Below are 144179 nucleotides of genomic sequence, written 5' to 3' on the forward strand. Positions count from 1 at the left end.
ACTGAGCTACCCAAGCACGACTCACGCCCCGTCCTCATAGCTTTACTTCTGCCAGTACCTCGTCTCCTACCTTCCAAACTTAACACAAGCTCTCCTGCGAACCTTGCAGAACTGGCAGAAGTAAAGCTGCGAGGACATGGCGTGAGTCGTGCTTGGGTAGCTCAGTTGGTAGAGCACTTGCCCGCGAAAGGCAAAGGTCCCGAGTTCGAGACTCGATCCGGCACACAGTTTTAATTTGCCAGGAAGTTTCATATCAGCGTACATTCCACTGCAGAGTGAAAATCTCATTCTGTAGGGTTATAGATAAAGATATGCTGAATGAAACACATTTGGCTGTCAAGTGGGCAATGTGTGAAACCTTCAATGACTGCAGTAACAGAATATTGTCGAAAGATCTTTCACAAAAACCAAAGAAAATCTGGTAAGATAGTAACTAAAATTGAAGATAGCAAAGAAAAAATTGAAATGCTCGACACCATTTTCAAATGTTCCCTTACAAATGCAAACCCAGGAGAATTGCCCCAGTTTAATTCTTGTTCCAGTGAAAAATGAGCGAAACAGGTATTAATGTCATTGGCATAGAGAAACAGCTGAAATCATTAACATGGAACAAAGCACGAGGACCTGATGGAATCACAATCAGATTCTATACCCAATGTTCATCTGAATTAGCACCTCTGTAGATCCCTCAAACAGAAAACCGTACCCCTTACCATCCAATATCCATGACGCTCATTTGCAGTAGAATCTGAGCTCAAAGCAATGAGACACAGTATGACCTCCTTATGCCAACCAGCATCGTTTCTGGAAACAGTGATCATGTGAAATCAACTCATGTTTTTCTCATGATATTCAGTGTGTCCCATTTATCTTGACCACCCTAAATAACTGTTTGTCCAGATGTAAATTACAAAATGTTTCAAGCAAATGTTCTTTAGCCATCAGGGGGACATCAATCAGCATGATTGCCTTCTTGTAGCTTTGTATTTTTTTTTTACAAATATATGAACAGCAGTGTGACTGTTTTAAATGGCACCCTGTATTTTTTATTTGGTAATTCATTTTCTCTCCTAAATGCCTATTCACAAATGTATCACAGTGTACCATTCACTGAAACACAATGTTATTAAGTACATAACACAACATTGACTTTGATGCTCCCAGCACTTAGTGCAAGTACTCGAGCTAATGGAACACATCCATGTGATGACGGCGACAGAGGACAAATGTAAACATAAGTAGAATGCACACCCGTCATTCCGTCAACCATCGTCAGTTGAAGAGTTGTGTGAATAGAATGTACACCAACGAAGAGAAGGTAGAAATGCTACTCATCTATGGGGAATGTAAGTTTGCAGAATAGTTATTGGAATACTGTTTTCATATGTACGGGTATGTTTAGTACAGTAGTTTAGTGCTTTTAAACATTGTTGTGTAGAGTAGGCATACAGTAAAGGCTGTCCTTCCTACAAACTGCATCGACATGACGTTTCTTTTATTGTTGTTGTTGTTGTTGTTGTTGAAGGTAGGTGAAATGCTACGCAGGCAGCGGAACTGTACAGAGAGCGATATCCTGACAAGAACCCACCTTCCCGACGGATGTTTTCTCGTCTTGTTGCGATGCTTCATGAAACTGGGAGTTTCAACCCACGACAACGCAATGGTCATTGGACTCCCACAGACGAAGCTGCCCAAGTTACTGTTCTCGCTTCCGTTGCAATGAATCCACATGTGAGCACAAGATAGATTGAACACGAGACTGGCGTTCCTAAAACCAGTGTACATCGTATTCTTACACGTCACCGGTTCCATCCTTTCCATGTACATTTACACAAAGAGTTGCATGGGAATGATTTCCGAAATCGTGTACAGTTCTGTCAGTGGGCACAGCAGCAAATCCGCGCCAACCCGAACTTCTTCTCTAATGTTCTATTTACCCATGAATGTTCCTCCTCAAACAAAGGACAGGTAGATACAAGGAACATACATTATTGGTCCAGCGACAACCCACAATGGCTTAGACAGGGGAACATCAGCGCCAATGGAGAGTTAACGTCTGATGTGGGATGCTTGGTACTACAATTATTGGCCCTTATTTCATCAATGGCAGTCTAAACAGCACAGCTTATGCCAACTTCCTCAGACGAATTCTTCCTCCTCTTCTGGATGAAGTGCCATTAAGAACCAGAATGCTTGTGTGGTATCAACACAATGGATGTGCAGAACATAATTCCTTGCGTGCACGTCGTGTTCTGGACCGAAGGTATCCTGCTAGGTGGGTTGGTCGAGGAGGAACAGTTACTTGACCTGCTAGGTCTCTTGATTTAAATCCTCTGGACTTTTTCCTTTTGGGATGCATTAAAGACGTTGTCTATCGCGATATTCCAACAACTCCAGAGCACATGCAGGAGCGTATCATGTTTGCTTGTAATTCTCTTCAACAGGCAACACTGGAAGCAGTAAATAATTCTTTCATTCAACGAGTGCACCAGTGTATCGGTGTCCTGGGTCACCACTTTGAGCACCTTTGAATGTTCTACTCCTGCACAATGGTACAGGAGAGTCAAAGTCAATTTTGTCTTATGTTTTTACTTGATTTTCATTTCTTTTCTGACAACTCCAGCAAGTGGACGAGTTCGTGATCCCAGGCTCAAATTCAGTGTTGTGTTATGTAATTAATAAAGTTGTGTTTCAGTGAATGGTACACTGTGATGCATTTTTGAATAGGTCTTTAGGAGAGGAAATGAATACAGAATAAAAAATACAGGATGCCATTTAAAAAAATCATACTGCTGTTCATATCTTTGTAAAAAAACAAAGCTACAACGAAGGCAATCATGCCGATTGATGTCCCCCTGACAGCTAAAGAGCATTTGCTTGAAACATTTTGTAATTTGCATCTGGACAAACAATTATTTAGGGTGGTCAAGATAAATGGGACACACTGTATACTGAAAGTGTGGATCCAGGCAGTCAGGGAGAAGTAGTATTTCATAATTACCGAAAATCTGTTGCTAGATCTGCGCTTATTGTCAAAAGTGCGATCTTATGGGGTATAAAACGAAATTTACTATTGGATTGAGTATTTTTTTGGGTGGAAGGACGCAGCAAGTTACCTTGAATGGAGGGTCATCATCAGATATAGAAGCAACTTTACTTGGGCCTCAGGGAAGTGTGTTGCGTCCCTTGCTGTTCCTATTATATGTTAATGGCCTTGCTGGCAATATTAATACTAACCTTAGACTTTTTGCAGGTGATGCCGTTATCTAAGCTTAAGTGCTGTCTGAAAGAAGCTGCATAAATCTTCAGTCAAATCTTAATAATATCTCAAAATGGTGCAGATACTGGAATCTCGCTTTTAATGTTCAGGAATGTTAAATTGTGCACTTCACAAAACGAAAAAACGTAGTATCCTGTGACAATAACATCGATGAGTCACCGTTGGAACCAGTCAACTCATGCAAATATCTGAATGTAATAATCTCTAGAGATATGAAACGAAAAGATCGCTTAGTTATAATCATAGGGGAAACAGGTGCCAGACAGCAGTTCCTTGGTAAAATAATGGGGAAATGAAATCTGTCTACAAAGAAGACTGCATGCAAAGCAATTGTGCGACCCATCCTAGAATATTGTTGATGTGTGTGTGTGTGTGTGTGTGTGTGTGTGTGTGTGTGTGTGTCTACAAAGACATTTAAACAACCATTGCTCCCACGTTTCATACGTAAATTGAAGGGGAAAGAAGTCCTAATAGCTGGTGCAGTGGGATGCATTTTCTGCCATTCATTTCACTGTGGTTTGCATGTGGTATGGACGTAGATGGCGATGTAGGTTGATAAAAACTAGCCACTCACCCGGAATAAGCTTCATAAAAATCTTTAATAAATTACCATCTATACTTCAACCTATGTTTTTAGAACTGTTTCAGATTACATTAAGTGCGCAATTTAAATAATAAAGCCTGTGAATGATCATTGGCGGATAAAGATTCTTGATACGTGTATCTAATATGATGTTCGGAAGGAGGCACTGATTCATGTTGGGAATAGAACTAAGACCATAACGATTGATGCTATTAACAAAACGACAAAGAACACCGCTTTCGTCTACATACGATTTTCCGTAGAGCCACTGTCACTGTAGTAAAGCGCTTCTGATAACGATCGATTTTCAGACCCTTTCTTGTTAATCGATAGGTACTTTATCGATTGCTAATGACGTGAATTTGCGCGCGAAAAAACATAAACAGTTTGCTCAACTGGTAACTACTGACGTAATTTTTTAAATTTGAATCTGCAACGATCGAAGAGTGAAAATGAATTTAGTGAATGGAGGTAATGATGCTTAATTGAGTTTGTTTTGATAGTTACTATAGAATTTAATAATTTAGCCTCAACATTGGTTCTTCATATACCGGTACGCAAACCACCGTGAAGTGCATTGCAGAAGGTACGTCACATTGTACCAGTTAGTAGGGTTTCTTCCCATCCCATTGACGTATGGAGCGCGAGAAAAATGATTGAATGCCTCTGTGCTTGACTTAATTAATCTAATCTTGCTTTCACGATCCCTATGTGAGCGATATGTAGAGGGTTGTAGTATATTCCGGGGTCTTCGTTTAAAGTCGGCTCTTGGAAATATGTTAGTAGACTTTCTCAGGGTACTTTACGTCTGTCCTCAGTTGTCTGCTTTCAGTTTCGTCAGTATTTCTGTGACTCTCCCACGGATTAAACAGACTTGTGACCATTTGTGCTGTCCATCTCTGTGTACTTTCAATATCCCCTGTTAGTCCTATCTAGTACGGGCCCCACACTCGTGAGCAATATTCTAGAACTGGTCGCACGAGATACTTGTAAGCAATACACTTTGTAGACGGATTGCAGTTCCCCAGTATTCTACCAACAAACTGAAATCTACCACCTGCTTTATCCTTGACTGAGCCTATGTGATCATTCCATTTCATATCCCTGCAGAGTGTTACACCCAGTTATTTCTATGAGTTGGCGGATTCCAACAGTTACTCGTTGAATTCTATTCATTGGCTACTGCTTTTAGTTTCGTGAATTTAGAAATTTTGCATTTCTGAACATTTAGAGCAAGTTGCCAATCTTTGCACCACATTGAAATCTTATCAATATCTGACTGAATATTTATGCAGCTTTCTTTCAGGTAGTACTTCATTACAGATAATTGCATAATCTGCAAAACACTTGATTTTACTGTTAATATTGTCTCCAAAGTCATTAATATATAATATGAACAGCAAGGGTCCCAACATCCTTCCCTGAGGCACACCCAAAGTTATATCTACATCTGACGATGTCTCTCCACCCAAGATAACACGCATTGTCCTTCCAACAAAAAAAGTCCTTAATTCAGTCACAAAGTTCACTTGATACTCCATATGATCAGACTTCTGACGATAAACGTAGGCACAGTACTGAGTCAAATGCTTTACGGAAATCAAGAAATACTGCATCTACCTGCTCGTCTTGATCCAGAACTTTCAGTATCTCGTGTGAGAAAAGTGCAAGTTGGGTTTCACATGATCAATATTTTTGAAATCCATGCTGGTTGGCTTCGAGGAGGTCATTCTGTGCAAGATACCTCATTATGTTTGAGCTCAGAATATGTTCTAAGATTCTACAAGAAATCAATGTCAAGGATAATGGATGGTAGTTTCGTTGTTCACTTCTACTATCCTCCTTGTAGACGGGTGTGAGCTGCCCTTTCTTCCAACTACTGGGCACAGTTTTTGTTTGAGGGATCTATGATAGATTATAAAAAGGGTTAACTCAGCACCAAATGCAGTATAGTGTCTAATAATAGTTCCATTGGGCCATGGAAATTTGTTCAGTTTTAACGATTTCAGCCGTTTCCCAATGCCACTGACGCTAATATTTATTTCCCTCATCTTTTCATTGGTATAAGAATTAAATTGTAGCAATTCTCCTGGATTTTCCTTAGTACGTGAAAATTTGTCTTATTCACTAGGGACTGAAAAATAACTTATGTACAACCAGAATTTCGTGGGCTTTTGTGAAAGGGCATTTGGAGTCTTAACACATTGTTCTATTGATAGCCAAACATGTTTCATTCAGTGAGTCTCTTTATATAGTTTAATGCATTGTTTTACCCTCGTTGTTGTTGTGAACACTGTATCTTGTTGTCTGTACTGTTGATACCTCTGTGTTTAAATAATTATTCAAACCAAGCCAAGTAAGTCAGCTGACTCGCTGTTTTTGTTCATCCTTTAATAAGCATCATTGGTCAGCTCACCGGACTTGCATTCAAGAGAAAGAGCATTCATATCCAAGTATGATAATCTATATTTTTTCCCAGTGGTTAAATTTGTGTGGGTGTCGTAGTGATTCTTTTGAAAATATGAAGTTGGAAGTCCCATTAAATCCCATTTTCTTCCCCATCTCTCCATGCGACTTTAATCGTTCCTTCTTCTTTTCCTTTTTTTGCCTCTCCACCAGATTGTGTTTCTAATCATGGGGGTGACTGTATAACCAGTTGTGATACTTTGCCAACAATACACTGTGTCCACTTAATATATTTCATGAAAGCTATACAGAAATGGGTGATGGTGCATTGCTACAAAAGTATTGTTTTTTATGTCAAACTTCCTGTTGGGTAAGTATGCCTTAGTAATTTTCATCCCAACTGACTGCTTACAGATTCCTCATCAGGAAAAGCAACCAGGCTGGTGATGCCACTGTTATGTGCTGTATTTCATGTAACCTATTTGCCCTCGCCCTATTGTGAGGAGATATGTGTTGTGCAGAGAGAGGGAGAGTTAGTGGGGAATACGTATGTGCCTGCACCCATTCTCTGCAAGCCATTGTTGTGAAAGATTTTAGTTAATTACAATGCATATACTAATAAAAGAAATGTTTTATGTCTAACTTCCAAATCAACACCCGCATTCAATACTTCATATCTTATCACAGCTATAATTACTGCCAAGACAAGTTTTGGCAGTGCAAGAATATTTGCACTTATTAAGTATTTATTTGTGCTTATTGTTACAGGTGCAAGCAGCAGTTGTGCTATTGACTTGTTGGCAGATGTTCTTGATGATTTATCAGAAAATGGTGTCAATAATCCTGTTGATAATGGCAGTTCTCTTTGTCAGAAACAAAGCAAAACATACACTTTTATTGACATTATGGAGAAACCTGAACCTGTGCAGGTAACAGAAGCACAAGCTGTTAAACAACTAGTGTTTGTTATATACTCATTTGTGTAATTTTATTTGTATGTTGTTTATTTAGAAACAACAATATTCTGTGACAAACGAGAGTTAGCATGCACTTCTCCCCCCCCCCCCCCCCCCTCCCCTTCCCCACATATACCACAAAAAAGCATCAAACACCAGTTAGCAATGTACTCTTGTGTCATACTGGAGGCAGCCAGTGAGGGGATGGTATACAGTAGACAGTGACAATCTTGTAACCAGGTAGGTTATGTCCATATGATTGAAGCTAGACATTATATAGATGACCTTTCCTTCATTTTCTGCATGTGCCTTGCACCAGCATTTTTTTTATATTTATAGGTATACTGTACCTCTGCACTTGTTATGCTGAAACTTTTATTAATAGTTCTGCCTGAAATATATCATCTTGATTAGTTAGTGAAGCAAAGAGTATCGAGTAGCTGAAGATGTGAACTGCTTAACTGCACTCACTAGAGATTCCTGTGTGCTGTCCACAAATTCTGTGTTAACTAATTTACTATGTATTTAACTTATTCTTGCAGTTAACACATTTTTTCCTGGCAATATTAGTTGACTGCAATTTTAACTGCTAGTAATTTGACATTGTCATCACATTAGAAACTGATATTGATTTTTCATGAAAAAATCATCTAATTAACACATTATTGGCTGCTAAAAATCAGCTGCTGTTAAACCATCTTAATTCTCATGATTTCTTGTGACTGTCGTTACAACCTTTACTTCAGAGTACCTCAGATAGTCCTTCGTTATCTTTTATTATGCATTTTTTGTTACCCTCCTGCACCATTAGAAACACACAATCCTCCACATTTTGCTCTTAGTGTCTGTACATTGTTTCATGGCCCATGATGGGTTTGTGAGGAGCAGTAGAACCTACAGTTCTATTGATTAACATTGCAAAACCAAGAAGGATAGCAAATAACAAAATTCTACTTATTCTGCATATACAGTAGGTCCATAATAGGAAGAATACTCAGTTAAATTTGTAGATGCTTTAGGGATATGATGCAGGTATGAAATTCAGTATAGAGTTGCCACCTCTGTCAATAACAATGGCTCTGATTTGGCTGGGTCATGAATTGAACTGACCTCGGATAAAAGATCTGGATGCATCATTCCATGCTGCTTCAACTGTATGCCACAGTTCAAAAATCGTGGTTGTGCCTATGCCCTTGTCAGTTGCCAAGGATCTAGCACGCAGCTACTCACGATGCTAGCACCTTGGCAACTGACAAGGGTGTAGGCATAACGCTAATACATGGAAGTGTAACACCCAGTGTTCAAATTACTGGCTATGTGAGTAGAGGTGATGCTGTACACAGAACTGTGACACATCTGAAAGGCCGATATGGTGCCTCTCTTGAGTCCTTTGTCACTGTTGGGCATTCCAATGTTGGTGCACCTCTCTTTGCTCTGCCATTTCGAGGAAAGCCACAACAATGGTCGCCAAGCTGACTATCTCTAGTGCTATGACATAGTTGCACTATCTCCATGGGTACTTGTCTCTCTGCATAAAGCCCAATTCCTGAGTCAAGAAATGTGGTGTGGCTGTATGATCCTGCATGGCTGAGTGAATAGTGTCTGTCCGCCTGGATGGTAGTCACATGGGTTTGATTGAGATCCTGCGTGATGTTGAGTGTGGACCCGCTAATCTGACAGATTCCGTATTTGGATAATAGTCACGGGATCCTGACCACCGTGAGCAGCAATTTTGTGGAATGATAAACTGTAGTTTCAATAGACCGTGATTCTGCTGCTGATGAATTCCATCACATACTGGTAGGTGTTTCTTTTTAGTACGTGGAACATAACACACTCTTCTCCACAAACAACTGTTATTCAGAAGTGCTTTCTGTATGGGCAATCAACTGTGTAGTCTTGCCTATCTCTACTACCTACTTTGAACTGTTGTACTGAAATGCTAATCGTTTGCTTATTCTTAACTGTTGTACACTTCATGCCAATGCAGCATTTGTCATACGGTGTCTTCATGGTGTTGCAGTTTTAATGGCCAGAGGCAATGTTACATCCTACACACAGATGTATTAAGGAGAGCAGTGTTTAGGAGGAAGCAAGCATTACTTCTGATGTGCAATACAGTTGGCCTTTTTTAGGTTTTACTAAAGATTAATACAAAATTCTTATTAATCACAACACATTACTCTTCATTGTGTGACTTTATTGAAGTTGCATTTTTTCAGTAGGTGTGTATGTTAGTTACATCCATAATGTTTAATGAGTGACTGTAGAAAGTTACTAATTTATATAAATTTTTGCATTTTAGGAAAGCACAGGTGGTGATGATATTCACTCCTATCGCAAATCGCTGAAATTTATAAGGGAAGTGAGTGGCGCGTGCCCTGACGAGGATGCTGATGGTGATGAAGATGGACAAGTATTTGGCAGTAGTAGTGGCAACCATTATGCAGAGAGTCGTGCTTCATTTGCTCCAGAGAAAAAAGCATCCTGGAAGAGCCGAACACTTTCTGCACCTTCTTCACAGCAGGCAGTTGCCAAGCATGCAAGTGTTGACACGATGTTCGGAATGCGTATTGCGTAAGATTTATTAGTCTGCTTGCTACATTTAGTAATTTTTTGTGCTATAACACCTTATATTTTTCATGGATATCTTGGACTCTGACTGTTTGTCACCAGGTTCACATATTTTGTGCTCTCTCTCTCTCTCTCTCTCTCTCTCTCTCTCACACACACACACACACACACACACACACACACACACACACACACACACACACAGTGTGTCCTCTCCCAACTTATTTTTAAATCGTACAAATAAGTGAATCAGTCATCCATTTTCATAATAGTCTCTAATCTTCCTACATGTATATACAAAAATTTAGTTCACTTTACACAATTCTTCATATCTAAAAGTGTAATTTTGAGAACAACTGAGGAAAGGAGGGGAAATAATAACCTGAGTGGATGAAACATTCTGGATGTGCAATAATAGTGTGCAGGAGGTAGTAGGGTTTGTACATTTTGCAATGAACACTGAAAACAACTGACAAAAATTTATGAACAGATTTAATTTTTACTGTTAGAAGTTAAATGAAACGCCTAACAGAAGTCATCAAAGAAGAAACAAGCAGAAATGTTGGAACTGTGGTATGGGGGGGAGGGGGGCGAAGACATTTTGATATAAAATAGATTTCCTTTTCTTTTTCTTGTGGGCACATATTAGAGGGGAAAGCAGGTCAATTCAACATGTAAAGCAACTAAAGTTCCTATAGTTTGAGCACGATGTCTTGACAGAGTTTTAAGTCGAGAAAATAGGACAGAAGCCCTGCTTACCAAAGGTCGATATGTTGACAGCTGTGGGGAGAGTTGCAGTGCAGGGCAAACAAGCTGCAATTTCCTTATGCAGCACTGCTACTACACATTTGCTTATTGCTTTGCCACCTCATGACAATCATTTTGTGAGAGCTGAATATAAGTACTATATTTTTAGATCCCCAATGTTGGCAGTGGCCAGATATTGAACACTTGTGGCTTGAAGTGGCTTCAGCTGATCCAGAGCTAGGAAGCTCTCATTCAGGAAGTTGTGTACAAACTAGACATCATCTTTTGTATTCATTCATGGATGTACTTGACCAGCATAGCCTAAGTTATGCTGCGAGTTGTTTGCTGGTCTCTGATCTGAAACATCATCTACAAGTCTTCGATCCATACACAAGCATAGTAAAAATTTGTAAATCAGTTCAGTCTGTTTGACATGCTGAACGTGTCCTATCCTTGTCAAACTATACCTGTAAATATGAAAAGTAAATCAGAAAAGAGGAAATGTCGCACTCTTTAACCCATGCATGTGTTAACAATATAGCTGTAAGTAATGGAGGCATGGTCACACATTACTGAAGATAACAATTCTGACATGATTATGCCCACTGTCACTTATTAGCTGTGGATGAGCCAGTGCAAGGGCTATCTTTCTCCAGGGCACAATGCATTTGGTATTTAATTAAGCTCTCATTCTGCAAACAACTTATGGCATTCGACACATTAAATTGCATGTTATAATATAAAATGTAAAATCCCGTATAGAATATGAATAATGGATGGCGTGAAGTTAAGAAATGATTGCACAGTTGAAGTACTGGGCAGTAACTAACAACCTACCATGTAGTTCAGGTGGTGAACTATTGACAACTAGGACAGAAAACAGTCACATGCATGGCTAGTTGGTAGCTGTGCATGTGTATGTGAATTCTGTGGGGTCCTGCCCCCTCCCCTCGTCTCTTGTATGGTGCCTTGGGAACTGCTTTCTCGTATAGCTAGGCAACATACAAGAAAATCGTATTAATGGTGTTTATTACAGAAATTGAATTGACAATACTTAACTTTGATTTACAATGACTTGTCGCAAGCAGTTGGCGACATGAAAATAATCAATATCCTTTGCTATATACAATGTCCATGCTAATTAATCACACAAGTTCATATGGATCACAAGTCATGGCTCTTCTAGTCCTCTCTTCTATCGCCGAGTCTACCGTCCCCAAGGCTGGCAGGAGCAGCACTTATATTCTCTTCGGATAGAGGCCGCTCCTGTCGTGGTATGGTCCTAGTCAGCGTAATATTGACTGATGTTATCTCACAGCCTTCTCTGCAGTTATGTTGTTGACCTTTGTGCTGGTGCTTGTCGTTACACTGGAACAAATTCTGTAATAGTTAACTCTAAAGGAACACACTCTTCACAAGTTAGTAGTATTTTCAGTCTTTATATACATATCAACACATCAGTGGTTCACCTTGCCTTTACTTCTACCTTATTTACATTCTAAAGTAAGATTTCCAAAAACCATTTGAAGTCAATTAAAATGTACTTATAAAAGTTTGTGTGGGCATATAATCAGTTACCATCATATATTTTTTGTAGTATTTGTTGTGTATGATTTGAGATTGATTGATGTTGTTGTTGGGAGTGCTAAAAACATAAAGTATTTTTAGGAAGTCTTAAATGTGTTAAAGAAAAGAAAAAAAAATCCTGGTCTTTGCAAATGCTACTAGAATATGTTCAAAATAAATATTCAGCCTTTATTGCTGTCATGAGTGGTGCCTTTTCATCCAGCCCATGAACATTGATTGCCTTTGTTGCAAAGAAATGTAGATTGTATTTTAAAATCGAACCAGTTAACTTTTAACGATAAAACATTTATCTTTCTGGTTAGCTGCATTAACACAGGCTTTCACTCTTAAAATAATTATTGCTGCAGATATCCACATGGGCCTCTAGCTGTGGGTTGACAGAGAACTCTACAGAGAAGACTTTATAGTGGCATAAGTAATGAGAAAAGTCTGTTAGCATGGTCACTTTATGATAGCTGAGATTAATTCTTACCTAAAATTTTTCAGACTGAGTTAATTTTTGTCTCTAATGAATGTTAAACTTCGGCAAATGCTTGTTGTCCCTCTAGCACTCTTAATGTAGCAACTAAGTAACTGATGTAAAGAATCTATAGCTTTCTGTTGAATTACAAATGTTATTGAAGCTCTGGCAGGATGTAAATAATTTAGGAGTAAAAGTAAAAACTCACTGAATAGTAGAAGCATTGAGTTGCTGACAGGCACACAAAAAAGAATCAAACTTGGGTAAATTTGGGACAAATCTTGAATAGCCAGAGGGTGCGCGTGCGCCCACACACACACACACACACACACACACACACACACACACCTCTGTACAGCTACATTGTGTAGCTGTATTCAGCCATAACAGTGTAGCTAGATAGAGTGTGTGTCCAGTGTAGCTTTTAAAGGAATTCATCAAAAAGCTAGCGAAGTTTTTTGTATTTCTGTTGAATTAGGTATGAATGTGTACTTTATTTATATGTGCTTTGCTATCTGCACATATAAAAACTTGAGTTTTGAGGAAAGCATTCACAAATTTAAAAGCAATTGATATTTTTTTATGTATACATTGTTACTGATTGTTGTGGTTTTTGGAGATTTTTATGTTTTGCATTACAGTAAAACCAAAATAACATACTGATGGGAACAAGAAGTGAAGAAAAAATTTGAAAAAATAATGATAAAACTTCTACAAAAACCCTAAAATTTCTAGAAGATAACAGCATAGTAAAATAACAAGTGACCCCGCAGGTAGATACCAGAAAAATACACACAGATACTTGTAAAAAAAAACATCTCAGACTTATTCACAAAACAGAAAGTGAAATGGCTTCAACAACAGAACATCAAGGCACCCACACTAAACTGCCTACCAAAAAATCCACAAGCAGGATATACCAATATGCACAGTTGTAAATTTCAGATTGCACCTGCATATCACCTAGCCAGAGAATGACACAGGTATATATAGAAACATCATACATTCACAACAACATAAGAACACACAACACCAAAGAGCTGATACAAAAGATCAAACATATCAACATACCCTCAACAGCCACACACACATCATTTGACATCTCATACATGTACACCAATATCCCAACCACAGTAACCACCACCATCACCAACAGCAGTTAGAACAACAGAAAGACATTACCAAACCCCACTTAAAAGAAACAACAAAAATATTCAAACTAATCGTAGGCAATACTTGTTTCCTATTTGAAAACCAGTTCTTCTCACAACAAGGTTAGGTCACCAATCAGTGGACATCTGGCCTACATCTTTCTTGAGGACAATATATTTTAAACCATAGTATCATCCAAATAATACACGGTAGTATATTGGCTAAATAGATGACCTCATATGCCTTCTAGATGAAACATCCAGTTACCAACTACTCCACTGTGACACAAACACTATCCGTCCAAAAATAAAATTCACCATATGGTGAATTAACTTAGACTATGTCATTTTTAGTTTCTATGTAGAAAAAGAAAATGAAATAGTCTAAAATTAATTTTCCTTGACCACAACAACCAACACCAGTTCTCCATATGCAGGAGAATCACCACCACCAGCATAACCATACAGTAAACTCAAACCATGCGATTATGCACAAAAAAGCCATTTACCAATACATTCTCTACAAGTTGAATAAAACTCCCTTGGTGAAGACAACCACAAAAGTGAACTATAGATAAGAGACATACTGAATCACAAAATTAAAACAAAAATGTAAGGGACACCTAGCGCACGGGACAGTGTAGGCATAAGCATCCCGTTTTCTGTGCAGCATTGCTCCACAGTGCATACTGTTTGCCGATGTAGTAGCAGTCACTTTGACGTGGTATCTTGTAATCTCCAGGCATTGTGATCCCTAGATTGTCCTTCACAGGTTTGGTGAGCTGTTGTATTTTTGCTAGGAGTGTGAAGACTGATGAAACATTATGTATTCAAGAGCCGGCTAATATTTCATAACACTCTGCCACAGAGAGGCAAAAATGCAAGTTTCTTGTTCATTTCTTCAGTGGTGGTTTTCCTGTGTGTCTCGCCAGAAATTACCTGTGGTATCTGGGAGTGAATGTAGTAGTTTTTCCTGAAGACCTTTCAGAGGTGACTTATTTCTGATGATAGGTTTTCGGCTTCTGAGATGACTTTAGCACAGTGAATGAGGCTGTTCAGAGTGCCACATTTTTTTTTTCCAGATGGTGGTGGCTGAGAGCATTCAGATACAAGTGTGTTGGTTTCCTGAAGACGTTGTGGGTGAGGTGCTTTTTTGTTTTTCGGTGATTGGGAGGTGTCAAGGAAGGACACTGCACCATCTATCTAGTCGAGATACAATGTAAATTTAATGTGGTCATGAATGCTGTTCGGATGTTCTAAGAGTTGTCCATGGGATCAGACGGTAAGAGTGTCATCGACATAATGATAAAAGCAACTTTCCACAGCTGGAGCTGTGTCAAGGGTGATGTCTTCAAATTTCTTCATAAAAAGGTTTTCTTTGATGGAGCTAAAAGACTTGCCATCTCCATGCTGTCCAACTGATGGGATTTTAACCACTTGGTACAACTGAAAGCACGAGATATTTTATTAATTCACATTGCTGCAAGACGTTGCATTCATGTGTTTTCTAAATGTTTGTGAATCATGGAATATGTATACCAGTCTGGTATTCACCTAGTTATATGTGAAAACAACCTAAAACCCACATCCAGGCTGTCCAGCACACTAGCCGATGCCATTAATCCACTGCTGGATTTGATCTGGGGCTGGTGCATGCGCCCAAATCATGGAAACGCCATGCTAACATGTGCAGCTATCTGGGCGAGTGTTGTGAATATTTTATTAAAAATGAAATTTATGTATTTATAGATAAAATGATCCTTTTATTCGTGTTTAACATTTTCCCATTGTTTAACAGAAAGAAAATTTAAAAAAAATGACTGTGTAACTTCAGCAAAGCATGTCTGGGTAAAGGAAGAATAAATTGTGCTTGCTGTTGGGGGGAGGGGGGGGGGTTCATCCAAAAACAAATTTATTTGTAAGCTTAAACCTCAAGACGTTTATTTACTTAGTTCCAACATATATCTTGTCATGTTCCAGTAATCCAATGATATCATCGCGTACTGTTGAGCAACTTATGCAAGGCAGGAAATTTGTGTCAATTGCACAAGCTAAACAGATGAAAGCAGACAAAGAGCCATCAATTGACTGGGTGGTTGTTGGAGCCATAGTGAACAAATCACAACCACGAACATCAAAATCTGTAAGTTTTTCTCTTGTGCCCATTGAAAGACCTGTTGTCAATATGTTTTTGAAACTATCTGTTATTAACCTCTAGATGTGATATTTGTGTAAAGCAGGTAATGGTGTGTAAAATCTTAAAACTCAAAAGTTAATGGTCATGGTGGAGTATTACGATGTTTGCTTGGCATATATCATAATTTTTATGCAACCATAATAACAGTGCATTTATAACTTTGTAGCAGTCAGTGAGTGAAGTCATGCGTTATAAATTGTCTAATGGCACATCAAATATGAAAAAAATTGATACAAGTTCTAAACATTTGTCTGAAGGAGTTGTCATACTAATGTTCTTGTGTGCAGTTTCCTTTATAAATGCCTTGCATTTTCTCAGAACTCTTCCCTAATACTGATTTTGCATGATCATCTCATTTCATATTGCTTTTTAATATTTGCTTGTTCCAAAATCTTTAGATGATGTGTTGTGCTGAAGATGTTCACCACTAAATTTATAAATGGACACTATCACATTTTTATCTTGTTATGGACTGTCTTGCTTATACCCACATTGAAAGTGTGTTGCCATTGATTACAGGGTGTCTTTCACATGTGACTCTGTGTGGTGGTCAAACATTGTTCATTGACCTTATGTATAATAAAAACTTCGTAGGATTTTTTGATAGGTCTGTCGCCAGGATCTGGCTGTGGAGATTATGATAGGCTTGGCACATACCTTTACAAATGCACAAATTGCTACTGACTTTTCTCTGTCCATTTCTCTGCTGTTTCTTCTGTAGTAAGAGTGTAGTAGGCTCCATTTTCACAACATTCTCTGAATGGTACCATGGGAGCCAAGTGGTTCTTTGTCATCTTCTATTACTTTGCTTGGTACTTATTTATCTAGACTGCAGTTTTAATGTCTTTTACATTTAAGTACAATTGTTCTACAATTGTCAGATCTGTGCTGAATGTTCTCATTTTGTATTTGAAATAAACTGTGGGTGACTTATCAGTTTGATGTAACACAAATATTCTCCTAGCTTCCTAATTGACTTTTGGGACCACTGTTTCTGTAACGGATTAGTGCCTCTCATTGTTCTCTCTTATTGTGGAACTCTCTTCTACTAATTGATAAAAAGTGGTGGATAATGTGTAACAAGTTCAGAAACACAATTGCAAGTATTATTTTGGGAAGGGAGATCCTGGAAGAATAAAAATCTTCTAAAGCAGCATTGACATTTTCCATTGTTTACAGTAATGTTGATAAATTTCAATTACAGTTCTTTCCAATAAGCAATTTTCATCTTTCATTTCCTACTCTTTGTTAATAGTGATTTTTGTTTTGTAGGTGTTAAATACAATTTTCAGAGAATTTTCATAATGTTTGGAAAAAATGTGGCCATGTCATGTTTCTCCATAAAAAAATTTAGTCCGTGATTTCTGAAGTACTTAGTGGCATGCCTGTTTTTTTGTATGACAGTGGTAGGATAAGGGAAAGGTTTTATTCTAACACTCCTTAAAGGAGAAAGAGCCAAATATTTTTGCAGCACTTTGTACCAGAGTTCTCTTTGTCTGGGATGGGAGGTGTAAGACATCCATTAAAAGCTGAATTGTACATAACTACACATATGTTACTTCTGTATGCTACAGTATATGCTGCAGTAAGTATGACTGAAAGATCAAAGGCAGATAAAGTATAGATTTTGTTACAAATGGTTCCATGTGATTCCTTTTGTTGAGAATCTATGAAAAGTGTGGCCGATAGTATTATCATATATTCTTGGAGTTATGTTTGAATAGAAAATTCGTAAACACATTAAAATTTGAAAAGCAGTGGACTGCTAGTAAGCTACGTCAAACTATGCTACAGAGCAGTGAAACTGAGTAACACAAGTGTTTTGTTAATAATGAAGTTTGTAGACTGAGTGCATTTTCCCAGTATACTACCAATGAACTAAAGTCAGCCACTTGCTTTACCTGTGACTTGACTCGTGTGGTCACTCCATTTTATATCCCCACAAATCGTTACATGCAGATATCTGCATGAATTCATAATAAAATGAGGGAAATCAGAGTTTACATGGAAATATATAGGTGTTCGTTTTTTCCACCCACTGTTCAAGATTGGAATAATAGAGAATTATTGTCAAGGTGGTTCGATGAACCCTCTGCCAGGCTCTTAATTGTGATTTGCAGAATATCAATGTAGATGTAAAAATGCTCTTAAAATTTTTTCTACATAGCTTTTATATATATTTTGCAGGATTTCACATATTGAATCACATATTTTTTCTGAATTGACCCCATTTTGACAAATACCTGCTGGGAAATCCAAATAGTGAACTGAAGTATTTTGTTAAGGACGAGGTCACAGAATGATCAAAGATGTTGTATTTCCTGCAAAATCAGTTTGTGATTTTAATGCTGTATGTCATGCATGCCTACTCTTCTTCTTCTTGCTAATTGTGTGCCATCCAAATTGCAAAATTGTGTCCTGAACCCCATACCTCTCCAATGCCCTCTTGCTTACAAGGTTACAAAATATGATGGGGATCTTTGACCAGAACTGTTTGATCCTCAGCACAAGGAAACTGTAGAGTGGAGGAGAATTTTAACAGTGGCTGTCATTGTTCAACGAGAGTCATATTGGTAGCTGTGGCGACAACGGTACAAAACTATATGCTCAACCATTGTATCCATGTATTACAATCTCGTCGAGGAACATGATGCTTCTGTTATTGCTCATATATGAATTATATTCCATTAATCTATCTACTACAAACTGCACATTTGCATCATATGTGAGGAAGGTGTATGGATGATTACCCAAGTATCACATTATTTCCTGTGAGAGATTCCTATGGTATGTTTTAACTGGAAAAGTAGAAAAAGGAAACAGCAAGCTCACCAGTAGAACTAGAGAAATGAGAGTTGCGATTTGATAAAACTCACATGTAGAGCAAACGTTTATAATTGAAGAAAAGTAAAATTTCGAAACCACACTTATTAACAGTTTCAAAGGTACCATAAGTAAAATATGTAAGCTGAGGGATGTCAAACGTTTGTGGCAAACAATGCTGATGGAGATTCCAGAGTTGTACTAATTTCACAAAAGGCAGCCAATTATCGTGCGTATGTTATGCATAATTAGCCACAGTGCTCCAGTGGGAGCGTGAAAAGTGTCAGCACTATGCTGAAATGGTTGTTGATGACTAATATGTGAGTTTATTATTTGTTGCGAAGGGTTCAATATTTCGTTGAACATCCGTTGTCTGCCTATCTTCCCCCATCATGCTAACCAGCAAGTTCGCAGAAGACATTTACCATTACATTTCAAATAGTCATGCTTAATTGCCTGTATTCTGCGTGTTCCATGCATGTAAAATTATAATACATGGTTGACTGAATGCAGATTATTGTTTGGCAGTGTTATTGCTACTCTGCCTTGTACACGTGCATTTGTTTTGTTTTGTTTTCAGGGTTCAAGCTACACTGTGTGGCGGATTTCTGATTTGAAGTCCTCTCTACTAACAGTATCAATCTTTTTGTTTGGTGCCGCATACTCCACACATTGGAAGCATGCCCTTGGTACTGTTGTGGGCATCTTGAATCCAAAATTGATGGCTGGGAGGTATGTAACAGTTATTATAGTGCCACAAGGAAATAGTATTTTATATTTTTTGTTAGTTTTTCTCTTCAAACATTACTAGTTACATAGTTGACCAGTTGCTTATTTAATGGATTGTTCACATGATAACATGTTGTGAAATGGATTAGGCCTTAAATTCAACTGCATTTCCAGTTTGTAACCAAAATATGAATTACTGGCTTAGTAAACAAATAGTAAGGTCAACTTTTCAAATATCACACATTTATCTAATCCTGTTAGTTCTGTTTAGCTATATTTATAGCTATTTTAGCACAAGTAAACAAACTGGAAAAAGGAGAGTGACATGATGTTAATAAGATTTGATGCTTAGCTTCAGTAATGCTGTTATGAAGATCTTTGCTGGCTCCTTCATGCTAATTTCAGTTTAGAAGCTCCCACTGTGCGAAATTAAACACTGGTTTCATGGTATTCCATTTACTGTAAAACTCCTTTTTAACAAATTTCTGGGGACCCAAATATTTTTTTCCCTTTAAATGTGGGTGTTTCTTAATGGAGGTTTTGCCAGAGTACATGGAAGGGGTGACCAAGAATCATAAATCAGGCATTTTTAGGTGTTATAAGTGCCGTTTCATTACAAAATTGGCAATCTGCTGTGGTACAGATTTAAATGCAGCAAATATAAAATTATTACACTTCTCACAGTACACATGTGATTTTATTTTAAATCAATAGAGCTGGTATATTTGGTCCATCCAGCATATTATAGTAAAAGAAGTTGTTAAGGAAATTCCTGACAGCATCAATTCCTTGCACAGCAGCAGCGGAACTTGACGCAACACCCTCCTTTTTTCATCTTCTTCGTCAGTGTCACTGCCAGCTCCTACCTGTATTCCTTCATAAGCATTTCATTTGCATGAATCTAGGATATGGAAATCAGGATGTCATCATCACAGTAACACCCTGGAGTGTTGCATTTTCAGAAATGACAGTTTTGCTACTCTCTTCTTCTGGAAGAATGTTGTCAACAGCAACTGATTTATCACAACCAGACTTTGTGAAAAAGTTAAACGCATCTTGCTTTGTTATAGAATAACAGGCAATAACAAACATATGCATCATTTGTACAGTTCTGAGCCTCATCACTTTCTTCCTCTTAAAGAACAAAATTGACCTCTATACTATTGCTACTCTGTACTTGACTTCGACAGAGTGTCTTAAGCCCTGGTTCAGAGGCTGCAGATGACTTGGGCAGTTTGGAGTAAGGAACACATCATTTACATTCTTCTGAAATTATGTTTCCTTAGGATGTACAAGGCATATGTCAATAAGAAGTACAGTTTTCTTTTCTGCTGCACCCCTCTTAGCATCTAAATGTCCGAAAAAGTTGTTAAGCTTTTTGACACCTCAGGGCGTGCTGTTGTAATCATAACTACAGAGTAGCATTTTTATGTTTTGGAAACACCTGGGAATTAACATTGGAAGCAACATTTCACTTTCATCACTTTTTACATACAGTAACATTGTTGTCCTTTATTTCTACCTCCATGGCATTTTGCAGGAAGTAAATTACAAAAGACACCAGTTTCATCAGTGTTCAGGGCTTATAATGTGTATCAACCATGGTGCTGTAATGTTCTTTTCATAGTTCCCACTTTCTGTGAGAAGAGCCCAATTTTCTCTACTTACACTTTGAAATGACAGGTTATGATGTTTTTTAAAACAACTTAACCAGTCGTTGAATGTACTGAAATTTTCAGTGCCAGTCTACAGAACGATTTCACGAGCCTTCTCTTGCAGTATGTTTCCACTTATAGGAATTCTTCCACTTCTCAGTCCTTGAGGCTAATATAGAATATTTTCAACATCGTTGAATGTAGACATACAAATGTTCTGTTTTTGGACCTCAGGAATGGTTAGCATCAGCGTTCAACCCTTTGCTGCTGTGGGTGAGTACACACATCCAGCTACACCATTCCTCAGGTGTTGTGGATGTGTATGCACGTGTCTCTTGGTTTTACCTACTGCGCTTTAGCGGCCTGAATGCATCCTGAGCTGGCGACCTCTCACTGCTGTGGACGAGTTACTTCCGTATCTCTACGAATAAAAAAGTTTTTGAGTATTTCTCATATAACATATGTTCCTTGTTGCGTGGTATCATTTGTGAAAAACCATATTTCGATATCTTGAATTATTTATGAGATACAGTGATTGTTATAACCACAAGATTTGTGATGCGCAAGGACATGAATGGGTGCCTCATGCACAATCATCCTTCAGTTATAAAACCCAATAACATGGGAATAAAAATGAGATATTTTAAATAAAATTTTGATATGTTATCTACAGTTCATTCATTGCAATGTATAAGTTAAAATCAATCTTACATGAAGCTTAAGCAATGCATTTTTAACTCAGGTCCTTAAAAATTTATGTGCAATGTTCTACTTAATTCAGTGCAGTGAAGTAAATATGATAGATAAAGGAAAGAAATTCAGTTCTTCATTGAGTGAAGGTGGTTGTTGTTGTTGTTGTTGTTGTAGTCTTCAGTCCTGAGACTGGTTTGATACAGCTCTCCATGCTACTCTATCCTGTGCAAGGTTCTTCATCTCCCAGAACCTACTGCAACCTACATCCTTCTGAATCTGTTTTGTGTATTCATCTCTTGGTCTCCCTCTACAATTTTTACCTCCACACTGCCCTCCAATTGTTGCCTTAGAATATGCCCTGCCAAGCTATCCCTTCTTCTAGTCAAGTTGTGCCACAAATCTCTCTTCTCTCCAATTCTATTCAATACCTCCTCATTAGTTATGTGATCTACCCATCTAATGTTCAGCATTCTTCTGTAGCACCACATTTTGAAAGCTTCTATTATCTTCTTGTCTAAACTATTTATCGTCCACATTTCACTTCAATACATGGCTACACTCCATACAAATACTTTCAGAAACGACTTCCTGCCACTTAAATCTATACTCGATGTTAACAAATTTCTCTTCTTCAGAAACGCTTTCCTTGCCATTGCCAGTCTACATTTTATATCCTCTCTACTTCGACCATCATCAGTTATTTTGCTCCCCAAATAGCAGAATTCCTTAACTACTTTAAGTTTCTCATTTCCTAATCTAATTCTCTCAGCATCACCCGATTTAATTCAACTACATTCCATTATCCTCGTTTTGCTTTTGTTGATGTTCATCTTATATTGTCCTTCCAAGACACTGTCCATTCCGTTCAGCTGCTCTTCCAGGTCCTTTGCTGTCTCTGACAGAATTACAATGTCATCGGCAAAACTTACAGTTTTTATTTCTTCTCCATGGATTTTAATTCCTACTCTTAATTTTTCTTTTGTTTCCTTTAATGCTTGCTCAATATACAGATTGAATATCATAGGGGATAGGCTACAACCCTGTCTCACTCCCTCCCCAACCACTGCTTCCCTTTCATGTCCCTCGACTCTTATAACTGCCATCTGGTTTCTTTACAAACTGTAAATAGCCTTTCGCTCCCTGTATTTTACCCCTGCCACCTTCAGAATTTGAAAGAGAGTATTCCAGTCAACATTGTCAAAAGCTTTCTCTAAGTCTACAAATGCTAGAAAGGTAGGTTTGCCTTTCCTTAACCTATTTTCTAAGATGAGTCGTAGGATCAGTATTGCCTCACGTGTTCCAACATTTCTACGGAATCCAAACTGATCTTCCCCGAGGTCGACTTCTACCAATTTCTCCATTCGTCTGTAAAGAATTCACGTTAGTATTTTGCAGCCATGGCTTATTAAACTAATTGTTTGGTAATTTTCACATCTGTCTACATCTTTTTTCTTTGGGATTGGAATTATTATATTCTTCTTGAAGTCTGAGGGTATTTCGCCTGTCTTATACATCTTGCTCATTAGATGGTAAAGTTTTGTTAGGCCTGGCTCTCCCAAGGCTGTCAGTAGTTCTAATGGAATGTTGTCTACTCCCGGGACCTTGTTTCAACTTAGGTCTAGCAGTGCTCTGTCAAACTCTTCAAGCAGTATCTTATCTCCCATTTCATCTTCATCTACATTCTCTTCCATTTCTATAATATTGTCCTCAAGAACATTGCCCTTGTATAGACCCTCTATATACTCCTTCCACCCTTCTGCTTTCCCTTCTTTGCTTAGAACTGGGTTTCCATTTGAGCTCTTGATATTCATGCAAGTGGTTCTCTTTTCTCCAAAGGTCTCTTTAATTTTCCTGTAGGCAGTCTCTACCTTACCCCTAGTGATATGCGCCTCTACATCCTTACATTTGTTCTCTAGCCATCCCTGCTTAGCCATTTTGCACTTCCGGTCTATCTCATTTTTGACACATTTGTATTCCTTTGTGCCTGCTTCATTTACTCCATTTTTATATTTTCTCCTTTCCTCAATTAAATTCAGTATCTCTTCTTTACCCAAGGATTTCTACCAGCCCTCATCTTTTTACCTACGTGATCCTCTGCTGCCTTCACTATTTCATCTCTCAAAGCTACCCATTCTTCTACTGTATCTCTTTCCCCCATTCTTGACAATCGTTCCCTATTCCTCTCCCTAAAACTCTCTACAACCTCTGGTTCTTTCGTGAAGGTATCAGATAGATAGATAGAGAGAGAGAGACAGAGAGAGAGAGAGAGAGAGAGAGAGAGAGAGAGAGAGAGAGAGAGAGAGAGCTTCAATTCTTCCGGGTGAATTCAGATTTTTCGGTGCATATTTCGTAAAAAGTAAAACAAAAACCAACATAATTGGGGCCTATTTATCCCTGTTGTTGGTTTCTTCAAAAATTAAAAGGTAGAATGACGGCCTTTCATTATTGATCTGTGCACAACAGCTCTCTGTACCAGTATGTTCCAAAAAACCCCATGTGAAAATGAGATTTTTCAGGAGGGTCATATCTCATTTCTATTAATCACATAGATAAGGGGTCAAGTATTTTGTATAACTCGTGGCCTAGCAACCATTTGTAGATTTATCAGAAGAAAAGACATACTGTAGCCATCCTACAACACATGGACAAAATTGTAATGTTATACAGTTGCTCCAGCTCAGGTGCATCAAGTAGAGTGGTTGGTTTTTTTTTTTTCATTATGTGTGGTCTAGCATAGATCTTAGGTGGCTCATAAAGCCACTATTTACTTGTGGGCAGTTCTTGTTAAAATGACAAAAACACAGAATTTTTGGGTACGAAAAGTACCAGTTCTGGAGATGACCACTTTTGTAATTTCGGCTCATGACATACTGTCAAAACTTTTACCATATGTTCTTAAGATGATGGTCTAGGGAAACCTGGAAACTTGTTTCGGTATCATTACCTGTTAATGAGATCCAGAGGTTCAAAGTTACTGTACTTATGCATATACACTGAAGAGCCAAAGAAACTGCCTAATATCATGCAGGTTCTCTGCGAGCGCACAGAAGTGCTGCAACACAATGTGGCATGGACTCGACTAATGTCTGAAATAATGCGGGAGGGAACTGACACCATGAATCCTGCAGGGCTGTCCATAAATCTGTAAGAATACGAGGGGATGTAGGTCTCTTCTGAACAGCATGTTGCAAGACATCCCAGATATGCTAAATAATGTTCATGTCTGGGGAGTTTGGTGGCCAGCAGAAATGTTTAAACTCAGAAGAGTGTTCCTGGAGTCATTCTGTAGCAATTCTGGATGTGTTGGGTGTCGTACTATCCTACTGGCATTGCCCAAGTCCATCGGAAATCACATTGGACGTAAATGGATGCAGGTGATCAGACAGGATGCTTATGTACGTGTCACCTGCCAGCCATATCTAGACGTATCGGGGGTCCCATATCACTCCAACTGTACACGCCCCACAGCATTACAGAGCCTGCACCAGCTTGAACAGTTTCCTGCTGACATGCAGGGTCCATGAATTTGTGAGTTTGTCTCCGTACCCATACACATCACTCCGCTCGATACAATTTGAAATGAGACTCGTCCAACCAGGCAACATGTTTCCGGTCATCAACAGTCCAATGTCGGTGCTGATGGGCACATGTGAGGCGTAAAGCTTTGTATCGTGCAGTCATCAAGGGTACATGAGTGGTCCTTCGGCTCCAAAGGCCCATATCGATTACGTTTCATTGAATGCTTTACACGCTGACACTTGTTGGTGGCCCAGCATTGAAATTTGCAGCAATTTGTGGAAGTGTTGCACTTCTGTCACATTGAACAATTCTCTTCAGTCTTCGTTGGTCCCATTCTTGCAGGATCTTTTTCCGGCCACAGCGATGTTGGAGATTTGATGTTTTACCGGATTCATGATATTCACGGTACACTAGTGAAATGGTCGTACAGGAAAATCCCCACTTTATCACATCCTCGGAGATGCTGTGTCCCATTGCTTGTGCACCGAGTATAGCACCTCGTTCAAACTCTCTTAAACCTTGATGACGTGCCATTGTAGCAGGAGTAACCGATCTAACAACTGTGCCAGACATGTAACATCTTATATAGGCATTGCCAACCGCAGCATCACATTCTGCCTGTTTACGTATCCCTGTATTTGAATATGCATGCCAATACCAGTTTCTTTGGCGCTTCAGTGTAATTTCTTGTCTGACATGTAGTGAACAGATGGCAAAGATTCTAGTCATTGCAAGGGTTATAAGGTCACCAAAACTATGTTTTTAGTCAGCATTTTTTCGCCAATAACACTTCATGCCACGCTGTCTCTGTACAATGAGCACTTCTCATCAATACAGGTTGTCTTGACATGAAAATTATTAGATGGTGTCACCTGGTGGTGTAAGCACCTAATAAAAAAATTATTTTGTCAAACAAAATTCTGTGTACTTGCATATCAAACACCGCATCTTTTGGTATACCTTTGGTGTAGCCAAAAATGTTGTGCATTTTTATGCAAAGTAGTGTAAAGGTAAGTTGCATTGGATGGGAGTCTTGTGCTCCCTTTAAACTAGAGGAAGCATATTATTTCTGATAACAGTTTTATTTTTTTAAGACACAAGTCATAGCCAGGGAATTTTTCAGTGACTAACGGGCGGAGTATCCAGAAAAAATGTAAAGGAAACGATTTTGTGGTAACCTTATACTAAGCGTACTTACTTGTTTATATGTGTTCAAATGGCTCTGAGCACTATGGGACTTAACTTCTGAGGTCATCAGTCCCCTAGAACTTAGAACTGCTTAAACCTAACTAACCTAAGGACATCACACACATCCATGCCTGAGGTAGGATTCGAACCTGCGACCGTAGCGGTCGCTCGGTTCCAGACTGTAGCGCCTAGAACCGCCTGGCCAATCCGGCCAGCTTTATATGTGTTAAAGTACATAAATGTTTTGAAGTGTGTAAATAAACTGTCAAAACTTTACTGGCCCGTAGAATTCGTTTTATATAAGCACCACTCCCTGCTGTACCAGGAAAAGAAGGGAACCAGCAGAAAAATGCTCCTTTCAGAGCACAAAAAGGCAAATATGTTCCTCTTTAGAAGACTCTGACAGAAAAATGGGAAGCCAACTGCCTCAATCTTCATTCTGCCTTCCTCACCAAATATTAGCAATCGATCTGATTCACTATTTTTAGTGCTGAGAGAGAGTAGCAGAGAGACAGTGACAGTGGAAGATAGAGGAGACAATAAACATAAAGAGAGAGGAGACAGTGAAAGTTGGAGTGAGAAAGTGGCAGTGAAAGAGAAAGAGAGATGAAGGAAGACAACAGCAGTGGGGATGGAGAGAAAGGAGATGGTCAGTGAGTGACAATTGCAGTAAAAGAAAAAGAGATGGCTGGAGAATGAAGCCGCAGGAGAAAAAGAGGATGGACTGTGGAAATACAGATGGGTGGATGCCGTACATAGGCTTGGAGGAAATGATAAATACAGACGAGTCATAACTGTAGATATAGGGGACGGTGCATTTTTGGCCAGAATTTTGAACACCTGAAACATTGGCAGTGGGAAAGAAAGACAGAAGGAGACAGTGTAAATGAGTGAGGATCTGCTGTAAGTCAATGGGAGAAAAAGGAGACACTGGTTGAGAGACGTATATAGATAGTGGCAGTGAGAGATAGATGCTTAGTATGAAGGCTTAACTACAAAGAGAGATTGGGTAAAAGGATTTAGAATGTTCTGTGTTAAAAGAGCACGAAAATGTTCGCACATCAAAATTTTTGGTGAGGAGAGGGCAGAATGATGATTAAGGGAGCTGGTTCCCCACTTTTCAGCCAGTCTTTTAAAGAGGAACATATTTGCTTGTTTTGTGCTCTGACAGAGGCATTTTTCTGCTGGTGAAATATTAAGTTTGTACTGTATGTTACATAAAAATCACAACTGAAGAAAATTCTCTTGACTTGAAGGTAATGCTGCAACAGCAATGTTCCAGATGTATCAAGTGATTCATCATTAAAGATATATTGTGAATTAAAAGTCTGACACTGCATCAAATAGTACCAAACAAGCGTGGTATCAAACTGTTCATTTTGCCAACTGGTACCAAACTGTTCATTTTGACAACCTGACCTGTTTCCTGGTACATTACAAAATCTCAGTCAAAATAGATGAATCAGTAAATAAAATTTAACAGGTATGACAATAATTGTGTTTAATTCTTATACTGTATTATTAATGGTATTTATTAATTTAAATTATGTATATATTTAAATTCTCATTTTTAAACACAGTGTTATCAGAAGTAGCTGAAGATTACTAGAAAAGCCTAGTGACAGCATTTTCATCTGCAGAGAACACATTATTAGCATCTTCACTTACAATGAGACAGTTTTAGAGATGAAACAAACATTCTGTGGTTTCTAAAACTTCAGAGATGAGCTGCATGAATTCTGCGAGTGTATTGGCAACTTTTAGCCTTCCTTTAACACACCCAACTGAAATTTTTGTTTTATAGGAAAACACAAATATGTTATTCATGCGCCATAAGCCACCAAGTCAGCCCTGTAGTTTTTACTGCAGGGGACTGTCTACCAATGAAATAAGCCATTCTAAGAAATTGGATATCATAAATTGTTATATTTACTAAAAATTTCCCAATCTATTCCTGCCATTTTTAGAGTAATGTGGATAGAGGGTTTGGGTTAACAAAAAAAGGGGAGCTGATGGATGCCATTTACTGTCTTCAGTTTTGGCTGTCCATATGCAGATATCATACCAGAAAATGATAGGTATTGTTTCATGTAGTGTAAGAACCAGTTCCGTTACTTTGCTGAATGATGGGTAAACCACAATACACAATTGGAGATGGCCATTGTTGTGCTTGCAGATAATTGGTAAATTGTGACATTGCAGAATTTGCCTAGTTCAGCATATTTGACGTCTTAGTACGCTACACATCAATTTCACATCACACTGTGATGCTCTGCTGTCTGCATGTAATTGAAATTAGGTAGGGGGTTTCGAGGGTATACTAGCAGGGTGTGTACACCTTGGGAAATCCGAGAAAAATCTGGGAATTTTTTCATCTGGGAGGAAACAAGGAAAACCCAGAAACTTTTTAGATTTCTGGGAATTTTTCATTGTTGTAGTTTTAATTTAAATTTTTGTAATTTTGATTGACAAGAACGAAAACTCTAACAAAGAATTGTACTTTAGCCCAGGAATAAAACATAAATGAGAGAAAAACACCAAAATGAAACTTAAATTTCAAAGAAAATGCACCATTTCCAACAAAATGCAGAGCACACACTGACTTCTGCTGGCAGCAAAATGTGTGAAAGGCTTTGCAGTGAAAACTACGCAATTCTTCGTAAGAACAAACAGCTTTGGATGAGTATGATGCCACAACGGTTTACATTAGTTTCATTTGATCAGGTGCCAGCAGGTTCGTGTGCAAGCACAGAGGTGAAGTTGCATGTGAGCAGAACTTTCTCTTGCCTCTAGCTACTTGAAGTGTGGCTATCAGTTATCTAAGCAGTAGCAACAAGCAGCCATGTGTTAGCCACAAAAACTTTTCTAGGACTCCCAAGCTGCTAGATTTGTGCATGCGCAGAGCGGTCTGAGTTGTAGGGGAGGGGGAAGTCTGCACATGACCTGTGTTTGTTTCATGAGTTTGCTGTTTGCTCTTCGTTTACAGCTCTCACATCAATTTCTGTGGCTGTGAGGTGTAATTCACAAAACTACAGAAGACTAAATATGATATTAGTTTCATTTTCTGATTTTATTTTATTTCCATGTTATTGGTAATCAGCCATTAATCATCATGCAGAACAATGAAGTTAGTTTTGTTGGCTTGCCAAAAAATTTGGCTTTTATTACTCTTTTCCACAGAGGCAGCCAATTTATTTGAAACACTATTGGCTGGTTTCCACCATTCACTGAATTTCAGGCACATGTTCTCATCTTCTGGTACTTATGGCATAATGCCACATGAGCTAATGCAGTACCTGTACTCCAAAAACTTGATATCCTGAAAACCACACTGAAAAGTTTAATATCAGTTTGGGGCCTACATCAGTGTCAGTCTAGATGTACTTGAGTCTAGACATGTGCACTTTAAGTGAATTTTGCATTTCAGTATGGTTTACAATACTCTTTCTTGGAGTATTCTGATGACCTGTTTATTTTATGATATAATGTATGACCTATATGCATACAAACACATGTAAATGTTCACTTGAAGGTGGCTAAGCAATCAAATTTGGTCTGTAGTATTGAATAAAATGCTGTTTCAAATATATTGACAGCTTTAGCAGAATTTTACAGACCTGTCTTCCATGAAGCACAATTTTTTTATTTTTTTTTTATTTTTTTAAAATCATAGGACATTTCAACACTTGTCGGGTACCTCCTGTAGGCTTGATGTTATTTGTTAATTTGTGTTGTTTACATCTTATATTTATAGAATGCCATTCTTTGGTAAATTATAAACTGGCAACACCACCGTATTTTATCACTGTATCTCCCTTCAAGTCTTTTTATTTACTCCAGGAGTAGAATATAAATTGCCAGTTGTACAGTTTCCAGGCTTCACACACAATTTTTTAAACCATTTGCAAAAGTGATGAAAAACTTATTGTCCTTAGTTTCGGTAATACAGAGAACAGGTTTTTATTTTTTCAAGAAATTTGTTTTCCTTCCTACTAGCGTTTTGCAGTGCTCTGTGGATGCAAACCTGATAAGAAATGCTAGATGACAGTATTTCAGAGGATGAATAAAAAGATCTATGTACTTTGAGTTGTACAGTCTAGTTTAGAAATGAATGTTGTGCCAAGGATTGCTTTCTTTTTTGCATATCTGCATAGCGTATGATAAAACAATTGCCTTAACTCCATATATCCTCTCCAAACAATATACTGCAGTAGTGCTTATGGTCACATTATGGCCCACTATGCACGAAATTCCGAACAGAAATGCGACAAAAGGCACTTGAGCAGAGAAAGCACCACACATGGATTTCCTACATCATCGTAGCTGCACGTGCGCAGTAATGCCTGTTTTCTGGTGCTCTCTGGCAACTGCTGAAACTAACCTATTTCTGACAGGTCATGGGAAAATATTGCGAATGGTGGTTTGAGAGGCATTACTTTCAAAGTAAATTTCCTTTTAGACAAGATGAAGTACGTTACATGTACGAATGTACAATGAATTTCTTAAATCACAGAGTGTTCAAACACTTTGAGAACCAGCCACTTAGAAAAATTTTGGGCCCGAACACCAGCCATTTATGTCATTTAAAGTTTTACTGGCACATTTGTGTGTGGTACATCTTAAAGGGTAGCACATGCAAAAAGGGCCAATATTACATGTGAAAGCTTAGCTTTGCTTGTAGCTATATTATACATACATTAATTTAAACAATCAATTATTCCTGTTTGTATGTTCACACTACTTAACAGTAATCTTGCTATTGGCTGACTGCATCACGTGTCCTATGCTTTGAAAATCTGCTGTCATTGGCTGGGGAGATCACGTAACATGAGCTATGATTGGCTAACAAAAGTGCATCGCAATCTCAATTTCAGTGCTTTGGAAACTAATGTGCTGTATTTGGTGGAATCTGTATTTATACTTTCGTAATAAGAAAAGAGGCAGTGTGCATGTTTCTGTGCCTCAAAGGTCTTTCCAAAATACATTGTTTTTTTGCTTTGTTCCATTCTCTAAAATGCTGGGAAGTTCTACACCAGTGTATAAAACCATTACGTTTCAAAGGATTGATAAGTTTTACAGCTCCGAGGGAAAGTATACTATCACTTAATATGGAAATAATGTATTTTCACACAGGATAAAGTATATTTTTAACCGGGAAATCCATTCTCCCCCCCCCCCCCTCTCCTTCCCCTCACGTATACACATTGATTAGCCAACATAGTTGGGAAAAAATTTCAAAGGATATAATGCATGGTAATTTTTGTGAAACATCTGTTTAGTGAATAAATGTAGTTAGTACCATAGAGAACAAAACTAAAATAACATAAATATTTTGATGATCTATACAAAATTGTTGAATGCCACCATAGTATGTGCCGCCATGAAGTGGTCAGGTGATATAGAAGATAGAAGAAGTGTGCATAGCTCATCATAGGATTAACATTAGCAGCAGAAGTGAGTATAGTGTTTGCAGTATACCTCAACGAGGTTTGCTACACTCCCTGTCTCCAGGCCACAGTCATGAGGGGTCAAACTCTCAAGTGCTGAAGCATGCCACTGGCACTTATGTGAGACATGTGGGAAAAGAACCCACAACTTCTCTGCCTCAGTGGGTTCTGCATCCAAATCAATTTTCAGAGATAGTAAAACTGAGCAACAGATCTTCTTACAATAAGTAACAGCTATAGTAACAAATTGTATTTGAGCCCATTTGTCCATTGCTTCTGATTCATTCAGTGCTTACATTTTATTTGTCAAATACTTATATGTGTCATTAAGTAAACACTTTGTTTGCAGGGAAGGCTACTCGGACAATGAGACATCACTTTCTGTAAACCAGTCAGACAAATTGTTAGTTGTTGGGACAGCAAAGGACTACGCTCTTTGTCAAGCAAGGTATGTGCTGTGACATTTATTTTGTGTTGGTCTTATTTTGTTGTCTTAACCACCTCATTGTCAGTGGTACTATAACTCCTCTCTCACTTTGTTGTTACACCGAAACACTAGATTCCTGAACTTCAATCTAAGAAATTGTTAAAATGCCAGAGTTGCTCACAATGCTTGAAAGCTATGATCTATATACCTCCACTCAAAGATAGGTATGCTAAAGGAATTTTTCATCAGTATGGGAGAAATAAAACAAATCTGAAAATATAATGTGAATGAAATTTTTAGCAGCTGGTACTGACAAATAATGATGAATTGCAGAAGAGAAGGAGCTTTGTTAAACAAGAAAATTTAAAAGAATCAAAAGACATTGTTTAATAGTTTTAAACAACAATAGTGTAAGGAATTCATGATTAGTTCTGGTGCAGTAAGTCTATGTATATGTCCATTTGTTGTATTAGTGTGACACTCCTAGTGTACATTTTGGAAACTCAAAAAATACATTTATATAATGCAAACAGTCTGTTACTTGCTGAAGGAAGGTTTCAATTTATAAAGAGAAGAGAAACTCTTTAGAATGTTTTTGCCTATTTCTTTTTTGTGAGTGACCACATATAATTTCCTATTTTGAGAAATAGGAAGAAATATTTATTTTCAGAAATTGATACACCATTTGGATATTTCTTTCTTTTGTTGTGTTATTGTCATTTTGGTCAACACTTTTTTTGCAGACAGTAGGGCAGTTTTGCTTGCCTGAGTTACACTCGCATACCATATTGTAGTCGAGAAATCATTCGATGTCATGCTTCTCCTCTTTGTCATTGCTTAAGCACCTTTCAGAGAAAGTTCTCTCTGGTGGGTAAACAAGTGCTATTTACTTTGTTCCACATTTGGAGGATAGGGTTGCTGCGTGGTTATGACTCATGCATAGTATTGTAGGAGAGTGACAGTTTGATGATGTGTGGGCGAGTATTGTCTTGGACAGCACTTACACCCTTGCTTAAATCCCTCTTTTTCCAGTTCTGAATTGATTTCTGGGTAGTAATAGGTGTTTGGTCTCAGGCATGAAGTAGAATGTGTGAGGTTCATTATTTGTAACAATATAATTTTTAAAAGATGTGTCCTCAACTGCTTATGGTTGAAGAAATGTGTATGAAGAATCAACATATTTCCTGTTGGTAGTTGGCTGTAAATATTATGAGGACCAGCTTGCACTCACTCTCTGTTGCTCAATTTTTCAAAATTGTGTGAATGGTGCTTTGTGAAATCTCAGGACCCAAAATTCAGAGATCATCTCATGTGATTCGTTCAGTTTATGACCAGTTGTAACTATCTACACAACGTGCAGGTGTTTGGATAGCTTTCTGAAACCTCCAATCAATTTGTGATCAACCGATTTAATGCGTTTTGCATTAAAAGCTAGATACCTTTATGAACTTTGTATCTATCGGAAGTGGAAATGGGAGCTCAATTACAAATGGCTGCCTATCCAGGACTGAACATTCCTGTGAAATAAGTAATGCCTGGGTTGGGGGTTGATTCAGCAGGGAATACGTTAGCCTGACCGACTGGTTCAGGGAGAGTATCATTGTAGTCGCAGTTTGCTTTCGAAATTATCTTATTATAATGATCATAGTCATTAAGTAACCCCATTACTCACTATACTGAAAAGTTATTGGGCAGCAGGCAGCTATGTAGGAAAAGATTATTGTCTGAACTTTAGGTTGCAGTCTTTCTTCAGCAACCTAACAAATGCTGGTCAATACCTCTTCTGTTCTGAAATTAGTGTTTATATTCCATTTGGATTGTGCCGTGCTTTATTTTTAGTTAAGGTATGTATGTTGGATATGTGATCATAATAGAAGCTGGCATAGATGTTTGAGTACTTCATAGGTTTGAACCATAATGTAGATATATTTTCTTTTGGTGCCACATATTACCTAGAATTGTTGTTGTTTTTCATTGAAATTTCTAACATCCAAGCCCTGTGCTTCATTTTGACAAGAGCACATTTATGTTTTCTAAGTTGATGCCTTGATGTGACAAAAAAAGCAACTGACTGTCATTTGTAGGGAATTATTTTAAATTTACTTCGTAATGGAGCCCACGAACCCATATGAATTTGTTGCAGATTGCTTGGTTTAATATTTATATGAAAAAAATTTCTATTTTGTAATATTTTTATGTAATAAGCTGAAATAAATAACATTGTGTCGAAGAGTAAGTAAAGAATATATTGTATTTTGGAACAAATATTTGTTGTTGTTTTCATGATAATTAGTCATTACTTTTTTGATAAATATTCTACATGTTGGCATTAGAGATAAAACACCAGATAAAGAAAGACCTTTGTTATTCTACCCCCCCCCCCCCCCCCCCCGGCACTCCTCTCTCTCTCTCTCTCTCTCTCTCTCTCTCTCTCTCTCTCTCTCTCTCTCCCCCCCCCCCCCTCCCTCTCTCCCTCCCCTAAAATGCACTATAAATTTCAGTTTACTAATACTACCGAGAATATGCTAGAGTTTTGATTATCCCCTCATTTGCCTTATCTTTAAACATACCTACTGTTACAGTTTTGTGTATTTTTTTTTTTAATGGCATACAGATACCAAGAATTATTTTAGTTCACTGTTAGCAGCCAAAATGAAACACTGCAATTAACAAATTCGTATGCTTGAACATTTAGTTGACTTGTAATGCAAATTTGATTATTGTTATTACTTAGGTAATCTCTTCAGTTAATTTTCTTTGCTTCAGGAAAAAGGATGGAACCCCTTGTACAGCTTTTGTAAATGCTCATGATAGCAAAGTATGTGTTCATCACCTCGTCAGTGAGTACAAGAAGACATCACGTAATTTTATCTCTCCAAGTACATCTCGCATCAACCTCCAAAACAAGATTTTAGGGAAAAATGAGGTAACAATCAGTCAGTGTTAATAATTTATGCCGTCAGTTAAATTTTTTCATTATGGATAGCAAATAGGCTCATACAGAGATTGAAAATGAGATTCTCTGCAGTATTGCCTAAGGCTCATTTGACCAATAATTCCAGAATTAATGGAGTTTATGGTGTATTGTTTTCTGTTGATTATTAACCAAGTCCAGCCATCCTAATTTGGGTTTTGGATAACACTTTTTTTCCCCCCAAATCATTCAGGCAAATTGTGGGATGGTTGTTGACAACAGGCTTCCATTGACATTTTCTACCAACTATGTCCATAATCAATATTTTAAAACTAATATCTCACTATTGTTAGTAAGTCATAATAGTTTCCTTAATGTAATTAACTGTGCCACGATGAGAGATGTTCTTGCTTAAACTTCATTTTTTTTTTGGAAGAAGGAAAATATTGACTGAACCTAGCAAAGATTAAAGACAATGCTGGGGAGTTACACACTCCTAAGCCCCTATTATGTGATGCACCTAATGTGTACACCCCTGCAGCAGTGCTTCTAGCGTACGTGTTTGGAATTGCAAACTGGTTTTGGTCAACCACTTACACGATGCATGTGGGATAGTTCTGGTGTGAGTCCATGTTCAAGGTTCCTATTCATTAGGTAATTTTTTTATTTTTTTTATTATTCTTATTTACTAAGTAATTCCCTGCTAAGGAAGAAATTGAGGCCTGAACATCCACAGGAATTTAGAACTTTCTGAGAATGGATGTGGCTTATTTCGATAAGCTGCTGTCTATGATAAAGGAAGGAATGAGCACAAGTGACAGAGTAATATAGGAGGCAGTTTCATCTAGTCGGCAGTGTGAATGAAACCATTTGTTTATTCATTTTGTGATTGGCCTATCTTGTCAACTACTGCCATTTTCTCCTTCCTGACTTGTTGAAATAAATCAAAAGATGCAAAAAATCAAACATGACCTTTCTTCAATTATGGCACTATTTATATAAAAGGAAAATCATAAAGTATATGCATATTTGTTCAGAAGTAACTGATTTCCAGTATATCTTATTATGATACTGCAGGTAATGATGGTCATACAGATACCCTTCCTCATTGCATGCCTGAATTAGGATGCTTAATGCTTGCTTTGTCCATTCCATGTCCAGAATACAAAGCAGTTAGTATGAAGTATCTTTTCACAAACATCTTGTGTAATAGAATGTTTGCTGATGAAAAATATTGCCTTTGTTTAATTGCTGCAGTGATGAAAGTTTAATCATTGAAAAAATTCATAAAATCTCCAGTATGAAAACCATAAACAGTAACCGAGCGAAGTGGGGCAATGGTTAGCACACTGGACTAGCATTTGCGAGGACAACGGTTCAAACCCACATCCAGTGATCCGGATTTAGGTTTTCCGTAATTTCCCTAAATTGCATCAGGCAAATGCCAAGATAGTTCTTTCGAAAGAACGCTGCTGCTTTCCTTCCGCATCCTTCCCTGATCAGAGCTTGTGCTCTGTCTCTAATGACCACATTGTTGATGGGACGTTAAACACTAATCTTCTCCTCCATAACAGTTACATGCAGAAAGCATGCTTCAAGTACTCCCTTGGGCGCATGCGCGATTTACTGTTGTCTATTGCACATGCGCAGTTCACAGGAGTTTATAACTGCTTTCTGTTTCCAAGCACAGAGAATGTGTGCACTAATTCTCTTAGTTCCATCTGTTCTAATGGCAGGTGACTGTTGCGCTACACCTTTACTGTTTGTGCCGGATCGTTGTATAATATCCCCTTTAGTACTATGAAGACTGAGCTATTGGTAATCAGTAAGGCAAAGATTAGCCTTAAATGTCAAAGCAATAATAATGAGTAATTTGAAATGAATTATAAATAATCTGATGTAACGTAGGATTCTACGGAATAACATGTTCCACTCTTACCCTCTTAGACCAATGAAAGGTGTTCATGAGAGCTGAAAATGTGGAAAACATCTCACAGTGTGCACTCTCGTCAGTTTCGGATATCGGCAAGGTGTGACAGTGTTTAAAACTCTCCACCTGCTGGGGCAGAGCATTTGTTCTTCAGACATCACGGCTTGGCTGTGCCTTTGAGCCAAGCAGCAGAAAGATGCACACTAGAATGTAAATGCGCAAAACAACTGAAAAATCGTTTTTAAGAAGTGTAACTCACTTGTTCAATTGCTAAAGCCCAAGGAATATGGATGTATGTTGTCATAGGCTGTCACAAGCTAAGAGATATGTTCACCATCATCATTTAGTAGCTTGAACAGATTAAAGTTCTCTTCCAGCACTCGCACATGGCAACAAGGAGTAGTAGTAGTCTAGCAGCATGGCACCATCGTACTGAATAGCATGACTATGGAAGTAATTTGAGTATGGTGACCAAAAATAACGTACGAGTTAAAGTTGGCACACACACACACACACACACACACACACACACACACGCACGCACGCACGCACACACCCAGGGTGACATTCTTACATGGAGTGAATTCACAAACTAACCACAAAACACTTCAGTAAGTATTACCAAAGTCATTAGAAAATGTGGAGAGAAGTAGGTAATCCAGAGTAGGAGGCTTAATAATTAAGAAGAATTAATTGTAAAATAAAATAAAAAATCTGAAAGAAACTAACACAAAGGAAACTTTTGCAAAAGAAGACAAAGAGAATGGTAATGTAGAAAGTTAAATATAAAAGTAGAGGGAAGGAGGCAGGAGCAAGGAGGGAGGGCGACTACCATAAATTAAGATCAACTGAACATTAAGGGCAAAGTGTGTGTTGGAGGAAGCTCAGAAATACTGCTGGTGGTAGAGAGATCAAGCTTATCAGTGCAGTGAAACTGATACATTGTACAAAGCAAATTGAAGAACTGGCCAGGGTGGTGACATCATCATTTTTACATGCAAGAAACATGTAGGGGAGATGATAACAGCATACACTCAAAATATTATTGTAAGAGTACAGCTCCTCAGAAGACATATAGATCGGTTATCAACATAGTATGAATGAAGTAGAAACAACTACTTGGTTGAACACTGAAAGCACAGCATTAGTGTGAATATAGGTATAGTTTAAGGTCCCAATTATCTCGCTCTAATGCTGTTTGCCCACCATGTAGGACATATCGTTATAAATAGACAAGATGAATGTACTATCCATTAAAATGGCACCTGCTTTCGTAGTGGTGGTTTAGCTGATTGATCACATAAGATTTTAGACAGACACAGTTGAGTTGTTGGACTTCATACAAGCCATGCAATGTAATTTGTAATTTTCTTGAGCGTTGAAATGTGTTTCTGTATGTGATGGTAAATAAGAGAGTAGGTTGCACTGCCTCTAGTTTATACATCAAAATTAACATATGAAAAGTGAATATTGCAGAATGTTAATGAAGTAAATTTCCCATTAGATTTATTGAAAACTAAATGCTGCTGTGTTAAGATGTCCTTCACACAATAACCATGATGTGCGAATAGTTTGTTACCAATGTTTCTGTGACAAGTACCGTTCTAAAAACTATAAAATGTGTAATAAAAAATTGTATGCACCTACAAAATATGAAATATGAAATCAGTCCTGGCCTGTGCAGTTGACAGGTTACTATGTAATGTATTCTGATGACAAGCGAAGGAGTCAAAACTGGTAATGAAACTATTTGTATGTCTGGAGGCTTAAAAATGCAACAGAATAATTTTAATCTGGCTTCAGCTGCCAGAGACGGTGATTGTGAGTGTGTGTGTGTGTGTGTGTGTGTGTGTGTGTGTGTGGTTTTTTGTCTGTTTTTGACAAAGGCCTTGTTGGCCAAAAGTTAAATTTCCAACAATCTTTTTGTTGTGCCTTTCTGTGACTCAGTATCTCCACTATATGGTGAGTAGCAACTATCCTTTTCATTGTATTGCAAAAAAATAATTTTAGCTACAGGATAGCCACAGTATTGACCTTAGCCAGCACACCTAGTTTGTGCATGATTGTATTTTAGCATTTTGTCATCCGTTTTGTTACCAATGTAATGAAGATGGCTATCAGCTAATATCAAAAGTTAATGTAGAGCAAGGACAAAGAAAAACAGAGAAGTAAAAACAAAATCTAACACATCATCCCCCCCCCCCCCCCAGCATACTAACATGGGATGCTACACACTTGGTTACAACACTGCTTTGTAAGTGATGCCTTTTCAAATGCTGGTAAATTCATCTCGTGTGCTTTTTGAGGATGATATCTCCTGAACAGAGGCCCACCAGCGTAACAGCTTTAGAGTGACATACCTGGCACCATAAGCTACATCATCAATCAATCTGTTATCTGATTTGCATTCCTGAATGCTGCTATAGTTGTTCTAACTCTCAAAAAAGAGAGACAGACGAGATAACTGTAGACCTATAAGTGTCTTTTCAAAAATGTAAAAGTTTTTCGCTAACAGAGATGGTCCTGCATACTGCACAAGCCCAGAAACTGTTCACACAGCCTACTATGCACAATTCCACAGTGTAATGCAGTATGGTATTATATTCTGGGGAGACTCTACATATAGCCCAAACATTCTCCTCACCCAAAAGAGAGCTATAAGAATAATGAACAAGGCAAAGCCGACTGATAGCTGCAGACCTCTCTTCCAAAAGTTGCTCATCCTACCCCTTGTCAGCCTGTGTATACTAGAACTATGCAAATTTATAAAAAGTAATATTACAAAATTTAATAAAAATGTAAATGTCCATGACTGTGGTACTAGACAGAAAATGAAACTCCATGTTAAAGAAATGCGCACCTCTGCCTTTAAAAACTTTCTCTTCAACGAAGGCATTAAAATATACAATAGCCTGCCCTCAGAAATAAAAAACAGTAAGTCCCTGACTGTATTTAATAAAAAATTAAAATCATTCCTACTTGATCATTGTTTCTACAGTGCAAGCGAATTTCTGCTCCACGTGCGTGGAAAGAAACATGAAACAAATTGCAGCAAAGAATTTTGTAAAGAGTAAAACATTAATGCAAGTATGTACAAAAATCTTGCATCTATATTATCTGCTACTGATCAAATTAAGTGCAGAAAGAATATCCAACCAGGTACTGTTGTGTATATGTGTTAGATCGCGGATGATGCTGTAGCATACAGAGAAGTTGCAGCATTAGAAAATTGTAGCGAAATGCAGGAAGATCTGCAGCGGATAGGCACTTGGTGCGGGGAGTGGCAACTGACCCTTAGCATAGACAAATGTCATGTATTGCGAATACATAGAAAGAAGGATCCTTTATTGTATGATTATATGATAGCGGAACAAACACTGGTAGCAGTTACTTCTGTAAAATATCTGGGAGTATGCGTGAGGAACGATTTGAAGTGGAATGATCATATAAAATTAATTGTTGGTAAGGCGGGTACCAGGTTGAGATTCATTGGGAGAGTGCTTAGAAAATGTAGTCCATCAACAAATGAGGTGGCTTACAAAACACTCGTTCGACCTATACTTGAGTATTGCTCATCAGTGTGGGATCCGTACCAGATCGGGTTGACAGAGGAGATAGAGAAGATCCAAAGAAGAGCGGCGCGTTTCATCACAGGGTTATTTGGTAACTGTGATAGCGTTACGGAGATGTTTAGCAAACTCAAGTGGCAGACTCTGCAAGAGAGGCGCTCTGCGTCGCGGTGTAACTTGCTCGGCAGATTTCGAGAGGGTGCGTTTCTGGATGAGGTATCGAATATATTGCTTCCTCCTACTTATACCTCCCGAGGAGATCACGAATGTAAAATTAGAGAGATTCGAGCGCGCACGGAGGCTTTCAGACAGTCGTTCTTCCCGCGAACCATACGCAACTGGAACAGAAAAGGGAGGTAATGACAGTGGCACGTTAAGTGCCCTCCGCCACACACCATTGGGTGGCTTGCGGAGTATAAATGTTGATGTTGATGTAGATGTAGAGGAATAAAGCACTAAAATACAAATGTGTAACTGAGTATGTAATTTGTGTGTTCACAACTTCTCAGAAAATATGTATGTAAGCTCATGTTTGTGTAAGCTTTTGGCATATTACTCCATGCCAGCAAATTATCATAATGTCCAACATCAAATGTATGTTTGTGCATCACCATGTGCATGTCATGTACAGTACTGATTCAGAGGACAATAAATAAATAAATAAATAAATTCTTTAACAAACATAATCTCAACAAGAATTGAATTTATTTCATCATTAGCAAGTTAATTGACACAATCAATGCCAGAGTTAATGTTTGGCTGTCATCACAGTGAAAGAAATCTACTATTTATTCAGAATATTCTGGCCGTTTAAGTGGTTGTGGAAAGCCAAAAATTCCATTGTGTTAGCACAGAAAGAGGAAAAACCTAAACTCTTTGAATCACTCTCCATCTGCTTCAAAACCTGCTGATACAAATGTTTCCATTTTCTTGCGTTCAAGAAAGCACTGTTTACAGTTAATTATTCCTTGTGTAACTTCAGAAGTTTCTGTGGAGTGGGAGAGTGCGGAGAGGGGGGGGGGGGGGAGCAATTGCAGTTATATTCGGTTCCTATCTATGAACATGGCTTACATGATTCCCATGTGTATTTATTTATTTAAAAGCTGGGCCATTTGTTTCTGTATTTCCACTGAACTTACTGGAAAAGAATGTCACCATCAGTAGGTACTGTGTTAACACTAGACAGAACATCAGTATGACACAGTATGGCTCTTACCAATATTGTAAAATCCAACAGTTAAAATTTAGTGTCAGTGTGAAGAAATTAACAGTGGTAGTAGGATTTATTACTTGCAAAAAAAAATAATCAATTGGTACTCATGACAAAAATAGTTTGGTAAATTCTACTAGAGATGGGTAGTTCGCGAACGAACGGGTGTAAAGGAACGGTTCACCAAGATGAACGAAAGGACCGAGGAACGAATTCCAAGGAACGATCAGTTCATAGTTCACTTCGGTTGCGGCGGTCACTTATAGTTCCTGGGAACGAGGAACGATCAGTTCATAGTTCACTAGTTCACTTCGGTCGCGGCGGTCACTTCGGCAGTTCTCGTTCCAGCCTCGGTCACGTGCTCGTCTCAGTCTCGGTCTCCCTCGGCCGCACTCGTCGTTCATCGCATGACCACCTGTCTCAGTTCCACTGCCAACTGCTCCTAGCTAGTTCAGTATCCAGTTGTTAGTTTTGTTCACTGCGCTCACCTATTTTACATGTGTTGTGTTCCAAACTGTTCTTGCACTTGGTTCTGGCTATTCAGTGTCCACGACCGGCAATCAAAAAGTATGTTATAGTTATGTAAATTACATAAAAATTGCGTTTTATGTAATAGGTACGTCTTTTCAGGTAACAAGAGGGCATATCAGCTCACTTCATTATATCGATGAACAGTAGACGACATACTTATAACAAGGCAAGCTTTTTTTGTTATTCGTATATTTTTTGGTTTCATCGACTTTATTTAGCAGCTAACTTTTAATAATTTGCTTAATTTTTAGTGTAAGAAAATTCATATAAAACGATTTTTGTGTATCTTTCATACACAAAATGTTACATTTAGGAAGGCTCTAATTATTTTTAAGTTTGGTTGTTTCCAATTTGCATTACCTGGTAGTTTGGTTTCTCTGGGGGGAAAAAAAGAAAAGAAAAGTGGGTTGTGAGTCATTTTGGCTCAGTAGGAAAAGCGGTGCCTCTCCATTTGAAAAGACATAGATTTGCCATAAAATCATATATACTTATTACCTCAAAAACATTTGTTCAGAAGGAGCTTTCAAACCAAAAACTTTATTACTGCACACTTAATTATTATTATTATTGCTGCATTAATGTTAATAATGCAAGATAAAAACCTAATTTTTACTAAGCGTGCGACGCAAGTATTAGAAAACCACATTTTATTTTATGCTTCCATAAAGTCTCTACTTCGCCTACGAACTCAGAGACAACATGGAGTATATATAGGGTGTAAACGATTATTGTTTACAACGTAGCATAGCTATGTAGTGGAAGTCGAAACGAAGAATTTTATACAAGACACTTGTGGTGTATTAAGTGGGAAACAGCCACCAACAGGTTTACAATACTACATCAGCTATAGCCCATGCACGTCGCGTGAGATTTTCGTGTTCTCTTCTCCAGCTCTCTACACATCGTCATCGATTGTTTCGCAATTGTTGCTTGCATTAGCTTGTTATTTCTTCACTGCCTAATTATTACATGTTTGTCTGTTTGTTGTATCTTCTCGTAATAGGCAGCACATCATCCGTAATTGGCGAGCAGTCTGTACTCGGAGCCGGTTTTCCGTGCGCCACCCTATATTATTTCTCCACACAAGGCTATGGGTGGCTAAACGACAGGTTCTGCAGAATCACAGAAATTACTTCTAAAAGTTTGTAAGAATTCTGTAATGAATAAAAATTCTGTACTCCAGGGGGGAGGCAAGTGCCCCCTCTTGGTGCCCTCCATCCTTCAGTCACCAACACTACTAGTTTTCAGTTTTTCATAAGAACCATGTACCAAGCACAAATGAATGGTGAACGAATAAAAATGAACGGTTCCCAAAAAAGAACGATCAGCAGTGAACTAGTTCCCAAGGATGAATGAGTTTGCACATATCTAAATTCTACACTCTGCAGAGAAACTGAAAGGATTTAACAATAACATTTATTTGAGTGAGAATATATATACATACATACACTAAACAAAGTCAGTCCTGCACTCTGGGAATGAGTGTGGGGAGCAGATGTTGGAATCTCATGTTGCCTGTCTGCACAAGGTCCTATTATCCATTTCAAAATGATTGGCCCCTGACTTTGAGCTCCTATTCTTATCGCATTGCATTATGAACATCAATATGTTATACCTTGTCAGAATTGTGGAACTATCTACTTTTATTTTGTCTCTTAATTAAATCTGATGATGATGCAGGAATTAGATTAGGAAATGAGAGGCTTAAAGTAGTAAATGAGTTTTGCAATTTGGGGAGTAAAATAACTGATGATGCTCGAAATAAAGAGGATATAAAATGTAGACTGGCAATGGCAAGGAAAGCGTTTCTGAAGAAGAGAAATTTGTTAACATCAAGTATAGATTGAAGTGTCAGGAAGTCGTTTCTGAAAGTATTTGTGTGGAGTGTAGCCATGTATGGAAGTGAAACGTAGACGATAAATAGTTTAGGCAAGAAGAGAATAGAAGCTTTTGAAATGTGGTGCTACAGAAGAATGCTGAAGATTAGATGGGTAGATCACATAACTAATGAGTAGGTATTGAATAGAATTGGAGAGAAGAGAAATTTGTGGCACAACTTGACTAGAAGAAGGGATCAGTTGGTAGGGCATATTCTAAGGCATCAAGGGATCACCAGTTTAGTATTGGAGGGCAGCATAGAGGGTAAAAATTGTAGAGGGAGACCAAGGGATGAATACACTAAACAGATTCAGAAGGATGTAGGTTGCAATAGGTCCTGGGAGATGAAGAATCTTGCACAGGATAGAGTAGCCTGGAAAGCTACATCAAACCAGCCTCTGGACTGAAGACCACAACAACAATAATATTTTGTCTCTGAATATTAAATCTTAGAAGAAATGGGACGATATACGTGTTAATATATAAGAGAAACTGCTTTTTTTGTTTTTTTCAGTGAGTATCAACTTTAGGGACACACAAAAATCGGAGCATGCTTAGGAGAAAAATTTCCTTGATCAGGTTAAAGATACAACATTTTTCTATTTACAGGGAGATTTTTATGTATTTATTTTAATTACTCGTTTTAATGCTATAATGTCAAATGTAGGACGCTGCCATTGAGCTTACCATTGTAGTTATTATGACTAAGAAGTAACTGGTGTTAATCTTGAACTTTTATGGTTTACACGATATGCCTTTGCTAATCAATACTTTCATGTTTGTTAGTTAAGAGTTTGTAAATCAATTGTGTTAGTAGCTGCAGTATATGTGAGGTTGTGGTGGAGTGTAGTTATCACACCAGGGCACCGCCACTGTTGTAATGCACCATATGTGTCTGTTCATCAGCAAAGAACGCAGATTCATAATGGCTTTCCAGTACAGCATTGGCATGTTCAGTTTTTGTTTTGTTGTGAGTAGATGGAAATAATACAAGAAATTGCAAATGAATGCTCAATATGCAAGCAGCTTAAATAATTGAACATTTGTACAGCACGTTTCAACAATAAATGGAAAAGTTGATTAGCTCATAAATTTTGCAGTAAAGAATGATGACTGAAATAATACCTGCACTAATCGGTTTTGCTGCTGGCTGAGATCTTGCTGCTGTCTGAGGTCTTGCTGCTGTCATTGCAATGATCTGTTTGGATTAGCAATAGTTTTATTGCTATGTCAAGACGGTGGACTCTTGAAGTTTGTGTATGTGACTCACTGAAATCCTCCAGATACTTGGAAAACACAACTGTAAAGCACTATTTATTTTAAAATTCCTGTTCTCCATTGCTACCTTGTTCTTGAAAAATGCCCAGATAAGTAAAATGACACTCAATTCGAAGTGTGTTACAAGCAACCACAGAAGTTTAATTTCCTTGTCCACTGATCGCAGTATACTTTCCAAAAGGTACTCCTGCACCCTGAACTGTGGTCAGCGTGTTTTTGTATGACATGGCATTTGATTGAAGCTCTACGTTATTGCTTTCCATCCATTCAACAATAGAGTCCTTCTCCATTTCAAAGGTGGATTTTATGATATATCGTTGTGTGATATGGAGCTTGATCAAAACAACTGCAGATCTGTTTGGTAATTTTTCAGGAACACTACTAAACCACTCTTCATAGTGTGTGTCATTCATTTCAGAATGATAATCATCACCTCCTTTTGGCCAATAAAACATAAGCCAGCAGTTTGCATGAACCCATCTTCGTTCCCTATGTGGCACATTATAATCCTTTTCCTAGAACCAGATGGTGTTTGAATTTCCCCTTTCCAGCTGTTCCACTTGTGAACTCTAACTCTGTGAAAATCATATACATTTTCTGATGCACAAGGCATTTTTTGTTCCTGCCGGCCAAACCACGTGGAATGATTTGCACCACACCAACTCTCATCAGTGTAATAAATAGCCCATCCAGCATTGCACAAGTGTCTTACATCCTGCAAGAACTCATCTCTTTTTCATGCTATTTTGTTATTTTTCCATCAGCACAGTTTTTTGCTGAACTTTTTGATCTGAAGCCCAATTTTCAAATAGCACACCAAAGGGTTGTTTCACTCATATTAGGAAAATCTTCCACTTCTGTATTCAAATTTTCCAACATTGGTGCCACTGTTGGAAACTGCTTTTACACATAGAGGTCATGGATTTTTCTTCTTATGACTCCCTCTGTAAGCTCGTCCAATATAAACTTCTGTTGCCTGCCAGAACTCTTATTTGTTGACACAGGACATAAAGTTACTCTATATTCTCTTGAAATTCACTTCACTGTACTTTCATTAACCCTGAGGCATTCAGAAGTTCTCTTTACTGGCTTTACTGCTCATACCCTGATCTTTTTTGGCCTTGAAGTAAGCACAATAACTGATCACCATAGACTTTTCACAACTCCATAAATGACTCATCATTTCACACAAGTACAAAGGAATTAACTATGTTATGAGCACTGTCTCACACGAATAAACAACAACAAATGGGAGCATGATTGTTTCCTATCTGATGGGAAGCAATGCAAACACTGCAACAGTGAACACTGAAGTGGAAATACTGTTCAGAGATCTGGCAACGTAACACATATGAGCACATGTGTTTTCAACTAAAATGTAATATTCATACACCAAATAAAAGTAGACATTTCCACGATTCCGGCAAGGTATAACACGTCGATGTTTGTCAGATGATGTGACCAGAATATGAGCTCTAAACTCAGGTCAATCATTATGAAATGGATAATGGTTGAGGTGATACCTTGTTGCCCTTCCTCCGACTTCTTATGAAGTGTCAAATATGTATCTGTGTCATGTGGGTGACTGATGAGTGCTTGTAGTGTAGTGCTGTGACTGTGTAGTGCTGTGACTGTGTTGTTATAAGTGAAGAAAAGGGGGAGATTGTAACCTGTTGCTGGCACATAACTTATTTCTCTCATACCACACCAAGGGAACCTCCAAACCTAACAGCCCCATCTGACAAGCAGATCACCATTGTAGTGTCACATGCCTTCACTCCATGAGACATTGCTGTGAGGTTTGAAATTTAACGTGGGACATTGACAGAAAGTCTACTGGTTAGGAACTTTATACCGCCACCTTTTATCCCCTCTGTGTCCAAGTACTAGTGATGAAAATTTCTTCTACCTCCAGAATTCAAACCATCTACTTCCAAGTTGACCAAACTGCTCTGGCGTGTGCTAGTTTCTCAGCTACAGAAGCGGGTGCTTACAGATATAACAAACAATATTTGTTTGTCAGTAGATATAATTTTTTGTTAATGACTATGTATCCTTTTTTTGTTATTACCAAAGAACGACAAAAAAGGCTGTGAGTCCTGCTGGCGCCATGTAGGAACACAGACATGTGTGTGTGGCTCTTCTTCTTTCTACTCCCCACCCCACATCCCATCGTTCCCTGCTAACAACCACCTCCCCCCCCCCCCTACCTCCCCTGCCCCCCTCTATCTCGTCGTGTGTGCCTGGCAACAACTTAACGCATCTGCTTTTCAGTGAGTAACCTCCTTTAATCCAAAAGTATTTACGTTGGCTCTCTCTCAGCTCCTTAAAGAAGCTTCCCACGCTGTAGGACTCAAAATTAACCTTCATAGGATGAGTCATGAGCTCTGTCAGTATCATGGTCTTCATCGAAGACCATGCTGTAGATGTAATAAACGAATACATTTATCTGGGACATAAAACCCAGCTCGGGGAAGATAAATGGACAGCAGAGATCACCTGGAAAATCAGCCTCATGTGGATGGCATTTGGGAAACTTGTTTGGATTCTCTATAAACTGACTTTCCCTATAAATTTAAAAATGAAGGTTTATGATTCCTGCTAGGGACAACATAAGGGCTCGAAACACACTTACAAGGAATGCAATTTGTCTCTGAATCTGTCAAAGGGGTATAGAGAGAGCATACTTGGAGTGAGTTTGAGAGAAAGGATCAAGAATGAAGAGAGAAGGAAAAGAATGGAAGTCTATGACACTATCAAGAGACTGAAGTGATTTTGGGCAGAACACATGGCCAGATATAATTTTACACATGGGCCAAAACACCGATGCAGTGACATCTGAGGGAGTCAAAGATTAGTGTCAAATATCCTCTGATCAGCCAATGACATGCAGGAAAAAACTGGATTCGGATTGCCCAGCAAAGAGTGACATGTAAATCTTTGGAAGAGGCGTATGTCCATGAGTGCATATCTAGAGGCTGGAGAAGAAGAAGAATTTGTCTCTCTCAGTAAAGATGACTGTTGAAGCAATTTTCATTACAAAACTGTGTTCTTATTTATGTACAGTGCAGGCTTTTTCTTTACCCAGATGTTGTCAAACTGAAATAATTTTTTGCTTTGTGGTATTAAGTCTTCTCTGGGAGAACTGTTGAAGAAAAAGTGTGAAGTCCTCAAGTATCCTTTGCAGTATGTCATGGAAACAAAGCAAATAATAAAATAAGTCATAATGAAAACAATAGCATAAAATCTAATACTTATCGTCTAGTACAGATATTCTTAACATCATGTGCAGCAATAATATGTTAACATCCAAAGATAACAAATGATGTCAACATCAAAACTTACTTCAAACATACACACAAAATTCAAGCTTTCGCAACAAATTGTTGCCTCATCAGGAAAGAGGGAAGGAGAGGGGAAGACGAAAGGAAGTGGGTTTTAAAGGAGAGGGTAAGGAGTCATTCCAATCCCGGGAGCGGAAAGACTTACCTTAGGGGGAAAAAAGGACAGGTATACACTCGCACACACGCACATATCCATCCACACATACAGACACAAGCAGACATATTTAAAGACAAAGAGTTTGGGCAGAGATGTCAGTCGAGGCAGAAGTGTAGAGGCAAAGAAGTTGTTGAAAGACAGGTGAGGTATGAGTGGCGGCAACTGGAAATTAGCGGAGATTGAGGCCTGGCGGATGACGAGAAGAGAGGATATACTGAAGGGCAAGTTCCCCTCTCCGGAGTTCGGACAGGTTGGTGTTGGTGGGAAGTATCCAGATAACCCGGACGGTGTAACACTGTGCCAAGATGTGCTGGCCGTGCACCAAGGCATGTTTAGCCACAGGGTGATCCTCATTACCAACAAACACTGTCTGCCTGTGTCCATTCATGCGAATGGACAGTTTGTTGCTGGTCATTCCCACATAGAATGCGTCACAGTGTAGGCAGGTCAGTTGGTAAATCACGTGGGTGCTTTCACACGTGGCTCTGCCTTTGATCGTGTACACCTTCCGGGTTACAGGACTGGAGTAGGTGGTGGTGGGAGGGTGCATGGGACAGGTTTTGCATCGGGGGCGGTTACAAGGATAGGAGCCAGAGGGTAGGGAAGGTGGTTTGGGGATTTCATAGGGATGAACTAACAGGTTACGAAGGTTAGGTGGACGGCGGAAAGACACTCTTGGCGGAGTGGGGAGGATTTCATGAAGGATGGATCTCATTTCAGGGCAGGATTTGAGGAAGTCGTATCCCTGCTGGAGAGCCACATTCAGAGTCTGGTCCAGTCCCGGAAAGTATCCTGTCACAAGTGGGGCACTTTTGTGGTTCTTCTGTGGGGGATTCTGGGTTTGAGGGGACGAGGAAGTGGCTCTGGTTATTTGCTTCTGTACCAGGTCGGGAGGGTAGTTGCGGGATGCGAAAGCTGTTTTCAGGTTGTTGGTGTAATGATTCAGGGATTCCGGACTGGAGCAGATTCGTTTGCCACGAAGACCTAGGCTGTAGGGAAGGGACCGTTTGATGTGGAATGGGTGGCAGCTGTCATAATGGAGGTACTGTTGCTTGTTGGTGGGTTTGATGTGGACGGACGTGTGAAGTTGGCCATTGGACAGGTGGAGGTCAACGTCAAGGAAAGTGGCATGGGATTTGGAGTAGGACCAGGTGAAACTGATGGAACCAAAGGAGTTGAGGTTGGAGAGGAAATTCTGGAGTTCTTCTTCACTGTGACCAGACTCTGAATGTGGCTCTCCAGCAGGGATACGACTTCCTCAAATCCTGCCCTGAAATGAGATCCATCCTTCATGAAATCCTCCCCACTCCGCCAAGAGTGTCTTTCCGCCGTCCACCTAACCTTCATAACCTGTTAGTTCATCCCTATGAAATCCCCAAACCACCTTCCCTACCCTCTGGCTCCTATCCTTGTAACCGCCCCCGATGCAAAACCTGTCCCATGCACCCTCCCACCACCACCTACTCCAGTCCTGTAACCCGGAAGGTGTACACGATCAAAGGCAGAGCCACGTGTGAAAGCACCCACGTGATTTACCAACTGACCTGCCTACACTGTGACGCATTCTATGTGGGAATGACCAGCAACAAACTGTCCATTCGCATGAATGGACACAGGCAGACAGTGTTTGTTGGTAATGAGGATCACCCTGTGGCTAAACATGCCTTGGTGCACGGCCAGCACATCTTGGCACAGTGTTACACCGTCCGGGTTATCTGGATACTTCCCACCAACACCAACCTGTCCGAACTCCGGAGATGGGAACTTGCCCTTCAGTATATCCTCTCTTCTCGTCATCCGCCAGGCCTCAATCTCCGCTAATTTCCAGTTGCCGCCACTCATACCTCACCTGTCTTTCAACAACTTCTTTGCCTCTACACTTCTGCCTCGACTGACATCTCTGCCCAAACTCTTTGTCTTTAAATATGTCTGCTTGTGTCTGTATGTGTGGATGGATATGTGCGTGTGTGCGAGTGTATACCTGTCCTTTTTTCCCCCTAAGGTAAGTCTTTCCGCTCCCGGGATTGGAATGACTCCTTACCCTCTCCTCTAAAACCCACTTCCTTTCGTCTTCCCCTCTCCTTCCCTCTTTCCTGATGAGGCAACAATTTGTTGCGAAAGCTTGAATTTTGTGTGTATGTTTGTGTTTGTTTGTGTGTCTATCGACCTGCCAGCGTTTTGTTCGGTAAGTCACCTCATCTTTGTTTTTATATATAATTTTTCCACGTGGAATGTTTCCTTCCATTATATCAAAACTTACTTCGCAACATATGTTGTCGGTGACATTACATTGACAGTTTGTGTGAATGCAACCATTTGAAACTCATTATGGAATGTTTAGATGTTCCATTGCAGTCTGCAATATCCAGTTTGAATCGTCGGACAGTAATATGATGCAATCATGCTGGTGACCTAATGTCTGCAACATTCTTCAGGCTCAGAATTTGGTAGCTGCACACTCATAAGTAATCAAGCAGTCTGAAACCATCACCAAAATAGCTGTATACTTCAGTCACGATGATTTGAAAAAGTCTGTACACACGTAAGAAGGTGGAAAATGGCATTGTAGTCTGATCGATTCCTGATTATCATCACAATCTAATAAACTTGTACACAATAGTAGAATCCATTTATTCATTGATTAAAGCTGCCAAAGTCACAGTCAAAGTCCACTATTTTCCACTCAGTCTTGCAACACGTCATCAGATGTCACATCTAGAGCATCAGTTATTCAAATCACTAATGAACGATCATTTTAAGTTTGTACTGGAACATCAGCCTTCAGGAAAAAGCCAAGACCCAATTTCAGCATCAAATAACTGTGAGTTACCAATGGTAGTAGTTACCAATGTTAGTAGACTCCTGCCCTCGGATTAATAATATTTTTTTATGTGGGGGTGGAAAAAATGCCAGCTTTAACTGAAAATTTTGCTTTCACAATATGATTTTAAAAACTGCAGAGTTCACATTGTTTATTACCTTATAGTTTATGTGAAATTTTTCATGTTCTATACATTAGAAATGTGGAACATTTAGAATTGGAACATAGAAGAAGATTTTGTGTCAGTAAAGCTTTTTTCACCATCCGGGAGGACTTTTCCATATCCTTAATCTGGAGAAATGAAGGAGTAAGCGATAATGGAACATAACTAAACAACCCTTTATTTGCGTTGACATTGTACTATTTGGCTCTGATGGAGGTGCACTTCAACAACATATAGAAGACAATCAGAGCAAGTTAGATGTTGGGCAGAAAATAACAGATAATCAACACACGGAAAAGAAAATTGTACAAGATAGATGCCATAATACCATTTGCTATATTCTTATATGTAGAGGTGACTGTATGTATAACACATGAAGTAAACACAAGAGTAGAAATGTCTGAAAAGTGCTTTTGATAAACTAAATAGAATTTTTAGAACAAGTATTCTGACATATTTGAAATGGAAATGTTTATACCCATCTGTATTGTGAGCTTTGACTTGTGGCATTGTGAGATTGGATATCACAAAAACCATTCAAAAAGTGAGGGTTGCTTCTTGAGCAGTGGAAAGGTGTGTGTTGCAAAATTGTTGGAAGAGACTAGAAAATACTCCTTGTTGCCTTATGAAGGTACTTCTCAGGCAGTGCACCCAAAGCGAAAACAAACAGCAACAGTACTGTGTAAAACAAATGATTACATATCTCGCAGATATCTATAGAAGGATCTTGGATTTATTACACTCTTTAATGTTTTTTGTTGCTGATAGTAAAAATCAGTTTCAGTTAAAATTTGTAAAATTCTGGTACTTAACACAAAAATAATTTTCATTTAGTCACTGCCTCCTTTTCTATAGTTCATAGTGGAATTATGTTACTTGTGCAAAGGTCTTCACCAAACTCACATCTAACATAAAGCAAGAAATTAGAAATATCTGTCCATTCACAGTAAACAATTCTCTTTGTAAGATTAGGATGTATTAATTTAAATATTAAGCTACCAGTAGTGATAAACAGCCATTATTTAATATAATTGAGGAAGGAGAAGTTTTTTTAAAGTAGTGAATTTTCTGCTAATTCTGTTGAGTTACGCTTGGTATTAGAAAGCGCGAAGAAGGAGCAGTTTACTTTAAAGTAGTGGATTTCGTACTAATTCTATTAGGTTACGGTTAGTATTAGGAAAAATTTTAACGAGCAGTGTAATTATAGTTTCTTGTTAATGTAATGTACAGATGAAATTTGTAAGGTTGCTTCTGTTTTGTGTACCTTGACTTGTTACACATTGCTGAAACTCTTCTTGGAAAGATTTTCAAAACATTATGAATGAATGGGGTCTCTGATTCTTGTACACCAAACATGGATTAAACTTTCCGTGAATATGAAACCAATAGTCATACCTGTTCTATACTAATGTTATAATGATTGTTCCACATGACTGAGTTTGGTTGTAGAACATATGGGTTTTGTTTGCATTTGATAATATGATACTACAATGCTGAAAGAAATAGTGTATAAAATAAAATTTCAAAATAAGATGTTTGTTGGATAAGGTTTCCATAATATTTCGTAACTATTCAGCAATGAACACGAACATTCATTATTGTGAGAAATAAAATATTGGATAGTGATTTAGTCACTGCATTTTGGAGGGATGTGTGGCATCCTAAATCGTGAGTAGTTTCTGTTCTAGTAAACCTTCTGAATGTCATTCAAGTAATACTCAGGCATAAATCTTTATCTTTCAGATTTTCGAGCAACGGAAACAACGTTGCACATCTGCGATGATAATTACCATGTTTTGACCTGCATTATGAATACAAACCTTCTGGTTGTTATAAATATTTATCTTGTTATTGCACTTAAATACCAAATCTGCATATTATTATTTTGTACTGCTGCTAGGTACTTGCAAAAACGACTGTGTCCCACTCATTCAGGCAACTGAGTGACTTGCCCCTCCTTTTTAACCTTCCCTCGACATATCCCCTCTTCTCATCCATAATAATTCTGAAAGCTTGGACAGTGTGTTTAAAAAATATGTTCCTATCAACAGTACTGATATTATGTTGCATGACTGTAAATAATGACCAGCTATTCTGTCTCATAATTAGATAGGTTTCTCTAGTGAATTTTCCTTTTGGTACATTTAATCTTTTTTTGTAATATTTTTCTTGTATGCTTAACTTCTAGATCTTTTATGGAGGCAAAAGCTATGTGAAAACACCTGCGAAACCAAGTCAGAAGCAGTTGGCCCACGACAAACTTGTATTGTCACGACTCAGTCCAGCAGCTGGTCCAGGATGTGGCATAGGCAGTAAGGCATCTGGCAGTATGCAAGCTATGGGGTAAGGCACTTTACATTTCTAATTCAGTATGTCGTACTCACAGTTACATAATTTTCTCTGTTTCACTACTGCTATGAAATAACACGCGTAATATGTTCCAGAATACCATTCCTAGTTAGTAGAATCACTGGTTTCTTATTCAGGGAAGGTGAGAGATTGATTTGAGGAGGATTAGTAATAAGTCAGTTTACTTGGAACCAGTGTTGTATGAGGGTGAGGAGAACTGATGATGAAGGAAACATGCCAAAGAAAATGGTAGAAGATATTTCAAAAATGGTAAAAAATATTTCATTGGTGAGCACTGTTAAGCTTCTGCTCAGAGATGATGGAAGGGAGATATAGGCAATTAGGTGACTGAGAAGTAAGGATAGAGTAGACAAAGTTGACAAGATATATAATTGAAAGAATAATACAAATTGATAAATGGAGAGGGAAAAATGTAATAGATCTCGAGAGGAAAAAAGAGAACATGTGGAGCATCTGAAGTGGAAGGATACATAAATGTTCAGCTGTCTATAGGTATGAGGTGTATGTATGTGTTCTGCTAATCACAGTCAAACTGCTGAACTGATGAACCTGAAATTGTACATGAAAATAGCTAGTATATGTGGTTCAAATCTATACTTTTTGCCATTTTGAAAGTTTCCCCTTTTCAAAGTTACAGCTATTTATAAGATGTCTGTGAATACCACAGGGGACAATTATAATGCAGGAACACCAATTTGACAGCCAGTGTTGTGCCCAGTGGTTTTCAGTTCATTTTGTAATTAGAAATTCACAAAGTTCTCCTCCAAGCTACCTTTTGGACGTTGACCAGTAAGCCATTGAAGTTTGCATCCAAACTTAAATACAAATCACACTAAAAAACAAACTACAAAATATTCAGTTTGACAGCTACCACCCTTTCCATGTCGGACACTGCCTTCCTTAAAGCCTTGGTATCTACGGTGAAGTAACTGACTAACCTTATCCAACATTAATTATGATGGGCATCCTCTATCACTATGCACCCACTCCTACCAGTACTTTCAACTATAGCTCCTACTTTCAGAAAGATTCAGAACTGCCTTCATTATCTGGCATAACCCAGACCTTGAATGGTTCTCAATAGACTCATCAAGTCATGCCCCACAGTGAGATTACCCGCAGTCTTGAATTCTACCTTATTTTATTTTAATTTATTCTCATGGTATCCCACAGAAGCCTGTCCATTTTTGTTTTCTGTTTTATATTTTTTCACTGTTTTGTTCCCTCTGTATTATTTCTTCCTCTCTCTTTTTTGCTATATGCATTTTTGCTATTATCTTTTCCACCTACCTTGTCATATTCATCTAATCCATCCCTTAGTTTTTATTTTATTGTTCCCTTCTGTAATCTCTGAACTGAATGTGGCACAGTTCTTACTAATGTACTGTTTGCAATCTGCCACACTGGGTCACATTTTCCTTCATTCGTGCTACAGGTCCTCATACAAGATGGTTGTATTCTGAATGACATACCCAACCTCACATCTCACTCAGCCCTCTTGTGCATGTCCCTGCTCCCTTTCTTGTCCAATCTTCGCAAACAAATTCTTCTGTCCTCCCCAAAGAAGGAATCTGACAGAGAGAGGGCATTTGCTGCCATACTAAAATTCTTATAACATAAAATGAAATAATTTCACTGTCATCCTGAGAACAGTTTTGAAACCAACATAAAAATGTTAATTATCAAAAATCATTTATTTTGAATCACGTGATGTCATGCATGCTGGTGTTCTCCTTAAGTCTGTCTCTTGAATATGAAGGTAGTTTTCTTGCCTTAAGCGTATGTCTTACAGGCTTAGGCTGCGGGGTAACCAAGAACCTTGTGAACTCATGTTGTGAGGTACCTGCACTTGTAATAAATCTCTTTGTGCATGTGCACTTCATAATGTTTGTGTTGTATGTAGAAGTGGGTGGCACACAATTTGTGTTTGTGTGAGCGAGCATGTGATAGGGTAGTCAGATGTTGTTACAGAAAAACCTATAACAAATCGCCAATTACTTCAATATTTATTCATTAACTGGGACTTTTCCCTAAATGGTTCACCTCATTTATATGAATCAGGTAACCAGAAAGTTATTTCAAAATTTTTGTTGATATAGTATTCAATAATTACAACTTGCGTGTGCTGGAAACTAAAGTGTAGATCAACGTGAACTCAGCAAGTTTTCACATTTAAATTGCCTGTAAAATCAGCAGTTTTTGTTGTGATTTAAAGAAAGCATCCGAAATGAAGTAGACATTGTTGTTATTTAACTATTATTCTATTTGACAAATGATACAGGACGGATATGAGGTAACTTAAAGAAAACTCTTTGCACAATGCATTTTGTCCCCCTACGGAAAAAATAAGTAAGTTTAGTTTGCTTCTTCCTTCCAATATAATGCGCTAACCAGTGATATGTTTCCCACTAAAATTACACAGAGACCATTGAAACATCAATCAATTCCAGTTGAACTCACAACAATGGAGTACAAAAATATTAACCAAAAATTTACGATCTACCTTTTGACTAGAATGTGGTGGCTGTTGCCGTTGTCGTCTCCAGTCCAACAACAGGTTTGACACAGCTCTCCATGGTAGTTTATGCCCTATTAGCCTCTTTAGCTTTCTTTGACAAACATTTTACCAGACATGTCAATACTTGCCCAACCAGTGTGCAGTGTGCTAGTCGTAGACATGAATTTTCAAATCAGATGTATGACTCGGTCCTCATTTCTTCATTACAAAAAGGTGAACATAAAATCTTCCACAGCAGTGATGTTCGAAATGGATGAGGATTTGTGTATATTTGTTATCTCTTTATTAGATCGTGGTCTGCCAGCTGTAGAAGTGTGTGTGTCTCCGCATCTCAGAAATGAGCCCAACACATAAAAAAAAAAATTGGTCTTTGCAACAATGTAACGTCTTCAAATAATGGATTCAATTCAGTCTTGCAGATCCTTTTCCTTCAAATAAAGAAAACCCAGAATCTTTGTACTGCTGGTCATGTTATACCAGGTTTGTCCCAAAAGTTGCAATTTTCTTGAAACAAAATGCCACCGCTATTATATCAATCTTTAAATGTACTCTCTGGTATCAGTAACTCTTTAGTACACTGTCCTCACAACTCTGGATAATCATAGCTGGATAATTCATCTTCCAAATTTTAAATAAACATCTTTGATTAACATATCTCTTGATGTGATTCAGTTCATCTGCAATCATAACTTCCCTTAATAATGAATCGTAGCCAGAGATATTAATCCGTAGAATTCCAGTATCTACATGTAATATTCTTTTCTAAATTGGTTAAAAAAAAATTAACTTCACATAATGTATCGCACAATCACTGAAAAGTCTTTAGAGATTACAGAATTACCAGTGAAGTCCATTGCACATTATTCTCAGTTAACACTTGCAGGAAGTACTGCTCGGTAATGTAATTTCTAATAGAAGCACATGAAATGTCTCTTGAAAGTGCAATGTCATGAGTTATTTCGATCTTCTCTGTCGTTCTGCCTTAGAATTCAGAGTTTAGGTACAGCTTATGATTTTACATTACAAGCAAAATCTTATTAACTTCTCCTTTGAGTAAACTGTTTATAGTCAGAGATATTACCATATTTAACAAAAAAAAAAAAAATCAATTTTTTATGTTAATTAAATATTCTTCTCCTTTCCTGTGCCTCTAATTCTCTTCCTATGTTGAATTAACTTTCAATCAATTCGAAGAAAAAAATCTCTCCTAAAAACCCAGACTTATATCATTGAACTTTGTAGTTTAGATTTCAGTAACTTCCAAGTATTCTTCAGAAATCATCGTAAATGCTTTTTCTTTACTAACAGTAAAAATCAACACAATTTGAGTGATACACTCACAGTTTATTGTTCACGGTACAATCATCTCTACTGAAGTGGTTATAACATTGTTTCACCATTTATTTTGACATTTTAACAATGTGATAAGAGTATTGGAAAAATCTTCCAAGGGATCCTCCTATTGGCTAGCTGTCCTGGACTGCAATATTGGCCAGCTCCAGACAGGGCCGTGACGGCAGCATGTCTTTTCCACTCTCATGGGTATAACATGAAACAAAACACAACAAATACACCTTTCTTGAGTACAACAAAATGGAAAGTAAAGACAATTACAACTAACATTAACAACATACCTGATATCACCCCATGGAAATAACCACATAGTGTTTCAAAGCTCCTTTTGAACACTACAGTCTGCGTAACTATACCCCCGCCAGCGAAACATTGCACTTGACAGTTCGCTTTTTGTCTAGTTAGGTTGGCTATACTGTAATAGCGATGTTGCAATAGCAGCCTCTATACACACAGCAGACGATACAGTTTTCTGTCCCGTCTCGTAAATGAATAAAAACTCGTTTTTAGTTGTACTACAATGACAGGAAGTAAACAACCATATAATAATGCATGTAAAAACATAACAATGCGCACCCTTTCGATAACGGAGCAAAGAAATACAAAAAACAAGCATCTGACGACTGGTACTTTAAAATCAATAATGTACGTAGTTTACAAAATACATAATAACCGAGATTGCAATAAATAACCAATATTAGTAATTTTTCACTCACCAATTTACAGCGATAATGGCGCAATTCCATCCAGCTCACCATCGTCACTGTTGTCCGATTCATCGCTAAAACCGTCTTCATCATCGTCATCAGCAAGACAAATCATTAATTATTCATGGCCACTGATAATGCCTTCTATTGTCTGTGCTGCTCGTATAAGCTTCTCGACGTGCTCTACTTCTTTTCTCCATGAGGCTGCATCCACAGTCACAAGAGCTTCACGCAACAGCTTTTCCACTTCTGTTATTGTAAAGGACTTGTTGTTGTTCCTTACATACATTTTTACATCACTCCTTATTAACTCAATAGGGTTGAAATGGCAGTGATATGGTGGCAGCCTTATTACAGTATGACCCTGCTCCTTGGCAATTTCGTCTACTACATATGTAGGTGTCGTTGGCTTATTTTCTTTAACAAGAGAATATAACAGAACCTTTGTCATACTCATATCCGCTGCAATATTTTGAGCCTGTAACCACTTCACCATAACTTCTTTCCAATCATTTGTGGTTGGGGCTTTGTTCTGTATCACCGAATGATATGGAGCATTGTCCATTACAATTGTTGTAGGGACAGGAAATTGTTTTAAAAGGTTCCTGAACCACTCAACAAATCGTGTGTGGTCCATATCTTCATGGTAATCAACAGTCTTTTTTGATCTAAAAACTAAAAGTGCGTCAGGGACAAAACCACTGGAGGAGCCTGCATGGACCACAATTCATCTAGCTCCTCTTTCCGTCGGCTGATGGCCGTTGCTGCTGGGTGTGTTATCCGTCCAACATTTACTGACAGCTTCCCCGGCATTAACCCACTTTTCGTCTAGCCAAATTATGGAATGAATGTCTCTGCCCACAATTTTGTGCAAGAAAATGCTACGAGCGGTAACAATATGTGCCCTCTCTAACAGTACTTTGCGTCCGTCTAGCGTTTTGTAATGGATACCCATATTTTTTTGCACAATTTTTAGCGATGTTTTACCACCCCTGAAGAGTTCACTTTCTTTTAAAGATATTAATAACTTAGCTACAGTCGGATACTCTTTTCTGCTGTAGTAAGCATAAACATGCCTACGAACTGCATCAGTCTGGAAAGAATCTAAATCTGTGATAGGACTAGGCCGCTTTTTCTTCTTTCCCGGGGTTGATAAAAATGTATTATTTGATCCAGACAGCTCGGAATCATTACGGCTCACTTCAGTATCTTCCAAGTTTTGTAGTAATACTCCCTTACTTACTACGGTTCTTGCACTAATACCAAGAGTTTTCGACGTACGTTCCACCACTTTGTCGACAGGAATTAATGGCTATCCATGAATGCTTACGTAGTTTTTCTCCTGCTCGTAAAACCCAAAGAGTTCTGCATAGTAACCCCAGTGCCTGGCTGTTTAGCGGCACCCCTCGACGCAAAGGGTTGTCACTAGGTGAACGAAGTCTTTTCGATGGCATTTTCCAAGTATTTAAACTCACAACATAACAAAAGTCACAATGATATAGCACACAGTACAACGAAAACACGCGGTAAACAACATACAATTCACGTTGTATACACATTCACTAAACAAAGCCGGCAACGCGGGAACTTTGATGTCACAGCACGTGAGTAACAGCAGTGCTCACTGCGCTGTGATTGGCTGGTGCCCCACGCTGAACGCCTAGCGCCTATCGTTCTTCACTTGTTACTCTGTTACGCTGCCAGCTTCATACGCAAACGTCAAGTGCAATGTTTCAGCGGCCCGGGTATACCACAATTTACATCCATTTGAACCTTCCTATTTTACTCAAGCCTTGATCTCCTACACCTTTTACCCTCCACACTTCCTTCCATTACCAAACTGACAGTGCCTTCATGCCTCATAATGGGTCGTATCAACCAGCCCCTTCTTTTTGCCAAGTTGTACCATAAATGGTTTCCCCCCCCCCCCCCCCCCCAACTCAGTTCAGTACCTTCTCATTTGTTATTCAGTTTACGTCAACATTCTTCTATTAAACCACATTTGAAAAGCTTCTGGTCTCTTCTGAACTGCTTGTTGTCTATATTTCACTTCCATGCAAGGCTACACTCCAGACAAATACCCTCAGAAAAGACTTCCTAATACTGAAATTGATATTAACTATTCCGTGATCATCAGTCACTTTGCTACCCAAATAGAAAAACTCATCTACTACTTTTAGTGTCACACTTACTACTCTGATCCCCTCAGCATCACCTGATTTAATTCTACTACATTACATTACGCATGTTTTACATTTGTTGATGTTCATCTTATAATCTCTTTTTGAGACACTATCCTTTCCGTCTAACTGTTCTTCCAAGCGCAGTGCCATTCTGAGAGAATTACAGTATCATCAACAAACCTCATAGTTCTTATTTCTGTTTGTTGAACAGTAATTCCCTTCCAAATTTTCTCCTTTGTTTCCTTCATAGCTTGGTCAGTGCACAAATTGAATAACATTGGGGACAGGCTACATTCCTAATTCACTCCCTTCTCGATGACTGCTTTCTTTTTATACCCTTCGGCTGTCATAACTTGTATTTGATTTCTGTACAAGTTGTATATAACCTTTGGCTCTCTGTATGTTACCACTGCTACCTTCAGTACCTCTCTGTGTACAAATTCATTAAACATAGGTTCTCCTTGTTTCTAACTATCTTCTAAGATGGTTGTAGGATGTGTATTGCACTGTGTGTTCCTATATTCCTCCACAACACAAACTGTGCTTCTGTTGTGGTATTTCGCTGCCCAGCCAACCTATACAGTATCCTTGTCTGTCCCTACCCCACCCCTGCTCAAGACCTGCCCCCCTAGTCAAACCCTGTCAGTGGCATCTCCTAGCCCATCAAAGAAAGGTTCATATGGGAAGTGGCCATGTGATCTACAAACTTAACTGCAACCACTGAGCTACATTCTGTGTGCTTGACAACTTGACAAGCTGCCAGTCCACTTGCATGACCACCACCTAACTGTGGGTATAGAACAGCTGGACCATCCAGTTGCAAAATACGTCACCTAGCCCAGTGTGCTTCACTTTAATGACTGCTTCACAGCCTGTGCCATCTGGATTCTTTCCACCAATATTGTGAATTGAGCAGGTGGTAACTCCCCCTGCAGCATATCCTGCTTGATCACTGTGCAATGACCTTGGTGTCTGAGCGCACAAGTGGGGGAGGGAGAGAGAGAGAGAGAGAGAGAGAGAGAGAGAGAGAGAGAGAGAGGGAGGGAGGGAGAGGTAGGAGGGGGGGAGAAAGAGTTGTTGTTGTTGTTGTTGTTGTTGTTTTGAATATGTGAGAGTTTTACTTCAGAAGAAACAGTTTGTCCAAGAACTGAAAATAATTCTAGTATTCCCTTTTGTTGAGCCTGTCTGCGACCTAACGCCAGATGTATGTGGTGAGCAGCAATCTGTTTACATATTGTGTTTTTCTATCATGTATTTCCCATTGTTTAAAGAAACAGAGTTATTTTTGTGCCTCTTACCTTATTTTCATTTTACCAGGTTTTCAGGAACCATTCGTAACCCGGTCACTGCAAATCACTTACGAAATACGCAAGCGAAGAAAGACAATGACATTTTAGAGCGTTTGTCTACATCAAGTGGTTCCAGTATGAACAAAGCTTCAAGTGAGCTACCTAATTGGATAAAAAATAAGTATGTTGACTATTTTTCATTATATATAATAAATACTTGTTGATATAACTTTTAATGTTTTTGTAAATGTTTTCTGTGTTTGGTGTTCATTAATCTCACTTTTTAAAACCATAGTATTTCTTAACTTATTCTTTCTTCTGCAAGGACTGTCAAGGATGATAAAAAAACTGAAAACACCAGCAGAATTGAAGAAAACACTCCATCTTTTGTGATGAAAGAAAGGATTAGGAGCAATTCACAAAAAAACTCGGAGAAAATCAGCGATAAAGGATCATCATCTTTAGTTTTGAAGGAACAAAACTGTATGATTATAAGTGATGCTGAGTCACTGGACCACAAACAAAAACGGAAAAGTGCCGCTGATCCATTTTACTTAGAAATTACAGAGAATGTTTCTCCTAAACAGAAAAACTGCAAGCTTGCGAAAAAAGAAGATCGGAAAGCGGTAAGAAAAAATACATATTCTGTAAGTTTTTGTGCATCAGCCCTAAGTGCTTACAGTCAGTCATCTCATGATGGCTACTAAAGTGTACGTGTGCAGGAACTACAAATATATTTTAGCATTAAGATATGTTAAAGAGGTTTCTGCGCACAAGACATGATACGGCTAGTGTTGAAATTGTGATATAGTTTCTAGCACAAAAGCAATCCCAGTGTCAAGTCCCTCACAGTTTAATGTATATTTGATCACATCAGCCAACATTTAACATGAAAGGTAAAAAGTTCTGATGATATCCATGTGACATGTGTTGGTTGAAAAGACTGTGCTGAATAAATTGCTGATAGCTGTCTGTGGATGCCTGAATGCTGTAATTGTTTGGCATTGAGGAGATTATGTATAATATATTATAACAATGAAGATATGTATTGTTCTGTTTGTCAGAGAAATTTCTGAACTATAGGTGTAGGCTCGATCGGCACTCTACAATTGGTATGTCTGTAATTTTGACATGAGATTTGAAATCTGATTACAGAATCTTCAACAAAGTTATGGAAATTTAGTTTGGTCTGCTAAAAATGTCATAAAAAAGACAAGTGTATGAATCCAAGTTGTTTTTCACTCTGCCCAACTGTAATGAAACTTTTTGAAATTGAGAAAAATAAATTCACAGGTGTTACTCCTCCCAGTCTGCACACATGTCGAGAAATAACCATTACAATAAAATTAATGAAATTTATGTTCATGTTTTGATATACCATCACCAGTTTTTCATCCACACTATCTGCAAATGTGATAGGAAAGAAAAATATAGTGGTATAGGGATCCATTAGATTTTTGGCATATAGCAGATATTCAGTTTCTTCAACTGATCTTTCGGCCATCTTCTGAGTGAGCTATGGGACTGAAGCTATAGCACTCTATTTCATTATTGTAAACTTGAGAGCCACTCTTGTGTTTCAGATAACAAATGTGAATGCTATAGTTTCTGTCTTTCAGCTCACTCGGAAGTTGGCCGTAATATCAGTTGAAGAAATGGAGTCTCTGTGGCTGCACACCTGGTATCTAGTGGCCCAGTCAATACACCACAAAAATATAAAGCTGCACACAGTGACACAAAGCCGACCATCCCACATTATTGTCTGGCAGACATGTAATTTTGTGTTATTTTATTCCTCTGACAGGTAGTTAGCAATGCCTCAGTTTTGGAGAATCACATCAGTGTTAATAAGAAGTCAGTGTCATCAGTTATCAACCCGAGCACTTGCAAAACTGTGTCTGAATCCATATCACCAGATATAACCCAAAGGTGAGTCACATAGGAATGAGGTATTCTTTTATGAATAAATTAATTGTAGCAGTTTAAATGTAATGCAATTGTTGTCTCCCAGTAAACTTATTGTTAAGCATCTGTTGTTAAATTATTATTCAAGCAGAATAAACAATAGTTTACTGTGTGTGATCATGACTTTTGCAGCTGTCATCATCAGTCAGATTTTTATGGATAGGTGCGTGCATTGTCTTGTTGTTGTATTGATAGTGTTTTGGGCGTTGTAGCATGTAGGCATCGCCAGTGGTATACTTACTATTGGGCCATTGTGCATTCTATATAGCATTTTTTCATCCTATTCACAATGAGCTTGTCAAAAACTTCATTGAACTCTAATGACAGTATTGTGAAAAATTGCAGCTCACCATATAGAGGAGATGTTGAGTCATGAACAGACACATGACAAAAGGACTGCCATACATGCTGACCATTTTCTAAAGTAGTCAATACACACACATTCACACAAGCAAGACTCACAGACATGACCACTGTCTCAGGTCACTGAAGCCAGGTTGCGAGCAAATGCATCTAATGGGAGAAGCTGTTTAGGAGGTGGGAGTAAAGAGGAGACTGGGGCAGGGAGAGGGAAGGATAGCAGGGTAGGGGGAGGAGGGAGAAGGTAAAGTGCTGCTTGTGAAAGCTTGCAGGGACATGGTAGGGACGGGGGGCCAAAATCTCAACATGTATGGAAGTATTTGTTGGGTCTGTTTCCATCTTAACATCTCCTCTATATGGTGAGCAACAGTCTTTTGTTTTCATGATATTGTCATTATTTCATCTTCGATTTTTCATTTAACTCCATTTTGACTTATTGGCAAGGTAGGAACAGAGTGGCTGACGTCCTTCAATAATAGCAGTTTTGTTTTAATTCCTGTTGGCAATTACTGACAAATGAGAGGTAAGCTAGTACAGTAACTGGTGGTGGCTGAGATAACAAATGCGTTGTGTGCCTTCAGTCACTATATTTACTGCTAGTGGGCTCTCTCGAAAGTGCTGTTGGTCCATAGACACCTGTCGGCTGTGGTCTTGCGCATCATTATTTTTCAACCTCCCACTCCAGGTGGAAAGAAAAGTTGCACAGACGATGGATGGTGCAGTTATAGGGATGTATGTTCTCACCGGTTGCAGCAAGCATCTTTAAGGAAACTCACAAAGAATCAGTGCTCGCACCTGCATTATTGTGTCTCAAATGGTGCCATAGTATTCTGGCCAGACAGTGAAGAGGAACAACAAAAGGATCTGAAGCTGCCCCTCGTATTAACAGATTATGAAACATCCATCCAATGAGCCCCATAGTCCACAAGGGGAAGTAAAGTCTATGACATAATTTAAATGGCTAATGTGGGTTGTGCATTAAATTGAGCATGGTTGGAGATAGAGTATCGCCTGCCGAAAATACCTTGGAGAACCACAACTGTTCTCCTCTACACACACACTATGAATCATAATTTTTGCAGCAAAACACCTTATTTGTCTACTGTAGAATAGTATATTGGCCCTTTGTTCAATTTGGCTTCATCTTACTCATTTAGATTATATGTCAGCCTCACATTGATAACAGAAGTCAGACCTAGAGACAATTATGATAATAGCTGCACCATAAATGAATCATCTTAAAGATATTGGACTGATGATCATGATTGTTATTCTCTTAAAAAGCTCTATTTTACACTTGCATTGCCTGTTACATCCCACACAAGCTTACTGCAGCTACTACTTCAAAATAAAAAAGTCTATCAATGTCTAAGCCAGCTTCTTTGCCTCTGCAGAAGGAACAATCCATAAGAAAGTGAATAAATAAAGGCAACAGAAAATCATGATTGAGCAGGGTGGTGCACTTCAAATGTCTGTCCGGCTGTCCAAATTTAGGTTTTTCCATTATATCCTTAAATTGCTCCAGTCAAATGCTGGGATGGTTCCTTTGAAACGGGAACAGCCAATTTCCTTCTTGTCCTGCCCGAAGTTACAAAATGTAAATATTATGTAGAGTATTATAAATAAACTGAAACTGTTTATAAGATGTTACAGTATTTCCCTGATATTTCAATTGTATTTTATTTTTATAATGGTGTAGACAGCAGCTTACAGATTTTTTATTTATTTATTTTTCAAGACTGTCAACAACTTCTTCTGACAACAAGAGAGATTTGACACAAGAGAATACTCCATCATTTGTCATGAGGCAAAAGACAAGACATGAAGGTGAAGAGAAAGAAAAAAATAAACCTTCACACAAGCCTGAGTCTTCTGCAGTACATAAAGATGATGTAAATGTCGCAGGAAAACAAAGCATGGGGCAGAAGACTACAGCTGCCAGTAAGAAAACTGCTTATTATTTAGAAGTGGAGGAAGAACAAAATTCCAGAGTCTCTCTGGATCGTCTTTCAAATTCAGCTGACATGCAAAAGGTTTGTTGGTGACAAAGAATAGTTAAGTGCCTAGCAAAAATATTGACAACAATATATGTTCAACAGCAATAGCACAGATACTGGTAAACTATGGACAGTTGGTGTTTTGGTGAAACACTGCAGCAACACCTCATTGAGTCTCCCTCCCTCCCTCCCTCCCTCCCTCCCTCCCTCCCTCCCTCCCCCCCTCCCCCTGACAATGGTCTGGAAACTGACAACAACAAATACTTGTTCCAAAATACACTCCTGGAAATGGAAAAAAGAACACATTTACACCGGTGTGTCAGGCCCACCATACTTGCTCCGGACACTGCGAGAGGGCTGTACAAGCAATGATCACACGCACGGCACAGCGGACACACCAGGAACCGCGGTGTTGGCCGTCGAATGGCGCTAGCTGCGCAACATTTGTGCACCGCCGCCGTCAGTGTCAGCCAGTTTGCCGTGGCATACGGAGCTCCATCGCAGTCTTTAACACTGGTAGCATGCCGCGACAGCGTGGATGTGAACCGTATGTGCAGTTGACGGGCTTTGAGCGAGGGCGTATAGTGGGCATGCGGGAGGCCGGGTGGACGTACCGCCGAATTGCTCAACACGTGGGGCGTGAGGTCTCCACAGTACATCGATGTTGTCGCCAGTGGTCGGCGGAAGGTGCACGTGCCCGTCGACCTGGGACCGGACCGCAGCGACGCACGGATGCACGCCAAGACCGTAGGATCCTACGCAGTGCCGTAGGGGACCGCACCGCCACTTCCCAGCAAATTAGGGACACTGTTGCTCCTGGGGTATCGGCGAGGACCATTCGCAACCGTCTCCATGAAGCTGGGCTACGGTCCCGCACACCGTTAGGCCGTCTTCCGCTCACGCCCCAACATCGTGCAGCCCGCATCCAGTGGTGTCGCGACAGGCGTGAATGGAGGGACGAATGGAGACGTGTCGTCTTCAGCGATGAGAGTCGCTTCTGCCTTGGTGCCAATGATGGTTGTATGCGTGTTTGGCGCCGTGCAGGTGAGCGCCACAATCAGGACTGCATATGACCGAGGCACACAGGGCCAACACCCGGCATCATGGTGTGGGGAGCGATCTCCTACACTGGCCGTACACCACTGGTGATCGTCGAGGGGACACTGAATAGTGCACGGTACATCCAAACCGTCATCGAACCCATCGTTCTACCATTCCTAGACCGGCAAGGGAACTTGCTGTTCCAACAGGACAATGCACGTCCGCATGTATCCCGTGCTACCCAACGTGCTCTAGAAGGTGTAAGTCAACTACCCTGGCCAGCAAGATCTCCGGATCTGTCCCCCATTGAGCATGTTTGGGACTGGATGAAGCGTCGTCTCACGCGGTCTGCACGTCCAGCACGAACGCTGGTCCAACTGAGGCGCCAGGTGGAAATGGCATGGCAAGCCGTTCCACAGGACTACATCCAGCATCTCTACGATCGTCTCCATGGGAGAATAGCAGCCTGCATTGCTGCGAAAGGTGGATATACACTGTACTAGTGCCGACATTGTGCATGCTCTGTTGCCTGTGTCTATGTGCCTGTGGTTCTGTCAGTGTGATCATGTGATGTATCTGACCCCAGGAATGTGTCAATAAAGTTGCCCCTTCCTGGGACAATGAATTCACGGTGTTCTTATTTCAATTTCCAGGAGTGTACAATCTATTCAGTATTTACTCTTTTAAACTAAATTATTTAAGTGGAATTTCAGCTTATTGCATAAAAATATTCATCAGGAACCAAAGTAGAAACTATTTGTCACATGAACACAAATGTTTCCAGGGCAGATGTGGACTTTGACCATAATATGATGGTTATGAACTGCAAATTAAAATTGAAGAAATGGCAAAAATGTAGGGAATTAAGGAGATGAACCTGGATAGGTTGAATGAACCAGAGGTTGTTACATGTTTCAAAGGGAGCATTAGGCAACAATGGATTGAAACAGGGGGACAGAATAGAATAGATGTTGAATGGGTAGTTTTGAGCGATAAAATATTGAAAGCAGCAGACCATTCCTTGAATAGTAAGTGAAATACTGAATGTAACTGACAAATAGAGAAAATATAAAAGTTAAGCAGATGAAGCAGATAAAAGGAAATGAAGACGTCTAAAAAATGAAATGGATGAAAAGAACAAAATGGTAGAACAGAAATGGCTAGATCAGAAATGCAAAATTGTGTAGGTAGGCATGACTATGGGAAAGATAGATGATACCTGTAGGCAAATTAGAGGGACCTTTGGAGAACAGAGAAACAGCTGTATGAATATCAAGAGCTCAAATGGCATGCCAATACTAAACAAAGAAAGGAAAGCCAAAAGAGGGAAGGAATATATAGAAGGGCTATACAAAGGAAAGAAACTTGAAGACAGTACAGGGTTAGCTGAATGATTCATTGGATTTCAAAGCACTATTTATTGACAAGTATGACATACAAAGAAGGGTGATACATGGAAAGATAGATGCACTCACCAAATTTTAAAAGCTCACCTTGTGGCATGCGAGCACACTAGGTGGCAGTCCTGTGTTGGCGCTCTAAAAGATGATGACAGTGGAGGAGAATAGTTTTTGTGTGATAGACTATGCAAAGTGTTCATCTGTTACGAGTGTTGAGCATGCATTTATATGCAAGTACAGAAAAGCTGCACCGGGATTTCAGAGCATTTTGCATTGGTTTCGCCAGTTTTGTACGGGTTGTCTTTGTAAAGGGAAAAATCATGAGACTATGGGTTGTCTCAGAGAAAATCAAGAGGGGCATAAGACAGAGCTTTGTACAAAGCCTGCAAAAATGAACTGTTCTTGTGAGCTGTGTACTGAGCAATCTGCAGAAAACAGTGTGTAATGTTTTGCGGCATTTTGCATTTCAAACGCTACCATATGCAACTGTTACAACAGCTGATTCCAGAAGATTATGCCCACCAACTGGAGTTTTGTACTCATGTGCAGCAAGATGGAAGAAGATGATTATTATTATTATTATTATTATTATTATTATTATTATGACTGCTTTGTGGAGGCATTGATTTTCAGTCAAGTGACAATTTGCCATTTGTTGGGAAACATGTATCATCACAATATGATTGTGTGAGGTACTGAATTGCTGCAGGTCCATGTGGAGTTGGAAACGGATTCACCAAAAGTGAATGTTTTCTGTGCTATATCCAAGACAAAGGTGTATGGCCTCTTTTCCTTCATCAGGCAGACAGTGACAGGTTCTGACTGCTGACTCTTTGACTTCCATCTTTCAACAGGACATATCTCCACCTCATTGGAGCACAATTGTCTGTGCCTTTTTAAACAGAGAACTGCCACATCACTGGATAGGGGATGATGGTGTGTGTGGCGTTCTGCTCCTGTTGCTGTGCCCCCCGCCCCCCCAAATCTCCATCTCATGCCATGTTAAGTGCAAATTTTATGTCCCCCTAGAGCCAACAATGCTGCATGTGCCCCTAGTGCCAACAATGCTGCAAGAACTGCAGGAACGCTTCACTGCTGTAGTGACGGACATTGAAGGAAATATGCTAGTAAACATATGGATGGAAATGGATTACTGTTTGCTGAGTGGCCAAGGGTGAACATATTGAACATTTGCAGAATGTTCCAGAAACTTTGGTGAGGGTATTTACTTTTTTATGTATCACCTGTCTTTGTACATTGTATACTTGTAAATAAAGACTGCTTTGAACCCTGACGAATAATTTAGGCCAACCCTATATCATGGAAATGAAAAAAGAAGCAGATAGAAAGGGAACTATGGTACTTAGTGCAGAAAGACCTAAGTCAAAATGAAGCATACAGAGAAGATGATAGTCCTTCAAAATTACTGAGATTTCTGTGTGTATTAAACATGACTAAACTATTCCACCTGGTATTAATGATATCTGGGACACACAAAATACCCTCAAACATTGAAAAGAATGTAGTTAGTAATCCCAAAGATGACGGGTACTGACAGATGAGAATATTGCTGCACCATTAGCTTAATAATACATTGTTACCACTTACTTACTAACACAAATTATCTGTAGAAGAATAGAAAGCCTGATAAAAGCTGATCATGTGCAATATGATTGTGAGTTCTGAAGAAATGTAAGAACGTGCAAGGCAATACTGGAAATACTACTTATCTTGGAAGATAGATTGAAATATTGTCATCCTACAGTTATAGCAATTGGAGTTTTGAAGAAAGTTTTTGACAATGTTGACTGAAATAAACGTTTTCAAATTCTTAAGGTGGTTGTGTTAAAATACAGGGAGGGAAAGGGCTTCTGAAACTTGTACAGAAACCAAATTGCAGTTACAAGAGTTGAACGAGATGAATAGGAGGCAGTAGTTTGGAAGGAAGTGAGACAGGGTTGTATCCTATCATGTTAGTTAGTGACTTCATGTTGCGTGGATCGTTTGCACAATAATTTGTAATGATATGGACCAAAGAGAAATTTGTAAAAGAAATTAAAGCTCAGGAAAAAAAAAAAATCTATAAGGTTTGTCGATGACATAGTAATTCTATTCTGTCGGAGATAGCAAAGGAGTTGGAAGTTTGTGGAACGGAATGGATAGTGTCTTGAAAAGAAATGATCAAACAAAGTAGAACATGGGTAATGGATTGTAATCAAATGTAATATGGCGATGCTCTGAAAATGATATTTAGAAATGCAATTCTAAAAGTAATAGAAAAACCTTGCTATGTGGACAGCAAAATTAAATATAACGGCTGAAGTTAAAGAGGACATGAAATACAGACTGGCAACAGCAAGAAAAACATTTCAGAGAAACATAAATATTTTAGAATCTAATGGAAATGTGGGAGATTAAGAAGTCTTTTCTGAAAGTATTTGTGTGGAAGTGAAATGTGGGCAATAAGTAGTACAGACAGGAAGGTAATAGAAACTTTTGAAATGTGATGCTACAGAAGAATCCTGAAGATGAAGGGTAGAATGAATTTCTAATGAAGAGGTTCTGAACCAAATCATATAGAACAGAAATTAATGGCTTAACTTGACTATTTTGATCTTAATTATTACAATTCTCTTAACACTTTGTAGAGAAGTGACAATAGATATCTTTGTGGATTAAGAATAAGTATCATAACCTCCACTGTGCAGTTATGTAAATAAATGTTTCTTTAACTACATCTTATTCTTACGTTTCAGGCATGTATAGGTGTCAACTCAGCAGGCTCTTTGTCAAAACCAGTTCTTCACCCAAGAAAGCAACAGGCTCGAGTAAGTGACCATTTCTGTATCAAAATTATAAAATTTTTCTGTTTTGTATTCAAGTGTTATATATTTAAAATTTCATAAATTCTACTCTTTTTAGTCCGATATGTTGTTGAAAAGGGTCACTGTAAAATTTTCCATAACCATATATTTTTTATCTTGTACTGGATTAATCTGTAGACTGTAAGCAACTGAACAAGTAAAAAAATAGTAATTGAACAAAAAAACTGAAATAAGTTATTCTTATATGACTTGATAAAGGTAACCCTCAAGTTTATTGAATTCTTTTATACTTTTTAATCAATGAGACATGGACTCAATCCTTCCACAAATAGCTGGAAAAATTTGCGATAGTTGGAACACATGTGATGCATTGAGACTTTGGAACTTCCCGTGTTTTTTGTTATGATTCTTGTAATGGCATATTTGAAATAGGAATTAGGTTTGAAAGGCTGTTTGTAGTTTATCTTCTTTTAGAAAGATCCAGAGCTTAAGTGTTCATCATACTAGAAAAAGTATTTGAGTATTGTGTCATCTAAAAATTAAGGTACCAGTACTACCAGTCACCTACATGTCTCTGATTAGACAATTACGAAACGATTTATCCCATATGAGATTATTATTTTCCTTGTGTTGATATATTTTATGATTAGTTTTAGTTAAGTTGATGAAACTGTTTGACAAAGAGGCTCTACTCCTGCCAAAGAGTACTCACTCACATTGTAATATAAGATCTCGTTGGTTTTGGCATCATCAGCACAATGTATGTTGCACATAAGGCACAAAGCTGGTTCCTACCATCATGTTATCCATAAATGTGAAATTGACACATTGCATTGTGTACTACATAGTGTTACATTGTTTTACCTTTGTGGGATGATATTGGAAGTATTTCTTCATCTTAGAAGATACTAGTAAAGCGTAAATTATGTACCTTTTTTGTGCAATATCAAAATTTGTAATGTGTCCTGAATTTGGATCTTGAAAATATAATATTTCATCCACCTCATTTTCATCAAAATCACCATTTTGGTTAAAAATTACATATTGGGTACCCCCTTGCGTTTTTCAATATTCATGGACATAAACATTAGGCTTTATCACCATCAATTTGCAACCACAACCAGATTTTTTGCTTCCACATTCATTGGCTTCACCAACTCACAACCAGATTGTCATCTTCCAACCTAACCTAGATCTCAGGTTGCGCTACAGATCAGTACGTTATTATCACACCCAAGATTTCGGAGGGGAGGATTTTAATACATAACTTCAGTCCCAGTTTGATGTTTGTAATAAAGAAACGTAACTTTTTAAAAATTTAATCCAGTCTGATCACTCTAGCAAAAACTTGCTTATCATCCAAACAAAGTGAGCCCACTCTTTTGGAGCTTTGAGTTTATTGATGTGTATTTTGTGCTCTCATTTGTCTCATGTATAGTGCTTGTTCGAATGGAGGTTATTTTACCTCTGAAATACGCTCATGTGTAATTTGTTCTCTCATTTGTTTCATGGGTGGTGATCATTCGAATGGGGGACTGTGTTATGTCTGGAATATTTTTCCTAAGAAAATGTTAGCATCAGTAAGTCATACAATAGAGCTGCACGCCCTCTTGAAATATAACAGCTGTGGCTCCCCTTACTTTCAGCTTTCACAGTTATAATATAGCAAGGGTATGTTGGCAGATGTTATAAGATCAAATCAGTCATTCGTTCAGACTGTTGTCTTGCAACTACCAAAAAGGCTGCTGCCCCTCTTTCAGAACCATATGTTAGTCAGACCTCTGCATCATAGATACCCTTTGTTGTGCTTACACCTATGGTACTGCTGTCTATATCATTGTGGGCGACAAGCCTCTCCACTTCAGCAAAGTCCATGATTCTTGGGGAGGGATTGAAAGGGGAGAGGGGGTTGATTAATTTTCTGCCAATATTTTTCATCCGCTGCCTTAATCGGCTTCATTTTAAGTGGAATTCAGTTTACTCTCACCCTCATTTCTCTCCTATTGACTATAAAAAAAAAAAAAAGAAATTAAAAAAAAAATTACAATACCTGCCTTTCAGAACAGAAATTTCAATACACAACTCACAGACTTTGGCACACCCACACTGAAGTTGGACACTGACTGAAGTTTTTGACAATGGCAGTTCTGATGTCAAATGGTAACAAGGCAGCATTAGCAACCAGTGTTTGCATCATTTGCCGTAATGAAAAAAATAAGCCAGTAGATTTTGGAGACATCACGATTATACAAAACAGGTGTATTTGCTCACTTGAGAAGCAAAAAGTTTTTATCTTAAACGATTTTTATTTTGTGGTCAAATAAAATCTTTGACATATATTTGAGATGTGTAAGATCCTGAGGTCCCTTTTGCACAATGTTCAGTTAACAATCTTAGTTTGCTGCATGCTTCTGTAGAATAATTTCTTTCTTAACTTTAGCTGTATTGATAGCCCCAGAAGATTATGCCATACATGATATAGAAGTTCAGTTTTACCAGAGGCACATTTTATAGTGGAACTGGAATTCATAGTCTCAGCTGGCTGTGTTTATCTAGTTATTATGTATTGTAATTGAACTATTCTTTTCATACTGTAAATTGTCAAGTCACTTACACTGTACAATTACAAAAGAAATACAATATACTGGTCTTAGTGGCATTTCTAACATTAATGGGCTGTGTGATGTGAAACTGCTACTTGTTAAATACCATAAATACCTGTCTTTATCTTGCCATAGAAAAAAAGTTGTTTACAAACATGAATAACACTTTCTCCTCTTTTTTTTTAAGGCAAAGGCAGCACAGATAATTAAGAAAGTTGGACCACTACCTAAAGACAACAGCAAATCAGTGGCTGCTGTCAAACGGAAATTGGAAGATCAGTCTGGTAAGAGCATCATCCAGTCTTAGAATTTTATTGTACTATTAATAACGAGAAAATTATAAGATGGAGTTGCTGGTCATCATTTACCTTCAGGAGGTGAAATGTAGGTACTGCTGATAAACACATTTAAACACACACACACTGTTCTGGCTTTCGGTGCTAATAGTTCCTTTTCCAGATAGGGGGAAAAGAGAGGTTGGGAAATGTTTAAAGGGAGGGCAAGTCACTCAGATCCCAGGATGAGGTGGACCAACCTGTTGTGAGGATTAAGTGAGACAAAGAGCAGTCATTATTTTCTAATTGCAGCTGCTATTTTGATTTAAACTGATTTGCTTCTGTCCAGTTTTGATATTGTTCTTATCAAGTAAAATGAAAGAGAGTATACCCACAGTGTGGATGTTAATCACAACTGAATGTACCAAAAGGTATGTGGATAACACGGGCCAATGAAAAAAATATTATTTTGAGTTTCTTTTTGATAGGTAACAGTTTAATCTCATAATTTTTTGTACACTGAACCTATATCTCATTATATTTTATTTTTTTTCCTACCGTATGCAGTTTTTTCACAATAAACTATTAGCAAAACACACGTAATTAGAATGAAAAGTAATTTAATTTCTCAAAATGAATGAAGGTTTTATTGAAGTATAAAAACATCTCCTTATATAGGAATTATATGGTTATATTTTCGTACCCTCTTCCCCATAAACCGTCTAATACAGCTTTTTCACAGATGAATTGCTTGTTGGTATGCCTTGATGAAGCGACCAGTGGTATACTTGTTATTCCAACGGCCCTGAACTGTTTTTCCATTACTTTGATGTCACTCACCTCGTTCTTCAGTAATATCGCCCAAATTTTCTGGGGAAAAAATAAAAGTGACTGTTCAGAAACAGAATCACGAGCCTCATTAAAAAGCATAACTTTTTGAACTTCACCAGTATGTTGGCTACAGTGGAAATACACTACTGCCCATTAAAATTGCTACATCAAGAAGAAATGCAGATGATAAACGGGTATTCATTGTACAAATATATTGTACTAGAACTGACATGTGATTATATTTTCACACAATTTGGGTGCATAGATCCAGAGAAATCAATACCCAGATCAACCACTTCTGGCCGTAATAACGGCCTTGATATGCCTGGGCATTGAGTCAAACAGAGCTTGGATGGCGTGTACAGGTACAGCTGCCCATGCAGCTTCAACACGATACCACAGTTCATCAAGAGTAGTGACTGGCGTATTGTGACAAGCCAGTTGCTCACCCACCATTGACCAGACATTTTCTATTGGTGAGAGATCTGGAGAATGTGCTGGCCAGGGCAGCAGTCAAACATTTTCTGTATCCAGAAAGGACCGTACAGGACCTGCAATATGCGGTCCTACATTATCCTGCTGAAATGTAGGGTTTCGCAGGGATCGAATGAAGGGTAAAGCCACGGGTCGTAACACATCTGAAATGTAACGTCCACTGTTCAAGGTGCTGTCAGTGCGAACAAGAGGTGACCGAGACGTGTAACCAATGGCACCCCATACCATCACACCGGGTGATACGCCAGTATGGTGATGACGAATGCATGCTTCCAATGCGCGTTCACCACGATGTCGCAAAACAAGGATGCGACCATCATGATGCTGTAAACAGAACCTGGATTCATCCAAAAAAATGATGTTTTGCCATTCGTGCACCCAGGTTCGTCGTTGAGTACACCATCGCAGGCGCTCCTGTCTGTGATGCAACGTCAAGGGTAACCGCAGCCATGGTCACCGAGCCAATAGTCCATGCTGCTGCAAACGTCATCGAACTGTTCGTGCAGGTGGTTATTGTCTTGCAAATGTCCCCATCTGTTGACTCAGGGATCGAGATATGGCTGCACGATCCGTTACAGCCATGCAGATAAGATGCCTGTCATCTAGACTGCTAGTGACACGAGGCCGTTGGGATCCAGCATGGCGTTCGGTATTACCCTCCTGACCCCACCGATTCCATATTCTGTTAACAGTCATTGGATCTCGACCAACACAAGCTGCAATGTCAAGATACGATAAACCGCAATCGCGATAGGCTACAATCCCACCTTTATGAAAGCTGGAAAAGTGATGGTACACATTTCTCCTCCTTACACGAGGCACCACAACAACATTTCACCAGTCAACGCCGGTTAACAGCTGTTTGTGTATGAGAAATCGGTTGGAAAATTTCCTCATGTCAGCACGTTGTAGGTGTCGCCACCAGCGCCAACCTTGTGTGAATGCTCTGAAAAGCTAATCATTTGCATATCACAGCATCTTCTTCCTGTCGGTTAAATTTCGCGTCTGTAGCACGTCATCTTCGTGGTGTAGCAATTTTAATGGCCAATAGTGTATAATGTGGGTTCTTTCTGTTGCACAAGAACATGATGATAACCACCTCAAATGATGAATGTCCATCCTACTCACATTTTTTATTCAAAGTTAGGATCAAATCCAATTATTTGAATTGAACAGGTCCAAAAAAGCTACCCTCTTTAAATTTTGCTTCTGATAGACATGTAAACACCTTGCAGAAATATTGGATATATTCTCCATTTTGGGGACAGACTTTCACAGACAATTTTGTCAGACCCAGTTTAATGTGCAGAGGAGGTAACAGAATTTTTTTCAGATCCAGGAAATTTCTAACACAAATAGAACAGCTGAAGAGCTTGTCATAGTATGTACTTGGGATGAACAGACATTAATGATGGGCGTTCTGAAATTAATTTGAATTAAATTCTCAAACTGCGAATATCTTGGCAACACACGTTAGGTATAGATATGCTACCCATTAGTGACACTTGAAAGTTTATGTTGGACCAAGACTCAATCTTGGATTTCTGCTGAGTGGATTGTAAACAGTGGTGTAATCTGACTAAATTAAACTTACCATTAATTTACAACAGGTGCTTAGAATGATGTCCCTCAGAGGCAAGAGCAGTCTGACATCTTCTGAACACATTACCAAACACTTGGCTGCTGAAATTTGGAAATAACTAGCTGAACCCTGTCTTCTAACTCTTTGAGTGTACGGGGAAAGTTTGCATATACCGTAGATTTCCACATTCCCTAAAGGTAGAAGTCACATGAATTTAGATCTGGAGAATGAGGAAGCCAGTCAACTATGCTTTCATCAGACAAATTCATGTTATTGTCATAGAAGCATTGCAGTGTGTGGTCTTTCAAGTGTCCTGCATGAAATAACTATAGGCCTTTTTGTTAGGTTTTAGTTCTTAAAAACTAACATACCTGACAAACACAGTCATGCCACATCAGGAAAAAAAAAAGCATTTCAGAATGAATCTCTCCATCATACACAGACTGTAACAGCTGTTGCAAAAATTGTGTCGAGCAACAGTGTCCAAGTTTGTCAGTCACTGCACTACCGTTACTTTGCGTGGTTTCTGCCTGAGTCTGTGCACGGCTCTGTGACCAGGTGCTGCTGACAAGCCAGTCTGAAGTGCCAAACAGCTCAGTGATTTTTTTTCAGACTTCGTTCCAAGGCCTCTCCTACCTTGTCTAATTTATTTTCTGTTAAAACACTGTGTCCTTTACACTGTTGTGTGTCTAACAAGGGCCCAGTATCTTGAAATTTCTTCACTAATCTACATCTTGTTGAATCACAGAGAACTTACAGACCAGAAAATTTTCGTCTGAATACAAGTTGACATTCCACATAGAATTCTGTTTTTGCATAGTTCAACACAAGAAACACTCGTTTCCATTTTCTTTACTTTTTTGTGTCTGGAAAATTTCTTTTATCGTTTTCAGCCCAACATCAGTGATTCTTTCTAGGATACATTTCGTGGGGCAGTTGAGACATTATAAAAGATGTTCCATGTCCTGGACCTCACCAGAGTCGCCTTTGACGTCTGCTTTGCCTTTAAGGCCTGATTTAATTAGATTTGTTTTGACTGGCACTACATCAATTATTAGCTTGGCCTAATGATTCTTGTGCGATATTTAAATCAGGTCCTCATGAAGTTCTGTGTAGCAGGTGGTGCTCATTGAAATTCTGTTTAAATTTTTGTGTGTGCTCATATGAATTCTGTGAGATGCAGAGAATCTAGCCACGTTATATAGGTGGCCAACTGGTGTGGCTTTAATACATCATCTTGTTAACTTGTGTGTGTCATTTAGGCTAGTATTGATTTTTCTGGCATGTGCAGACTGGACCATATGGCAAGCAAAGTGCGTGGGCATTTGCTCTTAATATAGTTGGTCTGACACTACTATTCACTAGGTACCTCAAGATGTTGTTCCTGGTGGCAAACTTTTGGCGAGGTTTCTCACAGTAATATTTGTATATCAGCGGTCTGTCAAGCGTGACACCCAGGTACGTTGGTTTGTCGTTGTGTTCCAGGTTTCTGCTGTTCAAGGGGCTACCAACCAAATTTTATGTTCTTTTAACAGTGCAGCGAAACATCTGCCTGTTTAGCGCACATGAAGCCTGTCACTATTTCCACAGTCTACTCTTACTCACCAGACTGCAAATATGGGTGCAAATTTTGTGCATGATGTCTTACACTTGGGTTCAGTGTGTTGGGATGCCGAAACCAATTCTTACATTGGAATCCTCATATTGTGAGATTTCTCTTTAAGTATAGTACTGTAGTAAGGAAGGGTTGCATGTTTCGCTCTCTTACTTCTCCCTTTTCCCCACCTCCAAAGTTGATTTCCTTTTTCTTTTTTTGGTGTGTATAGCTGTAGGAAATGGCCTTCAAACCAAAGTGATAAGTGGTATATTGTAAAAGGAAGTTGTGAATTACTAACGAAAAGCAGGACACAGGAAAGGAGAAGTCAGGTTGAGGATTATGCATGTAGCCCCCTTCCTCACTTTGGTAATACATCAGAAAAGATAGTTCACCATTTTTGGGATTCTAATGTAAAATATGTTGTTCTGCAGTCCCAAGAAGTGCAGCTGTACTTGCTGTCTGGTGTGTATGTGTGGGCCTAAAGTGTGGTAATCATGACTGTTTAAAGTGCCCTAGACTTGCAGATGTTTCGCTAGGTGATCCAAGGAATATATAAATATCTGTGGTGTGTCTTCTTTTGGGCAAGTTCAAAAGAACAGACACCACTTTTTTTAAAAAAAATTCAGTAGCCAGTATGAATTAAGACACAAAGGAATTACAGACATTGGCTGCAAGCAGGCATTGATTGAAATCAATGGGGAAAGTTGAAAATTTGTGCTGAGCCGGGATTCGGACCAGGGTCCCCTGCTTACTAGGTGGATGCTCAGACCACTGAGCCATCAGGACACATTGGTCAGTGCAGCTGGGGGGGGGGGGGGGGGGGGGGAATGCTAGGGTAGTCTGTGCGGTTGCAATGACCACTCTGTCCAGATGGCTTAGTGGTCAGACAATCTGCCTAGTAAGCAAGAAACCAGATTCAAATCCCCGTCTGGCACAATTTTCTACTTTACCCATCAATGTCTGTCAATGCCCACTCGCGGCCAATGTCTGTAAATCCTTAGTCTATTGGAACAAACTTGAGTGAATGCAGCAAATCTTTGATTGTCCAGCTTCATGCAAATAATCATCCTAAAGGTAATATTGTAGGCAACCTTAAATTTTTAGTTAAAAGAGGTAAAGGCAGACTCTGAGTGTCTTGGAAGAGACTGAAATTTACCATGTGTTCAGTAAAAATCCAGACAGATTTTTCAGTGAGCAGGCTGGCCTTAAAGAGATGGGGCAGTTTTAGACAAATTTAGGCAAGTACTGTATCATGATTATGTGGTGCGTAGTACATCTTTCCCCAATTTTGTGATTCACTGTATTTTGTAAAAATATAATATAGGCCTCAATTTTTTTCCCCCTTGTCAAGTAACATACCTAATACGTCTTAATATTTTAATGTAGGGTTGTTACTTCTGTACTATTGCCCACATCACTGATTGTCTTTGCAATGCAGAGTTGAGGTTAACTGTGAACAACAGTTATGATCTGCATCTGTTTGGCTCTGGTGGCTGCTTATATTAATTTTTTGTTACTGCTCTTATTGTTCTTATACAGCATCTGAGTGTGTGATTTTATGTGTCTATGTGAACATGCATTAAGATTGCCAACCAAATTCAATTATAGTATTTTTAAATCAGCATTGACTGTGTACTATGCTCTAAATCTGTGTGCTGTATGATGTTTACACATGTATGTGCTGGTATGTTCATAGCCCCTGTAGTTAAGTTACCAGTTAGCATTAACTATTATTAACTAATGCTAATTGGTTTCATATGTATTGATTTTGTGACCTAACTGTTACTTTACGAAGTGTGTTCAGAAAATTCCCGAACTTTGTCCACAAAATTTTTCCACACTTACCTTTTACTTATTGTGCATGGTCTCCTTCAAACTACTCTCTTCCACAATTGAAACACTGCTCCCAATGCCATTTCCACTTCTGAAGCAGTCTTGGTACACCTCTTGCTGGATCACACGAAGTGTCATCTGCAAATTTTCTTTTGTCTTGTCTGTCATTGCAAATCTTCTTCCTTTAAGCAGAGTTTTCAACTTTGGAAATAAAAATAGTCCACAGGGACCAGGTCTGGAGATTATGGAGGGTGAGGCAGCACACTGTTTTGTGCAATAGTCACGCACCAACACAGATTGATGTGTGGGTGTGTTGTCATGATACAAGAGTCAAGAATTGTCTCGCCATATTCCTCCTCAGATTTTCTTACAGGTATTGCAACATGTCCTGATAGTACTGTCGATTAACAGTTCGTGATGAACGAATCCTTCAGTGTCAAAGAAAAGTATCAACTTGGCTTTGACATTTGACCTTACCTGACGTGCTTTTTTTTCCGTCTTGGAGAACATTTCCCAACCTATTGTGAAGATTGAATCTTGGTCTCAACCTCATAACCATAGACCCACATCTCATCACAAGTTATGATTCTCTTAAGGAATATCTCATTCTCATTTGCGCAATTCAAAAGCTCTTCACAGATTGGAGGTGAAGGTCTTTCTGGTCTCGACTCGTGAGCTGTGGGACGAACTTGGCGGCAACACAGTGCCTTCCAAGATACTGTATCAGGATTTCATGATATGATCCAACTGAGAAGTTACATTCTTCTATAATCTCTTGGTCAGTCTGTCTTTGATTGGTACAGACAATTTCGTTGACATTCCTGACATGAGCATCGTAGGTAGATGTTGAAGGGCATTCTTAACGACGGTCATCTTCAGCTTCCATCCAGCCATTTTTAAACCATGTGAACGATTCGTAGCACAAAGTATGGTGAAAGCACTCATCACCGTAGGCTTCATGCATCATTTGGTGTGTCTCTGTAAAGGTTTTCTTGAGTTTCACATAAAATTTAATGCAGACGCAAATGCTCCTCTAATTCTACCATCTCGAAATTCCCAAACTGTAAGACACAACATTCTACTCAATACAGCACTGAACAATAACTAACAGAATACAACAATTACACATTAAATACGGGCAGGTGCAGGGATGCCAACCACATTTCGCTCCATCACACCATTGGCGCAAAATTACGAATGTTCTGGAAATTTTTGAACAGTCCTCATAGTCTAGTAGGAATTCTGCAACAGCTGCATGACTGTGAGAAAACAAGAGGAAAAGTGACTGTAGACACTCTGTTGCTAACAATGTGTAAGTCACTTTTATAACTAACCATTTAAGAGATACATATATACGGTATTGGAAAGTTTTGGCAGAATGTAAATAATTTATTACCTTCTTACATGAGAGAGTGAGAGAGTTTTAAGAAGAGATGTGCAAACGGATATTTACTATAACCGTGATTTTTGTTTAAAGGCTCATACCCATCCTTTACTCCCTGCCCCACCCCCCCCCTCTCTCTCTCTCTCTCTCTCTCTCTCTCTCTCTCTCTCTCTCTCTCTTTCCCCCTCCCTCCCTCCCCCCTTCCTCTCTCCCCCCCCCCTCTCTGTCTCTCTCTTAGTTTTAAGGATTTAATTAAAATAGCCCAGTCAGTGAAGACAAGAAAGGCAAGATGGGGGAAAAAGTATAGTTGCAACTTTTTGCACACCATTAGGAAGCAGTTTCCTAAACAACATACTAAAAATTCTGGCCGGTGGGGTGTGAGCATTTGGGGGGGGGGGGGGGGGCATTTAAACAGCACTTTCTATGTCTTCCTCAAATAACTCAAAAACCCCAACCTCTAGTGATAATGTTTACCAGTACAAAATTAAATTACAATTAAATTTCCAGTGAAAACATTCCCAATCATTTTTTTCTATGACCAGTAGTTTTTGAATTGTAGGGAATGGAAAAATTGTAGAGTACTATAAAAATTGTTCTAATTATATAAAATTAATGTTTATCTTTAAATAAGGTGGATTAAAAACGAATATTAAATGTGTATACCACTTCTAAGTGTAGCAGGGATGTTTTAAGGGACAATTGTGTTCCAGAGGTGTAACAATTTGGAGGGGGGAGGAAATGTGAGGGATATTAGGTCACAGGATTGTGTTCGTGCACTTCGCTCCTTCATAGCCCTGCAAACTGAAGGTTAAGCAATCTCTGTTGATCCATTGTAGACACAGAACAGTGACTGGTCAAATATTTATCAAAGAAAATCCCCAAACAGCTGTACATTTTGAGAAGTTATTTTATTTAGACAACCAGTTTCGGTATTTAAGTAATGCCATCTTCAGGTTCCATGTGCACTTGTTCATAGATAATCAGATCTGTCAATACTTGCACATTTGAGTCATCAGTATCTGGATCCTGTGAAGAACCATCAGTATTTGGATACTGTGAATTCAGTCTTAGAGTGTTTCCTTTGAATGCTTGTTATCAAGTCATTGATGGAAACTCTAAAAACACAAATTCACGGTATCCAGATACTGATGGCTTCAGTTTGTACATATTGATAGATCTGACTGTCTGTACACAAAACGCATATGGGGCTTGAAGATGGCATTATTAAGATGTCGAAATCGGTTGTCTAAATAAAATAACTTCTCAGAATGTAAGGCTGTTTGACGATTTTCTTTTGTAAATAAATGAAATTCAAGCAGGTGATTCACCACTCTGTCTACATCACTACATCACAAGAAGCAACGACAGGGTGCTTCACAAAGTTATACAGACCCACCACAGCACATCTAACGAATCACTGGTGTTGTAGTGTGTCGTCATGCCTGGGGAGTGTTTATTTTGCACAAAATGTGTTAAAACTATATAGAATGCAGATATAAAGTTACTAATGCAAGTAATGCATACGAACAGAATCTACACAAATCTCTGCACACTGTTCTACGCTGCTAGAGGGGAAATTGAGGAAATTGATTCTTAGTGACCCTGTACGGCAAATGCTCTTTTTGGAAAGAAAAATTCCTCCACTATGAGTGCTGCTTGCTTTTCAATATGCAGACAGGCTATATCTCCCCAGGACTTCCTAACTCTCTTATGTGAGCAGACAAAATAATGTCACTGAGCTCATGTTTATATAGTGGAGTTATTTTCCATTTATGGAATGGCTACTTATTTGTAGTTGTTGAGTGAGCTTTTATGTAAAATATGTTCCTAGGTGTTTAATTTGGAAGTGTGATGCTGTCAGTGACCTATGTAGTTAGTGTTGGTGGGAAAGGTATCAGATTGGTATATGTGGGACCCTCGTGCTGTCTGTTGTCGGCAGCATATTATCAAGCCATGTAATGGTGTTTTAGTCATTTGGTGGTGAATTAATGAATGACCAGAAAGTTACTGCACTCTCGCACAATTAATTGTATTCCTTGTTGACTGCTTAAATCTTAATTCCATTCAGGAATTGCTGGCACTTGTAGAGGGGGCTGCATGCAGTGGGGCCACTTATCACACATACACAGTATATCTTCTAAGATAGGTATGAGTAAGTCTGTTGGAATGTGGCTGATCATGTTCAAGTCAAGAATAGTAATGTGCTGCAATGAATTGCCTGACTCACGTTGAAATATCTAAAGCTCTATAACACCTATGTGAGCTACTTCCGTTGCAGAGGCAGACAATTGAAGTCTGTGGGCCTCTTCAGATTTTAGGAGAGCTGAGACTTGATGATGGATTTGATACCCCTATGCTGTGAAAAGTATTCCAGACAGTGAAACTGACACTGTTAAATGTATATTGACAGCATGTTACACTTGAAAAAGGCTCTTCAGTGTGGTTGACAGCTTTTTTTTATGTAATACCTCACTTAACAGCTGCAAATAAGTATTTACTTAATAAATAGAAAATACCCCACTATATAAATATAAACACGAGCTCACTGAAACTATTTTGTCTACTCGCCTAAGAGTATTGGACAGGGAATGCTGGTGTGGTGTAATCTGTCTGTAAACTGAAAAGGGAGCAGCACTCATGGTGGAGAAATAACCTGCCCAGAATAACACTACAGATGCCATACAGGATGACTAAGAATTAATTTCCCCTCTAGCAGTGTAGAACAGCAAGCAGAAATTTATATAGGTTCTGTCCATATGCATTAATTGCATTACTGTTACTAGTAATTTATATGTCCATTCTGTGTAGTGTTAACTCATTTTGTGCAAAATAAACACTTCCCAGGCATGTTTGTCCACTTTGTAGCAAGTGATTCATGAAGTGTGTTGTGGATGGTCCATGTAAATTTTTGAACAACCTGTTGATGCTTCTTGTGATGTAGTGAGGCAGGTAGAGTAGGTACCTGCTTGACCTTATGTTTGCAAACATATGAAGGAGCAAAGTGTGTGAACACAATCTGGTGACCTAGTTTCCCTCATGCTTCTACCCCACATATCTCCCCCCTCCATCCTGATAACACCCTGGAATGCAATTTATCCCTTAATATGACTCTATTGCACTTAGATGCTGTATACACATTTCATATTTGTTATTAACCATTACATTTATAGATAAACATAAACTTTGTACTGTTACAATAATATTTTTAATAATCTGCAATTTTTCCATCTTCTGCAATGCATAAATTGTTAGTCCTTTAGAAAAATGAATATGAATTTTTTTATAGTAAATTTAATGTAGTTTAATTTTGTACTGGGAAACAGTTTCACTAGAGGACTGCAGTTTTTTGAGTTATTTGAGAAAAATTTAAGCAAGTGATCTTTGAATACCACCCCCAGCCAACCCCAACGCTCACACTCCGCTGCTGAGGATTTTTAGCAGATCAAGGTGACAAAAGTCGTGGGATACCTCCTAATATCAGATTATCGGACCTTCTTTTGCCTGGCTTAGGGCAGGAACTTGATGTGACATGGACTCAACAAGTCCTTGGAAGTACCATGCAGAAATATTGAGCCATACTGCCTTTATAGCCATCCATAATTGCAAAAGTGTTGACATTAAAGGATGTTACGCACAAACTGACCTCTCAGTTATGTCCCATAAATGTTCGATGGGGTTTGTGTCGGGCGATCTGGGTGGCCAAATCATCTTGAGAACAATTGTGGCCTGGTGATATTGTCATGGCACTCTGTCATCCATAAAAATTCTGACGTTGAATGGCTGCAAATGGTCTCAAGTACCAAAACATAACCATTTCCAGTCAATGATGGGTTCAGTTGGACCAAAGGGCCCAGTCCATTCAAAATAAATACAGACCACACTGTTATAAAGCCACCACCAGCTTGCACTTGCCTTGTTCATAGCTTGGTTCATGGTTCATGAGGTATGCGACAAACTTGAATGAATGCTACCATCAGCTCTCACCAACTGAAATTGGAATTCATTTGACCATGCCACAGGTATCCAGTCTTCTAGGGTCCAGGGTCCAACCAATATGGTCATGAGCCCAGGAAAGGCACTGCAGGTGATGTCATGCTGTTAGTTGTCGTCTGCTGCAATAGCCCATTAATGCCAAATTTCACCACACTATCCTAACAGATACATTTGTTGTGTCACACATTGATTTATGTGATTATTTCACACAGCATTGCTTTTCTGTTAGCAATGACAACTCTGTGCAAAGGATGCTACTTTTTGTCATTAAATGAAGGCCATCGGCCACTGCATTGTCCATGCTGAGAGGTGGTGCCTGAAATTTGGTATTCTCTGCACACTCATGACACTGTGGATCCTGGAATATTGAATTCCTAAACAATTTCCCAAATGAAATGTCCCATTTGTCTAGCTCCAACTACCATTCCCTGATCAAAGTCCGTTAATTCCCGTCGTGCGGCCATAATCGTGTCAGACATCTTTTTACATGAATCACCAGAGTATTAATCTTGGCTCTGTCAATATATTGCCCTTTTATACCTTGTGTACATGATACTACAGCCATCCATATCTGTGCATATCGCTATCTCAAGACTCGTATGACCACAGTGTATGTTGTTCATGATTTCCTGCCCCCCCTCCTCCCAATTTCCTTTCATTGACTGCCTACTATAGTTACTTATTTCCTCAGGAAAAACATTTTTAAAAGTTCCTTAGAAGTAATATTTAGATAATACTCAGGGAAACACTCTCTCTCTCTCTCTCTCTCTCTCTCTCTCTCTCTCTCTCTCTCTCCCCCTCTCCCCCTCTCTCCCTCGACTCCAACCCTGCTCCCCTGCCCCCCTACACCCCATGCCCCTCTTCTTCACATAAACACACTTCCACTTCTAACAGGCTTAACTTTTGCAGAAAAAGAGTCCGAAAAGGAACGTGTATCTCAAATGGAAAAATTTAGGCGGCTGATGGGTGTGAGTTCCAAACATACTACACTGATAGAAGCAAGGGATTTGGAAGCTGAAGCAGAATACTTCAATAATCTGGAAAAGAAGGAACAACTAGAAGAGAAGATGCTCACTACATACAAGGTGCCTTGTAAGGCTGTGCGCTGCCCCAAGGTAAGAAAATTCATTGCTCAACCTATAAAGTTATAGAGACAGACTTACCTGTACTTCATCATCGTGAATTGTAATGGGAATACAGTGTGAAGCTTTGTGTCCTTGTATTGGTCTTCAATTCTTGAATGTTGAATAATTGTTATTTTTGATTTTGGTGTATACTGAATTTCGTAACCTAGGACTGAGGCAATTTTTACATTATTATTTGCGTACTTGTTTTTATTTTAGAAATAACATGGAGTCATGAAAATGGAGATTTGTTGAAAAAATATTTTCACCGACTGGAATGAGGACGAACTAAAAATAAAATTCCCCCTTTGTGGAACTGAGTGACACTTCATGTTAATGGCATGTAGAAAATACCTATTAGGCTCTAAATTTGTTAACTTGCTTTTAATCTCTCAGGGGTACCCACTTTCAAATTGAAATTACTTATAGAAAATACCATGTTGATCGTAGATCAATTATTTTGGACTACAAAAAGAGAGGGTCCCCATCTGGAAAAGGAAAATGACTTTGAGGGACATTGCCATTCCACAATTAAGCAAATGAGAAACAGCTGTGTAAGATGAGAGGAATATTAACAATGAAATGCCACCAAAGTCAGTAAATGAGACTAAAATATGTTAACAATAACTTGAAAGTAGACATCTAGTTGATGCAACTATAGGGGGAAAGAAGCAATAAATAATGGGCCTCAAACAGAGAACAATACACAGTGAAGGAAGCCACAAAATGTAGTAAAGAGACAGAAGTAGGAAACTAAATAAATCTGAAGAAATGTGAATGCATTGAAATGAACTAAAATTGGTAGAATGATGAATGAAAAAAGGTGATAATGGCAGGTTGGTGCAAGTTGACCTTGTTCTTGTGTTAGACAACAAGGCCACGCTGTAGAGAAATTTCGATCTGATGGAGATTAGAACTCAAGTAGCCTGCATGATAAAATAGGTATCAGTGTCACCGTGTATTTTGATTTGCATTAATTTAATTCACTGGCTTGGATACACTAAGAATACTTAGTTGATTATGACTTGTGTAATCTATTAGCTGGCTAATCCTATGAGGTAAATTTTATTGGTGATAATGCCAAGGTGAGAGCATGCGATGAGTTTTGCTGCAACGGCTTTGTTTGGTTGTATATTGAGAAATAGGGTTAACTGACACAACTGCTTGTGTTACTTTTGCAATTACAGCTTCAGATAAAAAAAATCCCTCCATCTACAAGGAGTCACCCATTGCCAGATAGATCAGTTTAGTTTGCAGTGACAAAATGATCACTGAATTATGTAAACTTAATTATATAATAACACAACTTTAAGTATACTGCGATAAATGTAAACACTAGAAATATAATTATTATTTATTTGGCCTTTATTCTTTGTCGCAACTCTTCCATGTAGTCACTGAAGGTTATATCCCACACACAGTGACTGGTGATATTGAAGACTGCTAGTTACTGTGCTGCCATACAGCAGGCGTAAAAGTGAATCTACGGGGTATTACTTAGGTGTTCAAAATTTAATTATTTCGTTGTAAAATTGTTAAATGGAAGCTGCAATGACATCACAACAATGAGAGGGGCAAAGGATACTCTTTGTCAGTTCTGTGAAGCACAAAGATGCTATAACACAGACTGAAAAAGAGACATTAGCATTTCTCATGAGCTATTAACTGCTATAGTGCCATATTAGCATATGTAAGCTGAAGATGAGGTTTAATATATGCTGTCAACATGCAAGAGGCCACATGATCAGCTCTCCTTTGAGGGCTGATACAGGCATTTAGACACTGTGGTAACTTGTTTACAAGCATAGATACAGGAACATTATTTAGACGAAGTACTGCCTCCTCTCATTTTTGTGACCCGTGATATTCTACTGGTAATGACAGTGCTGCTGCATTTAGTTGATTGTAGTTACCAGTTTTTCATTGTTCGCGACATCCTTTGCTATCTTTATTCTTGTTGCCATAGCTTGCTCTAACTGATATATGAAACATTGTGTTCCCATACAAATACTGTTGTATTCATAGTGCGAATAAGGGGACACCAGAATTTGATACCATATAAATAGAACTGTGTACAAAAACTGACTCATAGCTGCTGTGTATTTCTGACACCATATATGGTACTTTCCGTTTTGATGGATAGTCGCTTAAGACAGTGATCGTCTATGATGATTAAGCAGAGATACAGCTTAGACATGTATCAAGTTGCTTCTTCAGGCTCACTTGACATCAATTTTATGTGGCACATCCAATTCGAACATGCAGTTCAGTAATGCATATGTATTCCAGATGCTTTTCAGTATGCTGTGGAGTTAACACACTCTCTCTCTCTCTCTCTCTCTCTCTCTCTCTCTCTCACACACACACACACACACACACACACACACACACACACGCAAGCATGTGTACCATACCACTGTATGTTGGCCTTCATATTGGGTTATTTGCTTTTGGCTCACTTCATGTATTTCATTGTTTAATGTTTTGTTTTGGTTTGACTGGCACAAATACATCTTAAGATGAAATTGTATAATTTTTAAATTGTTTTCTGAAATTTATGAAATTCACAAACAGAGCACAACCTTTTCCAAATCCCATGCCACCATCCTGAATATTGATATATTCAAGATGTTGAGGTTAGCATCCAAATTCTAATCATCATCATCATCATCATCATCATCATCTTGATCTTCTCCTTCACTTTCAACAATTACTTCATGGCTGGTGGTAGTAGCTACTCTGACATTCTTCCAAATGACTCTTCCATTTATCTCTACTTTTGTCTGTTGTATTTCTCCCCCATCTGTGTCCCACATAAAGCTATCCAACAAAAAATACCATCTCCATTTTAACAGATTCCACTCTGTCTGTGTCTAATGCTCTCTTTCTAACATTCTAGATATCCATGGGAAAGGTACAATCTTCAAAAATGAATCTCTCAGCACTTACCACCAGTGATCTACACCCAGTCTTGTTTTCCTGCGACTATCCCACTAACCTTGTTGAAACCCAAATTTCTTGAGCAATCTCCATTCATTATTCAGTATAAAGTAAGTGTTGAATGTTTCAAAAGATTGCTCATTAGGACTCTGACCTTTTTCAGTGAAGACTTTTGATAAGATCACTTCCTGCTATCCTCCCCATAACATTCAGAGTTGCATACTTTTAGCCTTGTAACCCTCACAATATGCATGTAAAACTTTACGATATTTCCAAATCACCAACTGTTCACCAAGATGCCCATTTCTGGAAATGTTCCTGGAGTAAAATCTGCCCCAGTGCACACAACCCTTTTCTCTTCCACCCCTCGAATTACATCCTGCTCCAGCATCTCACATTCAGAAAATGCAACACCAAAGGGAAGGCAGTCCAAATGTGAAAAACTATTCATGACATTTACCAATTTAAGTGTGTTCATTGTGTGATTTTTCTGTATATGAACAATAACCGCAAAACATGTAGAATGCATTAGTGGGCACTGGTGAAGTGTCTGTGTCTTGAGGATGTCCAGTACGTAGTTGCTGAGCATGATGAATGGCCTAGGATACCCAAATCCAAATGTGTGCTGTACTGCAAGAGCCATTTGTATCCTCCAACCTAGCATGACTTCCCCTGAACTCTGCTGATATGAACCTCCTCTTCAGCATGTGCTATCACCCTCACCCTCCAAGGCTTAGCATGCTACCCATTTTTGTATTTAATGAAATTGTTATTTCTTTTTATTTTTTATTATTCATTTTTTACAGTGGTGTGCACTCCCACCCCCTGCCCACCAAACCCCAATTTACACTATTCGCAACACTTCTCATTTTTCTGTCTATTCACTGCCCCCCCCCCCCCCCCCTTCATTTTCTTCTATGCTTCTCACTTTCATCAGTCATTTGCAGAATAGTTAGCACAGTTCATGTATTATCTTTGATACTTTATCCTCCATCTTTGCCTCCTTTCTTCCTCAGAAATGTGGATCTCTTTCAGTATGACCTTCTATTCAGCCAATCCGTCTGTCTCTTCTGGATATCATTCATAACAGTAGTATTCAAATAATTGTTTGTGGCCACGAGTGTTGTTTTTATTAAAGTAAAATCCCATACTTTGCTGTATAATTGGAAAATTCTGATGTTGTTTCATTTTATTACAGTAAATTACTTTATGACAAAATATCTTTGGCTAGTGAACATGATGGGCTCAGATGTTTTGAGAAATCTGGAAGGTTTGGGGTCATGTATGGTGTTGCAGTGTAGATCGGTAAAAATGGTAAAATTGTGTTTCATTTGTCATTAAGACAGAGGAAACAATAGTATTTCTTCAGGAGGTAGACATGAAGGATCAGTACAGTCTTTCCTCACTGATATTTTCCTCTGGGTTTTTTTATTTGTGCACATCAGATTGTTGGTTGATACAAAATTTTTTCTGTTGCTTAACTTGACTTTCAATTGTGCAATCATTTTTGTATGCAATAAACACAGAATTTGACTGTGGTGTGAGTTCATAATTATAATGTTGATCCCCTCCACCCTTCTCCCCATCACCCGTCACATTTTATCTAATGGTTCGGATGGGATAGTTCAGTGGTCAGATGGAGAACAAATGAGATAACATTACCTCCCATGAGGGCTTTCTCATGTAAAACACCTTGGTGTTCAAACTAGTCTTCGGGTTACTGGCTTTTTTGGTGTGTTACTATTTTTATGTAGATAAAAATAAGGTTTTGAGTCTCATTTCAGTATCTGCCATATCAATCTCCTTTGTCTCATTAAAGTGTCTCACATTTTATGTTACACTTTAGTATCACTTACTTTTTTGTGCAGTATCACTATTGTTGAACTTGGGTCTGTTGCAGGCGAGTGATCTACCTTCACTGTAGATTTAAGTTAATAGCATAATAAAATAATTTATTTCTAAATACTTAAACTAAATTTTTTGTGTTCCAGTGCAAGTACCTGGCACTTCAGGCATCAGAATTTTGTCGTTCGCAAGGACATCGGGTGTATGTAGTCGAGACTTGCAAACGATTCTTCAAGTGTGAAGACTGTGGCAATCGCACCATCAGTCTGAGCTTAGTGCCGACGCAGACATGTGGCCGCTGTAATGGCTCTCGATGGAAGAGGACAACAATGATTTCTGTTAGTTGACATTTGTTTAATAAAATTATGATTCATCTCAATAGTAAACAGTATGCATGTTTCAGATACGATTTTTGGAAGTAGATGTAATCTCTTTACTGAATAAGATGTGATAATGTGTGATGACAGTACTGATAAGGTGACAGTTCATGCCATTTCACATATCAGAGAACAGCAAAGCGACACGTTAGTCAGACCACTGGACTCGCACTTTGGAAGAACTAGTTTCAAATCTGTCTGACCATTTAGTTTTAGGGTTTGATAGATTCCTTAAAAGATGAATGTTGGAAAAGTTCCTATGGAAAGAACATGGCTAGTTTGCTTTCTCATCCTTGTCCTGTCTGAGCTTGAGTTTTATCTCTGATGGAGCTAGCACTATAATGCTGGTATATTGTTGTCAGCTGACACAGGTGCCAGTCATGTGTATTCTGTGATAGCTCTGGAGGAGTATACAGGGTATATGCGCATTGGGAAATCCGGGAAAAATCTGGAAATTTTTTCATCTGGAAAAAAACCCAGGGAATTTTTCGTTCCAGTTTTCTGTTAAATTTTTGTTGTTTTGACTAGTAAGAACTAATACTCCAACACAGAATTTTACTTTAGCCCGCCGCTGCAGAAAAACACTGCACCGGGGGAAGGGGGGGGGGGGGATGAAACTTAAGTTCCAAAGAAAATGTGCCATTTACAATAACAAAACACAGTGCACACACAAGCATCTGCCAGCAGCAAAATGTGTCAAAGGCTTTAGGATGAAGACTATGAAATACCTCATAACAACATACTGCTTCCGAAGAGCGTGACATCACAACAGTTTACATTAGGTTTGTTTGGGCAGTTGTCAGTGGGCTCATGTGCATCCATAGTTGAGCAACGTATGAGCAATACCTTCTCCTGATTCTGGGTACTTGAAGTGTGGCTGTTAGCTGTATTGGCAATAGCAACGAGCAGCAGGATGTTATCTGGAAAAAAATTTCTGGCGTGCACAAGCTGCCAGATTCATGCATGTGCAAACCTGTCCGAGCTATAGCGGGGAGGGGGGTAGTTTTCGCGTGACCCCTGTTTACATTTAGTGATTTTATTGTTTCCTCTTCATTTACATGTCTCACGTCAAATGAAAACAAAATGGATTTCTGTGGCTGGGAACTATCAAGTGAATTAAAATACATTCACATAATTATGGAAGACTAAAATATGTTGTTAGTTTCAGTTTTCTGATTTTATTTTATTTCAGTGTTTTTGGCAGTCAGGCATTATTGACTTGCAGAGCACTGAAGTTATTTTTGTTAATTTGCAAAAGAAATTTGGCTTTTATTAATCTTTTTCTGCAAAGACAGTCAATTTATTTGAAGCACTGTTGACTAGTGTCAACAGTTTGCTGAATTTCGAGGGCTTTTCTTCTGCCATAATAGAAAACCAAACATGAGATAATGCAGTACTGCTACTTCAAGAAAATTTGCATCCCAAAAACCATACTGAAAAGCTTAATATCAAGTTGGGGGTTTATATTCTTTGTGAATCTGGACATATGGATGTGCACTTTAAGGCGAATTACACATTTTTAGTGTGGTTTACGAAATTCCAATGCTCTTGGAATATTCTCTGATGTCCTGTTTCGTTTATGATGTAATAGAAGATCTCTTAATGCTGTATATGTACATATGGTTATAATAGAGGGAAACATTCCACGTAGGAAAAATATATATCTAAAAACAAAGATGATGTGACTTACCAAATGAAAGTGCTGGCAGGTCGACAGACACACAAACATACACACAAAATTCAAGCTTTCGCAACAAACTGTTGCCTCATCAGGAAAGAGGGAAGGAGAGGGAAAGACGAAAGGATGTGGGTTTTAAGGGAGAGGGTAAGGAGTCATTCCAATCCCAGGAGCGGAAAGGCTTACCTTAGGGAGAAAAAAGGACGGGTATACACTCGCACACACACACACATATCCATCCACACATATACAGACACAAGCAGACATATTTAAAGACCCACATAAGGGCTTCCTACATCATCATAGCTGTGCACGGGCGGTAATGTGCGTTTTCTGGCGCACTCTTGACAACTGCTGAAGTGAATTCTAACAGGTCACAAGAAAGTACTACGAATGGTGATTTGAAAGCGGTACTTTCAAAGTAAATTTCGTTTCACGCAAGATAAATTATGTTACGTGTGTCAATGTGATTTGAATTTCTTAAATCACAGAGCATTTGATTTTTATTTCAAGCTTAACACTTCGAAGGTCAGCCACTTATAAGAATTTTGAGCCCAGAAGACCATACATTTAAAATTTTATCAGCACATTTGTCTGATGTATCTTAAAGTGGAACACATACAGAAAAAAGACCAATATTATATGTGAAAGCTTAGCTTTTCTTGTAGATACACTATGCATCTTAATTTAACCCATTAACTTTTCCTATTTTTGTATTCGTACTACTTAACAGGGATGTTACTATTGGCTGACTTCATCATGTGTCCTGTGCTCTGAATATCTGCTATCAGTGGCTTGCAAGATCATGTTACATGAGCTGTGATTGGCTTACAAAAGCACTTCGCAACCTCAATTTCAATGCTTTGGAAGCTAACATGCTGTGTTTGGTGGAATTTGAATATTTACTTTCACAGTACAGAAATATGTAGGCTATTATAATACAAAAATATGCAGCGTACGTGTTGCTGTACATCAAAGATCTTTCCAAAATACGTTTCTTTTCTGGAGTTTGTTTTCTAAAGTGCCGGGAAGTTCTATGCCAGTGTATAAGACCTTAACCATTCAAAGGATTGATAAGTTTTACGGTTCTGAGGGAAAATATACTGTCACTTAGCACAGAAAATGTGTATTTTCACCTGGAAAAAAGTGTATTTTTAACTGGGAAATCTGTGAATTTTTTTTCATTTACCACATATATATATCCTGAGTATGTTGTCTCGATGCTTAGGCAGGTTTTCAGTCTTCTTTTTATGTGCCTATCAACATTTCAATATATCTTTAAAGTGTTGTTTCTAAAATTTCATAGCTTTTGCTACTGCGTCTGCATTTCTCTCAGTCAGCATTATGTTCCCATTTTGTGAAAGTATTCTCCTTAAGTGTGTGCCCATTAAATATCACTGTTTGTGTTTAAGTACATATTCCTGTAAGAGAATGGTATCCAAAGTTCTGTGTGTGTTTTAAATACACACAATATAAATAAGTATGGACTACTTCTGTAGGAAAATAATTTAAAATTGGGAGAGTGAACTAAGGCCACTATAGAGAAATGCCACATGGTGGCGGTTGTGTAGAGTGCTTCAGAAAAAAAAAAAAGTTGTTTGTTTCTTGATGTTTTCAAGTTATTGAATGTAAAATTATTTCAGAATGTTGTAGAAGTGGGTGGGACATTTTAATATGTGCAGATGGTAAAATAATAAGGTAAGAAATAGAATTGGACATCTATTAAAATGAGAATGATGGCTGGCGAAAGACCCATTATAAGTGTACACAAACGTGCAACTATATACAAGAGTGCAATAGTAAGCTCAACAAATGAAGTATTAGTGACACTCTTAATGAGCAAGCTGGTCACTTAAGAGCATTACAGGTGGTGTACAACTTGTACCAGGCAATCATGTGACCATCCATTGCTGATGTAAGTCATAGCAGTGAAGTGGTGACTATTTGCCAGTCAGTTGTATGGAATCACTACAGTAAGATGAGGAGACATTACAGAGTGGCAGAAAAGATCTATTGTGTTTGAACATGCCCATGAGTACATTGTGAATGAAGTTGCCCTATTTATCGTTGTATCAGTGTGGTGTGTGCGATGTGTCTAAGGGAACGGTGTGCAACTTGCAGCTGTGTAATGCAGAATAAGTGAAGTACTCATAAAAATATCTTAACTGATGAAGATCAATGACAAGTGTGACAATGACAATTAGTTTCCAACTTTAGAGGAATTACTGCTGTCAGTGAATCCAGGTCTGTGACATCCATTTTCCGAGCAAATGTAGCAAAGGTGACATGCAGTACCTCTCAAAAGGCCTTTGCTCATAGCGATACATAAACCTGCATGTCTTCAGTGGACCAAAGCAACAAAGTAATCAGACAGCAGCTGATTGGAGGCATGTAGTGTGGTCAAATGAGTCACAGTTTTGCCTTGTTTCAAATGATACAATGAGGTGTTTAATCTGCAGTGTGCAATTCGGGCCACAGTTGATTCTGTGATGTTTAGGGGGTATTTCTTGTACCATGACTTCAGCTTACTGTACATACAAACCAGGATGTTGACTTCAGTATTCTCAGCGGCCAAGCCTTGCCCCTTCTTTTACATATTCATGAAGAGTATTTCCGGAAGCACTACATGATCAATAATCACTGAGTAAATTCAGGTGGATTCTCTTCTTTGCCTAATTAATGTCATTATCAAGGCTAGAAACAGTGTTACATGGTATTAGTGTGATGTCTCCTGAAGGTTTATAATGTTTTGACAGGTGCCTTACTTGTTGTTATACTAACTGAAGGCTCCACTACTCACGTGTGTGCTCTGTACTGTGTTTTTATCCATTTGGGCAAAAGTTATTACTCAAAAAATAATTTATTTTTCTCACTTGTGACTTAAATTGTTTGTCGTGGTGGTGGTGGTGGTGGTATGTGTGAATCAGTGCTAGTATTGCCAATCATCTGAATCTATATCCTGTGTCACTTAAATGTTTGGATCAGTAGCACATCTCATTTATTCTGCTCCTGATGCTTCTGTCATAGGGTCATGGGTATTTTCCTCAGTTCTCAAGGTCTATCTAAGTTCGTATTCTGTCACTAGTGACATCAGTGTCACTTCAATGACCGTCTCTACTTCTGGTACTCAGATTGTATGTGGTGTAACAGTGACCCACTATGCCAGCTGGTAGATCCTCAGTGATGTGGATGGTGACTCATTTTCAAGCACTGAGACTGCAATGAGCACTAATTCATGGTTTATAGAACTCCAGAAATGAAGGTCCTGAGAGACACTCGGCAACAGTCCTTATGAGAGGAGTAACAGTTGTCAGTGAGCTATCCAATCTAGTGAAACTTCAAAAGGTTTCTAAACAATGATAGACTGAACAGTAAATTCCACACATAATGAACAAAAGGCATATTTTAAGTCAAGAGGCAGACAAAAAATGATTGTCACTAACAAACTGAAAGAGAGAGCCTTTTCTGGAGTGATTGTCATGCATGACACTCTAGGGGCACTGCATAATGTGACACAATGAACATCTTAAAGGTTACATGTCATGTAAGGAGAAATGGTACACAGTTAAAAAATGAGATGAAACTGCTAAAAGTTGAAAGAATTTTGTTACAAATCACGTAAGATAAAAGGTTTACAACTATTTTAAAAGTTAATGTGTGTCATAATATGAAAACCAAGCATTTTAAAAATTTGCATATGGGATGCAATTAACTGAATGTGCACATTACATTAGTAAACTTAAACTCTGTTAAGAACACTATATTTGATATGCAATTTTTTTAATTGCACAATATCTGGGTCTTGTTCAGTAGAATGTTGTTGTTGTTGCTGCTATCTAAGAAATCTATAGCTGTCAGATCCAGAGTAAGTATAGTCCTACATGGTGCATAACACAAAGAACTTTCTGTTGCAGGAGAGACGTGGTCCATCTCTTACCACCCCATTGTGCTTGAGGGGTGGTGAGGAAGTCTTCTTGGGACATCAAACTGAGGGAAACATTAATTTGCTTGTTCCCGAAGATTGAGAACAGTGCAGTTGAAAGAACACCTGCTTCACAATTTCATAAGATGTGTGTTATGTGAATTGCATGAAAATGTGAGGTGTAAGGATCACTGATACAATTATACTGCAAAATCAGCAATAACTGAACAAGTGGTTTATGCCAGTGTTGAACAAATTGAACAGAAAGACGTATATAGCACACATCATACTTATATAATTTGTTACATGCAGTATTTCCCAAACTGAATACAAAGGACTCTGAATGTATCATTTTATGTTAAAAAGGCTGTGGCCTCTGTAAATATTTTGCATCTTAAATATTATTTTAACACTGCTTGTAATTTTTTTCTATGTTTGTAAGGAATCTCACATAACGAAGGCCAAACTGATTGTACATAATTAATAAAATATGCAGATACCTTTAAAAAATACTTAGTTTTTACTTAAACAAATAAGTCTTTTAAAATTATTCATTTTGAATTAATTCTATTGTATTCGCACAGTGTTTGTTATTAAGGTATGTCTTGCACCAAACCAGCTGCACTGATAGAAGCTGACCATGAATTTATAAAAGCATTCCATTCAGAATGAGATCTTTTACTTTTATTTATTATGCAGTGATTGTAGTCATTGATGAGTTCAGTAGTGGTGCTATTTGCGCATTTTCTGTGGGAGAAACATAATTGACAATGGAAGTTTATTAGATCTCAAAGTGTGCTAATCTAGCATAATGAGTAAGGATTTTGCTCGAAATGGCATGAAATCCAGCTTTGAATTTCAGTGTGGCACAAATTTTCATTAAATAGGGATTCAGATCTTCCTTTTTTTACATTTATATTGATTTCATCTCCATCAACCATTTATTTCATTTCAGTGAATTTATTTCAGTTGATAGTGTGGCAGGGTCAAGAATTTCTGGTAATGACATAAATCTGGAAGGCCGCCAAATATTATCAAAATTTTCTGTAATGTTAGTTGTGACTGCAACACCACACTTCTCCCACTTCTGTGTCACCTAATTAGTAGCATTAACTATTATTTTAGTATTGGTTTAATTTTGTTAAGTTTTTGAATTTGTTCTTTAATAATTAACCAGTTTCTTTTTTCACAACTTTTTTGGCATTCCATGCCCTTTCCCTGTCATATTGGTCCATTAATTAGAGATGTTCTTCTATTTAGAAATGTTTGCACTGGCTCATTTCATAGTCTGTATGGTTTGTTCTGTGAGATATCGTCAACATATGTTTTGTTATAATATCGATTATCACCTTTCCATCATTATATTCTGTCCCAAAATTGGTAAATAATTTTATTATTCCAGAATATTATCAACTTGTCTGCCCCATGAAGAAGTGTAGTGAAACACATTAACTATCTTTGACATTATTATTGACCTTATGCTTTTACCATATCTCTTTTGCTACATCCTCGTCCCACTACGTTCTTGTCCCACTATGTAGACAATGCTGCTGATTGTCAGCAAAATGATGATGTTTCATAGAAATTCATTTAAATAGTTATGATCATTGCCACAACTGTACCATAAGAATCTTGCAAAAGAGCGATGACATGACCTATAAATGATTCAGCCTTTTGGGGAGGATTGTAGGGAAGTTGAAAACTGGCAACATTGTTTGGGGTGTGACAGATGACATGAAATAACAGTATCATTGGCATGTTCTTCTCATCCAGGTCAGAATTTGAAAACAATTCCTGTCTGGGCATTTGCAGTTTATATCACAGTTCCTTTAATTTTATCATGCCTTCATTATGTATATAAGTAAGTTGTAACATAAATGTTTCATTGGCTCATGTCTTGAAGTCAAGTTTCGCACTAAAAGTTTTGTCCCCAGCACATACTGTTTTCCATGCAACGCTTTAAGTTGCATCCACTGATCCTCCAGTTTCTTACCTAATTGAGCAATTTAATTTAACCCACTTAGTCTACAGAATTACTTCTGTTCATGAGAGGGCTTAAATTTTATTAATAAAATGACTAGAATGTGACAGACTTTTTGAGGAGTGGTGAAAAAATTATTTGGTATGTAATGAAAAAAGTTTAGTTGAAAAATAATCAAATAGATCATCACACAACTGTAGAGCTATTGGTTGTAACTGATTAGATGAAATTTATTTACATTTCTTCAATACTTTTTTTTTTTCTTTCTTTTTACAAACTGCATCACTTCGAATGAAACACTTGAGCTTTCGATAGATGTCTCCGCCATTGTCATCAAGAGTTAAAGTCACTGACTGCTGGAACTGGCATAGTGTTCTGATTATATAAGTGTGATAGTAGTGTCTGTAACATTTCGGAGGGTGCCAAAGTGACACATGCATGGAAAGCAAGTGAGGCAATTCTGGTACACTGCGGGACTGAGAGACATCACGTGGTGGTAGGACTGGTGCCACATTTGAAATTGTTGTTACCGCCTCCCTGCAACCGTCAGTCATCCGTCTTTGCTTTTCCTCAGTGTCCATTTACCTTTCTATTTGATGGATGTCTCTACACTTCTAATGCAGATGACTTACTGCCATCCATGTCTTCAGAGTCCAGTGTCAATGGTGTACATTAGAGTTAAATTGGGCCTTCTATACAACTGAATGAGCAGACATCTGCTGCTGGATGTCTGGTGCAAAGCTAACCTGTCATCAACCTGAAGGTTGATTTGAACACTGCTATGCTTTATGAGGCATTGTCCTATAGGAGACTGGAAGTCCTTGCCTTCCTCTGACTTTTTGAATTTCCATACACCACAGATAATTTACATGCACAAAGCATTGGCAGAGATGAATACATAAAACAGTACAACAACATTGAGAATTCAGCCTGTGTTTGAACATCTGGGATACTGATGATCCTTTTCTCTAAGAACAGCATGGTCTCACTGTGTGCATCTCTTTCTACACATAGATAGTAACTGTGCCTATACCATATATCCTAATATTCCATGGAGATGTAAGCAGATAGATTTGGTATTTCCACAGTTTGGAAAATTTTTTAATTCAGTGGAACACTGAATTCTGCTTAAGAAAATACGTTTGAATCCTTATTTATCTCGACTTGGAATTGGATTGAAAATTTCCTGACTAGCACAACATAGAATGTATTTAGAGATGAATGGATGAACAGTTATCCACAGAGATGGAAGTAATTTTCGTTATGCTCCAGGTAATTGTGAAATGATCATTGCTTTAATGTAATATGTTAATGTTGAATTAGTTGCAATCTTAGATCAAGCTGAAGAGGTGGTTATCAGTGAGAAAGTGACTGTTTCTGGAAGGTTAAAACTGTGTGCCGGACGTAGTTTTCACTGCAATTCCTTTATCAGCTAAGCATCCAAGAATTCAAAGTCTCAATCCTGTCAGCATCTGTTCCACATTCCTTGCTGGGCTAGCAGACCTTAACGAATGGATATGGCAGCGAGTCGATTAGCCACAATCTAGGATATATTTCCAGAATTAATATTTCATTCTGCAGTGCACATTGTATCGCAAACTAAAATATTTATTCTGGTTTCAACGAGGATGTGTTGTCCGATAACATAACAAGGCTCAAGTAACTATGTGTGGTGCTAAGCTGAGAGGGGTGCTAGAGCAACACCCCCGGGATAACAAGGCCGTCCAGCAGTGTTAGTGACGTCACACTAAGCGGCCCATAGCCGACGCAGCAGTCCACGGACACCTCCGTACAGACACGCCTGATGCTAACGATCTTCTGTCCGTCATACAGAAAGGAGCGAACTATAATTCGAGCCAAACACCAAATTATATATATTCTTGTAAACAGCATAAAGGTTCATAACGAAATACCGATTAAATATACGGGCAGGAATAGGTTCTAGAACTCCTCTGAAAAGTGTTGATCTTCAGTACCAGAATGAACATCAAATTGTCAGGTTTTCTAAATAGAAAAGCACTTTGTTAGTAACAGACAACAATAATGAGACTTGCAGTTGGTGATTTCTACGTGGAAAAGGAAATAAGCTGTAAAGAGATTGAAAATGGTAAGTAAAGAGGGCCTCAGCCTTTTGCTCACATTCTTACATGTAATGCACTTGGTTGTTTTTCATTTCCTTACCTTTCATAACATTTTTAATTATTGTTTCAAGAAGTGTATCTTCAATAGCAGGGTGAACAAATTGTCAGGCTTTTCTTAAAGGAAAGAGCAGTCCCTTAGTATCAGAGTGCAAGACAAAATCTTGTGTTCAGTGATGTCTATGTTAAAAGGAGCATATTTGATATCTATCTTTTGTTTCCATTCTTTATTACTGGGGATACACTTGTAAAAATTCTTGAAAAGAGCTGTCACCATGAACATATGAGTAAATTCACAATAGTCATGTGTTTTATGAGATAAAGCGAACTCTTGTTAACTTATTGTAAACGAAAGTTGTGAGGGTTTTGCTATGTATGACAGTGTTTAAGATAATTTACTTTCAGTGTAATAGCTTGAAAATGTTAAGTCCTGCTGTCAGTTGGCATTTGTCACCACCTGTATGCGAGTTTTAAAGCTAAATAGTGTTCTGACAATTATAAAATAGTGGCAAAGTTCCTCACTCGATTAAACTTATTCCTGCCCGTCTATGTAATCGGTATTTCGTTATAAACCTTTATGCTGTTTACAAGAATATATATAATTTGGTCTTTGGTTTGAATTATAGTTCGCTCCTTTCTGTATGACGGACAGAAGATCGTTAGCATCAGGCGCGTCTGTACGGAGGTGTCCGTGGACTGCTGCGTCGGCTATGGGCCGCTTAGTGTGACATCACTAACACTGCTGGACGGCCTTGTTATCCCGGGGGTGTCGGCTAGAGACTGGTAACTATGTAGGTAGAGATTAGGAAAATGTAGTGGTTTGTATAACCTGAAGTGTAAAAATGCACAGTATAGACACCAATCAGCCAGAACATTGTGACCACCAATGTACTATCAATATAAACCCATCCAGGCAATAGCAGTGTCACTTGGTGAGGAACGACTGCTAGTCAGACACATGCACGGTGCATGTGGTATCAGTGAGCCTGCTGTCCATGTGTAAAATGGAAGAGGCGTGCAATTTGCAAGGGCAGATTGTCATGTCTTGGAGGCCTGGCACAAGCATTTTGGAAACTGCACAACTTGTCGGGTGTTCAAAGAGTGCTGTGGTGAGTGTCTTCAACAAGTGGTGAAGCCACGTGCAGATGTCATGTGACTGGGTGGCCATCCCTCATTAGAGATGTTGTAGGCTGGACAGACTGATAAAACAGGACAGCCAGCAAACTGTGGAGCTACTAACATCACACTTTAATGCTGGGCAGGACACAAGTGTGTCTGAACACACAGTGCATTGAACACTCCTGACGATGGACCTCTGCCACCAACAACCCGTGCACGTGCCAAAGTTGACACCATGCCATTGGCAACTGCAACTTAAATGAGTATGTGACCATCAACACTGGACGTTGGCACAGTGGCAGAGCATTTCCTGGTCTGATGAATCCTGATACCTGCTTCATCGTGCCAGTGGGAGGGTGAAAATGTGCTGTCTTCCAGGGGAACAGCTTCTTGACACGTGTACTGCAGGATAGCGATAAGCTGGCGGCGGCTCCATTTACTCTGGGGAACATTCACGTGGGCATCCATGGATCTAATGTAGCTCGTGCAAGGCACCGTGACGACTGAGAAGTACCGTACACTGGTTGCAGACCACTTACATCCCTTTATGACGGTCATGTGTCCTGATATTTTTCAGCAAGATATTGCGCCATTCAACAAGCTCAGGAATGTGATGGAGTGGTTTAAGGAACACACTGGCGAGCTCCAGATGATGTGCTGGGACCGCAATTCGCCAGATCTGAACCCTATCAAACACATCTGGGACGTGACTAAATGTGTTGTAAGAGCTCACCGTCCTATTCCCCGAAATTTTCGGGAATTAGGTGACGTGTGTGTGCGCAGATGTAGTGGCGACACCCTCCAGCGACCTACCAAGACCTCACTGTTTCCAAGCCACGCCGTTTCGCTACTCTTATCCGTGCCAAAGGTAGATAAACTGGCTATAAGATAAGTGATCATAATGTTCTGGCTGATCAGTGTATAAATTTTGATTACCAGATCAATAAGTCACTGCTGTAGTGAACAATGACATATAAACAGGCGACAAGGGGGTAACAATATGTGCTGACAGGAAGTTCGGCAGTAAGTCAGTACAAAAACGTCAATAATCTTGTATTTTATTCCCATGCAGCCGGAACTACAAAATTGCCGTGGTTTATATTTTGTCCGATTCTTGTAAAATCTGCTTCTTCTGTATTGACATCATCGATAGGACGCTAGATCTAATCTACTTTCACAGAAAGTTGTGTTCCTTAAAATATTGGTGATGCTGGTTCTGAGAGACACTTCGTTTTGTTTGGGAGTGGCAGTCGACAGCTGAAGTAATGGCCCAGGTTACCAGTAAAGATAATAGCTGCCGCCGTATATGGGGACGTGGTTCTTTGAAAGCAACGGTAAACAAGGTCAAGGACAGAAAGAAACGCCTGTGTACAGTGAGGTAAGGACGCGGGAGGCCGCTGAGAAGGCAGCGCCTCCAGCGGTGGGCGCGGTGACTGGGACTTCCGGAAATCAGACGGACCTGCCTTCACCACTGCGCCTATGTCAGTAATGACGCATCACGTCCAGCGGAATCATCTGGGAGAGAAAGTAAGGAAAGAAGATTGGGATTTAACGTCCCGTCGATGACGAGGCCATTTGGAGACGGAGCACAGATCTGAGGCGGACAGGGAAGGAATTCGGCTGTGCCCTTTGAAAGGAATCTTCCCAGCATTCGCCTTACCGGTATAGGGAAACAACGTAAAACCTAAATCTGGCTCAGAACTGGGCCATATCGCTAGGTAAAACCTCGACATCTCAATCAACGAAAAATGTGTTATTAATGTTGAATCAGAATGAAGAGGTCAAAAACGCAAACGAGGTCACAGAACAAGGTAGGCATGACATACGAGGGTCATTCCATAAGTCATAGCAACTGTGGTATATCTTGCGATAATACATTAGAATTCAACGGTTTGCACTGAACCCGTACGGCAGTACGTATGTATTTCCGTGCCAACATAAAATAAAGAGTTCCAAGACAGGACGTCACGGTAAAGGCTGAAATGAAACACACGCATTGAAACTGTGTGTAAATTTATTGTGCACGAGTATAAATGGAACAAAAATGAATCAAAATCAACTACCCAGTGCATACACACATCGTTGCCAACAACGGGGAAGGGCTGAATGCCACTGGCATTGCCATCAGTGTGTGCCCCCTGTCGCAGAAATGCCGTGAGAACATTCGTCCGGTTTGCAAAGCGCCTCCCACGCAGTGGTTTCCGCAGGTGTGGAATGAAGTCGAAGTCGCGTGAACTGAGGTCTGCTGAGTAGGTTTGCTACGGGCTTTCGAGTATATTTACTGCGATTACGGTGACGCCACACGTTCGCACAATGTACCGTAGTTGCCATGAATTCTGGGACTGATCCTCGTATAAATGTCCAGTTCTAGTATAGCGGGCTCAGGTGATGCGCCCTGAACTGAAACTACTTCGAATCAGTAAGTTCAGTTGGCATGTGAGACCCTCTCACACTTTGAATCTCGAAATACTCTGTGGTGAAATTATACCTTCTAGAACAGGGACGTTGTCTATAAAGAGCAGAATTGAAAGACGTGTCAGAAGGATTTGGTGTCATTGTTACATGACATTGACCCTAATTCGGTGTGAAAAGGCCCTTTAAACCACGAAAATACTGCAGCTAGCTCAAAAGGTAAATATTTTGATAAACAAAAGGCTGCTCTTTCACTTATGCAAGGGTCACATTTTGTATTTTTACTAGAATAATGAGAGTGACTTGATGTTTTTCTCCGTCCAATAAATTGTTTGGCATGATGTGGGACAATGTTGTGATGTCTTGCGTTATTTTCCTTGGTTCCATCGTGACTTGTAGCAAACATTGTGGTATACCATGCACAATTATCTTCTTCGATCTTCCAAAGCAACGTTCGTGACGAAAGAAAAAAGGCAATCATTTGCTTGAAAGTACTTCGTGAACGAACCACTTTTGTTAGTTTCGGTTCATCTTGCAACAGCAAAACAGTTGACTGTTGCTTAGTTTACAGCTCGTGCGAACATAGCTTAAGTAAGTTCCGTCTCCTGTCGCAATGATGTAAACGGATTTTCCATTTCCTTGGTCGAGTTTTTCGAACATTGTCTTGTACCAGCCGACACGAGCCTGCTTATGATCTTTTGTCAAATTGTGCGGGATCCGTCGGGAACATATCTTTTTCACAGACAAACATTCACGCAAAATCGAATGTACTGTAGTCTTCTTTAGACCTGCAGGTGCGTTTGTTTACCGGTACCGGTAAGTCGTATGTTTATCGTCTTCATCCACGCTGCGCATAGCATCAAAGTTTACTTTAAGCAATGGATTTTCGCCGACCTTCACGAAATTCATAGCTGATCAAATACGACGATAGTGGAATTTTGCAAACCAATTGTATATAATCTTTCTGAAGGTGATTCATCACCAAAAGCTGACCAAAGATATTAGAACAATTGTTACTGAGCTAGGCGTTTACGAAAATCGTAAAAAAAGAAATACTAGTGATGTCATATCTCAATAGCGCCATCTCGTGATCGTATCAAAAGGTGAATTTGTCGCATTCTTGGTTGTGCATATGAACGAACTTAACAGATTTCTGACTGGTTTGCACTGATAGCGTTTTATGTCATTGCGTCTTTACTAATTTCGTCCCCACCGATACTTTCATTTCATTCCAGTGCATTTAATTCAGTTCAGAGACAATATCTGTCAGGATTCTTAGAGAAATTTTTCCATTCCGTCATTAGTTTAATTTTTTATTCATCCGTAAAATTTATTGCAACCAAAAATTGCTGCTTTTGATTTCATGCACTAAAAATGATTGGTGAAAGCTTTCGAGGGTATAAACAATGGATTTGCTCATAAAACAACTTGTTTTTGCTATCAGATGGATTATATTTTTAATTATATCGCATTTTGCACGACTTGTGTCGGAAAACGATTCCCATTTTCATGGGAGTTTTTCAAGTGTCCTGCCGTTCATTCGTGATGTTTTCGAAGTGTGCGATGGTGCATTGTTGTGCTGTCTTTACTGTAATGCATAAAACACTTCCTGTTTTTAATTAATGCTCGATCTTTATGTAGAGTTAATGGCGAAGTCGGAAAGAACTAGGAATTACAATTTTCTTGTGGTCCATTTGTGCAAACTCACACATATTTAACGTAAAACACAATTTTCTGCGCACAGTACACGGCGAAAATAGCAGGTTATACAATAAACACAAAGCAGTTATTGTACGTCTGCTATTTTCATTGTGTACTGTGCACAGAAAATTGTATGTCGTGTTAAATATGTTAGAGTTTCTACATAAGTGGATTACAAGAAAAGCGGAAGTTCTCTCCCCATTCGCGTGTATTAAAATCCATCACTGATTAAAAACTGCGAGTTTTTATACATTAAAGCAAAGCCTATACAACAATGCAGCTCCTCACTCATCGAATACATCGCGAATAAATGTCACAGCGTACAAAAAAAAAAGAAAAAATGCACTTGAAAATGGGAATCTTTTCCCGAAAGGCCTCGTGTGAAATATAATTAAAAAGAAATTCATGACTGGTCACAGAAAAAAAGTTTTATAAACAAATCCAAAAAATACTGAAGTGATGTTCCTAATTTTCGCAGTAGGTTCTTCGCGAGGACAGTTATGTAATGTGGAGCTGTATTTCTCAACAGCAGGTAGCATAAACGTATTGTTACAACTAAAAACTTGCATTATTGAATTACAAACTCTTTGGAGAGTGACTTGCTGTAACTGTGTTTTAACATTATCAAAGATTTTTTAACAGGCTGTCAGCCCCGACGCATTTCTTTTCTACATACTGTAGATACTTGTGTCCGGTTTTCAGACTTTTTTTCCTTTCTTTCGTCCAAAACGACCTGCGAACCAATGATGTTTCATCACATTATCATCTAATGTTATATTATTTAGTGGCAGCACTTGAGGCGTTCTGTATGATAAGCAATTTTTTTCCCACTTGTACGCACAGCTAAATCAAGTTCCAGTTTTTACTTATACATGTTATCAGGACATCAGCTTCTACGTGTAGGTGATGCTTAGAAGCACAAACTGTGTTGATGGCTACAAATGTAATAGGCCATAAAACAGATCACAAACATCGTTCCGCCCCTCGATCTGATAAACTTCCTTTTACGATCAGCTCTTTCTTGACATTCGATTGAAGAAATACACTCCTGGAAATGGAAAAAAGAACACATTGACACCGGTGTGTCAGACGCACCATACTTGCTCCGGACACTGCGAGAGGGCTGTACAAGCAATGATCACACGCACGGCACAGCGGACACACCAGGAACCGCGGTGTTGGCCGTCGAATGGCGCTAGCTGCGCAGCATTTGTGCACCGCCGCCGTCAGTGTCAGCCAGTTTGCCGTGGCATACGGAGCTCCATCGCAGTCTTTAACGCTGGTAGCATGCCGCGACAGCGTGGACGTGAACCGTATGTGCAGTTGACGGACTTTGAGCGAGGGAGAATAGTGGGCATGCGGGAGGCCGGGTGGACGTACCGCCGAATTGCTCAACACGTGGGGCGTGAGGTCTCCACAGTACATCGATGTTGTCGCCAGTGGTCGGCGGAAGGTGCACGTGCCCGTCGACCTGGGACCGGACCGCAGCGACGCACGGATGCACGCCAAGACCGTAGGATCCTACGCAGTGCCGTAGGGGACCGCACCGCCACTTCCCAGCAAATTAGGGACACTGTTGCTTCTGGGGTATCGGCGAGGACCATTCGCAACCGTCTCCATGAAGCTGGGCTACGGTCCCGCACACCGTTAGGCCGTCTTCCGCTCACGCCCCAACATCGTGCAGCCCGCCTCCAGTGGTGTCGCGACAGGCGTGAATGGAGGGACGAATGGAGACGTGTCGTCTTCAGCGATGAGAGTCGCTTCTGCCTTGGTGCCAATGATGGTCGTATGCGTGTTTGGCGCCGTGCAGGTGAGCGCCACAATCAGGACTGCATACGACCGAGGCACACAGGGCCAACACCCGGCATCATGGTGTGGGGAGCGATCTCCTACACTGGCCGTACACCACTGGTGATCGTCGAGGGGACACTGAATAGTGCACGGTACATCCAAACCGTCATCGAACCCATCGTTCTACCATTCCTAGACCGGCAAGGGAACTTGCTGTTCCAACAGGACAATGCACGTCCGCATGTATCCCGTGCCACCCAACGTGCTCTAGAAGGTGTAAGTCAACTACCCTGGCCAGCAAGATCTCCGGATCTGTCCCCCATTGAGCATGTTTGGGACTGGATGAAGCGTCGTCTCACGCGGTCTGCACGTCCAGCACGAACGCTGGTCCAACTGAGGCGCCAGGTGGAAATGGCATGGCAAGCCGTTCCACAGGACTACATCCAGCATCTCTACGATCGTCTCCATGGGAGAATAGCAGCCTGCATTGCTGCGAAAGGTGGATATACATTGTACTAGTGCCGACGTTGTGCATGCTCTGTTGCCTGTGTCTATGTGCCTGTGGTTCTGTCAGTGTGATCATGTGATGTATCTGACCCCAGGAATGTGTCAATAAAGTTTCCCCTTCCTGGGACAATGAATTCACGGTGTTCTTATTTCAATTTCCAGGAGTGTAGATACTACGACGAAAAAGATGTGCGAAATTCTTACTTAACGCTTACATATCGCTGAAAAGAGACTATGAGCATGGGAGGTTAGCCAAAGTGGCGAACTCTGACTTGATCAGGAGACACGGCAATGCATACCCTTAATAACAAGCTCTTTCTGACTAGTCTTCTCCGAGGTGTAGGCTCCATCTTACGACATCTCTACCTAACAGGCGAGGAAGTAACCGCATAAATTATCTAATATGGCAGTATCTCTAGTTTTCATTACTGCTGGTATTCACTGGCAGCGCAGATAAATGTATATTTCCGCATCAGTTCTTGGACGGAGTGGGAGGGAGAAAAATCGAATAGGTTTTCTTTTTTATGTAGCATTATATCGACCTCAGGCAATTAACAGTTTTGTATAGTAGAATCCAGCTTTGTGTCTCTTCACTACAGGAGGCTGAAAAGTGCACCGCTAACTACTAAAATTACAATATCAGGAAGACGACATGCAACAACCGTCAAACTGCCATGAAATATACTAAATGCATGGACATGCAGTATTGAACGAAAATATGGAAACAGCTCGACACATGTATTTTTGAACATAAACGCAGATGCTAGCCAAGTCTGCAGGTTGCACTGTTGCATTTGACCACGAACGGCACCTGTGCGACCTCCTCAATACGTGGTCAGGCCAGCGTTCCGTGCAGTTATTGGTGCATTACGTTGGACCCAAGAGTTGGTGCTCGTATGGTGGGGCTTCCGTAACCAAGGTAGCCGAAGTGTGTGATGTTTCAACAGGTACCGTATCGAATATTTATACTGCATACAGGGAAAGAAGAAAACATCATCCGCTAAGTCAGAACGAGGGCAAAAGTGTGTGTTCAGTGACCGTAACAGACGATCATTGAAGAAGATTGTGACGAAAACTGAGAGGACGACGGCTGTAAAAGTCACTGCAGAACTGAACGTCAGTACCGAAATAACACAAATGGAGCTCCATAAGCAGGGAACTGCAAAACGAGCTGGAATTCCAGAACCATTCATCAGGGATGCAAATGTCCGTAACAACAAAACGTGGTGCCAAAATCATAAAACCTAGATTAAGGAACAATAGAAGAAAGTAACTTGGTCGGATGGACCTTGTTTCGAATTATTGCCATGTTTTGGCTGCATTTACGTCCCAAAAGTGAAACATGGCGGGGGATCAGCCATAATTTGGGCAGCCGTATCGTGGTAATCCTTGGGCCCTATGGTTATTCTGCAAGGCCACGTTTCTGGCAAGGTTATGCAACTGTTTGGGCTGATCAGGTCCTTCTCATGCTACAACCTTTGTTCCACAATGGCAATGTTGTTCTCTAAGACTACAGGGCCCCTGCTCTCACATCTTGCATTGACCAAGATTGGTTTTGTGAGCACGAGTTTGATTTTCGCATTTCCCGTGGCCACCAGTCACCAGATCTCAATATTGTTGAGCGCTTCCGGTCTACTTTGGAGAGAAGAATTCGTGATCACTATCCACCTCGATCATCATTATCTGTGTTTGCCACTAATTTGCTGGAAGAATGATATAAGATTCCCTTGAAAACTGAATGTATCGGTTCCGAGACGACCGAAGGCCGTTTTGAATGCCCAATGTATTGTTTTTGGTGTTTCCATATTTTTGTCCGCCATGTACACAAATGATTAGCATTTCAGTACAACCGCACAATGCAGCTAGGAGTAACGTATCTATATTCTCTGTTTAATGAAGGATTACGCAGCCGGTTTCTCATTCAGCAATCGCACTGGAATGTTGGTTACCGGTGAGAAGACGGTGTTAAGCCTCGTGCAAGAACGAGCAACGTCCACTAGCACGTGTCGGAATTCAATAGCGTCAGGATATCATTCCACGGTATGCCTGCTCGTGCTAGATGGGATACTATGACTGTCAGGCGAAGATGGAGTCTACGCGTTCAGGAGGGCCTTACTCGACGCCTCGCGAGACTAGCCGAGAGCACAGAAATGTTCACTGAGCCGCGCACGATCTTACAGCCACGACACATACTCTGAGGTGATAAAAGTCGTGAGCTATCTCCGTTTGTCTGGCATAGTGCAGCAGCTCGGCGTGGCACGTCCCCTGCAGAAATATTGAATGCTGCCTCTATAGCCGTCCATAATAGCGAAAGCGTTGTCGGTGCAGGATGTTATTTACGAACTGACCTCTCCATTATCTCCTATAAATAAATGAAAAGGTGTATACGACCCAGGAGATCCGAGAAAAACCCAGGAGTTTTTTCATCCGGGAGAAAACCGGGAAAAACCCGGGAATTTTTTAGAATTCCGGGAATTTTTCAATGTTTTAGTTTTCAGTTAAATTTCTGTAATTTTGACTGGTGAGAACTGATACTCAGACAAAGGATATTACTGTATCCCGTTACTGCAGAATAATACTGCAGCAATAAAACATGAACGAGAGAAAAAAACGAAGATAAAAGCTAAATTGCAGAGGAAATGTGCCATATAAAACAACAAAACACATTGCTCATACAAGTGTCTGCCAACAGCAAAATGTGTCAAGGTTTTAGGAAGACTATGCAATGCTTCATAACAGCAAATTGGCTCCATGAGCGTGACGTTACAACTGTTTACATTAGATTCGTTTTAGAAGCTACGAGCGGGATCCTGCTCATGCATAGTTGAGTCGTGTGTGAGCAGTACCTTCTCCCTCTCCTGGCTACCGAAATTTGGCGCGCCCAAGCTGCCAGATTCACGCTTGAGCAGGGGGGGGGGGGGGGGGGGGGGTGTCGCGTAGCATCTAGTGCACGTTGGTCTATCGATTATTCATATGATTTTAAACGCATCCCTGTTGGTTTTTGAACATTTTTGAATACATTCTAAATTGATTTCTGAATGCGTACATAGTGTACTTGATGTCTCTGTCAGGGGAATCCTCGTCGTATCTACATAAATAAACTTTCCTGCAGACAAAAGGGGATGGGGCTATACGAACTGAGCGAAATAAAGCCGAACGGATGAATGCCAATCGCTGTTTGTCTATGTAGTTGACTGGGTTTGCGAATGATCAGCATTTTTTATAATTGCTAACGAAATCGACAGTCAGACTATCAGAGTGGAAATAAACGACTAACAGGAATAACAGGTAAGAAAGATTACGTATTATCTTCTGGGTGTATCCAAGAAAATGAAATTTTGACAAAAAATTTTTGGCCAGATCGCTACACTAGTAAGGGTCAGTTGTACAGTTCCCGGCTAGCAGCCGCTTACGTTCTATGCTGAGAGCAGCGCGGAAAACGCGTTGTACGAACACGTAATAACGCCTAACGGTGATTCTGGCATGGTTAGTGAAGTTAACCGGGGAATAAGTTTTAACGATGGCAGGAATAGTTACAGAATTAGTGGTGACAAGATTGTTTGTTAGAACGGGGAGGGAGAAGAAACGGGGACATCACACAAATTTATATAAAAATTTCATAATACTTCTTTTCGATCTCATGCTTGAGAAACGGGAGCATATGAATAAAATGTAAAACTGTTTTCTAACTTGAAGCTTTTTGCTTGTAGTAGACTTTGTAGGCATTTGATATTGGTACTTTGTGAGTTATGTTCCGTCGTATTACAGAAATGACCTTTTGTGCCAAAAGTCTCGTTTATTTAGTGTGTGTGTGTGTTATAACCGCTGCAATATGAGAAAGGCCTATTTTGTTTTATGTAGCAGACAGTGACAAAATAGACGTTATCAGATCGAGAAACCACACCAGTCTTGGGTACTATTTCTATTAACAGCCTTTTTAGTAGTAGACCACAACATTTCGATTTTTCATTTGGAAAACGTTTTACGAATTTTGATTTTGTAACTGATTCTTTGGTAGAAAGGAAAGCACACCATGTAAAGCTGTAGCAAGATTAGAGAGAAAAAAAATGCTGGGACCTAAGGATTGAAGAAATGTGTACAGTGTTGCTTGTTTCTTATCTTCACTGGTTTTATGTATCCTATATTTAATTTATGTCACACAAAACAGCAGGTTATTAGCTAATAGGTAATAAAGAGTGCTAACTTTCTGAAGAGTTCTTACTCTCCTAGTTACAAATTATCCAACCCAGTATTAATTGCAAGTTTTTTTAAGAGGGCAGGAAGTCAAACCCGTAAACTGGGAACAGGAGAGGCACCACACGACATTTTAATTTCCACTGTCCTGTCAGTGACATGCGGTAGAAGAATGGTGTGTGAAGAAGCGTGGCACTGCACGTTGGCACACTTAAGACCAAATAACATGTCTTATATTTCATCGAACATATATGTTTTATGTATCAGACTCTTCAGAAAGATGTGCGCTACAAAATGAACATATATTTGAAAAGTCGATTTTTGTAAATTTTTGACGTCCCATCTCAAACGGTCGGCCGGCCGCGGTGGCCAAGCAGTTCTAGGCGCTTCAGTCCGGAACCGCGCGACTGCTACGGTCGCAGGTTCGAATCCTGCCTCGGGCATGGATGTGTGTGATGTCCTTAGGTTAGTTAGGTATAAGTAGTTCTAAGTTCTAGGGGACTGATGATCTCAGATGTTAAGTCACATAGTGCTCAGAGCCATTTGAACCATCAAACACTCAAGGAAGGGGGGCGCCACTACCTAATATCGCTCCGGTTCGGAAATATCGTAGATCCGGGGCTGATGCGCAGAGCAGTCTGAGTTATAGTGGAGAGGTAGGTAGTCTCCACATGACCCGTGTTGACAGTTAGTGATTTTGCTGTTTCCTCTTCGTGTACAGCTCTCACGTCAAATGAAAACAAAAAATTAGTTCAAATGGTTCTGAGTACTACGGGACTTAATTTCTGAGGTCATCAGTCCCCTAGAACTTAGAACTACTTAAACCTAACTAACCTAAGGACATCACACACATCCATTCCCGAGGCAGGATTCGAACCTGCGACCGTAGCGGTCGCGCGGTTCCAGACTGAAGCGCCTAGAACCGCACGGCCACACCGGCCGGCAAATGAAAACAAAACGGAAGTCTGTGGCCGGCAGCTATCAATTGAATTAAAATACATTCGCAAAATTACGGAAGGCTAAAATATGTTATTAGTTTCAGATTTTATTTTATTTCCACCTTTTTGACAGTCAAGCATTAATCGCCTTGCAGAACAGTGAAGTTATTTTTGTCAGTTTGCTAAAGAAATAGGCTTCTGTTAATCTTTTCCGCTGAGGCAGTCAATGTATTTGAAACCAAGTGTTTAATTCCACATATTGGCTAGTTTCAACTGTTCGCTGCATTTCAAGTGCACATTTTCATCGTCCAGCACATATGGCATTACACCATTATAAAGAATCAAACATGAGATAATATAGTACTGGTACTCCAAGAGAATTTACATCCCGAAAACCACACTGAAAAGCTTAACATCAGGTCGAGGCCTACTTCATTGGGAATCTGTACATACGGATATGTGCTTTACGCCGAATTATGCATTTTAGTATGGTTCACGAAATTCCGATGCTGTTGGGGTATCCTCTGATATTTTGTTTCTTTTGTGACATAATGTCAGATCTTTTAATGTTTTACACGTACGAACATACGGCCTTCCTACGTTATCGTAACTGCACAAGCGCGGTGACGCCTGTCATCTGAGTTTCGTTTTTTAAATTGCCGGAAATTCTACCCTGGTGTATAAAACCAAAACCATTCAAAGGGCTGATACGTTTTATAGTTCCGAGGGAAAGTATGTCACTTAACTCACCCGGGAGAAAGTGTATTTTTAACTTGGAAATCCGGGAAAAATTCGGGTATTTTCTTTCCTTGTCCGCGTATACACGCTGTAAGTGTTCGGTGAGATTTACGTCGGGTGACCTGGGTGGCCAAATCATTCGCTCGAATTGTCCAGAATGTTCTTCAAAGCAACTGTGGCGTTGAAAGGCTGCAAATGGTCTCCAAGTAGCCGAACATAACCGTTTTCAGTCAATGATCGGTTTATTTGGACCAGAGGACACAGTCGATTCCATGTAAACACAGCCCACATCACTGTGGAGCCACCACCAGCTTACACAGTGCCTTGGGGACAACTAGGGTCCATAGTTTTTTTTTATTTTGACTAAAATTCAGTCTTGATCACACCATTTATGTTTCAATGACATAGGTAACCGGTTTCGATTATTTTTACATAACCATCATCAGACCCATGGCTCCCTTAGGATGGTAGGCGGAGCTCTCCTCAGCTGCTACGAAGTCAACTGAGCTGAGGAGAGCTCCGCCTGCCATCCTAAGGGAGCTATGGGTCTGATGATGGTTATGTAAAAATAATCGAAACCGGTTACCTATGTCATTGAAACATAAATGGTGTGATCAAGACTGAACTTTAGTCAAAATATAATAATCTATTGATCACTGTATTCCAAAAATGTTTACCAAAATTGTAGGGTCCATAGCTTCTTGGGGTCTGCGCCACAACGGACTCTACCATCAGCTCTTACCAAATGAAATCGGGACTCATCTGATCAGGCTACGGTTTCCCCGTGGTCTAGGGTCCAATAGATATGGTTACGAGCCCAGGAGATACGCTGCAGGCGATGTCGTGCTGTTAGCAAAGGCACTCGCGTCAGTCGTCTGGTGCCATAGCCCGTTAATGTCAAATTTCTCCTCACTGTCATTACGCATACGTTCGTCGTACGTCCCTCATTGGTCCCTGCAGTTATTTCACGTAACGCTGCTTGTCTGTTGGCACTGACAACTCTAAGCAAACATATCTGCTTTCGGTCGTTAAGTGAAGACCGTCGGCCACTGCGTTGTCCGTGGTGAAAGGTAATGCCTGAAATTAGGTATTCTGGCAGATTCTTGACGCTATGGATCTCTAAATATTGAATTCCCTAACGGTTTCCGAAATGGAATGCCACATGCATCCAGCTTCAGCCACGATTCCGCATTCAAAGTCTGTTAATTCCCGTTGTGCGGTCATAATGACATCGGAAATCTTCTTACCTGAATCACCTGAGTACAAATGACAGCTCCGCCAATGCACTGTCCTTTTATACCTTATGGACACGATACTACCGCCTTCTGTATATGTGTATATCATTATCCCATGGCCTTTGTGACCTCAGAACATCTTGAGTCAGGAAATAGGCTTACCTGCAGCAAGATGTCAAGGACGGTGATCTTTGCTACGGCTTCCCTTGACACGACAGCAGAAAGAGGCACGCAGAGAGCGGTACGCCCAACAAGACTGGACGCAGAAGCGGCACAACGTCGTCTTCTCAGACGAGTTCTGATTCTGCGTAAAGCCTCACTACTGACTTATCCGTGTGTGGAGATTTCTGGAGGAAATTGCATTCGTCACCGTCATACGGGCCTGGCACCGTTTTTCAAGAAGGGTCGTCGAGTAGGCGCAAAAAACTGACGTCGGTCTGTTGTAGAATTTTGGAACATTATTTATGCTCGCGTATTATAACATTTCTGGACACTGAAAACAATGATGGTGACACACGGCTCGCTCTGTTCGCCCACGAGACACAGAAAGCCGTAGATACACGCGTCCAGGTAGATAGGGTGCTCCTGGCTTCCGAAAGGCATTCGTTACAGCTCCACTCGATCGCCTAACGAACAGTTTACGAGCGAACAGAATATCGGACCAACTGTGTAACGGATTGAAGAGTTTCTGCCAAACAGAACGTCATTCTCAATGGAGAGAAGTCTTCAGACTTAAAATTAACTTCGGCCGTGCCCCAGAGGAGTATGATACGACCATTACCTTTCACAATATATATAAATGACCTAGTAGATAACGTCGGAAGTTGCATGAGGCTTTTCGGGGATAATGCTGTTGTACACAGGGAAGTGCGACGCTAGAAAATTGTAGCGAAATGCAGGAAGACCTGAAGAGGCACTACAGTCTGGAACCGCGCTACCGCTACGGTCGCAGGGTCGAAACCTGCCCCGGGCATGGATGTGTGTGATGTACTTAGGTTAGTTAGGTTTAAGTAGTTCTAAGTTCTAGGTGACTGATGACCTCAGAGGTTAAGTCCCATAATGCTCAGAGCCATTTGAACCTGAAGAGGATCGACGCTTGGCGCAGGGAATGACAATTAACCCTCAACAAAAACAAACGTAGCGTACTGTATGATTACACGATTGCAGAGCAATCACTGGAAGCAGTAACTGGCAAATGGTTCAAATGGCTCTGAGCACTATGAGACTTAACATCTATGGTCATCAGTCCCCTAGAACTTAGAACTACTTAAACCTAACTAATATAAGGACAGCACACAACACCCAGTCATCACAAGGCAGAGAAAATCCCTAAACCCGCCGGGAATCGAACCCGGGAACCCGGGCGTGGGAAGCGAGAACGCTACCGCACGACCACGAGCTGCGGACAGCAGTAACTTCCATGAAATATCTAGGAGTATGCGTACGGACCGATTTGAAGTGGAACGACCACATAAAGTTAATCGCGTGTAAGGCAGATATCAGATTGAGATTATTTGGAAAAATCGTCAGGAAGTAGCTTACGAAACACAACTCTTGACCAACACTTGAATACTGCTCAATATGGGATCCGTACGAGATAGGACTGACAGAGGAAACAGAAAATCCAAAGAAGAGCAGCACGTTTCGCTACAGGTTTATTTAGCAAGAAAGCTTTCACGAAAGTGCACAGCCAACTCCAGTGGCAGACGCTGCAAGAGAGGCCTTCCGCATCACTTTATAGTCCACGTTTGCAGTTCCGCGAGTGAACGTTCCTAGAAGCGTCAACCAAGGTACTGCCTCCTCCTACGTACATCTCTTGAAAAGACCTTGAAAATAAAGTTACGCAGGCTTACCAGCAATCGTTCGTCCACCGAACCATACGCAACTGGAACAGAAAACGGGGAAGTTTCGCTGGTACGCAAAGTACCCTCCACCACACTCCGTAAGATGGCTTGCGGAGTGCAGATGTAGATGTAGAAAGTATGTTGTGCCCCTGGATACCCATCTCCATCACCTCTGGTTCGCATAGCTGGTAATTTGGACAGCAGCCGTCACATTTCTGACGTGTGAAGTCTGGTGGTCGTGCCTTATCTTCGAGGTCTTCGTAACGCTATCTTTCAAGAAGATAACGCAAGAGCACATGTTGCCCATGCTGTCATGACCTAACTCTACAGGGTGGTCCATTGATAGTGACCGGGCCAAATATCTCACTAAATAAGCATCAAACGAAAAAACAACAAAGAACGAAACGCGTCTAGCTTGAAGGGGGAAACCAGATGGCGCTATGGTTGGCCCGCTAGATGGCGCTGCCATAGGTCAAACGGATATCAACTGCGTTTTTTTAAAATAGGAACCCCCATTATTTTATTACATATTCGTGTAGTACGTAAAGAAATATGAATGTTTTAGCTGGACCACTTTTTTCGCTTTGTGATAGATGGCGCTGTAATAGTCACAAACGTATAAGTACGTGGTATCACGCAACATTCCGCCAGTGCGGACGGTATTTGCTTCGTGACACATTACCCGTGTTAAAATGGACCGTTTACTAATTGCGGGAAAGGTCGATGTCGTGTTGATGTATGGCTATTGTGATCAAAATGCCCAAAGGGCGTGTGCTATGTATGATGCTCGGTATCCTGGACGACATCATCCAAGTGTCCGGACCGTTCGCCGGATAGTTACGTTATTTAAGGAAACAGGAAGTGTTCAGCCACATGTGAAACGTCAACCACGACCTGCAACAAATAATGATGCCCAAGTAGGTGTTTTAGCTACTGTCGCGGCTAATCCGCACGTCAGTAGCAGACAAATTGCGTGAGAAACGGGAATCTCAAAAGCATCGGTGTTGAGAATGCTACATCAACATCGATTGCACCCGTACCATATTTCTATGCACTAGGAATTGCATGGCGACGACTCTGAACGCCGTGTACAGCTCTGCCACTGGGCACAAGAGAAATTACGGGACGATGACAGATTTTTTGCACGCGTTGTATTTAGCGACGAAGCGTCATTCACCAGCAGCGGTAACATAAACCGGCATAATATGCACTATTGGGCAACGGAAAATCCACGATGGCTGCGACAAGTGGAACATCAGTGACCTTCCGGCATTATGGGAGGAAGGATAAAGGATAATTGGCCCCTATTTTATCGATGGCAGTCTAAAAGGTGCAATTTATGCTGATTTCCTACGGAATGTTCATCCGATGTTACAATAAGATGTTTCACTGCATGACAGAATGGCGATGTACTTTCAACGTGATGGTTGTCCGGCACATAGCTCGCGTGCGGTTGAAGCGGTATTGAATAGCGTATTTCATGAAGGTGGATTGGTGGTCGAAGCACCATACTATGGCCCGCACGTTCACCGGATCTGAAGTCCCCGGATTTCTTTCTGTGCGGAAAGTTGAAGGATATTTGCTATCGTGATCCACCGACAACGCCTGCGTCAGCGCATTGTCAGTGCATGTGCGAACATTAAGGAAGGCTGTTGAGAGGAATGTCGTTACACGTATTGCCAAATGCATTGAGGTTGACGGAAACCATTTTGAGCATTTATTGCATTAATGTGGTATTTACAGGTAATCACGCTGTAGCAGCATGCGTTCTAAGAAATGATAGGTTCACAAAGGTACATGTATCGCATTGGAACAACCGAAACCTACGTTCTGTATTTTAATTTAAAAAATCTACCTGTTACCAACTGTTCGTGTAAAATTGTGAGCCATATGTTTGTGACTATTACAGCACCATCTATCACAAAGCGAAAAAAAGTGGCCGGCCGAAGTGGCCGTGCGGTTAAAGGCGCTGCAGTCTGGAACCACAAGACCGCTACGGTCGCAGGTTCGAATCCTGCCTCGGGCATGGATGTTTGTGATGTCCTTAGGTTAGTTAGGTTTAACTAGTTCTAAGTTCTAGGGGACTAATGACCTCAGCAGTTGAGTCCCATAGTGCTCAGAGCCATTTGAACCATTTTTTTGAAAAAAAGTGGTCCAACTAAAACATTCATATTTCTTTAAGTACTACACGAATATGTAATTAAAAATGGGGTTTGCTATTTTAAAAATGCAGTTGATATCCGTTTGACCTATGGCAGCGCCATCTGGTTTCTCCCTTCAAGCTAGACAAGTTTCGTTTTTTGTAGTTTTTTCGTTTGACGCTTATTTCGTGAGATATTTTGCCTGGTCACGATCTATGGACCACCCTGTATATAGAGGATTTTCGACTGTTGCCCTGGTCAGTAGGTTGCCCTGGCTCTAGGTGTCGTAAGGCCAAATAAGATGATGCCTGAAATTCATAAACGACGACATGAACAGGCTAAGGGTGAACTGATGTCGTCTCTTAAGGCGTGCAACAGGCTTTAAGCCAGACAACGTTGTCGTTACCATTTCTCGTGTAGAAATAATTACTGTGCGGCAGTCTTTCGTAACGTTAGAGAACGTGCGCGCAGAGGCCGCCTGGAACGTGCCGCCTATGCCTTAAATTATAGAGTAATGGATGTGTCCTCGTCCGAGACCCCGCGAGCTGAGCAGGTGGCGCTGTTCGCCTGTTGTGTTGCTGAAGCAGGTCAGCAGGAAGTGACCACATCTGTTGTTTGCAAAGTGCGGAAGTGAAGTGCAGTGTTGCCGACAGTGCGAACACATCACTACAGTGGAATAACGATCCAGTTCCGGATCCACGGCGGCTATTTTTTGTACTGGGAAAGGTGGCATTCACTACGAAATTGTTCACTGATTGTCCAAGCTAGAATTACAGTTCACCCCTAAATTCCAGCACCCTTCACATATCCACGTATACCACGCAATTCACTTCGCCTTCAATTATCATCTCCTGCCCACTCTGCTACCAGTTTATCAGTTCCTTCCATTTTGTTTCCCGTCACGATCCACACCCTCTCGTAAAGCAACTTCCCCATCCTGTTAACCGCTTCCGACTAAAAATCCACAGCTCTTTCTTCTTTGATCGTTTACATATGTTGCTATTGTTAGACAATTAAATTACGTAAATATTCTCAACTTAATTTGTGGAAGATTTTTGCTTGTATGGCTTTTTAAAGCAGCCATGTTCTGTGTTTTCCGTTCAAATGGGTAAACTGGAATACTGTGCTGTTATCAAACCATACTTTGGACAATTTAAGGAAAACAGAAATTCACCTAAGGCTGGGGACAGCACATTAGTACAAAATTATTTCTATTTAATACAGTCGTTGAGTTCATAATACTGTAATTGGAAACTGTCGTTACAGTTACAGGTAGTCGACAAAAATATGGAAATAGAGCACAATACCATGACAGATAAGGTGTAGGAAAATCATTGGCTTTCAAAAAAACTCCCAGTCGTCTCGGAGTGGATAAATACAGACCTTGCATGGTTTTCAAGGTAATCTTAAACCACTTTTCCTGCAAAATAGTGGTGATTTCAGGTAACGACGATGGAGATGGATAGCTATTACGCATCCTTCTCTCCAAAATAACCCACAAGGACACCATAACATTGAGATGGGATGACTGTGATGGCCAGGGGAAGTGCGACAATTCATATTCGTGCTCACAAAACCAGTCCTCCATGATGCGAGCTGTGTGAACAGCAGCCGTGTCGTCTTGCAACACAGCATCACACTGTACCATGGGATTCCACCATACGCAAGAGGCGGCTACACGGGTAGCATGGGCTCTTTGGAGTGGACTGGGCTCTTTTTTAGGTTAGAGGGTCTCAGGAAAACACAAAACGGACTTCAGTCTCAAATGGTGCAGGCCGAATACAGGAAGAACGTAGATACAGGAATCATCGGTATAACAGTTGTAAACTGTCGTAGCTGTATTGGGAAAGTACGAGAGCTCCAAGCGCTAACAAAAATGGTTCAAAAGGCTCTGAGCACTATGGGACTTAACATCTGTGGTCATCAGTCCCCTACAACTTAGAACTACTTAAACCTAACTAACCTAAGGACATCACACACATCCATGCCCGAGGCAGGATTCGAACCTGCGACCGGAGCGGTCACGCGGTTCCAGACTGAAGCGCACGGCCACACCGGCCGGCCAGGCGCTAACAGAAAACCGTGATGCTCAAATCGTTATAGGCACTGAAAGCCAGCTATAGCCGGAGATAAGTTCAGCCGAAATTTTTGCGAAGAACGTAACGATGTTCCGAAAGGATAGGCTAAACATAGTTGGTGGTGGCATGTTTGTTGTTGTTACAAGTAGATTACCTTATCGCGAAACTAAAGTAGATATTTTCTGTGAGTTAGTATGGGTAGACGTCATTCTTGGCAACCGGCATAAAATAATAATTGGATCCTTTTACCGACCTCCCAACTCAGATGATACAATTACTGAAAGGTTCAAGGAAAACCTGAGTTTAATTTCAACACGTACACGACTCATACAATTATAGTTGGTTGTGACTTTAATTTACCCTCGATATGTTGGCGAAAATACATGTTTAAATCCGGGCCGGCCGGTGTGGCCGTGCGGTTCTAGGCGCTTCAGTCTGGAACCGCGTGACCGCTACGGTCGCAGGTTCGAATCCTGCCTCGGGCATGGATGTGTGTGATGTCCTTAGGTTAGTTAGGTTTAAGTAGTTCTAAGTTCTAGGGGACTGATGACCACAGATGTTAAGTCCCATGGTGCTCAGAGCCATTTGAACCATTCTTTAAATCCGCAAGTACGCATAAAACATCATCCGAAATTGTGATAAACGCTTTCTCCAGAAACTATTTCGAGCAATTAGTTCATGAGCCCACGCGAATAGGAAACGGTTGTGAAAACACCCATGACCGCTTCGCAGCAAGTAATCCTGAGGTGATAACAAGCATCAAAATGGATACAGAGATTAGTGACCAAAGGGTTGTCGTAGCGAGACAATATTGTAACTCCCAAATCCTCCAAAAATAAACTAAAAATATACCTATTCAAAAAATCAGATAAAAATTCACTTGACGCCTTCCTGAGAGACAATCTCCTCTGGTTCCAAATTAACAATGTAAGTGTAGACCAGATGTGGCTTGAGTTGAAAGAAGCAGTATCGACAGCAATTGAGAGAGATATACCAAATAAATTAACAAACGATGGAACTGATCCTCCTTGGTACATAAAACGAGTGAGAACACTGTTTCAGAAACGGCGAAAAAAGCATGCCAAATTTAAGAGAGCGCAAAATCTCCAAGATCGGCGATCTATTACAGAAGCTCGAAATTTAGCGCGGACATCAATGCGAGATGGTTATAATAGTTTCAACAACGAGACTTTGTCACGAAACCTGGCAGAAAAGCCAAAGAGACTCTGGTCGTATGGAAAGTACGCTAGCGTCAAGACACAATCCATGCCTTCTCTGCACGATAGCAATGGAAGTACTATCGACAACAGTGCTGCCAAAGCAGTTACTAAACACAGCCCTCCGAAATTTCTTCACTAAAGAAGACGAAGTATATATTCCAGAATTCGAATCAAGAACAGCTGCTGCCAACATGAGTAACTTAGAAGTAGATATCCTCGGAGAAGTGAAGCAACTTAAATCAGTTAATAAAAGCAAGTCTCCTGGTGCAGATTGTGTACCAATTAGGTTCCTTTCAGAATATGCTGCTAATACTTAACAGTCATATACAACCATTCGCTCGACGAAAGATCCGTACCTAAGGACTGGAGAGTTGCACAGGTCACACCAATATTCAAGGAAGGTAGCAGGAGTAATTCACTAAATTACAGGTCCATAACATTAACGTCGATACGTAGCAGGATTTTGGAACATACATTGTTTTAGAAAGTTACGAATTACTTCGAAGAGAAAGGTCTATTGACAGACAGTCAACACTGATTTAGAAACCATCGTTCTTGTGAAGCGCAATTAACTCTTTACCACGCGAAGTGTTGAGTGCTATTGACAACGGATTTCAAATTGATTCTGTATTTCCAGATTTCCAAAAGGCTTTTGAGGTTGTACCACAAAAGCAACTTGTAGTGAAATTCCGTGCTTATGGAATATCGTCTTAGTTATGTGACTGGATTCGTTATTTCCTCTCGAAGAGGTCACAGTAATTGACGGAAAGTCATCGAGTAAAACAGAAGTGATTTCCGCGTTCCGCGAGGTAGTGTTATAGGCCCTTTGCTGTTCCTCATCTGTACGAACGATTTAGGAGACAATCTGAGCAGCCGTCTTAGGTTGTTTGCAGATGATGCTGTCGTTTATTTTCTATTAACGTCGTGAAAACATCAAAACAGATTGCAAAACGATTTAGAAAAGATGTCTGTATGGTGCAGAGATGAGCAATTGAGAATAAATAACAAGAAGTGTGAGGTCATCCACACGAGTGCTAAAAGGAGTCCATTAAACTTCGGTTACACGATAAATCAATCAAATCTAAAGGCCGTAAATTCAACTAAATACCTAGGAATTACAATTACCAACAACTTAGATCGGAAAGAAGACACAGAAAACGTTGCGGGGAAGGCAAACCCTGAGACTGCGTTTTATTGGCAGCATACATAGAAAATGTAACGGATCTGCTGAAGAGACTGCCTACACTACGCTTTTCCATTCTCTTTTGGAGTACTGCTGTGGGATGTGGGATCCTTACCAGGTAGGATTAACGGAGTACATCGAGAAAGTTCAAAGAAGGGCAGCACGTTTTGTATTATCGCAAAGTAGGGGAGAGAGTGTCGCTGAAATGATATAGGATTTGGGGTGGTCATCAATAAAACAAAGTCGTTTTACGTTGCGGCGGAATCTTCTCACGAAATTTCAGTCACTAACTTCGTCCTCCGAATGCGAAAATATTTTGTTGACGCCGATCTTCATAGGGAGAAACGATCATCGTAAGAAAATAAGGAAAATCAGAACTCTGACGGAAACATATAGGTTTTCGTTTTTTCCGTGCGCTGTTCAAGACTGGAATAAATGAGAATTATCGTGAAGATGGTTCAGTGAAATCTGTGCCAGGCACTTAAATGTGATTTGCAGAGAATTCATGTAGATGTAGATGGGATGGACCTGATCAGCCAAAATGGTCACATAATCCTTGGCAGTAATGCGATCCTGCATAGTACCCTTGGAGCCCACGGAATATCGCGATGTGGCTGCCCAAATCATCTCCGAACCCCGGCATGTTTCACACTTCGCAGCAAATAGTCTGCTTCGCAGGACTGGGACGGCGTAGGTCAGACGTAAACACGGCCAGAAGTGGGAAACATTGTGAAGCAAGACTTCCATTGTGCCATAGCTCAGGTTTTATGGCTTCGGCACCACGTTTTCCTGTTACGGACATTTGCATAACAGTTGAGTGGTATAGCTCGTACTGCAATTCCCTGAATTCCCTGCTTAAGGAGATCCCTTCGTGTTGTTCTGCTGCTGACAGGGTTCACGAGTGTGACATTCAGTTCTGCACTGACTTTTGCAGTTGTCGTTCTCTAATGTTTCCTCACAATCCTCTTCAATGACCGTCTATCACGATCACTCAACACACACTTTCATCCGCATCGTGACCTAGCAGATGATGTTTTTCCGTTCTCCCTGTATGCTGTATAAATCTTCGATACTGTGCCTCCTGGAACACCAAACAATTCGGCTACCTTGATTACGGAAGCACTCACTATACGGGCACCAAAGTTTGTCCACGTTCGTCTTCACTTAGCTCTGACATAATGCACTGGCAACTGCACATAACAATGTTCTGACCACGACTGACGCTTGCAATGTATTGAGGACATTGCACTGGTCGAGTTCGTGTTCAAATACAACAGCGCAACCTGCAGGCTTGGCTAGCATCTACAGTTATGTTCAAACACGCTTTCCTCACGGTGTTTCCAAACTTCCGTCCACCGCCTGTGTGAGGTGTGACATGAGCATTCCGGACACAAAACTAGTGACCCCAGGATAAATCACGCGAATACCGCGTAACACCACCTCTGATTTTGGTACGAACCTCAATTTGGCGAGATAGAGAATCCCAAAGTTTATCCGTGTATGCCACATTTATATGAAGCCACTCACAGATGATTAATCCAGCAGATCTACCAAACTGCGGGTATGTCGGGTGTCGCGTTCCAGCCTCTGTTGCAAATTGTTCCAAACCTTAAGATCCGGTAAATTATCGGACCAACCGCGGGGCGTTAGGGTGTCCGAGAGTTCGTGAAACCAAGAATGTATGCATACAGCCCTGCGAGTGCGGCTGTATCTTGGAAGACGACAGCGTCTACAGCATACTCATCATTGAAATGCAGAAGATAGGGCAGCATTTGGTGACCGAGAACGTTGAAATAAATATCCTGGTTCACGTTCACAGCGACACAAACGAGCGGGCCCAAGCTGTGGTACGGTAAACATCCTCAAAACATCATGGGACCATCTCCGGGCTCAACTACGCCAGTGCAGCTTACACGCCTCAAAGGTCCTGTGGTGCATTCGACACCTTGCATCAATTGAAAAGAAGCAACACCGTGATTCATGGGATCACATTACACGCCTCCAGTCAGCTACTGTTCAGTCTGTGTGTTGTTAGTTTCATGGTCCATATTTCGCACGATAGATCGTAATGATGTGGAACGAGTCATTTTACATTCCACCGCAAATTAATTAGTGAATACGACTACATTTTGAACATTTATAAGGTTTTTTATATTTTTTAATGTACAAACGCTAGTTAGTGATTCCTACCCATCACCCTTTAGGCTACACATTATGTTGTTGTTGTGGTCTTCAGTCCTGAGACTGATTTGATGCAGCTCTCCATGCTACTCTATCCTGTGCAAGCTTTTTCATCTCCCAGTACCTACTGCAACCTACATCCTTCTGAATCTGCTTAGTGTATTCATCTCTTGGTCTCCCTCTACGATTTTTACCCTCCACGCTGCCCTCCAATACTAAATTGGTGATCCCTTGATGCCTCAGAACATGTCCTACCAACCGATCCCTTCTTCTGGTCAAGTTGAGCCACAAACTTCTCTTCTCCCCAATCCTATTCAATACTTCCTCATTAGTTATGTGATCTACCCATCTAATCTTCAGCATTCTTCTGTAGCACCACATTTCGAAAGCTTCTATTCTCTTCTTGTCCAAACTATTTATCGTCCATGTTTCACTTCCATACATGGCTACACTCCATACGAATACTTTCAGAAATGACTTCCTGACACTTAAATCAATAATGGATGTTAACAAATTTCTCTTCTTCAGAAACGCTTTCCTTGCCATTGCCAGCCTACATTTTATATCCTCTCTACTTCGACCATCATCAGTTATTTTGCTCCCCAAATAGCAAAACTCCTTTACTACTTTAAGTGCCTCATTTCCTAATCTAATTCCCTCAGCATCACCCGACTTAATTAGACTACATTCCATTATCCTTGTTTTGCTTTTGTTGATGTTCATCTTATATCCTCCTTTCAAGACACTGTCCATTCCATTCAACTGCTCTTGCAAGTCCTTTGCTGTCTCTGACAGAATTACAATGTCATCGGCGAACCTCAAAGTTTTTATTTCTTCTCCATGAATTTTAATACCTACTCCGAATTTTTCTTTTGTTTCCTTTACTGCTTGCTCAATATACATATTGAATAACATCGGGGAGAGGCTACAACCCTGTCTTACTCCCTTCCCAACCACTGCTTCCCTTTCATGTCCCTCGACTCTTATAACTGCCATCTGGTTTCTGTACAAATTGTAAATAGCCTTTCGCTCCCTGTATTTTACCCCTGCCACCTTTAGAATTTGAAAGAGAGTATTCCAGTCAACATTGTCAAAAGCTTTCTCTAAGTCTACAAATGCTAAAAACGTAGGTTTGCCTTTCCTTAATCTTTCTTCTAAGATAAGTCGTAAGGTCAGTATTGCCTCACGTGTTCCAGTGTTTCTACGGAATCCAAACTGATCTTCCCCGAGGTTGGCTTCTACTAGTTTTTCCATTCGTCTGTAAATAATTCGCGTTAGTATTTTGCAGCTGTGACTTATTAAGCTGATAGTTCGGTAATTTTCACATCTGTCAACACCTGCTTTCTTTGGGATTGGAATTATTATATTCTTCTTGAAGTCTGAGGGTATTTCGCCTGTCTCATACATCTTGCTCACCAGATGGTAGAGTTTTGTCAGGACTGGCTCTCCCACGGCCGTCAGTAGTTCCAATGGAATATTGTCTACTCCGGGGGCCTTGTTTCGACTCAGGTCTTTCAGTGCTCTGTCAAACTCTTCACGCAGTACCATATCTCCCATTTCATCTTCATTTACATCCTCTTCCATTTCCATAATATTGTCCTCAAGTACATCGCCCTTGTATAGACCCTCTATATACTCCTTCCACCTTTCTGCTTTCCCTTCTTTGCTTAGAACTGGGTTTCCATCTGAGCTCTTGATATTCATACAAGTTGTTCTCTTATCTCCAAAGGTCTCTTTAATTTTCCTGTAGGCGGTATCTATCTTACCCCTAGTGAGATAGGCCTCTACATCCTTACATTTGTCCTCTAGCCATCCCTGCTTAGCCATTTTGCACTTCCTGTCGATCTCATTTTTGAGACGTTTGTATTCCTTTTTGCCTGTTTCACTTACTGCATTTTTATATTTTCTCCTTTCATCAATTAAATTCAATATTTCTTCTGTTACCCAAGGATTTCTACTAGCTCTCGTCTTTTTACCTACTTGATCCTCTGCTGCCTTCACTACTTCATCCCTCAAAGCTACCCATTCTTCTTCTACTGTATTTATTTCCCCCATTCCTCTCAATTGCTCCCTTATGCTCTCCCTGAATCTCTGTACAACCTCTGGTTCTTTTAGTTTATCCAGGTCCCATCTCCTTAAATTCCCACCTTTTTGCAGTTTCTTCAGTTTTAATCTACAGGTCATAACCAATAGATTGTGGTCAGAGTCCACATCTGCCCCTGGAAATGTCTTACAATTTAAAACCTGGTTCCTAAATCTCTGTCTTACCATTATATAATCTATCTGAAACCTTTTAGTATCTCCAGGGTTCTTCCATGTATACAACCTTCTTTCATGATTCTTAAACCAAGTGTTAGTTATGATTATGTTGTGCTCTGTGCAAAATTCGACCAGGCGGCTTCCTCTTTCATTTCTGTCCCCCAATCCATATTCACCTACTATGTTTCCTTCTCTCCCTTTTCCTACACTCGAATTCCAGTCACCCATGACTATTAAATTTTCGTCTCCCTTCACAATCTGAATAATTTCTTTTATTTCATCATACATTTCTTCAATTTCTTCGTCATCTGCAGAGCTAGTTGGCATATAAACTTGTACTACTGTAGTAGGTGTGGGCTTCGTATCTATCTTGGCCACAATAATGCGTTCACTATGCTGTTTGTAGTAGCTTACCCGTAGTCCTATTTTCCTATTCATTATTAAACCTACTCCTGCATTACCCCTATTTGATTTTGTGTTTATAACCCTGTAGTCACCTGACCAGAAGTCTTCTTCCTCCTCCCACCGAACTTCACTAATTCCCACTATATCTAACTTCAACCTATCCATTTCCCTTTTTAAATTTTCTAACCTACCTGCCCGATTAAGGGATCTGACATTCCACGCTCCGATCCGTAGAACGCCAGTTTTCTTTCTCCTGATAACGACATCCTCTTGAGTAGTCCCCGCCCGGAGATCCGAATGGGGGACTATTTTACCTCCGGAATATTTTACCCAAGAGGACGCCATCATCATGTAATCATACAGTAAAGCTGCATGCCCTCGGGAAAAATTACGGCTGTAGTTTCCCCTTGCTTTCAGCCGTTCGCAGTACCAGCACAGCAAGGCCGTTTTGGTTATTGTTACAAGGCCAGATCAGTCAATCTTCCAGACTGTTGCCCTTGCAACTACTGAAAAGGCTGCTGCCCCTCTTCAGGAATCACACGTTTGTCTGGCCTCTCAACAGATACCCCTCCGTTGTGGTTGCACCTACGGTACGGTTATCTGTATCGCTGAGGCACGCAAGCCTCCCCACCAACGGCAAGGTCCATGGTTCATGGGGGGGGGCTACACATTATAATAATAGAAATTCTTCTACGGAACAGAAGTAGTTGTTAAGAAGAAAATTTCTCAGTTTATTTTGAAATTTTACTTTGCTGTCTATCAGACTTTTGTATCATTGGGTAAGTGATCAAAAACTGTTGTTGCAGCATTGTGCACCCGTTTTTGTGCTGTCATCAACGTCCTTTTGCGAGGTGCCCGTCTCCAAATATCCACTGCCTGCAGTTTCTCCGCAACGTTCGCTCGGAATCTGTTTGAAGTGACAGCAGGAATTCATATCCGATTTGAAAACGATTGTCGTTAGCCAGGAGCGACAGTCATCTCTGGCCCTGTCGCGTAAGATCGACCGCTGTTCTTACGCCGCGTTACATGGCTCCCTGTGGTAAGCAGTGCCTTGCGGACACGTTCGACAGTCCGTGTTGACACATCAACAAATGGAGCAACTTCACTACAGTATGGTTATGGACACATTCTGACACAATAGCTGCTCTCTGCCACTGTGTCGCGTCCCCACATCTCACCGTGCTGATACCATAGAACTGACTGGCACGTATACACTATTCTTCTACAATGACCATCGTCAACGCTGGAGGGTCTCATGGCTTACTGATACAGATCTACGCCATCTACAGCGCTCCAAAGAGACCAGTAAGCTCTTTCAAGAGGATGGTCAACATTTCGTCCGGTGAGCTTATGTACATACTCTGTGAATTCTGTTGTTTCACTGTCTACACTGATTGTCGTCAAACGGCCCTAATCAAGTACTGGTGCCGAACCGATTCTCAGCCTTTCTTCTATAATAATATGCATCCAGCAATTAACAGCCGAAACCAAAAACGTCAACTGATGTTAAGAGCCTCAAAGACAGTAATCTTCTTGCTCGGTAAAAAATACAAATACCTAAAGACACAGTCAATTTTAAGATGTGCTTGGTTTTAATTGACGTTGGTGAATTCGGCCATGAGCTAAGAAAGTTGGTCGCTTACCTCAAGGGCAGAGGGGTAAGTAGCGCAGCCTCTGCGGAATTAAAGGATGTGAGAGGGGGAAACGTTTTGTTGCTTGTCTGCCAGCGCATAAAACTCGTTGGATCGTGTACCTCGTATCGATCAGCTGCTACAGTATAAATTTGAAACGGAGGTAGCGTGGATCATTATAGAGATGGCTATCCTTAAATGCGATACGAGCAAGGAGTACGAAATTAAATTAAGGATGCTGTAGCACAACGCAATGAGCAGAACAACGTTATTCAAGACTTTTAGTAAACATTTTTGATCGTACCTCACATTCCATAATGCATTTAATCGATTATTGTTATTAATCAGACAGACAAAAAACATGGCTCTGAGCACTATGAGACTTAACTTCTGAGGTCATCAGTCCCCTCGAACTTAGAACTAATTAAACCTAACTAACCTAAGGACATCATACACATCCATGCCCGAGGCAGAATTCGAACCTGCAACCGTAGCGTCGCGCGGTTCCAGACTGTAGCGCCTAGAACCGCTCGGCCACCCCGGCCGGTAATCAGACAGACAACCCAACAACACTTCGACAAGCAGTTACCGTGTCACAACTATGGGGCGCTGAGATTGGAAGCAATCTGAAACAGAGAGCAGTTGACAGGAAGTATTCCGAATGGGGCCGACATTTGATGACTAGTACTCGAGGACCGGCGGCCAACTTATCAACCGAGCGAGGTGGCGCAGTGGTTAGTGCACTGGACTCGCATTCGGGAGGACGACGGCTCAAACCTGCGTCCGGCCATCCTGATTTAGGCTTTCCGTAATTTCCCCACATTGCTTCAGGCAAATGCCGGGATGGTTCCTTTGAAAGGGCACGGCCGATTTCCTTCCCCATCCTTCCCTAATCTGATGGGACTGGAACTAGCTGTACATCAGGCAACCAACCTACCAACTCCTCACCCTCTTACGATGATTAGTCCACCGGGGCTCACTTAGCAATGTAGGTTACCAATTAATAATAAGGTATGTACATATGCAGCCCCATAGTGTCAGTACTTACTCTCCAATAAAAATGTTTGACGAACACTGGTCTGTACTATGGTCGCTGTAAAGCGGAAACTAGAATTTTCTTGTACTGCTGACCTGTGACCTCTGAGGAGCTGCTCGCACAGAAAAAAATTTTCAAGTGTGTGTGAAATCTTATGGGACTTAACTGCTAAGGTCATCATCCCCTAAGCTTACACACCACTTAACCTAAATTATCCTAAGGACAAACACACACACCCATGCCCGAGGGAGGACTCGAACCTCCGCCGGGACCAGCCGCACAGTCCACGACTGTGGCGCCTTAGACCGCTTTTGTTATTTTGTTTTTTTGTTTTTGTCCAATTTATTCGTACAGAGGCCAAACAGCTCTCTGACCGAACACGCTGAGCTACCGTGCCGGCGAGACCCGCGGCTAATCCCTCGCGGCTGCTCGCACAGCTTAAACGCACTGCACGCTCTGCTTGGAAGGCTGTGAGGCGAGCCTCACCCGCATCGAACACGCGCCGGATGACCGACGATTGGTCTGGCGCACCCGCTTGTTTAGGCACAAGCTGGGTGGCTCTCCAGTCTCTGACTAATGAAAGTACAATGCAGAAAACGGTTACGGTAACACAAAGAGCATAGTTCACGCGGTTCGCAGACAGCAGGCGCGCGTGCCTTCCCTCCCTTAGATTAAGTGATCACTGTGGCTACAGGAAGGACAACCGACCTCGAAGTTAAATAAAGTAAGTTTGGCAAATCAGAATAACAGCGGTCCCTGTTCGACGGAATAAACGATAGGATAGTTCGATAAATAGAGAGGGGGGGGGGGGGGGGGGAAGATATCTTCCAGTTCCACAAAACAACGTGAGACCCTGTTACATTCGTCTTTTGATAGGCCACCCATAACTATTATATATATTGTTCATGTTTTTGTGTGTGTAATGAGTGAAGTGTTATGAAACAATGTGCGCATAGTGTGTGCAGTGACTGATAGATATGAGTGAACGGTGTGGCATTACATTATCTAATATGTTATTTGTAAAAAAAGTATTGTATACCAGTAGTAAATCTAATCATTGTCTCTAACTAGAAGTCTGGAAATATATGTGTATACGAATCAGCTTATATTAAATTGGTCTAAACTTGTAAAAACTTTGACATGTCCTATATCCCTGTAAAAAGAGATCTACGGATGAATAAAGCAATTACTACTACTACTATTACTGATAACATCCGCTACAGTTGTAATAAACTTTTTTTCCAATAAAAAGAAAGCGCAACCAGGTTCCAGGACAACAGTCCCATCTTCAGCTGCACCTGAAAAATTACAACTAAGATGTGACGATTATACAAAGTGTCAAACTGTAAAAACAGAATAGAACTTGTAATAACATTCTAAAGACGATACCACATGTACGTACAGGATGTCCATACGAGTCAACTAACAGGCGTTAACATAGTGATCCTCAGATACACGGCATGTAAGCAGAAAACCTAGCTAATATACTCCTAGGCTGGACAGAAGATCTTTCGAAGAGCCGAGCCTTTACAAAACACTTTATATACCTGTATAAAAAAGAGCGCAACCACCGCAAGTAAAACAAAAAGATAAAATATTAACGACCCCACATCCCATAAGCCACAATACGAACTTACAATGGTCAAGGCTTAAGGATGTTGCTAACATACTCCCCAACGAGAAGCACTCTCTAAGCTAAATCTTAACTCATCCTTGAACTGGACACTACCCAATGTTCGGTGTCCCCTCACGGAGTTCTGAATACCACAGTCGTCAAACCACAAGATAATGGGGTATAGAGCCTTACGGCACTGTACTCTGGAAGCACACAGGGTTGATCTAGTGGACAGGTACGTGAAGGATAAGGTTACATTTCGAGTGGACAATCTGCTGCTCAGACCCTAGCTGACCTCCAATGGGAGCTTGGTCAGCCGTTTAATCATAAAAGGGTTATCTTGCCCCGCAGTGTTTGAGAATTGTGTTTTAAGTGCATCTGTTGAGTGCAGATAACTGTAAAACATGTGTTTATAACGTATTATGTTGTATGATTATGATGATGATGATGATGAAGATGATGAGAATAGGGAGAAAGTGAAATCCAGTAGCGAAACGTAGCCTACTCTTTTCAGGACCGTCCAACTTAACGTTCTGATCCGATAAACGGATCATCACCAACAGCGCCACATGACCTCACTACATGAGACACTGCGGAGAGCTGTAGACTGTAATAATCGATGACCATGGTATAGCGTTTGGTCATCGTGACATTCACACTAGTCCCCCCCCCCCCCCCCCTTACTGTGAAATTTTCTTTGACCACCTGTATTCGAACCAGCTTCCATCGAGTCGAGCGTCACCGCAGAAGCGTCCGATAGAAACAGTGGTCTCTAAAAAGTCTGGATGTCGAACTGCAACTGCCCAACTACAACACAGCATTCACGAAGTCTCTTAGAACTTAGAACAACATGCTTTGTGACGCTGCGTTCACCTAAGGCTGTTACGACGGATGTTATTTAGCCACAAACTCGCCTCGATTTTTCATCCATCTAACCAATTGAAAATTTACGTAAGTCAACCACATAGCGAATAGCGCTCTGCTGCCATGTAAATATGTTAATGTTGCGTGTAATAATAATATGAGGCTTAACCGTCGTAAAAGTAACCATTTGCTGCTACAGAGTTCAAACTGCATTCAAAACTGAACAGTGACTATGCCACTGACTTTAACAGTTTGAACCTGGATAAAATAATCATATGGTGTCCCGAAATAAAATATAACGAAGTTGATGGTCACTGTAATCCATCTACTGATAAGATTCAGCGGAGAAATAACACAATCAACCGGTTGAAAATAACTGTTTAATACATTGACATAAGTTTCGACACCTCTAAGGATGTTTTCATGAGGATGAAAATATAAATTTACGGCTTTTAAAATTTCATTCTAATGAAGGCATCTTCAGATGTGTCGAATCTTGGGTCAATGTATTAAACAATTATTTGCAACCGGCTGGCTGTGTTCTTTCTCCGTTGAAACTTAAATATATGGTTGCTGAAACGGAGTCATGTTCAAAACCAGCTTGTGATAAGACGTATTTTACAAAAGGGGGTCATGGGTTGGATTCAGGCACTAACATTGCTAGGAACGGCTGGACAAGTAAACTACCGATGTCTTTTAGCGGGAATCGTTTTGGCTCTCCTTTTCTGTGACTTAGTGGAATCACCGTCAGAGTATGTACAAAAGCGCCAAGAAAAGATGCCCTATTATTGGAGAGACTATACCGATGAGCCAAAACCTTATGACCACTGCCCACCGCGAGGCTGAATGTCTCCTGGTGGTGCAGCTGGGACGTGACGCAGTAACGACAGAACGTAAGCGGAAGAGAGACCAACGGGCAGCCATTATAGCGAAGATAAGGGACGAAAATGGGGAAATCCACTGGTATAAGCGGTTTTGACAAAGAGCACATTGTTGTGCCGCTGCGGCCGGAAACGAGAATCTCTGAGATGGCGAAGTTGGTCGTCTGTTGGTGTACTACAGTCGTGGGCAGCTATGGCAACTGGTTGAAGGATGGTGAAATAACGAGTAGGCCGTATTGGACGACCACGTCTCATCACAAAACGTAGAGTTCGGACGATCATCCACTGTGTAATCGAGAACAGGTAGCGATCTGTTGCACGACAGAGTACAGTGCTGGTGCAGGCACAAGTGTTTCGGAGCGCGTATTTCAAAAGCCAATGTTCGACATGTAGATCAAGGTCACAGGACCTCTATGTGTTCCTGTCAGCTATGACTGCCGTGGGGACAGCATCACTGAATCAATAGAAACATGTCGCCTGTCGAATGAGTCGCATTTCTTGTTACACCAGGTCGGTGGTTGGGTCCTTACACGCCGTCATTCGGGCGAATGACTGCACGAAACATGCACCGCGCCACAGCTGCAGGCACGTTAGGGCAGGCTTATGCTATGGGATACATTGAGTTGGGCTTCCGTGGGATCTGTGGAGATTATCGAAGGCATCATGACAGCCTACCTGAACATTATTGCGGACCCCTGCAACGCTTCATGCTCGAAGTCTCTTCCAGCAGAATAAGTGTCCGCGTTGCAAAGCCAGAATCGTATTACAGTGGTTGAAGAGGCATCATAGTGAACTGACATTGATGTCTTGGTTAGCAAATGTGTCTGACCTGTACCCATTAGAAAGCATATCGGGCGCCAGCTGCGAGCCCCTAACCACCGTCCTATAATTTGTGGGAATTGCTTGTCCTGTGCGTAGGCAAAAAATGGTTCAAATGGTTCTGAGCACTATGGGACTTAACTTCTGATGTCAGCAGTCCCCTAGAACTTAGAACTACTTAAACCTAACTAACCTAAGGACATCACACACACCCATGCCCGAGGCAGGATTCGAACCTGCAACCGCAGGGGTCGCGCGGTTCCAGATTGTAGCGCCTAGAACCGCTCGGCCACCCCGGCCGGCTGTGCGTAGGCATCTTGCGCCACGTACTTCGGCAATTCTGTATAGGACGTGTAGAACCCATACCAAGCATAATCGATGCTAGAATGAAATTTTCACTCTACAGCGGAGTGTGGAAGGTAGGAGACGAGGTACTGGCGGAAGTAAAGCCGTGAGGACGGGGGGTGAGTCGTGCTTGGGTAGCTCAGTCGGTAGATCACTTGCCCGCGATAGGAAAAGGTCTCGGTCCGGCACACAAAGTTTCATAATCGATGCTGTATTGTGTTTGCATTATCGACCAACTCGCTATTAAACAGGTGGTGTACAAACCAGGAGTAAGAAGCGTGGATACCGACATAACTTCTCGAACTTTGTTAGGCGAAACCCAAAGTGCCTTGAATGACCCTATGGACAGTTTGCACAAGAATCGAAGGTGATTATTAGAATTAAATTATACCGCAGAATGTAAAAGAAATAACAGAGTTCTGTCAGTTCAGCAAACTAGCTATAAACTAGTTAATGGCCCTGAGCCGTGGCGGCTTTGATCTTGGCGGCTTGGCACTCCGCTGGCGCCGTTACCTAGTTCCGTTGCCGATATCGAACTAGTCGTATGTTGCAAGCTAGAGGTTTTCGTCGAGACCTGGGCCAGTGAGTTAGCTGGAGGGCACGTGGCAGGCAAGTTGTGGCTTTTGGGGTCTCCTGCTATCCGGTACGGGCCTCGAGGAGCCGCGAGTGATTAAATCGGCAGGGCTAGCCGGCTCGCTTAAGGATTGGTAGCGGCGATTTGGGGAAAGAGCAGTGGTCATCGCATGCAACCTAGTCGGCAAGTTCAGGACCTACTCTATAAGCTTAAATATTTCGACACCTCTAAGACCGCCTGTACGGTTTGGGGGCAACAGTACCCCAGCTGGAATCCTGCAAGTCACGATTCCTGAAGTGTTTTTATTTTTTATTTTTTGGGTACTTGATATTGCAAGGCCATGTCTGTGCTATATGGATTTGGATCTGTCATATTGACGTGCTTACGAGTGATTGTGTGTACGATCATTGGTCAGCGTAATTGAACCCAATTTGTGTTCCAGACCATATTCCGTGCAAGTGTACGAGTATTCTCTGTTGTAAATTCAATGGATGGAATTAATTTGCAACATAATCTGTGTTGGAGACAAAGCAGTCTTTGTAGATGAATATGTCTGAATCATTGCATCAGGAGGCGCTGATATTTTCGCTTCTACATAACGAGTAATTTTAAGCAGTATTAAGCTTGTAACTTGAATGTGTAATCACTTGCGCGATTATTTGAGATTTTCTACATCATAGACATTCTCGTCTGCAGCCTTATTTGTGCAGATTACTGCTCCCTTTTGATGTGTGTTGGCAGGGTAGCTTTGGCAGCGGACGACGCGTCCTGTTCCTTGGACCTGGAGGGGAGACGTGTTAGCTTTGTGCCACGGCGGCACTCCGTCGTCGCACAGCGCCTGGGTTGGCCGGCAATCTGGTGCCTGTACCAGCCGCGTCGTGGTGGCTCAAGTGAAGCAAAGTTGGTCGTTTGACGCGTGCCACGGCTGAGTGCAGCCGATTAGTCGGGAACCAGTAGTCTGCCCTATTTGGTGAATTTAGCAAGCTCATGACGTTTAAACAGTGTTTGGCAAGCCCAAGTTCCTCCCCGCTATACCAGCTCTTTAACTACTCCTTTTAACCTTGCACCCTTATTACTACTTCTGAGTACGTTAAGTTTAAGGCCTTTTACTTATCAATATAAACTGTCGAGCTTTTCCTTCGATCTACTGTCATTAGTTAACGTCGCTCATTGTGAAACTTACCTGCTTGTTCCTTGTGGCTCTGATAGCCATCTGCTGTAGTTCTCAGCTTACCATGAATTTTGGGCAATTATATATTCATTAAAGGTTATTGTCAACGTTTCTGCTGGTGTGTACAAATTGGGAGACACATTTAAATTGCATGTCTTCCTAGCTTAACATGTATTTTGGGCAGTTGCATATTTACTCAAGGGTCATTATCAATGTTTTGTTAGTGTGTACCAGTCGGAAGCCGCATTTAAATTATATCCCTTCCCAGCTTTGTCTGTATTTTGGGCGATTGTGTAATATTGTTTAAGGGGTTTTTATTAAGGCTTATACATTCAATAACTTTCGTTAGTTTCATGTTTTTCTTACACTAACTAGCACTACTCCAGTACGCAAGTATCCCACTAGTTACGTAAGAAATTTTGTGAATTTTTGTGTCATTTGCTTACAGCGGACGACTTCAGAAGATATTTATTGCTGAACGTTTTTCAGGCATTTCTCTTTAGAACATTAGGACCGTCTGTCTGATTTCTGTAGTAGTGTGGGGGTTTAAATTGCATCTTGCAGGAGCCACAGGGTAAAGTGTACATCTCAGATTAATCCGTTGCGCAGAATAACAGATCAACCCCACGCTCAAAGAAAATTGCAGGAGCCACAGGGTAAAGGGTACATATCAGATTAATCCATTGCGCAGAATAACAGACTCTCAGATCAACCCCACACCATAGAAAATGGCGACCCTGCCGGGATAGGTAAAATAGGTAAGCTACCAGGATAGGAAAGTGTCAGGATAGTTAGGTACGGCAGGTCGCAGCAGTAGCACTTTTCAGAACTTTCTTTCATCTATTAAATAGCTATTTGCAAAGATTGGGATCAGAATAGATACAGGTAGTGAAAAAGGAGAATTATAGGGAAAACGGCGTGTGTTATTGTGTTGGAAAATTTTGCATTTTTTACTATTTTGTGTAGCTGTTAGGGCATAGAATTTTCAGGTGATAGGCACAGACGCCGGGTGACGCAGAGACGCAGTGTGACGCAGCATCACATAAATTAGAATTAAGAAATAACATTTTTCTACGTTTGCAAGTGCACAGGTAGAGATTGGAGACTGTAGCAGAGCAGACAGAACATTAGCCGAGAAGTCACGACGTTGTTGTTGTTGTTGGTTCCACCAACTGGTAAGTGGTCGTACAGTTTTGTAGATAGGGTTGTGGTGTGTTGAAAGAATTTCCATGTTAACGAGACCACAAGCCAAAAGGTTACGTGAGCGACAGCAAGTAGACAAGATGGGGGAGAATCAACCAGATAGACACCAAGTAAACGAACTTATTGAGAATAGGACAGAAAGTGAACCTGAAAATAGGACAGACGGTGAATCAGAGAATAGGACAGTCGGGGAGCTGCAGAATCAGCAGGCTCAGTTAGACTGGGATAAAATTGAGACAGATGGGAATTGAAGGGATGAGAACATCGAATTTCCAGAATATGACATTCCAGGTAGGGCACATTCTGACCCAGAAATAGACAGCCCACGTAGGAAACGGCAAAGACTAGAAGCGAAACGAGCACAGGAAACGCGTTTGTTTGCCGCATACTCAGGGACAGAATACGCGTCAATACAGTCAATGAACCGGCAGTTAGCTAACGTTCAAAGAGAAGTAGACAGTGAGGAAGAGGGGAAACATTTAGAATACGTCGAACCTATCGTGCACATTCTAAATTTGCCCCAACAGCAGACACAGAATTTTGCGGAGTTACGAGCGCCACGAAAAGGTTCCGTACAGACGCAACTGTACCTGCAAACACAAGACATACACAACAGAGAGCGCAGAATGCGGAGTTGTTTGCGCCACGTAATGGTTCAATGACAAACGCAACTAGTCCTCAACACAGACAGCACGGGTTATTGCAGTTATCAAACTTAGAAACGCCACAACATTTCCCAGTAAACGACGTAATTGGCCGAGTGGAAAACAACAGATCGAGAATGCATAGTTCAGCAGAAGGTAGTGTTACAGGACAGGACGCGATCATCGAGATGTTACAAAAAATGAACGCTAGTATGACGAAACAGAATCAGGATATTAATACACAGATGACAAAACAGTATCAGGAATTGAAACAGGATAATCAGGCGATTAAGACACAGATCCAACAGGTCAGATGGAAGAAGGGATCGCTAGAATTGATAGTCAGATCACACAGATAAACAAAGGTGCGAAAGAATCTAGAGAAAGAATTCAGGTACTAACACAAGTTCAGCAGCAATTACGCACTGACGTGGACAAGGTCCAATTGGACATCGTAAACGTTGACAAAAATGTGGAACGTTTTACGAAAAAAGCCACTCAAACAGCAATATAAATTTCGAAAGAACAAGCAATTCAAAGCAAGGTCGCAAAGATTGCACTGAAAAAGTATGATCAGCGGATTAATAAAATGGAACTTAAAACAAAGATCAGTTTGAAAAGCTTCGAACAGAGTTGATGCAAACTATCGAAGAAAAGATCGAGGCCGATTACACCTGTAGCGAAACAACTGACGCATCAAGCATTAATTCAGTACACAAACACGCGCCGTCTAAGAAAGTTCAAGTAGAACCAAGGCTAGACGTAACACTCGCGCAGAAATCGAAACAGAAAACTCTGATTAAACTAATACATGACATGCCACAGGACCAGGCACAGTACCCAGAAAAACGAAACACATACATTCAGCCGATACCGATCGAAAGACAGGCAACTGAACCAGTAAGTCCAATGACACAACATAATAGCAGCACAGGTACTATACCACGAACGACGAGAGTAGAAACACACGAACAACACTTTTGTTCACCAATGATACGATATGACGCGGATATGAGTCAGGAAATTGAGAATAGGCAGACAGGCAGTAGACTACCAGAGAATAAACACGACGACACAAGCAATGGCAGATTATTTGAGTCCATGAATCAGCCACAAACCGGATAGGATTCGCTAATGAAATTTCTATACAAAGTTTAAGATGGTTGTTGACTTGGCAGAATGTGAAATGCAGTGAAGTGTACTGTTGTGGAGGTAATATGGCGCTCGCAATAGCTGTAGCGCACAATACCGTAAGCTGCGATGACTGCTGTCTCCGCCGCTCGCAGCTGACAAATAAGATAACTCTCGTTCTATCTGGATTGACCTTCGCCAATCAAACTCTCCCTATGCCTTGCTGAAGTCAAGGATTCCTATTCGTCCATAGTCTAACTATTAGCGTGGTACACCGGTCAGATAACCAGTCCACCGCAATGCCACACAAAATTCGCTCGCAGGCGTTTAACTATAACTCTGTCCGTTCACACCGCACAATAAGTGTGTCGGCCAACACAGTGAACAACGCTTAATCGCAAGGACTCAATATAGAGTCGCCCTTCGATTCGCTCTCGACAGAGGGGCTCTCCCAGTGAAGTACTGAGGAGAGACTTGTTCCTCGCTCCAAGACCGACAATGGAACAGCGCCTCTCCACACCAGACGTGAAGGGGTATATCTTTCGGTCTCTTCCATTATTCCTTCAGCTCAAGGCGTCAGAAATATCGTCTGCCAATCAGCATTGCATTGCTCTTCTAAAACAGGAGAATGACGTTTCGTTTAAGGCAACCAGCCCGGAAACCTGTAGCATTGGCGTTTGGCGTTTGCTGTCTCCCCGTGAAAATCTCTGAAACTGCATGCTATGTGTACAGAATGCGTAGGCTGGCCGCTCCCACACAATGTAGCGGAATTTGCTTTTAAGCCGAACATGGGGTCGTTCCCCCTTTTCACTCGGGCCCACGCTGTCCGCTACATGGGCGGTCACCGGCCGACGCAGACTGGGTCGTCCTCTGAAGGGACTGGTCCTGTTGTGCGGTTTCTCTCCCGGACTTAAAGCTTCTGTGACTGTTGTGTCTGGAATGTATTTGTATACGCCAGCCTCGAGCATTTCAACCACGGTGCGCTTACTTGTTAATTGCATATCGTTTACATGAATTCATACAACATTAACTTTATCTTATCGTGTTTTGGTTCGAATGAAGCCTCTTGATGTGCGGAATATGATTGTGAGGGCGGAAATATAAGCAATGAAGGTCAGGAGCCCACGACGTCTTACAACGTAAATAATATTTAATTCAACTATATGCCTCGATGCCTGACCGTGAACATCAGGGGCTCCAAACATGTTACAAATAAATTAATATCATAAGATCAATGACATCTAAAAATATTCAATACTGAATAATGTAAGTAGGGTATCGTGTGTTTTTAATGACTGCCTTGGCTAGTATTACTCTAAACGCTGATGATGTGACTCATTTTCATGGGCGGCTACAGTCCATACTGGATTCCTGTGACAAGGCTGTTGTTGTGAAATTTGAAAAACTTTGCCGGCCGCGGTGGCCGTGCGGTTCTAAGCGCTCCAGTCCGGAGCCGCGCTGCTGCTACGGTCGCAGGTTCGAATCCTGCCTCGGGC

The 144179-nt window shown here is 40.2% G+C and overlaps 1 protein-coding gene across 1 annotated transcript; it reads left to right on the plus strand.

The window, feature by feature from the left end:
- The first annotated feature begins 4203 nt into the window (after positions 1–4203).
- Positions 4204–99185, plus strand: LOC124595008 (protein MCM10 homolog). The gene is made up of 17 exons (XM_047133555.1): positions 4204–4334; positions 7038–7198; positions 9531–9802; positions 15725–15887; positions 19345–19496; positions 32345–32443; positions 35189–35348; positions 54406–54560; positions 62666–62818; positions 62963–63263; positions 64442–64566; positions 66701–66995; positions 72157–72228; positions 75016–75112; positions 87728–87933; positions 92874–93065; positions 98697–99185. Exons 1-17 carry the CDS (start codon positions 4316–4318, stop codon positions 98805–98807), a joined length of 2733 nt encoding a protein of 910 aa, XP_046989511.1. The 5' UTR covers positions 4204–4315; the 3' UTR covers positions 98808–99185.
- Positions 99186–144179: the final 44994 nt, after the last annotated feature.

This window comes from Schistocerca americana, chromosome 2 (assembly GCF_021461395.2).
Source record: "Schistocerca americana isolate TAMUIC-IGC-003095 chromosome 2, iqSchAmer2.1, whole genome shotgun sequence".
Lineage (NCBI taxonomy): Eukaryota > Metazoa > Arthropoda > Insecta > Orthoptera > Acrididae > Schistocerca > Schistocerca americana.

Excerpts from the sequence above, each read along its gene's own strand:
- LOC124595008 (XM_047133555.1), top strand. Across the intron at positions 7,199-9,530 it reads AGAAACCTGAACCTGTGCAG|GAAAGCACAGGTGGTGATGA; the intron begins GTAACAGAAGCA and ends TTTGCATTTTAG. Across the intron at positions 15,888-19,344 it reads AACCACGAACATCAAAATCT|GGTTCAAGCTACACTGTGTG; the intron begins GTAAGTTTTTCT and ends TTTTGTTTTCAG.